The sequence below is a fragment of the Denticeps clupeoides genome, chromosome 5, assembly GCF_900700375.1.
Source record: "Denticeps clupeoides chromosome 5, fDenClu1.1, whole genome shotgun sequence".
Taxonomy (NCBI): domain Eukaryota; kingdom Metazoa; phylum Chordata; class Actinopteri; order Clupeiformes; family Denticipitidae; genus Denticeps; species Denticeps clupeoides.
In genome coordinates, this window is record NC_041711.1 from 15,786,255 (window position 1) to 15,927,314 (window position 141,060).

The 141,060-nt window shown below is 42.7% G+C and overlaps 8 protein-coding genes across 25 annotated transcripts in view; 4 read left to right on the plus strand and 4 right to left on the minus strand.

Moving 5' to 3' along the window:
• Positions 1-1,535: 1,535 nt before the first annotated feature.
• nhsb (Nance-Horan syndrome b (congenital cataracts and dental anomalies)) lies at positions 1,536-56,665 on the plus strand. Of its 4 annotated transcripts, none has more exons than XM_028981366.1 (13): positions 1,536-1,641; positions 1,711-2,008; positions 42,303-42,455; positions 43,371-43,507; positions 43,593-43,640; positions 44,033-44,077; positions 44,268-44,312; positions 44,641-44,700; positions 45,547-45,742; positions 47,720-47,851; positions 48,565-51,531; positions 52,193-52,316; positions 52,437-56,665. In XM_028981366.1, the coding sequence occupies exons 2-13, from the start codon at positions 1,729-1,731 to the stop codon at positions 53,041-53,043; spliced, it is 4,794 nt and encodes a 1,597-aa protein (XP_028837199.1). In that variant the 5' UTR covers positions 1,536-1,641; positions 1,711-1,728; the 3' UTR covers positions 53,044-56,665. The 4 variants fall into 4 exon arrangements, with proteins under 4 accessions (XP_028837199.1, XP_028837200.1, XP_028837202.1 ...); XM_028981367.1 differs by having other exon boundaries at positions 43,596-43,640; XM_028981369.1 differs by lacking the exon at positions 44,641-44,700.
• Positions 56,666-57,383: 718 nt separating this feature from the next.
• Positions 57,384-77,692, minus strand: scml2 (Scm polycomb group protein like 2). Of its 6 annotated transcripts, XM_028980963.1 has the most exons (15): positions 77,601-77,668; positions 76,983-77,204; positions 75,379-75,491; positions 74,517-74,546; positions 74,356-74,426; positions 73,962-74,196; positions 73,620-73,708; positions 72,840-73,083; positions 64,963-65,240; positions 64,425-64,539; positions 63,266-63,469; positions 61,977-62,159; positions 61,074-61,316; positions 59,761-59,924; positions 57,384-58,944 (listed from the first exon to the last, which is right to left on the minus strand). In XM_028980963.1, exons 3-15 carry the CDS (start codon positions 75,398-75,400, stop codon positions 58,819-58,821), a joined length of 2,004 nt encoding a protein of 667 aa, XP_028836796.1. In that variant the 5' UTR covers positions 75,401-75,491; positions 76,983-77,204; positions 77,601-77,668; the 3' UTR covers positions 57,384-58,818. The 6 variants fall into 6 exon arrangements, with proteins under 6 accessions (XP_028836796.1, XP_028836799.1, XP_028836797.1 ...); XM_028980966.1 differs by lacking the exon at positions 76,983-77,204 and having other exon boundaries at positions 73,962-74,191; positions 77,601-77,692; XM_028980964.1 differs by lacking the exon at positions 76,983-77,204 and having other exon boundaries at positions 61,074-61,313; positions 77,601-77,692.
• Positions 77,693-78,844: 1,152 nt separating this feature from the next.
• On the plus strand, positions 78,845-109,288 carry cdkl5 (cyclin dependent kinase like 5). 4 transcript variants are annotated; one of them, XM_028979384.1, is made up of 20 exons: positions 78,845-78,979; positions 80,493-80,659; positions 80,762-80,776; positions 83,050-83,084; positions 93,840-93,885; positions 94,273-94,409; positions 94,589-94,709; positions 95,310-95,369; positions 95,986-96,076; positions 96,689-96,878; positions 97,467-97,547; positions 97,649-97,815; positions 98,584-99,721; positions 100,640-100,741; positions 102,346-102,448; positions 103,140-103,260; positions 103,566-103,671; positions 104,888-105,001; positions 105,801-106,022; positions 106,185-109,288. In XM_028979384.1, the coding sequence occupies exons 2-20, from the start codon at positions 80,614-80,616 to the stop codon at positions 106,554-106,556; spliced, it is 3,267 nt and encodes a 1,088-aa protein (XP_028835217.1). In that variant the 5' UTR covers positions 78,845-78,979; positions 80,493-80,613; the 3' UTR covers positions 106,557-109,288. The 4 variants fall into 4 exon arrangements, with proteins under 4 accessions (XP_028835217.1, XP_028835216.1, XP_028835219.1 ...); XM_028979383.1 differs by lacking the exon at positions 78,845-78,979 and having other exon boundaries at positions 80,521-80,776; XM_028979386.1 differs by lacking the exons at positions 78,845-78,979; positions 104,888-105,001 and having other exon boundaries at positions 80,521-80,776.
• Positions 108,991-113,013, minus strand: rs1a (retinoschisin 1a). The gene is made up of 7 exons (XM_028979387.1): positions 112,955-113,013; positions 112,168-112,248; positions 111,953-111,966; positions 111,746-111,869; positions 110,388-110,529; positions 110,100-110,295; positions 108,991-109,940 (listed from the first exon to the last, which is right to left on the minus strand). The coding sequence occupies exons 2-7, from the start codon at positions 112,217-112,219 to the stop codon at positions 109,788-109,790; spliced, it is 681 nt and encodes a 226-aa protein (XP_028835220.1). The 5' UTR covers positions 112,220-112,248; positions 112,955-113,013; the 3' UTR covers positions 108,991-109,787.
• Positions 113,014-114,398: 1,385 nt separating this feature from the next.
• ppef1 (protein phosphatase, EF-hand calcium binding domain 1) lies at positions 114,399-121,384 on the plus strand. 2 transcript variants are annotated; one of them, XM_028979016.1, is made up of 18 exons: positions 114,399-114,510; positions 115,000-115,063; positions 115,241-115,273; positions 115,537-115,664; positions 115,769-115,829; positions 116,805-116,974; positions 117,254-117,368; positions 117,483-117,529; positions 117,618-117,784; positions 117,858-117,894; positions 118,008-118,157; positions 118,849-119,208; positions 119,288-119,473; positions 119,570-119,712; positions 119,800-119,906; positions 120,088-120,251; positions 120,324-120,408; positions 120,488-121,384. In XM_028979016.1, the coding sequence occupies exons 2-18, from the start codon at positions 115,003-115,005 to the stop codon at positions 120,676-120,678; spliced, it is 2,205 nt and encodes a 734-aa protein (XP_028834849.1). In that variant the 5' UTR covers positions 114,399-114,510; positions 115,000-115,002; the 3' UTR covers positions 120,679-121,384. The 2 variants fall into 2 exon arrangements, with proteins under 2 accessions (XP_028834849.1, XP_028834848.1); XM_028979015.1 differs by lacking the exon at positions 114,399-114,510 and adding an exon at positions 114,823-114,921.
• A 1,753-nt stretch (positions 121,385-123,137) lies between these two features.
• Positions 123,138-135,524, minus strand: LOC114789712 (phosphorylase b kinase regulatory subunit alpha, liver isoform-like). 6 transcript variants are annotated; one of them, XM_028979009.1, is made up of 33 exons: positions 135,247-135,524; positions 134,976-135,080; positions 134,498-134,656; positions 134,353-134,400; positions 133,986-134,154; positions 133,800-133,882; positions 133,042-133,122; positions 132,848-132,946; positions 132,618-132,764; positions 132,473-132,526; positions 132,233-132,355; positions 132,052-132,147; positions 131,865-131,972; positions 131,705-131,783; positions 130,970-131,104; positions 130,773-130,882; positions 130,536-130,680; positions 130,383-130,461; positions 129,338-129,477; positions 128,992-129,162; positions 128,638-128,750; positions 128,369-128,502; positions 127,968-128,124; positions 127,700-127,779; positions 127,026-127,104; positions 126,814-126,943; positions 126,473-126,574; positions 126,183-126,301; positions 125,679-125,702; positions 124,922-124,975; positions 124,393-124,620; positions 123,887-124,087; positions 123,138-123,798 (listed from the first exon to the last, which is right to left on the minus strand). In XM_028979009.1, exons 2-33 carry the CDS (start codon positions 135,051-135,053, stop codon positions 123,625-123,627), a joined length of 3,699 nt encoding a protein of 1,232 aa, XP_028834842.1. In that variant the 5' UTR covers positions 135,054-135,080; positions 135,247-135,524; the 3' UTR covers positions 123,138-123,624. The 6 variants fall into 6 exon arrangements, with proteins under 6 accessions (XP_028834842.1, XP_028834843.1, XP_028834844.1 ...); XM_028979013.1 differs by lacking the exon at positions 123,138-123,798 and adding an exon at positions 124,216-124,245 and having other exon boundaries at positions 123,958-124,087; XM_028979010.1 differs by lacking the exon at positions 125,679-125,702.
• Positions 135,525-137,866, plus strand: ap1s2 (adaptor related protein complex 1 subunit sigma 2). Its single transcript, XM_028979018.1, has 5 exons — positions 135,525-135,696; positions 136,108-136,286; positions 136,465-136,573; positions 136,951-137,088; positions 137,169-137,866. The coding sequence occupies exons 2-5, from the start codon at positions 136,108-136,110 to the stop codon at positions 137,214-137,216; spliced, it is 474 nt and encodes a 157-aa protein (XP_028834851.1). The 5' UTR covers positions 135,525-135,696; the 3' UTR covers positions 137,217-137,866.
• A 64-nt stretch (positions 137,867-137,930) lies between these two features.
• The window catches only part of zrsr2 (zinc finger (CCCH type), RNA-binding motif and serine/arginine rich 2), a 3,515-nt gene continuing 385 nt past the window's right edge, over positions 137,931-141,060 (minus strand). Inside the window, exons 2-11 of the mRNA XM_028980877.1 lie at positions 141,012-141,060; positions 140,823-140,901; positions 140,611-140,719; positions 140,424-140,510; positions 139,716-139,754; positions 139,478-139,599; positions 139,175-139,388; positions 139,039-139,094; positions 138,828-138,937; positions 137,931-138,745 (exon numbers count right to left, since the gene is read on the minus strand). The exon at positions 141,012-141,060 is cut by the window's right edge and continues 31 nt beyond it. Coding sequence (XP_028836710.1) covers positions 138,045-138,745; positions 138,828-138,937; positions 139,039-139,094; positions 139,175-139,388; positions 139,478-139,599; positions 139,716-139,754; positions 140,424-140,510; positions 140,611-140,719; positions 140,823-140,901; positions 141,012-141,060 — 1,566 coding nt within the window. The 3' untranslated portion in view covers positions 137,931-138,044. The remainder of the gene's footprint in view (positions 138,746-138,827; positions 138,938-139,038; positions 139,095-139,174; positions 139,389-139,477; positions 139,600-139,715; positions 139,755-140,423; positions 140,511-140,610; positions 140,720-140,822; positions 140,902-141,011) is intronic.

Sequence of the window (141,060 nt, forward strand, 5' to 3'; positions counted from 1 at the left end):
GGTAGGGTTTGAACGTCTGGTTCACAGGAGAGTGTGTTACCAACAAGGCTACTACCACCCACATTGTCTAGAAGGCTTGAAGAGCTCTGTCAACTACCATTTAGCAAATGCTAAACCTTTTTCCAAATGAGTGAATTGACTTTGTTGATCACCCACACATGACCAGTCAGTCTTTTGATAAAATAATGCACACACTGATGAACAAACTTTTAAAAGATTCTCTAGTCTCAACTAGCAGGTCCTGTGCCATGATGTTGCAAGATATTTACATTTACAGCATTTATCAGACGCCCTTATCCAGAGCGACTTACAATCAGTAGTTACAGGGACAGTCCCCCCCCTGGAGCAACATAGGGTTAAGTGTCTTGCTCAGGGACACAATGGTAGTAAGATTTGAACCTGGGTCTTCTGGTTCATAGGCAAGTGTGTTACCACTAGGCTACTACCACCCTCCTATCAAACCATGATTGCAACCTTTGCAGTTCCAAAACTTCCTTCCACCCATTGTATAAAACAGCTTAGTCCAGGACATGGTTTCAGAATGGCCATCGACTGCGCCATAGGAAGAGCTTAGCGCTGTTATCTTTAATGATTTGGGTAACAACAGCTGGGATTTAGAGAAACACGCTTTCAGCGATTATGAATGAGTGAGGTCACCTCATTCAGCAAATCCCTTGAACGACTTGACATTTATCAGGGTGGGAGGTTTGTCTTCACCTACGTATTTAAACTTTAAAATGCTTTAGCTGTTAATTGAACACGTCACTAAATGAATAAATTAGGAAGAACCTGGGCTCTACAGATGTTATAGTTACAGTTCTGGACAGGCCTGTCTGATGCCCCACAGGTAACTAAAACTGATTACAGTGAAGAGTAATTTATAATAGTGGAAACACATGGCTTGCATGTACAACATGTCTGCCTCCTCTTTACTGTTCTCTATAACCATGGGAAATGTGAGAGACTTGCGCTTCTCAGCTAAAAACTGTTTTATTACTGCTGTTTGCAGTAATGACTTGAAGTTAAACTAAACTATTAAACTATTTTTTTCTTTTACATGTTAAGTAATAATAGATGAAAACAAAAAGAACAACATTTTATCAGTGCCAATACATTGCTTTACAGAAGGGAGTCTGATCCAATATGCAGACCTTCTTGTGTATAATAACTAATTGTGGAAAAGATGAACTTCTTGTGTTTGTTTATTATTGTTTAATAAGGTACATGAAATTTTCTTTTCAGTTTCTAGTTTTGTTGTCGTAATGGGAAGAAAGGAAATCCTACATCTGGGTTACCTTATGTCTACTTTATAGGCGTCTCTAATAATGGTCAGCTCAGCTCTCTGGCCTGCGTTCGTCCGCTTCGCTCAGTGACGTCACGCCGTCGACCCCGACGCATGCGCGCGGAGACGGGGCTCCGGATCCGGCAGGAGCTGCTCCGCTCCGCGCTTTCGCGCCGCCCCTTAAAAAAGACCCCGTTCCACCTCAACTTTAAGCGCTGGGGGAAAATCCACGGAAAGACATCTGATGATAAGAGGAGAAGGGAAGATCTCTGTAGGGACGCCCAGCGTGTGTGAATTCTGCCACCGCAGAGAAACCATGGAGGCTTCCAAGGAGAATTCGGGAATTTGGGATTGAAAGGGTACTGAAGAACCCGAACGACTGTTTTTTTTTTATTCCTTTTGGATTTGCTTTTTCTTTTTCTTTTTAGGGGGATTTTTTTTTCAAAATGCCTTTTGCCAAACGGATCGTGGAGCCTCAGCTGCTGTGCAGGCATCCGATTCCAAATGATGAGGATTTCCTTTTTGAGGATCTGTGCTCCATCAACAATGTGGCTCTTTCCCGGACCTTGCGGCAGCTCTCCGACCTGGCCAAGCACGCCTGCTCCTTATTTCAGGAGCTGGAGAACGAGATCATCTCCACGAACCAGCGGGTCTGGATCCTGCAGAATAAAATCGGGAAGATGCAGCAGACCGCCGGCGCGCTGGACCCCAAGCTGGAGGCTGTGCGTAAGTAAAGCCCACCTGCCCGCCTCGGAGGTACCGAATTTAAAGAGCGTGTCATCTGGAGGGGCGTGCTGGCCGCTGCGGGTCCCGCCGACGCTCCCTCCTGGCCGGCGTCGCCGTGGCATTGATGATGGATCGGGGCGGGAATGGCCAATGCAGCGAGACGCACGGCCACGCCACGCAGACGTGTCGAATTTACAATCGACCATTTCACGCGAGGTCGGTGGCAGAGACCGCAGGTTATTCCGGGGCGCCGGTGCTCTAATGCGGGTCTCCGGTAATACTGGGTGGCAGCGCGATCAGACCTGTCAAATGGCCAACGTGTGTATTTACGTGTGTATTTCTTTGAATAAACGTGTGTGCGTGCGCGTCTCGGTGGAATGATCGGAAGTGTCGGTGCGAACGCGGCCGTCGGTCGGCGAAGATGGTGACGATGCCCGGAGACAGGGCGCAGCACGGCGGGCTGCTGCAGCCTCCTGGTCCGTCACGCGAAGAGAAGATCGAGAACGAATCCTGGGAACGGGGTGCAGACGCTGATGGGTGGATTTGGGGACAGGGCGCAGCATTTATTTTTTTCGTTCGTACTGATCTGGCCTGACATGCTCGGAACTCTGCCGTGTTCGACCGGTGACACAAGTGGACAGATTTGGCTAAAAAGATTAGAGTGTGAAGCATCTCTTCCTTGAACTGCCCCACCACCACTAGTTTGGGGCTAACAGGAGTCACAACTGCACCTCCACCAGCGCATCAAACTCACCAGTTGAACAAGGTTCACTCTTTACTTGGTTTATTGAGACATTTCCCATTTACATTCAATGATGTTGTTGACAGTAGGGGTGTGTGTTGGTAAGGATCCCACGACGCGATTATATCATGTTATATATAATGATTCTGTTCATATTGCGATATTCTGCAGTTCACTGGAAATGTAAAAACGGAGCTGAATTAGAAGATGCTGTGATGGGTCTGTCATGTTTAATTGAATGTACCCAGATGTTCAGCGGCATCTACAGAAGTGGAGGTCGTGGTTACACGCCGATTCTCAACTCTGCTGACCTCACTAAACAAAACACTCGACAGGACTACTCTGGGGACGAAATTTATACACAAAAATATTGATAATTGATCCCTGTAACGATACAATATCACCACATAAAATATTGCAATATATTGATATTTTCTGACACCCCTAATTGACAGTGTTCCCTGGCTCAGCCATTATTTGCTTTTTTGAGGGAATGGCGGAATATGTGCCGACGTCTTTGGTGTCCATGGTGTTCAGTTCGCCTGTGTTCTGTCCGTGACAAGATGTTTCATCTTCTATCTCTGGACCTCCATGACCTTCTGTTTCTCCGGACTGTTGAGAGGGCCTTCACAGGCTTTGAATTTGAGGGTGATTGCAGTTCAAAGATGTCATTTCACTGTCACACCCCCAACTCTTGCTCCCTTTTTATCAAGTGGTCTATCTGCTGCTCTTTCTGGTTTGTTTGGTTATTCCTCTGCACCTCCTTCATCCTAATGAGTTCCTTCCCTCTCAGAAACCAGACAAAAGCGCCTGAGGGGGCAAATACACAGACTATGAACAGAAATTTAGCCCACCAGTCCTCCCTCTATGTCTCTTTCACACACACACACACACACACACACACTGTGACTTTGGCCGTAGCTTCCCCAAAGAGTCAAGCCGGTGACGACACACCCAAAGGCGATCAGTGCTGAAGAAAGGCCCGATTGTTTAATGATCATCTGTGATCTTGACAGCAGAGCTTTGACAAGATCCAGCCCAGTCTCCGTCTGGGTAGCCACAGACCCCGCGGGTAGGGGAAGGTGTGGGGTCACCGCCTGTGATGAGACCCTGCCAGAACGCATTGTTGTGACACGTTTCTCTTCACATTATTCATTAAAACAACGAGCAACAAAAAGAAATGGCGAAAGTGAGCCCACTCAATTGGTGACAAGTGACTTTGAGTCTAAACACTTCGGCTTTTGCAGCCAAGAAAGGCAGAGTGAAGACCCACAGTTGTGATCCATTATGTGATCCATTAGAATTTGGCTCTGTTTCAGTAATGATGTGCATCATTGGGGGTGGGGTGCGTGGACATTTAAATAAAGTCGGCTCATTATTTTCCTGTCAATAAGACACAATGCTGAAGACTTTTCAGAATCTGGAATTTGTGAAATATGTTAATACATGCATTAAGGATATTAATCCAGTATTTTAAGTCCATTACCAGACTGCAAGCACCATTTTAATTGCATTAAAAAAAACATTTGCATTATTATTGAACATAAGATTTAAGAACTTGACACCTGTCAAATAAATCACAATCTTCATTCTTCATTTAACTCCTTTTCTTCCAAAGTACTTTTTTGACGTTGTCTTCACTACAAACTTGATAAGTTAACCATACTGGACAAGACAAAGGTGGACAAGACAAAGGGTTGTAAAACCATAAAATGTGGCACTGTACAGTAATGACAGCAGACTGCGCGAAACGGACTGGAAATCTTGCTTTGAGATTGTACTTTGCTTTTATTTCCGCTGCTACAGAGAGTCATCTTTATTTCAACCATATTTTTTATTTTTGTGCCACATCTGAGACATGAGACTTCAGTGGTGAAGCATGGGGTTCAAATTCAGCACTGCATTATCTAGAGCAAAGAATGGACTAAGAAGTAGAGATTCATGGGGTTTTGTTCTTTTTACTCAGGTGCTCACAAATCTGTGAGAGCTTATCTGTATGCGTGTCTTTGATTGTGATTATTCAATCAACCTTGATTATTGGACATTTGCTTTGAGCATTGCTGCACAGGCTACAGTTTCCAGTATGTCCACAAATTCCAATATGTCATTCCCTTGTGCTCGGAAGTGAGTTTATGATTGGAAAACCCTGCATGAAAAAGGCATGAATTTTTCATATTGTGAAAAAATATAAATACTTAATAAGTAACCAGTAATATACTAAACATTGTAATACAACATATTCAGTTTTTGGTGTTTAAAGCGGAGATTGCTGTTAGAGAGACGATGTCTGCATAGCCAGTATGGGGAGTGCTATTCTTGCTACATGGTTCTTTGTAATTACTGCACACGACAACTCTCTCCACTTAAATAACGGGGCGTGCACCACACCTGAATTACCTGCATGAGGAATATGTTTCAATGTCATTCCAACGTCTCCGTGTAAAAACCTATTCATTCAGCATAAATGAATAACTTTTCACGACGCAGCACATCACATGAGATTTCCATGAGTTGCGGCTGAGCTGATTCTCTGCTGAAATACTTTTCTAGGCTAATCTGTTATTCAGGGATTGCGTCCCCCCCCCCATGTATTTGTCATGCAACACTGACGACAGGCCCAGCCTGGAGGCTGCCGCATGGTAACAGCATGAGCTAACCTTTCATCAGACCTCAGAGCTGGAGTGCATTTATCCGCAGTCAGATCCATTGTCATGTGTGGTTAAGACGGCATCTCTGCTGCGCATATATAAACACTCATAGAAAAAAAAAACACACACACCAACATATATGCATGACTGGCATGTACAGGTACTGCACATGCATTCATCTTCTTCACAGAAGGACTGTAGGAGGCCTTTTCTATAGATCCATTCCAATCCAGCATGTTTGTCATACATACATGAGCCCCAGTGGCCTGGAAGTAAAGTCAAAATGGACAGAACATCATCCTGCTCGCTGTCGGCACAACCAAGGCTGCTCCACATAGGGCCAGCCTCTGATTGGCTGTTCTCCTGGTAAAAGCCTATAGAATTATTATTATTTTTATTATTATTATTGTGTTATATTTAGCACATGAATGTCACGAGTGAAATTCTGTCCAGAGGACTGAATTATTTCACGAATGACTGGAGGAGTGGGTTACACTGGTTTCATTTAGTCTTATTCAGTGCTGATGACAGTTTGCCTGTATTCTGATGCTGCAGGCCGTCTCATATTTTTCACATTTATCTTCAAAGAAATGTGGAATTTTTGGAAGTGTGTACTTTGAACAATCTTGTGTTCTCTAGTACTAGTACTAGCTGTTTACTAATCCACATATGAATCACAATATAGTGCACGATATTCAGAAGCAAATAAGCCCTGGAACGTTTGTCCATGTCGCACCCTGTGTACACATCAATCCAAGCCTGCCGCATTTCACACCCATGTTCACACACATATTTATTACTCTACATAAAGTTTTAAAAAATTATAAATTGATAAATAAATTGATGAATAAATGAAAATTATGTATTTGAATGTTGTTTTTCATGCCGCAGAGGCGAAAAATACATGCATGTTGTGCAATTACATAATTGTAAAATGCAGAGAAAGAGAAGTGAAGACACAGCATTGTTATCGTTGACTTACTTCAACCGTATTGTTTGACAGGGGCAATTAAAATATTCCTTTTACATTTGAACAACAACTCCGCGTATAATTTGAAATGATCAGCTTTACTAAATTTGTTCTGCTTCTCACTTTGATAGCGTCAACTTTGATGGACGTCTTGCAAATGGGTGCGTCCACATATTTTAGTTTCCTTGTTCTTCTATTTCATATCCAAAATACTTCCAGACAGCACTCTTGATTTCTACATTTTCTAGCAAGCTTGGTGCAGCAGAACCATGTTTAAGGTGCATCTCTCATGTAAACATTGGGTCCTCCTGGTAGCCGGGGCTGCCCACTGCAATGCCTGTTGAAAATTGAAAGTGAAGTGATTGTCATTGTGAAACACTGCAGCACAGCACACGGTGGCACACCGAAACGTGTCCTCTGCTTTTAACCATCACCCTTGGTGAGCAGTGGGCAGCCATGACAGGCACCCGGGGAGCAGTGTGTGGGGACGGTGTTTTGTTCAGTGGCACCTCTGTGGCACCTTGGCCCCCAAATTCTTGTTGTCTGCCAGTGATTTTCGAGAACTGGTTGATTCAAAACTGGAATTTAATTATCGATACCAGTTCCAATTGATTTCGAAATTGCTACAGAATTAGTATCTTAGAATCAATTTTCTTGACAACATTAGTCTGCACAACTCCATTCTCAGCAGAACTCTGTTGTAACTGAGCCAGAACTTGTGCTGCTGATTTCAACCGAAACGTGAAAATGTTGCAGTATGTACACAAATGCGTCTCCAAGAAGATCAGAAAAGCCGAAACACATCACATTCCATTTGAAAAGTCCTGTGTTGATCTTATAGATGTAGGAGTTGCTCCGCTCTGCATTGGGTAAAGATCCTAATGTCTCATGCACATTACTTTCTGTTTGAAATGTCTTAGATATTGTATTTATGTAGCGACTCTTTACCTCAAACTGTGCCTTAAATTCCAAGATCCCCATGATAAACAGTATTGTTTTATGGTCACTTTATTATGAGATTTCATTATGAATTTAGATTTTTTTTATCTAAATACTGCTCTCTGGATCACTGCTGGGCTGTAACAAGAGGAGGGAGCAGCGAGCGGCTCAGCTCGGCAGACAATGATCTGTTTGTGTTTTGGCTGGAACCATGGACTAAGATAAACACCTGGAAGCCGAATGCCACGCCCTGCAGCCAGGCCCCTGCAGGAATCCTGCTGAAGTCGCCCCCAACCTAGACACAGACCACCTTGGTGCCTGAGGAGGCCCAACTGAAGTAATCTGAGCAGAGGGTGATGTGATTGGCCGGCGTCCTCACAGTCTCACAGTGACTGTAGTTCATGTTCAAAGGCACATGAGTGCTTATATATATGCGAATAAATCACTACATCACCATATGTTGTCATTTTCCCGCAAAAAAAAAAAGTGAAGTGATTGTCACATGTGATACACAGCAGCACAGCACACAGTGCACACAGTGAAATTTGTCCTCTGCATTTAGTGTGGGGACGGTGATTTGCTCAGTGACACCTCAGTGGTACCTTGGCGGCTCAGGATTTGAACCTTCTGATTACGGGGCCGCTTCCTTAACCGTTAGGCCACCACTGCCCCTAAGGCTAGTGACTAGTGATATATCCTGATAATAAAGACAATCTTTGTTTTAACAGTGTTGGTCTATCTGCTAAATACTGGAGCCTCATAATTGACATCATATGACATAATAAAATGAGAACTGCAAGAATCAAACTTTCAGGATGTCCAAAATGTCCGTAATACAAAAGTCAGAGTTAAATTTCATCACAACGTCCATCTGATTTTAAAGCAAATAAAAAAATAAAAGTCATCCACATTCATATGCATTAGCTTTTAAACGTGTGTGTGTGTGTGTGTTACAAATTCAATGGTTTGCTGTCTCTTAACCAGCCTCTCTGCCCTACTTTTGCCTCATAGTTGATCTACTTCTGGGCTTTGACAGCACTTTTAATGTTTAATGCACTTTGATTTTCGCTGGAGACGCATCAAGGCTCTCCACAAGGCCTGGATGAAAAATGTGCAGCACGATGGAAGAGTGAGGAGACTGTGTCCTAAAAGGGAGGGTTGAGGGAGGGCACGGATGAACAGAAATCCTGGAGAGGCTGTCAGCCAGAATTGGGGAAACACATAATGTTTTTTTCAGAAAGTCAAAGGAATAATGGTTTAAACCCATTGGGGTAGGGATATTCTGTGTTTTAGGAGTTAGAATAAACATTTTCATGGCACTAAATTAATGCATTTGCCAAACATCTGCTGCTGCTAAGAGCATCTCAGGCTGACCATTATGTGTAATGGACTGGGGAATGTTTCAAATTAAATCCTTACTGAAATGTTCCCTTGTACCTGACTACTATTAAATTGCCTTTATTTGGTTATAGCGGCTGTCAGATGGTGCAAAGCCCTATGTGACACCACGTCCTGGTCTCCTTGGGAGTGCAGTATTTAACAGGACAGTAGAAAACTGTAGGGTTCATGTTGAAGCTACTTACTCTCAATAAGCCTTTGAAAACTGCTAAGCTGAATCTCGGAAGCATGTACATCAGTGGCATCTGGAAAGTATTCACAGCGCACCGCTTTTCCACATTTTGTTATGTTACAGCCTTATTCCAAAGTTAATTAAATGCATTTTCTTCAGAATTCTACACACAACACCCCATAATGACAATGTGAAATTGCTGCACCTTTGGCAGCAATTACAGCCTCAAGTCTTTTTGAATGTGATGCCACCAGATTGGCACACCTATCCTTGGCCAGCTTTATCCATTCCTCTTTGCAGCACCTCTAAAGCTCCATCAGGTTGGATGGGAAGAGTTGGTGCACAGCCATTTTAAGATCATTCCAGAGATCAGATTGAAGTCTAGGCTCTGGCTGGGCCACTCAAGGACATTCACAGAGTTGTCCTAAAGGCACTCCTTTGATATTTTAGCTGTGTGCTTTTAGCTGTTAGCTGAACTGTGAACCATCGAGCACTCTGGAGCCAGTTTTCCCCCAGGATGTCTCTGTACATTGCTGCATTGCAACTTATTTTCCTCCATCCTGACTAGTCTCCCAGTTCTTGCAGCTGAAAAACATCCCGCAGCTTGATGCTTCCACCACCATGCTTCACTGTAGGGATGGTATTGACCTGGTGATGAGCGGTGTCTGCTTTCCTCCAAACGTGACACCTGCCATTTACACCAAATTGTTCAATCTTTGTCTCATCAGACCAGACAATTTTGGTTCTCATGGTCTGAGAGTCCTTCAGGTGCCTTTTGGCAAACTTGCTGCCAAAATTGGGTTCTTGGTCACATCCCTGACTAAGGCCCTACAGACAGTTCCTTTGACTTCTTGCTTGGTTTGTGCTCTGACATAAACTGTCAACTGTGTGGCCTTGTATACACAAGTGTGTGTCTTTTGAAATCACGTCCAATCAAGCTGCAGAAACATCTCAAGGATGATCAGGTGAAACAGGATCTGAGTTCAATTTTGTGCTTCATGTCGAAGGCTGTGAATACTTATGTACATGTGCTATTTATAATATATATATGTGTGTGTGTGTGTGTGTGTGTGTGTGTGTGTGTTTATTTATTTATTTATTTTTAAATCCATTTTGGAATAAGGCTGTAACATAACAAAATGTGTAAAAATGGATGCACTGTGAATACTTTCTAATTGCACTGTACATGTGGACCATGAATCTCTCAAAAGGATCGCATTCAATTCTGCTGACCTTTTCTGCCGAGGCTCCATTCACAGCTGCATTGGTGTGAAAGCCTCATCTGTCTAAACATCCAGCTCGTGGACAAATGATCTTACCAACAGTCCAGGTCATGGTATTGGCCTGTGAACACATCTGTGCAGTCACATGACAATTTAATTCTCTCAAGATTATTAGATAAACACAGGAGGCAAAATGCTGATGATGACACGTAACACTCCTCCATAACTACAAGCTGGGTGCCATGATGTTGAGGAGTTTCCCTCCTCTAGACCTGTCAGTTCCTGTTGGGCTCTGGGGGGGTTGTCTGGGGCGGCTGGTGTTTGCACAGCTCAGGGAATCGTTGGTGGTCTCAGCAGTTTTCTGTGCAGTGTTGAACCAGGTATAACATCAGTAATGTCATCTAAACGGGGAAATATCATCATCACCATATCCTAGTGCATCTGTGAAAAATGGCTCTAATCTAAATATATATATTTAATCTAATATATATATTTTGTGTTAATGCTATGTTACCAGATGGCAATATGAAATATTTATCAAATTATGAGAATCAAGCAATAAAGGATTCACAATACAGAATATCCCATATCTAATCTTTATGTAGTGGGGGTGAAGACTTGACCTTCATGATTTGACAGTTTTTACATTATCATGGGTATCATGGGTATCCAATTTTATCAGGGTCATATTTAAGAGACTCGGCCTAGTGGCTTATTATTATGTTCGCAGAAGAAAACTACAGCTTAGATGGTTTACAGTAAAACTATTATACATAGTCGGAACACTGATTTAGGGTAGCGTTCCCATGTGGGACGCTAAAAATCCGAACAGATATGTATCTTGGTAAGATATTTTTCTATCACTGGGGTGTAGCCCTGTTTAAACTTTTCAGATATGTGAGACTCGTCTTGTCTGTGAGAAAATCTCAGCATTATTCATTCATGTAGTTTAGAGTCTCTTTAACTCTCCTAACAGAACCAGACACCTCCTGCACCTCCAGAGTCCCCTGGCTGGGCTGACTCTCCGTCTCGTGTGAGAACAGGACCCTGAGCCGCCCCCTCCCCCTTCCTTTCCCCAGAATGCACCAGCCACTAATTTACCATTCTGCTTAAAGTGCTTTTAGTTGTTGTGTTGCAGCAGAAATATGGCATTCAATGAAATATTAATAACCAGCACCTCGCCGCTGTACATCATCACCCTAGAGCCTGTGCTTCTCTGACTGGCTGTTCACAAATATAATAACCACACGTCATATTTAACACTTTTGTGGACATTTTTTCCTGCATTTTTTTTATGCAGCTTATGTCATACAGCATTCGTGATGAGAACAGATATTTTTAACATATCTTTCATTGAATGATATTTTATTCGGAAGTATGGTAGAAGGGGACACATTCTTCTGTATTGCCGCTGTTGAGGCGTGAGCTGCATTCTGTTACCTCACACGCCCTTTCTGTATCTTTCAGCTGAGCTGTCATCTTTTAGTGCGTCTGGCCTTCAAAACGTCCGCTGTCTGCAGTGCCACTAACTCACCGGAGCGGTGAGGGGCCTGGTAAATAATAAATGGGACGCTGACATCTGCTCGGCCCTGTGACACTGCGGCGGAGGTACTTTGACTCAGAAAAAAAAAAAACATGACAGAAACGTTTCCAGCGCGACAAGCTTTTGTGTGTGTGTGCGGACATTTTAACCCGTGCTCACACAGCACTAAACCAACATAACCGTCTGCCTCTCAAACAACACCACATTTTCGACAGTAACTTGCAACTGCAGATGGGCTCCTGTTTGGGTCGGAGCGGTAATGGTACAACAGCGGTAATCGTGCACAGGTAAAACTGGACCTCTGCTGCTCGGCAGAGAATGAACATTTCACTGAGCCATTATGCCAACCTCTGACTCTTGGCAATAAAAGGTGTTTGGTGACCAAAAATGTTTTTTTTATAAATTTTATATGGACACATCTCACGAATTTTTTTAACATATGCGTACATTATCTGATAAATCACTGATATTTAATTATATATTCTCGCATTTGGCATATGATTTTAAATTGAATGCTTGTAATTTTGTTCAGGAGTGTTAACTATTTCCCCATATCTGTGTTGTAACACCACTTTGTTCTGAGCTGAAGTAGTTCAAGTAAGAAAAAAAAACTTCTGTTAAGATGTTGGGTCTTTTTATTTTGTTCAGTGCAGTGGCGGCTCTAAGGCTGGACCACAGGGGCAGTGAGACAGTTATCCAGTACAAATTTCATTCATCACTTAGGAAGACATTTTTTTTGGTTAAAAGTCAAATTTTTCTTCCAATCAAAATTGCAGATGTCTTGTCGCCTTCTCAAATTAAACAAGATGATTTTTTATTTAGCTGTCAATAAAACATTTATGCCGAATGTGTGTTAATATAGTATTTGCCAATTATAGAGACTATGAAAAAAGGGCCAGTCCACCATCCCTCTTCATCAGGTCAGAAATTATTTGGGGAGAGCAACAACCGTTAACGCTGTAATGTATGCAAAGTTTAATATTGTTATCTTGGGATATGACACAGAAATTCTTGGAATTCTTCATTTATCATTTATCAAACGCCCCTATCCAGAGCGACTTACAATCAGTAGTTACAGGGACAGTCCCCCAGGAGACACTCAAGGTAGTTCTTGCTCAGGGACACATTGGTAAGTTGGGTTTGAGCCTGGGGATTTGTGGTCTTCTGTTTCAGAGGCGAGTGTCTTACCCACTAGGCTACTACCACCCAGAGGCTTACTTACTACAACCTGTTGTATTCTGGGAACCATTCAAGGAGCTTCATGTTTAGGTTGGGAAAACAAGCCATTGTGAGCGGTGCTGTGTAACCTTTCAGCATTTGAGTTATCTTGAGTTATCTTGGGGTGCTGAGCATTGAGTCTTGATGAGCAAAAGCATTAGACACGAATGGACTTGTAAGTCAGTTCAGTTCCTGTAAAAAAAAAACAACAACAAAGAATAAAGCTGTTTATATAGAGCAAAATGTACAGTCGTGGCCAAAGTTTTGAGAATGACACAAATACTAGTTTTTACAAAGTTTGCTTTTGTCATTTTTTTTTTCTGTGGTGTATTGAAGTATAATTACAAGCATTTTATAAGTTTCAAAGGCTTTTATTGACAATCACATCAAGCTTATGCAAAAAGTCAATTTTTGCAGTGTTGGCCCTTTTTTTTGCAATTCGCCCTGTCATGCTGTCAATCAACTTCTGGACCAAATCCTGACTGATTGCAACCCATTCCTTCATAACCAGTGCTTGGAGTTTGTCAGAACTTGTGGGTTTGTCCACCCGCCTCTTGAGGATTGACGAACAATGATTTCAAGCATTCTAACTCATGACAGAATGATCTCCAGCCTTGTGCTCTTGTTAACTCTCACTTATGTTAACAAGAGGATTGCTGAAATGATCTAACTTGTATAATAAACTTTTAAAACTCTGTGACTACAGTGAAACCTAATTAATGTCACTCCTGTTATTTAGATGTCAAACCTGTTACTCTGGAAGAGTACAAATGTGATAAAATGTGATCCAACAAATTCGAAATTACTATTTTGAAAACCTGCTGAAGAACAACAGGGCAAAATCCCCGCCTTATTAAAATAAATAAAAAATCTTTAATTTAGTCGGTTTTGAGGTAGTATTGACGATACAAGATGTTTTCAAATTATGCATGTATCTGGTTTTATAGTTACATTTACATTTACATTTACAGTATTTATCAGACGCCCTTATCCAGAGCGACTTACAATCAGTATTTTACAGGGACAGTCTCCCTGGAGCAACTTAAGGTTAAGTGTCTTGCTCAGGGACACAATGGTAGTAAGTGGGATTTGAACCCGGGTCTTCTGGTTCACAGGCGAGTGTCTTACCCACTAGGCTACTACCACCTCATATAGTAATTTTATTCGTTCTCTTGGACACTAAATGTACATGGAATCACCCATCTGTCTGGTTTATGTGTTCATTCAAGGTGCTTCCATTGTATCCGTTTTGTTTATCTGTGGGATTTTTGTATTTCTGGTAAGCATGGTGCATGCTGCGTGGTGGCAGCAAAGACATTTGATGGAACAGATGGAAATCCGTGAGCGTGCTGGAGGATTGGAAATGCTTAAAGAACTGCCGTATCTAGACAGATTTTCATCATAATCACCTTACAGGGCACCAAAGACCTGCACAAACCTAATTGAACTGTCAATCCTGCACAGAGCTGACCCCGGTGCGTGCACTAGAATTAGGGCTTATTGTTGTTTGACTTTCAACCTCTGACCGCAAGAGATAAATGCTGTGCTGTTCCGCGCCATTTTCTGAATGGGGAGAAGTGTACTTTTTTGAAAAATTCAATATTGCATTTACATGAGTTAAAAAGCAGTGTAATGATATGCTCTCGTGTCTGACACACAGACACATTGTGTGTCCATGAATACTGCATGAAACATGTAAAGTACTCTTTTTTTGGTGGGGGGGTGGGATTAAACAGAAGCTGACAGCAGTGCTGTTATTAACTGTTATTATTCCGTGGCAGGGATGCAGGCGCCTCCCAAATTAAAGCAATTTCCTGTGGCCGTGGTGAGCAGAGCGGCATGGACTGAGATGGTGTATAATTAGCCTGCTCTGTCAGTACTGATCCCTTCATGCGCACATAGTCTCGCACACATCCCTGTTTCCTTTCTATCTCCTTCATCCTGCTCTCTGGATGTGAGGTGAAGGCAGGGCTGATGCTGAGGGAGGCAGGCATGGGCCGCGTTGTGTGACGAGAGGACTGACATGCTGAGTGCTGACAGCGTGGAGATCCGCTCGCGGGCACCGGCCAAGTGCAGCTGCTCCACTGGACATTGTGGCACACACACACACACACACACACGCACACACACAGACTCACGCACTCATGGATTAACTAGTCACACACACAAATTCTAAGTAATGACACATATGCACACACCTACCGCGCTTCCACACACACATACATAACCACGCATAACACACCAAGAGATCAGAGGCCATGTGATCAGAGGTCATCCTTCGTCTCTCTGCTTAGACAGAGGTGGGGTGGGTGTGTAGATGGGGGTGATGTGTTTCTGTCAGTGACATATCTTCATCCACACCCATCAAGTTGGAAACTATTTTTGCTGAATTGAATAATTACAGTTGTGTACAACTGCAATTAACTGACGTGTAATTTCCAAGGGACTCTCTCTCTCCCTCTCTCTCTCCACTTACATCTGATCCCCCACAGATTGCTGTATTTGGGACAAGTCCCACAAGATGTCAAGCCACACCGATTCCCTCTGTATGTTGAGTGCACACCAACTAGCCATCAAAATCCCAGAACTGCGTTATTACACAGCATAAAATCTGTTGTCTTGCTGATGTAATATTGCACCATCTCATGCAGACCATTTCTCACGTTGCACAATTTATTGTGCAGGCAGTTTTTGAGGCTAATAAGGTGTGGATGAATCTTATTTGACGGCCAATTAAATTATGTGTGACAAAAATAACATGACTCCATGTCATGACCTGGGATCGAGTGAGGGTGGACGGACACTTCCAGGACTTTCTCCCGGGGGCGATCTGTCTGAGTCTGAAAAGTGAACAATGTCCCATGTCCCATGACATGCAGTTATCCCAATCTCTGGAGATGGGGGGCGTGTCGTAGGGGGCGGAGCCGGCACCGACGTGACACTTCATTAGTGAATTATTACTACAATGGGAAGACTGATATTTGTAACCTATAATCTTTATAAAGAAAAATAAACAAAAAAAACAGTAAAAAAAATTAGACTGCAGCCTACTGACAAAAACATGATATTACATACTGTATATGCAGTATAGTTGCATGTTTTTGCAAGTTACAGTAACCAAATTGGTCAACACAGGGAATTGTCATAAAGGAGTTCATTGATAAAAGCATTAGCATTTGTTTAGAAAATAATTTCACGAATCCTGGTGTTTTATTGGTAATTTTGCTAATGATATGTTGCTATTGTCGGTATGCATATTAATGTCTCAAAGCAAGCTCAATAAGATTTTTACTTTAGTTTCTTATTTTTCCATTGACTTTACTTGTGTAAAAAATGCTGTGCAAAACACTACAAATTTTTAGCTCCTGGCTATGAGGACAACCTGTATCAATTACGCAAGGAAAGGAAATGAAGGAGGAAATCTAAAGGTGGCAAATTCATTTCATATGACTGTGATGTTTACCAGGAGTGATAAAATCATCATCTCCAGATGTTTTTTATTCTTATGATAGAGGTGGGCAGCACTCTGTTGATACACTGATCATACTGATCTGTTATTTGTAGGGCAGTGGTGGCCTAGTGGGTAAGGGAGAAGACCCGTAATCTGAAGGTTGATGGGTTTAAATCAGAGGACACATTTCGTAATGTTGCTGTGTGTCACAGTGACTTTCACTTCATCTCTAACCGTGAAATGATGCTATCTTTGATTTTTGCCAGTGCTGTTGCTTTTATGTGACTCCAGAGAGTACTTAAACTTTTTAAATATTTGTAGCCCTGCATATAGGACTCTTCCTGGATTTTAATGAGTACAGCAGTTCTCTATAAACAGGCCATAACCGCTGGTTGAAAGTCCCAATGAAACCCCTCACTTCAAAAAGAAAGAAAATAATTATTGTCTTTCTTGCATTATCCTGTCCCAATTTCCTTTCTTTTCCTGAGCACCCCAGCCATTAATGATTTTTCTTTCAGTTCCTTATTTCAAACCTGGGGTTGATAAAAATCAGTTGGTTGTACAGTACATAATGTGGCATGGACAAGGGAACAGAAGTCAGTAGCTCTTTCTGAGCAATTGATTTTTTTAAGTGATGCCAGGTTAACCCTTTTTTCCTCATTAGGTCCATGTGAGGCTCAGTGGCATCACAGAGTTAAGACAGTTAATCTCAAGATTAGGAGTAGGTGGTTGAGTGTTACGATCAGATTATGGATTTAGTGCATAGTAGGGATCGGTCCATGCCACAAGACAATCATCCATGGTCTGCCATTTGCCTGCATTTCTTCATATGCGGGGGTTGTTGTGAACAAGCCATTGTTCTCAGATGTACAGAATCTACAGCCCTCTTAATTCCTATATCAATCTTTAGATGTTGTAGGGGGCTCAAGGGGACGTTGTACTGGGTGGAAATTAAAGCGACAGGAGAGGAAAACCAGAGCTAAGTGCATGTGCCATATGTCAGCACAGGAACCACACATGTGTGTTTGTGTGGGTACGTGTACCCCTGACAGCGTGGCATGGTGCCTGTGTTGAACAGCTTGGAGGTCACAGTGCGGCAGGGTCACATAATTACCACGGCAGGGCCTGTTTTAGCTCTGTTTAAATGGGTGTATGTGTGTTCAATATGCATCTCTCTTCTTTCATTTATAACCCCCCCCCTCCACGTTGCTCCATTGTGTGCGTGGCAGATTGTCATTGAGTTGTGGAACATCGGCTGTGTGCGTGTGCTTTTGTTACTGCTGTCTGAGCCAAATACATGGCTTTTGGGGGGGCTGAGGTGGGTGGAACTGGTCCTGGCTTCTGTATGGCTCTTGTCAGTGTGTTGAGTAATGACAAAGGTGGAAAGGGGGGTGGGCGGGGTTTGGGGGTATGTTCGGGGTTAAGGGGCACAGGCCAAGCATCTCTGTCGGCTTTGAGGGGACCCAGATCTGCGGATTTTCCGCCAAGCTAAATCCCAATCCCACCGTGCCACAGCAGGAGCAAGCGTGCCTAATGAGTGCAGCCCGAGCAATCGGAGGGCAACGTCCAGCGAGATGCCCCCCTCAAAGTCACTGGGGCCAATCAGCGGCGTGGCTCTGCTAGCAATGTGCACACAGGCCCCAGAGGGGGGTGATGAGTGGGGCTTAGTCATAACCGCAAATATCCAGACACAAGTGGCCATGACCACTAAACCAACAAACGTGCACTGCTGCATTGCGCTGTCATGCTGGTTGGCAGAAAAGAAACAGCTCCACGTGACTGTGGTTAATTTCTGGACATGATCCTGCTCATTTTGGCTGACCATTATTTTCAGAAAAGTCTTCAATAAGTGTTGTATGGCCGTGTGTTAAATTTGCATAAATGTTTTCGGAGGGTTAATTACCGCAGTATCAAGCTTTGTGAATTATGTTCAGTTAATCTATGTATGCTTATGGTAATTTGTCCTAAAATGGTCACATTTGCTTTAAGTATTTGCTACATTAACGCAATTCATTTTTTTCTCATTCATTTAATGTCAGATTTTAATTGTGAACATCAGGTTATTTTCAGATTTTTACAGTCTTTAGCAACATGTGATAGGAACTGGCTGTCTTCTTGACCAGGCCATGGCCCTGATAATCTGTGAATTGCTTCTTACGCACACACACACACACACACACACACACACACAAACACACACACACACACACACATAAACATAGGTTTTAGAGGTTTGGAATTATAAATGCAATCACAAATATTTATCATCATAACATCAGTAAAGGTAACATTTAATCTTATTTATTCAGTCTTCATCTATGTTAAATTAGCTTTTTTTCAGACAAAGGGCCAGCAAATACAGTGGGCACAGAAAGTATTCAGCCCCCCCCTTAAATTTTTCAATTTTTGTTATATTGCAGTCATTTGCTAAAATAATTTAAATGATTTTTTTCTAATGAATGTACACACAGCAACCCTATAGACAGAATTGTTGACATTTTTTGCAGGTTCATTAACAAAGAAAAACTGAAAGATCACATGATGTCTTTGTGAGGTCCTCATTAAGATGTGGACACAAATCACCCACAAGTACTCAAGCAGCTTTTTATACCCTACTGCAGGTTGTGGAATGTGTTCTAATCTGTGTGTGCATGAAGAAATATGAACGATCAGGATGGTCAGAATGAATGACAAGTGGTAAAGGCAAGTCAGGCCCTTGAAACTGAAAAAACACAGCACAGCTTGGAATGGAGTGTCCAAGTTCCAAGCACATCCTGTAGCCCGAATAAATCAGTCACTTAGTGGAGCAGTGAAAGGCTCTCCCAGGGTAGAAAGCAGATCCCAGGTCCTGCTATGATTAGGAGTCACTTGGCAAAACACCCATGTGCGTGTATTCCTGAGGCTTTGCGCAAAGGTGCCTCTGGCATCTGCTTGACTGTGGAGGTGTTAAAATAAACTGCATCTTGGGAAACTGGGTCCGAGGTCACCACCATTCGTGAGTCTCACTTCTCGAAGAGCATTTCAAATTTTCTGCCAATTGGGTGCAACTCACTGCAGCGAATGACCTAGAGATTCCCATAGTGGGATGCTTGCAGGCAGAGGTGGAGTGTATGGGGAAGACTGTTGGCTGGAAATAGGTCTGGAAAGGAAGAAGGATGGCAGGGTAAGATTTAGCTGTAATTATAAGAGATTGAATCAGGTGATTGCAATGAATGAAAAGACATGGCAAAGATGGCAGTCACTATCCCCTTTGGACTCTTTGCTCCAGCTACTTTTCAAAGGCTAATGGGCATGGTGCTTTTTTTTTTTAAGTGATTGTCACATGTGATACACAGCAGCACAGCACAGTGCACACAGTGAAATGTGTCCTCTGCATTTAACCCATCACCCTGAGTGAGCAGTGAGCAGCCATGACAGGAGCAGTGTGTGGGGACGGTGCTTTGCTCAGTGGCACCTCAGTGGCAGCTTGGCGGATCGGGATTCGAACCGGCAACCTTCTGATTCGGGGCTGCTTCCATAAACCACTAGGCCACCACTGCCCCTGGGGGTGCTGGGGGAGTTATTATCTTTGTTGGCACTGCTCATATACCTTGATAGCATTCATAGTTTCTCTAAAGACTTTGACAGCCATTGTGAGAGCTGGTCTTAATGTAGTTGAGGCAGCACGGTCTCAAGATGAAACCAAGCAAGTGTTGCTTAATGAAGCCTGAGGTGAAGTTTGTAGGTCACATAATATCTGCTCATGGGCATTCAAGTGGACTGAGAGAAGTTCAGGGTCCTCAAAACGTGGCAAGTGCCCAAATCAGTATAGGAGGCGAGTCAGGTTCTACAAACAGGGGTTGATAGTGGTGTTGAGGTGGAACAGTGCATATGTGTGCCTGAATGCTTTTGACAAGCTGAGGTATAACCTAATGCACCCACCCAGACTGCCGATTGACATCTTAGGGGGAAAAAAGGATCCTGGGAGGGTGAAGAGGTTTGACAACTGGATGAGTGGGGCAAGAACCATCATGAGAGACCAAGTGCTTCTGCAAATGAATTAAATTCTTTGAAATTTCAATGAAGAATTAATTTTCTTTTGGCCAGGTACTGTTTAATTTGTGTTGGTGCCTACTCACCCACCATATTTTGTTTTTTAGGGCCAAACCGTGGAACCACTTTTTTTTTTGCTGGCGTACGCTGCCAGTCAGCTACATCTCAGACAGGATTCCTGCTACATATGGGTAACTGAGATTTGCAACAAAACACTTGCATACACAGCCCGAGATGAGCAAAATCAAATGGCTGCATTTGCTGTACACATACACACGCTTGCACATCTTTGTAAGAGGTCACTGTAGCAGTGCCCACATTTCCACATTTCCTGGAAGTACTTTGAATGACTTTATTCAATTTAAACTGGTTCCTCTACTTGTTTTCTTTATTTTCATGTTCTGCAAAAGAGTATGTATTTCAATGTATTATGGTTATGAAAATGTACATTGCTGGAGAGGTGATTTGAGTTTAACTCTTTAACTTTCAGCAAAGTAGAATGTCTTATACTCATGTGTTTTTGTTGGTGCGTTTTCTGCAATATTTGAATATGTTTTATGTGGTGAATTTTCCATTTAAATCTAATTTGAAACCCAGCCATTAATTTCCTTGTTCTTGGTTTCGAGGGGTTTACTCAAGGCTATCCTGTGGTTTTGGGGAAGTGGGGGTGGTCCTTTAGGGGGCCGGTGGGGACACAGTGACAGGTCCTGTAGCCCTATTCGTCATAGCTGGCTGGACACACAAACTACAGAATCGGAAACCACCTGCTTTTTCACCTTAAAGCATGGGGCCATTAGCACTGGGTGAGGGGGACCTAGATCCTGTCCTACTCAGTTCTTCTTAGCTGGACCATAGGTATAACCCCTACGGAGGTGTCTACCCTTCTGTCATATGTATCTAGAACCCTTTTCATACAGTTCTGACTCATTCAGTGAAACCAGCGAGAGATTATCTTCTCACTGTGTGCCAACTTTTAAAAGTCACTAAATATAAAACTTAAACTTGCTACTGCAACCTTATCAAATAAACCTTCGCTAAAGCAGGATCTGTTCATTGCTGAAGGCTATTGGAATCTCTCATACTCCCTTCTGGAGTTTTAAATCTCGAGAACTTTTTAATGTGGCCGGGGTGCTTATGACTAACGGTAAATCCTTCCAGCTACTTGGTGTGATTAGAAAGCTCTCCATTCAGCTTCTAAGACTGGAGATGTCTAGCGCGGCGCCATCTGATTTGCGTTTTCTTGCGTTTTTAAGGAGCTGGTGGTGTGTAGATGTGATGTCAGCAGATGTGTCTTATTCACAATCACTTGCTTTTTAGTTCATCCTCTTTTGCGGTGGGTTCAGACGGCAGACCTCTGCCAGTATCCAGTAGTGGTTCTTGTATCAGGTTGCTTCTGGATTGGGTGTTTGCTTTGTGAAATCAAGCCATTACGTAAAAAGCAAACTGCCGTTCTCCATGTGTAAGCTCACAGCTCAGAACTTGTGCCCAGTTTGTGGGAACCATCTCCTTGGCCACAGTGTCATTGCAGTGATGGGAATGGTGTGTGGCTGTGTGTCCTGGCATTTGTAAGGTATATATAGCTTATAAACTGGACAGGACAGTACAAGTTTGTTTGTTATAAAGTGGCCATTGAGTGTATACTTGCGCACATGTTATTTGATGCATCTTCTATTCACTGCTGTTGCAGTAAATTTGTATTGACTGGTTTTAGACAAGCAGTAGCTAACAAATGTACAAAATATCTTTTGTGCCAATGTATGCTATAAGTAAAACAAAAATCAAATAGGTTACTTTTACATTTATGCCATTTATCAGACACCCTTATCCAGAGAGACTTCAGTAGTTACAGGGACAGTCCCCCCTGGAGTAATTTAGGGTTAAGTTTCTTGCTCAGGGACACAATTGTTGGGTCTTCAGGTTCATAGGTGAGTGTCTTACCCACTAGGCTACTACCACCCCATATTATAGTAATGTGAAAGTGAAGTGATTGTCATTGTATAACACTGCAGCACAGCACACAGTGACACAACGTCACACAGTGACACAACTGCCCACTGCTGGTGAGCAGTGGGCAGCCATGACAGCTGCCCGGGGAGCAGGCTACCTTCTGATTATGGGTCTGCTTCCGTACTGCCTAGGTCATCACTGCTCCAGTGGTGACAAATGTTTTGAAGGGATGTATTGTAATATTTAAAACCACAAAGCCTGGCATTTATGCATCATTAATGTATGCATGAAGTTAGGCAAAAGAAACTTTTCTCTCCAAAGCCTGGGATCTACAGAAGCTTATTAAACATTTAAGTGCAGCCTGAACAATAGATACCTTGTTTAAAACAGCCTTTAACAGGAGGTTGGCTTTGATTGCAGCCAGATTTTGGATCTGTATCCCAAGACCACCTGCTACAGAGTAATCTGCAGGAATTCCCTCCTCGCTAAGTTTTACTAAGGCGGAGGGTTACGCACAAGCTGGGCTCATATGATTGGTTTGTCTGAGTTGAGCCGTGTAGTAAACAGTGTGGGCAAGTGTTGCCTAATGGAGATCACCTTGGCTTCATGGCTTCAGTGCAGCACAGTCTCAGAGCCACCAACATATACATGATGAACCATTTTGTTCATCATGTTAAAATAACACCAGATGCCCATCGTGGTTTACTGTCCTCAATATTAAAAGTACATAATAAAGTTGGAATTTACAGTGGGGGAAATAAATATTTGATCAACAGAAACTCAACAGTGAGAGAAAGATTCTCAAGAAAATCAGAGTGTAGGATTTGCATGAATTAAGTATTTGATCACGTACCAGGGACAATACTGTAGACTGACACAAGAAGATAACAACTGTGTTGCTGCGTCACAGGTGACAACTAATCAATTTAATTACTTCTGTAATGCAAATATTTCATGCAATAAAATGCTGAACAACATTTAAAAACCACACAATGTGATTTCGATGGATATTTATTCTGGATATTATTGAGGGTGCCCCCAACTCGTACGGCGCATAAAGGCCATTTACAGTAAGCCCTGTCTGCTCGCCAAAAGAGGCCAGTATAACAAACCCAGACACGTGAAGGTGCTCCAGATGCAGATTTTTTACCCATGATGAAGCAGTGTATCAAATGCTTTTCCCCACTGTATATATAAATATCATGCAAGTCTCAAGTATGTATAACTGACCACAATTTAAAAACATTTCGATGTTTGTTCATGAGAGTGACATACTACTAAATACCGCTGGTTTATGAATGAACCTGTGTCTGATAAAGACCAGGTTGCAGTGCCGAGTTTGAAGGTAGTTCTAGGTTCCCGCCCTGCCAGGGTAGTGCTGTGAGCTCAGTAATGTATGGGCTATTGTATCACCTGTAGAGAAATCCCCGTCTCAATTTACCTGCAACACAAGCCCTGTCTTAATGGAAACAGCACCGCTGGGGCTGCACTCTTACCTCCTCACATAGCTAGTAATCATGGGAAATTTTTTGGGCGACCATGGGAATCAGGGCAGCACAATAATGGCAAGAGATAGATAAGGTAATTACAATAAAAAAAAAAATGCAACAGTGCATGATTCTTGCAGTCACACTTAGTTTTTACCTCTCCTTTTGGAATGCAGTAAAAGTTATTTCTAACCAAATGGAATGTAAAGAATATTCACTGCAATGTCTTCAGCCTTTTGTGAATTGGATTAAAGGTCCCCTGGCATAATTTTTTTTTTGCTTTTATATAGGTCTTAATGGTCTCCTAATACTGTATCAGAAGTCTCTTTCTGAAATTCAGCCGTGGTGCCACTTTGATCCAGTCCCAGAATGAGATTTCACCAGGACACACTGTTTCGGTGTCTGTAGCTTTAAATGCTAATGAGGAGGAGAGAGGCGGGACAAGGAGGAGAGCGGCATTCGCAGAAATGACGTCATCAACACCATTCACCAACAACAATGTTTGCCGTAGACAGGAAGTTGTGTCAGCATTTTTCTAGAAAAAGTTTAATGAACTCGCTGGTTCTTCAGAATCTTGCGTGATGGAACTAAAAAAAACATTTGTGCTCATTTTTACATCAAATCACCGAGTAACTGCAATGCTTCACACGTTTAGAAGCCATGACAGTCGGTGGAGATAATGTTTTAGGGGAGGTTGTGGGAAATTCTCTGGATGTCACAACCATGGTGGCATGACGAGGCCGGTGAACGGAGACGATGAGAAGAGATGACGTGGAAGAAGGACGCATTCGCATGATGTCACGGTACCAGGGTTTATTTGTGCGGAACAGGACAGGGGAGACATCTGGTAACGGGTGAACGTGTAACACAACAAGGACCCGACGGCGAACAGAAAAGACACAGGTGAACACGATTAGGGAACATTACACACGACAAACAGGAAGTAACCTTTCCCCTTATGACAACATAAGGGGACAAATTCCGCTTCCGACCATCAGAGCTGCCGCTCCCTGAACAGCGAAGCAGAATGGCCGAAGCCTATCGCCATTTCTAGCCACTGCAGGACCGCAGACAGGATAGGGGAACTCGTTTTAATGTTAAAAACTTTTCATACTAGGGCACCATTAATGGTTGATTGGTTGTGAGGCGATAACGTGAACACAGGCTGCTGTAGACCGCGTCGCTGTGGCGCACAGCCACTTTAGCGCAGCGACTGGGTGAAAAGAACAGACCCAGGGATGTGGAAAGAGGGACGGACGGCCAAGGAATCGAGAGCAGGATAAAAGAGAGAGGCGGAGATTCCAGTCAACCCCACTGTCACATCGATACGACAACAGCATCACCCTCTCCTTCCATTAGGCTGTATAGCATGCACTTTCTCTCCACCACCCTCTCATTCTCTCCATCCCTATCTTTCACTCATTTCTCGCTCTCTCTCTCTCTGTCTGGGAATAACTCACGGTGTGCAAGTCAGGCCAGTACGGATGCACAGAGAACGCTTCCCATTTAGGCTCATTTAAAAAAGGATAGAATGTTAATACCCTCAGAGGCGTTTCATTAAAGAAGGAGGACATTTATTCACGATAAAATCCAGTTTGTTTGTCAGCAAACAGACGGACAAATCTGACCACCTGAGTGTGAGGCTGATCACATTAAGCATGCTGGATTTCAGAGCAGAAGAACAGAAGCACACACTTATTTTGGTGTGGATTATAAGGACTGTGTTAATGACGTTTTGCGATTTATATTTGTGTTTTGTGCATTTTTTTGTGTGCAGCAATTCCACACAATTTCATAAAATGACTGGAAAACAAAGCCAGTGTTAAATAAAATGTGACAATTTTAGAACATCACCTGTACAGCACTGTAAAATAAAAAGACTGCACTAGCACTGAACACACTGTACACAATCATCTGACGTTAGCTGGCATGAAAGAGGCGTGGCACAATAAAGGTTACAAGAATGGACAGATTCTAATTTATTAACACCAGTAGATTATTATTGCTGTTACATGTAAATATTGTATGTAAAAAGGTACCAATGTTACAGAAAACCCCAAATAAAAGAAAGGACAAATGGATAGAGGAAGTCGAGTTGAAAAGTCAGGTGCCAAGCTGCAGAGCAGTAGCTTGACCCTTGAGAAACAGGGAGAGAAAGCAAGACTCAGAAACTGGGGGGGGGACCCCAACTCCCCATGGCGGAGGAAGTGAAGTCCACAAGAGAAAACTCTTTTATACATTTGACTCCCAAACAGTTCCCGCCGTCCAATCGGGATTTGTCCTTTGATGTCACTGCCTTGTCTTTCTCGTCATGACACCTCAAGCCATTTGCTGGCTTTTGACACCACTTGTTTGGGGGATGTCACAGCTTGACATAGATACAGGCGGGGGACCCTCACGAAAGACAAAAGCACAAAATGCCATGGACCTGGGATTTCCCATCTTACGGCACTGATTAAAAATCATGACCACGTGTGTTTCTTAGGCAATCCTCACATGTGTATATATTATAAATAATTAGGGCTATGAATGAATTGTTACTAATTAATCACACAGTTTGCAATGAACACAGTAAATATTTAAAATGAATATGATTCATTTTGACAGCGCTATAAAAATATTTTGGATGATTTATGTGGTAAAATTTTCAGTAAAATAATAAGATGTAGTGATCAAGTGTGGCAAGCCTGCTGCAGTGTTACTGTCTGTAGTTTTATGCTGATAATAGACAGGTAAACACCGCCAGCAAGGCCGGACCCAGATGACGAACGTTCAGGTCTCAGTGCCCCAGTTTGGCCTCACGTGTAATTATGAGAGTAAATACTCACGAAATAACACATTCGCTCCTTTTCTATCTCGCTTTAACTGACATTGACCAACCCAGCGGTCTATATAAGCCATGTTTGTAGGCATGAAGGAGCACCAAACACGGACACGCAGCACTGAGGCGAGTGCACGAGCACCCCCAGGGCAGCCGTGGCCTCGGAATCGGCGTGTTACACTCCTCCTCTGCCTTCCTTTCAGTCCCAATAAATTCTTTCATTTTCCCTGTTTGTTTATTAAAATGTGCCAAAGCTTTCAGTTGCTGCTGAATTATTAAGCATTGAGTGTCCTGACCGGAGGTTTCCAGTAAGTAGGTCACTGTGTGAGGCTGATGGAGACCCATGGATGTAGAAATGATTGAGTGGGTCTCGGTGGGGCGTTTTACGTGGACCAGTGTGGCATGCAGATCCTGCGTGTGTTCTGACCTCCATGTGCACCATGGGTAATATCACCGGGAGCTGGGATCAGGACACACACATTGGCTCAGTGTCACGGGTGGGCTGGACATGGCATGAAGGAGGACGCATTCGCACAATCACAGGACAGGGGTTTAATACAAAACACACGAGACAAGGGAACATCAACACGCACAATGACCCGACGGCGAACAGACACGAACAGGATAGTTATATACAATTATATAAATATACACCAGGTGAACACGATCAGGGAACATTTCACAGGACAAACATGAATCTCCGGTCCGGACTCCGGATCCGGAGTCAACCCCTGCCGGTCCGGATTATGACACTCAGTGATCTAACGCACTCGCCCATTCTCAGAGCTTTTAAATTATTTTTTTTTAAAACCGCCATGAATAAACCAGACTGTGTTTTGCTTCAAAAATGAGTATCTCCAGCACCTTGACTGTGTCGCGTGTTTGTAGCAGCTTCACATGTGTCTGGGTTTGTTATACAGGCCTCTTTTGGCGAGCAGACAGGGCTTACTGTAAAATTGGGAACAGGACCGCTTGGCTCGACACGCGAGATTCGCCACAGATTTCCCTCCAGAGAAGAGCTTCATTCTATAGAATCTGTAGTATTAGTCTTCTTACGTGTGACATCTACAGCAGTGCATGTAGCTTTATTTGTAATTAATGTCCCTGGTTGGCATCAATAGACGATTTCTTTTTTTTTTTTAATGGAGAAGGAGGTGGTGGTTCAGACAGCAAAGGCTCTGTGAAGAAGCCAGGAGACGTTGAGCCTGTGGGCAGATCCGAGGGTATCTGGTTTATATGACTTTCCCTTTGAACCACGGCTTTATCAAAAGTGATAAAAGCAAAACCATATGGTCCCACATCAAGATGTTTTCCTTTCCGTTATCCACCCTTTCTTTCTGTTCGAAGAGCGTTTGCTTTATTAAAATCAAATCTGTTGAAAATCTGCTTGAAGCACCATTTTTATTTCTGTAGATTGTCATGCATGCTTTGTACTCTCCTTGCTCTTCTGTGTATGTGTGTGTGTGTGTGTGTGGGTGTGTGTGTGTGTGTGTATATATACTATATATATACACACACACACACACACACACACCTACACAGAAGAGTATGTATGTATATGTATATATGTATGTATGTATTTGTTAACATTTACACACTACACATGCTGCTTGGTGCATTAATTTGTGGTTAATGGCTTTTTCGCTGGAGTGTGCCGAACGAGAGCATCCTCTGCACACTGGGCTCCGGTTGGCGAACATGTCTTCCTTGCGCGTGACCTACATTCGGCAGGGCTCTGGTTGTTAGCACGAAAGCGCCCAGCGCTGAGTTCATCTCGCCGTGCTCCCTGATTGGCTAGCTATATTCCAACAGTCAGCCAGGGTGTACTACAGAGAAGAGGGGGTGGGGGGAGCGAGGCGGCTCCAGTCTATCTTCTATCCTCTAGGCACTTTGAGGCAGAGGCAGTGCCGGTGCAGGGCTGCTGAGTTTGGAGTTTTTTTTTTCTGTTTCTTCTATGGGGCGTGGAGGCTGGGTGAAGCTGGAGTTTAGTTCTGCTCTCACACAGAGAAAAAAGGCGCTTAACAAGATATCAGCGCAACGACATTTAATGATTTTAATCCTTGAGACATTTCCACAGAGATTAGTGCGAGTGTACTGTTCACAGTAAATCATGTTGAAATAATATATTTTACAGCAGGGATTAGTTATGTTTGTTTATTTTGGCTTCTTTTTCGAATGAACTGGCACCTTAGTGACACCACAGATGCCGGTGTGTGCCAGGCACAGCAGGCATGAGTGTATTTTTACGCACATCAGGGTCACCGCAGCACTGAAACACCTGAAATAGAAGATAGAAAGTAGAAAGATCGCTGCATGGGTGTGTGTCTGGGTGAGTCAGGGGGATCTGGACCTGTGCAACATTGTGCTAACATTTCAGAGCATATGGTCCAGCTGTAAGGGCAGCACTGTCACCTCACATCTTGGTTGGGGTTAAAATCCGGTGTCTGGCTTTGTGTGTGCAGAGTTTGCATGCTCTCCCAATGTTGGCATGTGTTGCTACTGGGCTATTCAGACGACCTCGGGAATTTCTGTGGTCCTTGTGACCCGTGACTTGGGTTCGGGTATATGCAACCCAATTGTGGATTAAGCATTTACACAAAATAAGTGTGAGAAACAAAGTGATCCATATGAACTATGGAGACTAGTGGAACTACGACCTAGTTGTGCTTCATTAAGTGATGTGAATTTTTGTTTTATATCAGCATACGATTTATGAACATGTTCCCTCATCACAAAGCTCCAGTGCCTGATCTGAGCATCTTAAATGTGAGGATTCTGGCTTGCCTTGTGTCTTGGGGGCAGTGGTAATCAGAAGGTTGCCGGTTCAAATCTCGACCTGCCAAGGTGCCACTGAGGTGCCACTGAGCAAAGCACCGTCCCCACACACTGCTTCCCGAGCACCTATCATGGCTGCCCACTGCTCACCAAGGGTGGTGGTTAAAAGCAGAGGACACATTTCATTGTATCACCGTGTGCTGTGCTGCAGTGTTTCACAATGACAATCACTTAACTCAATTAGTTTCACCTGAATCAGCCTATTGTGTCCATTCCCTTCACGTGTGGTCATGCATTGCCACAATCACAACCCATATTGTTTGTTGATTTGTTAATGCACCCGGTCGTCCCCAAAACAGGGTGATGCACTGACACAGTGAAGATCATTTGATGGTGCGGGCAGTTCTGTTGGCCCGATTGATGCTCTGTTTCAGGCCCTTTTTTTCAAATTGTAATGCAGTGCTTTGGTGTCAATCTCATTGTATTTAATTCTGGCCTGATGAACTAACCCTCTAAGGTGTTAATTATCATCAATGACATGTTTTATACCTGGCCCTAAGAAACATGCACACATGCCTTTAAACACATAAACACAGACACTCACACAGCCCAAGGCCATGCTGACGTCGAGCAATGTGATTACTACTCAGGGAAGGTCTCTGGTCGCCTCTCGGCTTCCGCAGTGCCGACTGCACTCCACCCTACTGCAGTGGCATCCTCCCTAACACGCGCACACACACACAGAACACACACTCACACACACACTCTTACTGAGGCACACAATCAGCTGACACTCCCCAGCAACATGGCAGTGTGCACTGAGAAGAGCAGCTCAGCTGTGGGGAGGAAAGGCACAACCTGAGCTAATCAGACAGCACAGCCTTCCACATCCGTTACCGTTTTTTATGGGATTTCAGTCAATTGCAGAACCAAGAAGAAAGAAAATCCATCAAACCCACTGGAATTAAGAGCATATTTTTTATTCTGTATGCAATGGCACCCCACTCTCTGCAAGAGCATAACAGAGTGTGTGCTGCCCCTTGAGGAGAGAAGCTTCTGGAAAGCACTCTGTCTGAAATGGTTGGCAGAAGCGTGGGAGAGCTGCTTTTGTCAGTGGTGTTTTCTATTTTGGTGGATTTTGGCTGTGCGCGAGGAGGAGGTGTCAAAAAAATTTATTCATTCAGCAAATGACTAAATACTTGCAAAGCATACAATTAAATTTGCTTTGGTTGTTGCTGAAACTAGAATTTTCTAGAATTTATAAGAAACATGCCTTTGTGTGTTTATTTGTGCGGATCTCTGCAGATGGACGGCCCTGACGTTCAAATCATAGAGTCATGATCATGACGTTTCCCCGGTAATCTTGACCAGATTTTCTTGTGCTCCCAGATTACCTTGATTGTTTAGTATAGTATAAATGTATGCTTGCCATGTCCGGTCCTCGTTCTGTCAGTCATCTTTCTACCCTGTTTCGCGTGAGTTTATTTTAATGCGTCTGTGTTGAGTCTTTTTCCTTCCCACCATGCGTTTACTATACATAGATATACAGGGGCAATAAAAAGTCTACACACCCCTGTTGAATTTTTTTTTCCAATATTTATTTGTGACCTATACAGTTCAAGTGAGTACATTAAGCTGGTTGCATAAGTGTGCACACCCTTAAACTAAGATTTACTATCAGCCCAGTATCTTTTTTTGGATCCAAGTGCCGTTAAGGGAGTCAGGAAGGTTCCTGTTGCGTTCACTGGACGTATCATGATATGTACAGGAAATCTGCCCCAAACCAAAACAGTCTGAAAACAGACCACCAGAGTATGCACTTCATCCACATCTGGCCACCCCCATCTCACATTTATTTACATAGCTGAGGATCCTGATGCCCCTATGCTGGGTTGTGTTGAAAATAATTCTGCAGACATATGATGTTTGTGGAGCTGTCTGTGTATGCGCTCTGCTGGTGTGTGGAACCAAATATTCGTACAAACATGGGGAAGTTACAGCTACAAAGGTTCGTGTAACCTTCCCTTATACTGAGTGGCTTATACTAAATTTCAGAACAAATTAGCTATTATTAGCTAGTCCTGGCTAAAGGCACAAGCAACCCTCCCAGATGCTGACTGTGCATAGGAGATATTGTGGAAGTATGGTAAATAAGTAAGTAAATAAGTGCATGTGGTATCGGTTACAACTCTGTTACATACGTTCTATTACAGTTATAATGCTTTACATGTTTATTACCATGGTGCTAAATGTCCCTAGAAGGGACATTTGACTGTCTTTTTAGTAAATAATTCATAAATACAAGCTTGTCTGCCTTGTCAGCAGTTTTAATGTAAACAGTGAAGATTATTATTAAGTCATTACTGTAATGGCCAGGTGTAGACGGTTAATAAGCAGCTATGTTCTTGGCTGCCCAAGTACTCATATGGGGTTTTGGGCACTGGTGCTTATAAAAAAGCAAACTGTAGTCAAGTTCAATGCAAAGCTTTTGTTTCAGAGTTGGATCGGGCACATGTTCATTCGTTTGTCTGCACACCCCCACGGTTGCAGTGGAACGGAGAACTCTGACTCGTTCGTGACTGTGCTCTTTTCTTATTGGTATTTTTTGACATTGTACCGCTGGGATGCCTTATATTACATTACACTATTTGTATGTTTGTTGCTCATTTTAGTTGAAATGATTGACAATGAGTAACGTGTAAAAGTGAAAGTGAAGTGATACACAGCACAGTATACGGTGACACAATGAAATGTGTCCTCTGCTTTTAACCATCACCCTTGGTGAGCAGTGGGCAGCCATGACAGGCGCCCAGCGAGCAGTGTGTGGGGACGGTGCTTTTCAAACCGGCAACCTTCTGATTACAGGGCCGCTTCTGTAACCACTGGGCCACCACTGCCCTGTGAAAATTGTGCAGTATTGGGTTCTGTGTGTTGCTGGGTGATCATGAGAATTTCAGATGTATTTTAGACAGAAGATTAAGTTATTTCCTCTTTACAACACAAGGGGCTACTGTTTGAAACCAATTGGAATGTAAAACTGAATTTTGTTTTTATATTTATACATTTTCAGCCTTTTGTCAGCATGACAATGTTCTTCTGACTGATATTAAAGTAAATGCACATATGTTGCTTATAGGTGTCAATTCTTAATTATGTGTCTGTGGTCCAATTCTTCTCTTTTGCTGTATTGGTCTATAATAACATTTCAATCCTTTGAGAAATGTGTGGCCAGTGCATTCTTGTGTGGTCCAGATGTTCAGGCTGAACTCCAGGATTTGATTAAATTATTTTATGATCTTTAGTTTCTGTGTGGTTCAGCTCATCAGGCTGCTCTACGGGTTGGTTTCACTCTCAAAAGAGGCATGCATGAAAGGCTGCCAAGGCTGTGGTCTGTGCGAATTTCAACTCCCTGTCTGAGAAAGGCATGGCTGACAACTGAGGGATTTATTCTTCTGCAGTAGGTCTGCAACTATTTTGATAGTAGGCTAGTCTTTTATTATTCAATGGCTAGTCTGATCATAAATTGCATACTTATAAAATGTCTCTTATTTAGCTACTCTGTGTACTCTATTCACCTAGACAACTCGCAGCTCTCTTCTTCTGCAACAGCCCGCAACCTTGGCGTAACACTAGACAACCAACTCTCCTTCTCAACTCACATCAGCAATGTTTCCCGCTCATGTAGATTCCTTCTCTACAATATCAGACGAATCTGCCCTTATCTGTCAACCCAGGCCACCCAACTACTGGTTCAGTCCTTAGTAATCTCACGACTGGATTACTGTAACTCCCTTCTAGCTGGTCTACGTCTATGTACCATCCGACCTCTACAACTAATACAAAAAGCAGCAGCACGACTGATCTTCAACCTTCCCAAATTCTCCCACACCACCCCTCTGCTACGTTCCCTCCACTGGCTCCCAGTATCTGCACGCATCAGGTTCAAAATACTGATGCTGGCCTACAAAGCCAAACATGGAGTAGCACCATCCTACCTCACAGCCCTTATTACACCTCGCACTGCACCTCGTATACTCCAAGCCTCCAGTACTGCTCGCCTGGTCCCTCCATCTCTGAAGGTAAAAGGAAAACATTCATCTAGACTCTTCTCTGTCTTGGCCCCTCGGTGGTGGAATGAGCTTCCCCTCGAGGTCAGAACAGCTCAGTCACTGAGCACCTTCAACGACAGCTCAAGACCTTCCTCTTTAAAGAATATTTAGATTAAATTGTAATTTTCTTGTTGTCGAACTTGTGTACAGAATCTAGAACAGAGTGAATAAAATAGATGTATTCAAAGTTGGGGTCCTAGTGAACCAGAATTGATCTCTTCATCAATGGTAACTTAAGCACGTTGTAAGTCGCTCTGGATAAGGGCGTCTGCCAAATGCCGTAAATGTAAATGTAAATGTAAGAGCAGAGACTGTGAAGAACAGCGTAAATTTCTGGCTCCGGGTGGTGGTAGCCCATAGATGTTGTGTTGAATGGGGCCGTCTATTGGAGCGAATGCGTCAACACAGCCGCCATCTTGGGACAGGGTAGCTCTCCCTTTAAAGGAATGAGCGTCCATTGGCGCCAAGGTGGAATACAGAATTAAAGATCCATAAAACAACAAATTTGAGAAGCAATTTTTATTGTTTTGGTTCGTCAGATGTGTATTTGCGACCGAGACAGGAATAAATTGATCGAGAAGTGTATTTTGAAAGTATAGCATCAATTAATGTTCAAAATGTACTCTGCATATAGGTATTTTTTCCAATTTTATTCTGGCTGTCTTCAGCAGGAACAGGTGGGCTCAGTTTGCAATCACCAGGCATCCTGCAAACACAACACAAACACAGAGCAGAAACACACCACAAAAACCAGGATGTAACACCTGTAGCATTACTACTCATACATTTATAGCTACGTGTTTATGCAAATGAAAGGATTTTTTATATTTAATATGAAAGATGAACACCTATTTACCTGCTTACTTGGAAAGAAACTATAGACAGCAAGGTTAGTATAGTTAACGAAAACGAACGATAAAACTAAAACTAAAATTGAAAAAGCATTTTTGTTAACTGAAATAAAGAGTTAAAAAAAAAAGAAAACTAACTGAAACTGTTTTGTGTGTATACATGGGAAAGGAACGTGATACTACAGCATCCATAATGGACTGCTTCCACCGCCGACCAAGTAGCTGCTGGCTAGTAAATCCGCAGGAACACCACAAATGAGAAGCAGCATTGGTAAATATGTTTATTAAGACTGGAATGTCTACACGACTGTGTGACTCGATTACCTTCAAAAAGTTCACCACTTCACTCGAACCAAAATTAAAAACACCCAGAGCTGCAAGAGTCAATAACCTTATCGGAGCTAAGATGGATAAGGCTATTCTGGTGATTTTGATTCATGCACCTGACAAATATCCTAATTTACAAAAAAAAAAAAAAAAAACTAACACTGTAACTAATAAAAACTAAACAAAAACTAAGCAATTTCAAAATATCAAAACTAATAAAAACTAGTAAATCTGCCTCTAAAAACTAATTAAAACTAACTGAATTTGAAAAAAAAAAATCTAAACGAAATAAAAACTAAAACTAATGAAAAATCCAAAACTATTATAACTGTGATAGACAGGACAGGTCCATACACAGAAGCATTTTGTATAGATTCGTCAAGAACTGCAGTATATATAGGTGTTAGAACAGAAGCTGTCTCTTTCCTATGGGGTGGTAGTGCGAAGACACGAATAACGTTATTTGTCGAACACAACATTTCGTAACATATAAAATGATAAAATAAAATCTAACTTGAAATGTTAAGCCTTGATTGTAAGTCGCTCTGGATAGGGATGTCTGATAAATGCTGTAAATGTAAATTTTGATTTAAGCTTTGCCTTATCTATGGTAAATGGTCCCAGACTTTATTATGTGACGATGCCTGATTTGTGGCTGCCATTCCTGTCACTGAATGATTCTCACCAGAGTGTGCTGTATTGCACACATCCCAAGTCACCCAGAAGTTCTGGATATCTCCTGAGTATTGATAGTGGCTCCATAATGTTGAACAATATTTAATAAAAATAAAAATGTAATAAAATGGAAGCTAGAGCAAGGGAATGCATACATCGTGCACTTGAAAGAAGTGAGAACATGATGGAATGAGAGAGAGAGAGAGAGAGAGAGTGTGTGGATAACTGCATGTGTTGCCTCTTCAAGCAGCCCATACAAGACAAAGAGTATCCTGATTGGTTTACTTCAGTGCGGGTGGGATTTCATTTAACTTCTTGAGGACAGAAATTAGGATAACAGTTATCAGCATCATGACAGAGGGAGAGAGAGAGTGCACAGGTAGACCTGTGCGCGTTGTGACGCATTGACAAGACGAGTTCTGAAACCAAGATGGAGTGTTGAGATTTAATTGAACCGCTTTTCCTAGTCTGAAAGCAAAAGTGCAAATTTGGTCTGAAATTGGCTTCACTCATCCCCAATTATCAAAAATCAAATTTGTTGGTGATCATTTTCATCATTTCGCCCCTAGTCTGAGCCTTTTTGCAGGATCTCCTCGGGCTCCGCGTTTACGGCCCAGTCTATTGAAGCACACCTGTACCGTAAAGTGCATGTCAGGACTGGCCGAGGTGTCTCGCTGTGCTCTTTGTACGGCAGTTAATTGTGCTGTAGCAGGAATAATTTGTGGGGTTTAAGAGGAAAGAGGAAGAGGCGTGCAAGATTAATTACAGAAGAGCTCACCTTTTTACGGCAGGCGTGAATGAAGGGCAGTTAGAGCGAGGATGAACAAAAGCTTATACTAAAACTACACGCCCCTCATCTGTGTATGTCAGGCAGGCAGCAGACCTGCCCTTTCCCATCCCACCCTGCCCCCTCCCTTCACATCCTTAAACATGAAAACAGCTAATTTTAGGGCACAGGTCCATGGGGGTTGCAGGTAAGGTCTATAAAGCAGGTGTGCTGAAGGGGGATGGAAGGGTTTGATTCATGCAGGTCAGGGAGAGGTCTCCTGTAGTGGAGTACAGTCAGAGGAAATGCTGTGGGCTATGCTGCAGACACATTGGACAGTTTGAAGGTATGTCTGGCATGTGTTGAGTAAAAGACTGTAGTCCAGCTGTTTGTCATCTTCTAGTCTTCATCAGTGGTCCCTTTGTGACCACGGGGGAAATACTGGCTGGACTGGCAGAATGAAAGACCTTCTACCTATATAACCTTGAATCCCACTAACACACCAGTGTCACAGCAAATTGTACAAATACACTAAGGATTACACTTTACATCTTTGATTGTCTGTACGTCGCGCTTTAGTAAGACCGGACCCAGCAAATTTAAATCAGCATGACCATCCTGGACTGGAAGCAGTAACAGGCCCGTAGCTGCTAATGGGTGACTCACGGAGCTTCAAGCTGCCAGCGGATCAGGCCTTGCCAAGCCAACGCTCTCGCCGTTTGAGGCGGCCGCTTCAGCCAGGCTCCTTCGGCCGTGCTAAAAGCTCACCTGCTGCGCTCTAGTGGCAGAGCCAAGGTCAACTGGCTGAGCGGCCCGCAGATTAACTGTGGATTATCTGAGAGGCCAGTATTATTCCAGCCCTATGGAGACGGCGGGTTACAGTTGCCTGCTGGGTTAGTGATTGTTGATCTTTGAATTGTGTTGGTGGAAGTGGTGTCAGAAGCAAGGTGGGCGCAGTCTGTTGCTGTAGGATTGCTCTATGGACGGGTACAATTAGATGGCTTTTTAGACCAGCGATTCAATCAAGCAAAAGGACCTGAATGTGTTTAAAAGTAGCGTTAATTTGCTTCCTCATCAGTCTTTACCCATGGATCACAAGTGATGACCATGTGACGATGTACAGTATTTATATTTATGTTTCTGGCATTTATGGCATTATTTCCATTATCCAGAGCGACTTACAATCAATAGTTACAGGGACAGTCCCCCTGGAGACACTCAGGGTTAAGTGTCTTGCTCAGGGACATGATGGTAGTAAGTGGGGTTTGACATGTGACTTCTTGATGTGCATTCTTCCTTTTCAATATTCTTACTAACACCCAAACAAAACCAAAGTCCTAAAATGTACAAAATCAGTACTATAAGAACCATGATTTTTGCATGTTTCTTACAGCTATCTTTCCATATCAGAGACTCAAACCCAGCAATTCCCTAACATGCATTATAACTGCGGTATCAGTAGGATTCCATTTCCTGTGCTGACAAATATGTAAAGTCTAACGTGTAGCTATGCAGAAGCTGAGCCAGGCAAAATTATACAGGAAAGTGGTTCACGTTTCAGAGGGAACAACATTCATAGAAAACCATCAGTGCAGAGGGCTTTTTTTCAGCATGGATTATGCCTGGTGCTCTCTGTGGGTGTCCTTATTGGACCATAAGGAGATTAGGGGCGTACCAAGCACTGAGCGCAGGGCCGGACTGAACCATCTTCCCCTGGGTCCGATGCACGGCAATGCTGGTAAGCTGATGGGGGAGAGGGAAAGCAGGCCCTACAGATGATGTGCTGGACACTACTGCAATAGAGCAGGTGCGAGAATCGGGAGGTGGCTGTGTGAGGAGGTCTCAGGTGAAGAGATGCCTTCTGTCATGGTGCTGGCCTGCTGCGTTCCCCTCAGATCACGAGGTATGCCCCCCCCATCCCCTTCCTCTCTCCCAATTTCTACAATCCATCGTATTTTTATCCTCTGTATAGACAAGCATACTGTTAAACTCAGCATGATTTTCAGTGACTTTACTTCAATTTACTTTATTCCTTTTTGACATTACATCCAGAAAGAGCTTTTTAAAGTGCAGTCTTTTCTAAAATCTGATGTCCGTGGGCCAGTTTTGTCTTTATTCGTGGTGTGGCCATTGTAGTACAGCTGCTGTAACCTTGTGGTTGGTTTATTTTGCCGCTTTCTCATTTTTGGTGTGGAACGTTTGTCAGAAAATAACGCCTGAGACATTATATAGTTTGTATAGTGAGGCAGTCAGATTCTCACCGTCTCCAAATTTGTCTCAACCAGCCACAACTAATTACAGGTACTAGGGGCTATCTGGCCGTTGCACCACATTCTCTAAAGCTGTAGCCGCTTTCAGGGTTGTGGCCCTTTTTTTTGTGGTGGAGTCACACTTTGCTCTGATCCGAGTGGATTTGAGGAGTTCAGTAGTGATCAGGGTAGGAAGGGTCTTTGAAGAATTTGTCATCTCATTTCCTGGGGGGCTTGGCACCCTATGAGCGTAGTAGCTCATTTCACGCTACCTCACAGTAAAATTGGCCTCCGATGACACTGCAAGTGTCCATATTTATTTGTAAAAGTCCCAGGACACTGTACCGCTGTCACTGTACCTTTTAGTGATTCCCGTAATAATGACTGGGGTTAACGTCAGTGCTGAAGCGGATTCATTGTAAAATGTTGGGTGGATTGCAGCATTTTTTATGCTGAACCCGCGAGACACACATCTCGGTGTGCGTTGTGAGCAGTGAGGGTATGGGCTGGTTATTAACAGGTATTAGATGCCCGTTCGCTGCTAGCCAGCTGTGAGCGTGAGCCCCAGCCCCCACTGTGCCCTGTGATGGCAGGAGAGTCTCGCTGACAAATGAGTGAAGCTTCTGAACTGGGCTCCATCTGTGCCAGGCAACCACCCGGGGTTACATGGAAGTAGCATGTTTTTTTTTCTTCTTTTCTTTATGCACATAGAAGTGGGGATGTAAAACGATGATGTGGAATTAGTGGAATTTACAACAAACTGAAGATCTGAGATCAGGGCCGGAACATTATCTTTATAAAAGGTATTTCAGCATTTTGCTGTGCTGGGGATGATTGTGGGAATTTGTTTAATGAAGCCCAAACCCAGGTGAAAAGATGCCCAGACACATGATGTGTGCTTTAAAGTCAGCCTTTGTTTTTGTTCTTGCATGGCAAACCAGAATCTGACAGCATTTGTAACTCCATCACCCTTCAGTGTTGTAGATCTTTCCTGACCTCCTCTTCACAAACTAATGAGCCAGAAATATATGCAAAAAAATTTAATTTTTTTGTAATAATGCAGTGTAATGGATTTGGGTATAACGGATTACAGTATTCCCTCTTCTTTCTCGTGCTGATTCTTGTCAAGTGATTGTCACTCAGTGGCGGTTTGGGATTCGAACCGGCAACCTTTTGATTACAGGTCTTACCCGCTAGGTAACCACTGGCCCTTCAGAAAATATAGGAGTAAATATCCAGGAATTAGCCTGGCCCGGAGTTTGAACCTCTAATAATCATGTTGTATGATGTGTGGAGCCCAATACGCCATGTTTCTCATGCACTGATTCTTCTCAGCAGGTTTCTGCTGAAGCCATGACCTAGACTTATATTTTCCAAAGTGTTTGTTGAGACTAATATTCACCTTTACTGTTTAGATCAGATGCTTGAATCTGGTAGCTCCACCAGGGTTAGATGCTGTACTTTGTAATGGGAAGACAGGAAGTGCTCTGTTCCTTCCAGTCAAACCAGTGTGGCCGAGATTTGGAGATGGGAATATGCGTGGTGACCACTTGAGAGGCAGATAAGAATCGGACACCGGTGGTATGTTGCCTCATTAATGGCAGGTTTCGGCGACTCGCTGTGATCCAGCGGGGGAGTTTGTTAAGTAGTTCTGTTTGATTGCATTAGGGGGAGTTTGTCAGCTTGGCTGTTGGCAGCAGCACAAGCCCTGACTCACATTGCTGACACGGCACCTGCGGGAGGTGCTGTGGGGAGAGAGGGAGGGAGGGAGGGAGGGAGGGAGAGGAGCAAAGATAAAAAGAGTGAGTGATAGCAACCGGACCAGATGCAGATCGCTCCTCCACTCTGCCACAGCCCTCGGTGGGCTGACTGGCAGCGATATGGGTAACTCGCAGAAGAAACTTCCTGCCTCTCAGCTTCATAAGCCGAAGAGGAGGAAGAGTAGCGAAAGTGTGGGGCGGAGAGAGGAGGACGCTGCAGGTAGGGCTTCTAAAGTTGAATGGCTTAAGAGCACTGCCATATTCCCACCGCATCCCTGCTTTTGGATAAATGACGCCTCACTGCAGCCTTACCGCACTGCGTTCTCTGAAGATAGGTCAGTGGTCTGTGCCATGTGACGGCGAGACTCGTAAGCAGTTTCCGATAGAGCAGCATGCCGAGCAGCGCCGTCTTCAACACACACGAGCGCTACACAAGTCAGAGCAGCAGACAGCGCGGCTGTTAAGATGCAGGACGGCTGCTGGTCATGAAAGGTGCCGAAATGTTGATACGTTAGAGGTCACGTCTCTGCCCCCTAAGACGCGTTTCCTGGTGAGGCAGAGGAGATGCCATGTTAGCAAATGATGCTGATTCATTGAATCCGTTTAAAATACTGCATCCTCAGATGTACCGCCCTCATTACCACACATCACGGCATTCTGTTTGTGTCTGTGTGTTTGCTTGAGTCTGTGTATGGGACTGAGATGACAGTCACTCATTTCATAATTAACATCCAATTTAAATATACATTTTATTTCTGAACCAACTTGACATGCTGAGGAGCCAAAGTTTCTGTGCTTAACCATAGAGCTAGTCTGACTGGACCATATATCAAGGCGTGAGAACCATTTGGGCAACGTCTTGGCCGAGATATACAAATCAAATGAAATCTCTTAATCAACCGTTTCTACTGGCAAAAGGATATGAACAAATTCTTAATAATTTTACAGTTGTTAAACAAAAAACAAATAACTTAACAGCATGTAGACACCCCTCATGAAGTTAGACAACAGCGAAAATATGTCTGCCATGGGGTTGAGAAGCACTATGGTGTGCTAAGTGATGTACAAAGCTGGGCCTTGCTGTGTTTCACCTAAGTGTGAGTGGAATTCACCATCCTTTCACTATGTGACTATATGGTGGAAGCATAAAATGTGTTTTTTGCATTAGGATGGTAATCATCTTCTGATAGATATTTGGCAATTCACTGTAAATTAAATATGAAGAGTTGCCTGGATACGGAGGACTCTGGGTTATTCGGGGAGAGCTGTGTGCGTCGAATGCTAATGGACAGATGATGCTTCATGAAAAACAGGAGTAGAGCGGGAGGATGAATCTCTCCTTTCTCTGCCACCTCTCTGTTGCAAGTCAATGCACTCCTCTGGTACGAAGGTGGTCTCGGACAACAAGAAGTGTCTGTCTAGTTAATCCACGCTTATGCATTGCTATTTGTTTAATGGAAAAAAGCATTTAAAAAGTGTGTTGTTGTTCCTTTGCTATCTCTATTTGGCTCTGTAATATTCCCACATCAGGGATAATGTTCACATGTATAACAACAATGTGCACCATTAAATGTTTTTACTAACTTTAATTTACATGCCAGTTGTATCAGTGCACATGTTCTAAAATAGTTATGCTGATATCCTAAGTTAATACACTGTTAATTTAATATTTCCCCATTTGTATAGTGCCATATTTATTATACTTTAAATTGTAACTGGAAACACAATAGAAAGGACTGCTTGCTAGACAAACTTTAATGATGTTAATGATTTTCTCAACAATGTTTAAAAGAGCATCTTCACCATTGTTAGTCACCTTCCTCTTTAGAGAATATTTAGATTAACTTGTAAGGTTCTTATTGTCTAACCTATGTACAGAATCTACAACAAGAATGAATAAAAAGGTTGTATTCATAGTTGAGGGTCCTAATGAACTAGAACTGATCACATCATTGATGGTAACTTGAAAGCACGTTGTAAGTCGCTCTGGATAAGGGCGTCTGCCAAATGCCTTACACGTTAAATGTAATGTAAATGTTAGAAACCTTTGGTGTCTGAGGCCTTTGTCATGTCTGACTATATGCTGACATTTCTAATCAAAGGCTGGAGATTATTGACACGTTACTCCTGCTGCTGTCGTCAGTAAGGGGATAACTGGTTAACACTGTCTGGTTCTCTTGACCCTGGGCAGCACTTTCTAACCTGGACCAGGAGAGCAAACTGACCTCCCACTACCAGGCGCCCTGGCACCAGCAGCACAATGTGTTCCACCCCTGCACCCGGCCGCCCTGCGTGGAGGACCTCCACCGGCATGCGAAGCAGAACCTGCGGCCGCTCCACAGAGGTATGGACATGCCCACTGACACACAAAGCAGATTAGATTGGACTGAGTTCCCTGAATGCCAGTGAGACATTAAGTGAAGTGATTGTCATTGGGATACACTTCAGCACACAACAAAATGTGTCCTCTGCTTTTAACCATCACCCTTGGTGAGCAGTGTGTGGGGACAGTGTTTTGCTCAGTGGCACCTCAGTGGCACCTTGACAGTTTGGAATTTGAACCCGCTTCCAATTAACAGTCCGCATCCTTAACCACTAAGCTGCCACTGCCCCCCATAGATAAATCATTAATATTATTTAATCCTAAGTAATAAGCATTCTTTGCTGTGCGGAGTACCCATCTCAGCCCAGATTTATGTTTTGATGTGCACAGAACAGAGGCTAAAAGCATCTTTTAATAGGAAGCCTGTGGTCACATGACTGGCTGTCTTTGTGGGTGTTGTTGCTCACACTGCCCTCTTGTGTGCGGTCTTGATGACTGCATGAAGCATGATGAAATCTATGATGATTTGAGCCAATATGTGAGCAAATATGTATTTCATAGTCATAGAAACCTACAGTGGTTTGTCAAATGAAATTAAATAACATTTTATTTTACTAGGAACTGTCCACGGACTGGAAAATATTGCATAATTCTGCTTGTGCATAAAATGTCCCAGTTGCCTAATAGTTCTTCTTCAGATGAGCAGGTCCCTTGGACTTCTTAGTGTCCAGGTGATAGTCAAGGTAGGGAGGTTGTACTGACAGGTTTGCCTTAGGTGAGTGCTCCCTGGGTCTTGAGACCTCTGTAAAGTCACATCCATCAATCTTCCAAGTGGTGGCTAGCTGCAGATTGGTTCTTTCTCAGTTATGAATACTGTGAAAAGATTCTGTAATAAAGCAAGTCATTACTTTATATGCCTCTTTATGTCTGTGACAGACCAACAGCAGCGGCAGCGGTCCACCAGTCGAGAGCGACGAGTGACCATATCCATCTCAGTGGCTCCACCGATGCCCACCTTCCCCTCACCACGCACTCTCCGGCAGAGGGAGCAGAGGGGCAGGCACGCCCAACCGGTGAGACCTCAACTCCACTACCTCACACAGTGAACCTCACAGCAACTGCTGAGGTTGATTTTATTCTCCTCCATTTCATCTGCAGCAGGAGAGACCCAGCAAAGAGACAGAATATCAACATGTGCCAAGAAAGGTGAACTGTACACTGCATGGCATGCAATGGGTGAGCAGTAGCCTTGGGCTGATAATGGAGCTGTCATTCATTTAGTTTTACTTCTTAAAATAATATTGAGATCTGAGATGAATATTCCCTTGAATAGAAAAAGAGGGGATTGTTGTACAGGTATAACTTTCCATTAGCTACATTCACTGAATTCTAGTTGCTGTTATTAATAAAATGTGAATGATCAGCACTGAAATATATCTTGATATTTGTTATCTGCCCAATGCTCTGTTGCCCTACCGCCATTTTTGTCTAAGCCATACAAGTTATTTAGTTTGTATTTTTTCTCGATGATGTGTAGACTATATGTGGTATGGTGATGGGCCTAATGCTTTTACTGTCTCTGGGTGACCTCTGAACAGGAGAGGACAGTGAGAGAGTCTGAGATTCAGACCATACAGAGGAAGGTAATTTCAGTCTGTGCACCCAACAACAGATTTATTGTGCCATTTCTCCATTTCAATTGTCTCTGTGGTGTTGTCTTTATATGGTGCTGCATGCTTTAAATTGAGCTATAAAGTATGTGTTGAACTTACATTTCACATTAGATTTAAGAATCATATGCACATAATGCCTTTTTCTTTCTTAATGCTTCAGGAGAAACCTGTGATAGAAACTGAGTTTCAGCCAGTTTCACGAAAGGTAAAATGATCGACAATTTATGTGAGGTCTGAAGAGGCTATTGATGGAAACTTGATGAATACTGATCAACACCAAATAAGATTTTATTTTCAGCAAATACCTGGGCATCTTTCTAATCGTATCACATCTAATCTTGGTTTTCATAGCAGGACAACCCATGGACTCTCTGTGTTCTTTAGTTTTCAATCATTCATGTTTGTTTCAGGTCAACAAAACCCGTGACACATTTCACTCCGACTGTTCATGCCAGTCATTCACCTTTTCTTTCTGTTGCATTTAATTCCTTTGTTGCTTAAAGCATTTTTTTTTGCCATTTGTGTTTTTATAGTTTGACAGATCTCACCCCTCCTCCACAGTGTGTTGCTACCTCATCCCCTGGAGAAGAAAGGTATTTGCCTTCCTGTTGGACTGCCTAACTGCTGCCCCCTCCTTCTTTTCATAGTTTTTTTTATTTGTTATTTTCTCTGTTCTGTTTAAATCCAGTGTGTTCTTCATCTCCTCTCATCTCTTCTGGCCATTTAGAACATGGAGTTACTCTAACAAGCCTCTGTTTGACATTAAAAGTCCTGTTTGCCATTATTTGAACTTTACCAAACCTCAGTTTACTTTCAAATGTAGTCACTAGGTGGTGCTACATACTAAATACTCATTTACATGAAAGTGAAGTGATTGTCATTTTGATCAAAAATGTGTCCTCTGATTTGAACCCTTCACCCTTGGTGAGCTGTGGGCAGCCATGACAGGCACCCGGGGAGCAGTGTGTGAATGGGATTCGAACCAGCAACATTCTGATTACAGGGCCGCTTCCTTACACACTAGGCCACCGCTGTCTCACATTGCCCTACACCCTCATCCAGTAGTTACAGCCACAACCCCTCTTGAGAAACTCATGGTTAAATGTCTTGCTTACACTAAATGTTGTGAGCATTATAACTAATAGGTTGCCTCTTGTTGACCAATACAGAGAACATATTGTTTGCAATCTGACTGAACACTTGAGCATATTCAGGCATCTGCACACATTAAATTGCCCAGGAAATAGACTGAACCTCAGATCTGTTTTTTACTCAAATAAACAATCTGCTACTGGAAGAAGATCTAAAATGGTAGTAAAATGTAGAAGCATCCTGAAGATCTAATAAAATGCTGAGTCTGATGCTTCTTTCCATGTGCAAATATAGAATTCTTATTCTTAGTCTTTAAAAATGGCCTTGGTTTTATACCTTTCTTTTAGACTGCCCCACCCACGGATCCTGACTCAGAGACGATGACTTTGGGTCAAAGGCCCAAGTGTCCAGTGCCCAACGTCCCCTCCAAATTGGACAAGCAGACCAACTGGTCCAAAGCACTGCCTCTGCCCACTCCAGAGGAGAGGATGAAGACAGAGTCCCAAGTGATCTCATCCTGCATCATCCCCATAAACGTCACTGGTAACTGTTTCTTCTTAATTGTGTCGACGTATGCTGCTTGTCAGGAAGTGTGTCCAGATGTCCAGATAAGGCCTATGCATTTTTCAATATGCAATATTCAAATAGCACTAATTACAATGAGTTTTGTCACTGATATACACTATGCGACAAAAGTTTGGACACACCTACTCATTTACAGGTATGGGAAGTAACAAAGTACACTGTACTTAAGTAGAATTTGGAGGTAATTCTACTGTACTTAAGTATAACTTTCAGGTATCTATACTTTACTTCCCTATTTATTTTTGTGCCAACTTTCAACTTTTACTTCGTACATTTTTGCATGATTATCCACACTTTCTACGCTCTACATACAAATCATGGTCATTAATCTTGCGCTTAAAGGGTATGAACATCCATGGAAAACAGATTATCTGCTACGCTTTGCGCCATAGAGGTAAATTCCACTTTTACCTCCTGCCCTCACTGTCGTACATCATCATCGTCACGTGACCGAAACACAGCTACTGGTTTGTGCATTTGTATTTACACACACAAGACAGTGAACGTAAAGCGAGTACGAGAAAAAATATAGAAAACCATGCAGCAACCTTTGAGGAAATTACCGCGATGGTGTCAAAAAGCATAGGTCAGCGAAATGACTGATAAAACTGGTGAGTGTGATCATGGAGAATCCTTGGATGATGGAGAGTCGAGTCAACACCAGCAACACATCCCACATACCTGGCCTTACCTCATAGAAATAATTGAAATTGCTGACTGGAAGAAAGACTCATAGGTTATGCATTTAAGTCTGATGGTGATATTTATGTGTACACCACTAATGTATTTGAACACCATGCACATTGAGTTTGCAATCCTTAAGTTTTGTTACAGCAGTTTTAGAAAAGATTGACCAACAAATCTTTTTGTTTTCATTTCACTTGATTTATCCCTGCTTGCACTTTAACATGGGGTCCAGTAAATCTTTCCATATGAAATGGTGGTTTTGTCCTTTGCGTTACTTTACGTTTTTATACTTTAAGTATGTTTTAGGGCCTGTACTTTTAACTTGAGCAAAAGAGTTCAGTCAGTACTTCAACATTTACTAGTCACAGGTCACAGGTATCTACAGTATAGGCCAAAAGTTTGGACACACCTTCTCATTCAATGTGTTTTCTTTTTTTTTCATGACAATTTACATGGTGTTTAGCATTTGTTGGCGCCTTTACCTTCACTCTGCGGTCCAGCTCACCCCAAACCATCTCAATTGGGTTCAGGTCCGGTAACTGTGGAGGCCAGGTCTCAGTGAGAATCTACCAATGTAAATGGTCATGAAAAATTAAGAAAACACATTGAAGGTGTGTCCAGACTTTTGGCCTGTACTGTGTACTTCTGACACCTCTGCTCAGTTATTGGTCTTGCATTTCTTACATTATAGAACAAAACTGAAATAACACACCTGAGGTTGTGTAATAAACAAAAAATGAATGAAGCAAAAGGTTTGAGAATGTTTGAGTATCTCCACACCAGGGAGCTTTTGCTGTGACAACAGCATTTCACTCTTGGCTTCTCTCCACCAATGGGGACGGTTTCCAACAGTCCTGAAGGTTTATGCTGAACACTTTCTTATCATTCACTCATATTAATGAGCATCTCATGAAGCAGCTTTTGATGATGAAAATATTGAACAAAGCAACCATGAAGGCAAAAAGAGGCGACTCTGAAAAAAACAGATTCATCAAGCATACTTCACTTTCTCCTGATACAAAATACTTAATATGTTTTTGAACTGGATTTTTAAAAATGAATCCATCTTAGTCTCCATAACAGTCAAAAAAAGTAGGTGGGTCCAAACTTTTGAGTGGAACTGTACACTTGTTTTGTTATATCTATTAAAATAATAGTGATACCACAGGAATTAACATCTGAACCGTTACACTTATACCATTGTTTATTTGAGTCTCTGAACAATAGTTTAATGTTCTATGACCACAGGAGTCAGTTTTGATCGTGAGGCCAGCGCTCGATGCTCACTTGTCCACTCCCAGTCCGTGCTTCAGAGGCGAAGGAAACTGAGACGGAGGAAAACCATAACAGGCATTCCCAGACGAGTGCAGCAAGACATGGGTATAAGGCATTTGTCAAAGAAAATTACACTGGTGTGGTAAATGTAGTTTATGACAGTGGAAAATTTGAACTGAACTGAACTGATGAAAATCTTATTTTATTTAGTTTTTAGAAGCATCATATTATTGCAATATGGGTGTCAAGTTACCTTGAATATAAAGCTTATTAATAAAGTTGCTTCAGTTAGTAGGATATAATCCATGGCTGACCCTATTTGACCATTATTTGCCCATTGAGATTATATCATTAATCATACGCTGTTTATGTACAATTAATGTTTCTTACCAACAGTTGTTTTGATTTGCTCCAAATCATTATGGACACACTATTGCAAAATTATAGGTGTTATTGTAGAATATTGGGTTATAGGGTTTACATTTATAAATGTTATACATTTTACTATTTGGGTGGGAGTAGTGGGTAACACACTCGCATATGAACCACAAGACCACAAAGTCACAGGTTCAAACCCAACTTACTACCATTGTGTCCCTGAGCAAGACTCTTAACCCTGAGTGTCTGCAGGTTGACTGTCCCTATTACTACTGATTGTAAGTCCCTGGATAAGGGTGTCTGATAAATGTAAATACGTCTTCGTCTGAAGGCTGGGAGTGAAGCTGTAAACACTTACAAATACTTATGTCTGCAATAAGTACAAATGATGGACTGTGAACCGACACACAGTTTTAACTAATTCTTTGCTCTGTCACCAGACTCAGATGAATCACCTGTGGCCAGGGAAAGAACAGTGATCATCCACCCCAACCCTCAACTCTCGTTGTGCCGTGATGAGCTCTCCATTGGGAGCCGCCTAAATACCAAGGACTCAGGCTGCCAGACAGATGATTTTCTTATTGCAGCCCCCTCCCGCAGACGCATACGGGCCCAAAGGGCTCAGGGCATTCCATCTGCTCTGTCCCATTCCACTGGCAACATCTCTTCTCTTCCTGACCACTCTGACACTATGTATGCCTCCACTTCTGGTGGGCGTCTCCGCTCTCGAAGTCTGCCACGTGAAGGCGGCCGTCTCCGGGATGAGGAACAGGATGACATGGATGACGATGATGATGAAGATGATGATGAGGAGCTGTCCCCTTATGAAGCAGAAGACTTTCTCCCTGGGCCTGGACAGCGTATTCAGAAAGATGAAGAGGAAAGTACAGATGATCAGGCTATGCCAGAGCTGCAGCTAGGAAGCCTGAAACGAGGCACACCAAGGACCATGAGCCCTGACCATGGGTGGTTGGAGAGGGGACGTTCCCGGCTGCCCCGCAAGGCTGACATGGGTAGCTGTGAGATCTCTTCCAGCTCAGACACCTTCAGCAGTCCCATCCATTCGGTCTCCACCACAGGAGTGCTAGGGGGCCAGATTGATCACAAGGAGGACCACCAGTCATCCAGCGGAAACTGGAGTGGCAGCAGCTCCACCTGCCCTTCCCAGACATCCGAGACTCTACCACCTGCTGCCTCGCCACCACTTACTGGTTCTTCACACTGTGACTCGGAGCTGTCCCTTAACACAGCTCCGCATGTCATTGACGACACCACCGGTTTCATCATTGACCCCTACCAGTCTGAACATGTGCAGACCCACGGCCACAGGTCCAGTTCTTTCACCTCCTCCGCAACTGACCAGATGGATGACGCAGGGGTCAGTACTGCCAGTGAGGGTGAATGGAACTATGTGCAGGACCAGCAGGACCAAGATCAGTCCTGCACACAAGACTTTAGCCCCAGACGCTCCAGGGAGGATCAGGGTAACTTGCAATGCTCAAACTATGTAGCCACCTATGAGGGTTTCAGTGGGAAAGCCCATGAAGCGAAGGGGGACACAAACTATCCAGACACAGAAGGCTTATACACTTCCATGCACTTTGACATGCACTATAACTATGCAGCTGACTGTGACCCGGGGTCAAACCTGGTTCCCAGGGGTGGTGAGTATCCTCATTCAGAACACAGGGGCACCAGGATGATTGGGAGACATTGTCTCTCCTTAAGGAAACCAAAGGCGAAGCCACCCCCACCAAAACGGAGTTCATCACTGAAAGAATCCAGCCGTGGTGTGGACATGCCAGATGAGAACGAACCAAAGATGCTTAGCAGTGCCCTGTCCCTTCCATTGTCTTCCAGGGAAATGAAGCTTGAGCTGGATCTGGGTGCTTCTGAAGGTCAGACAGAAATCCTCGGTCTAATGGATGAGCCACATGGTGCATGGGGCGTGGAGAGTTGCAGAGAAGTAGCCGATGCCTCCCCTTTCTGTTCCAGTGACACACACTCCTTCAAGGATGATGGTGCTGTGCAGTCCGACTATGCAGACCTATGGCTCCTTAATGACTTGAGATCCAGTGATCCTTATCGGTCCTTGTCCAATTCCAGCACTGCTACGGGTACCACCGTCATCGAATGCATTAAGTCACCTGAGAGCTCCGAGTCCCACACATCCCATTCAGGATCCAGGCCAACCTCACCATCACTCCACCCAGCCGATAACGACTACAAGTTGTCCTCCCCTGAAAAGCTAGCTAGCCTGGCTTCACCCTCCAGTGGCTACTCTAGCCAGTCAGAAACGCCAACATCTTCTTTCCCTTCTGCCTTCTTTCCAAATCCTCTCTCACCAACTAGTGGCAAGAGGAAGCCTAAAGTTCCTGAACGGAAGTCATCCCTCTCCTCCCACCATCAGCAACACCTAGGCCTCCGAGATGCCGGTTGTTCAACCAGACGTGATGCTGAGCTGCTGGCAATACCCCCTCCCCAACCTGACCTAAGTGCTCTTCGCAGTGTCCCTGCCAAGCCCCCTGCCTACAGGAGTCACATACTGTACCATAACAAGCAGAAAGCAGCAGCGGCTGCGGCAGCGGCTATCGCTGCTGCCGCAGCTGCTGATCCCAGCACATCTGCTGCTGCTCATCCTGATGCATCTTTTGTTGACCCTGTTTTCAGATCAGTCCAACTTCGCTCAACATGCAAGATGTCAGAGAAATCTACTTGGGATCTAGATCAGGATGGTGGTGGTGGTACATTGGTCAAGTGTTCCACAGTAACCTCTTACTCTGACAATAGAGGTCCGCACTCCGTGAAACCAGTCACCTACAGGTCTCATGATGCACCAGCTCAGGAGTTTAGTGAACCAGGCCTCTCATCAGGTGAGACCACAGCCACACAGCCAGAGAGTATCAGGCACAGGCAACAGAGGCATGTGCCAGGCACCTACTGGGCCATGACAGCTTTCAGGACACCCGTTGAGTTTACTGGTGATGACGATGACCAAATACCTCAGTCAGTGCAAGCCCAAGAGCTCCAGGGAGACCCAGACTGCATGGCACTAGGTGACAACACAAGGCACGGAGAGGATAAGGAAGAACACGGATGCTTGGGATTTAAGACCAGTGGGAATGTCCCAATGGAGCCCCCTCTGCCACTCAATCAGCCTGAACCTGATCATGACATTGCCAGGTCTCCCCCAGTTCGAGGTGAAACAACACGCTGTGATTTTGTTTTGTGCAGCAGTCCTGACAAAGTGCCTGCTAGACCATTAGAAGCATCACACACTTATTCAATCAGCGACGTGAGGAGGAAAGAGGAAGCGTATGAAACATTAGGCATTCAAGCCAGAAGTGCCTCACAGGACAATCAAGATGAGAGTTCAACACCAGACACAGAGGACTACTTCAGCAAAGGTGACAAACTCTCACTCAGACCATGTTGTCTAATCGTTTTCACAACGATTTTCTAACGTCACCACAGACGTAGTGCTTAGAGAGTGTTTGCTAATGTCACGTTTCTGGGGATGACTGACAGCTGTCACGCACCCTACCTCCTCATTCAGGACTATTTAAACCAGCGCCTATGTTTTACACACAAGTTTAGTATAAGGTCTCATGTCCTCTGTTTTCTAATGTGTTATAGTGACCAAAACGAACATACACATACATTATCTGATGCTTAAATAGAGGTGGCAAATTAGTGAATATAAAATTTGTGAATACATAGCAAGTCAAAAATATCACATTTTGTGTTGTATCTTTCAAAAGGTCTTATAGTTCACTCTTTATAAATGTATAAAAATTACTTTTACATGGGTGTGGGTGATATATCGAATATACTATATCGAATGTATCTTGGCTTGTTCCATGTGCAATGTAGTAAATGACCCTCAAGTATAAATTGTAAAGTGCCCTGCGACCAAATAACGATGGACAATATTGGTGTAATTTTATGCAATAAAGGGCCATTTATACAGAGAGGAAAGATCAAGGTATGCAGATATATAAAGTGTATCTTTATATTGCCCAACCCTACTTCTGCATATTACATTTTGTAATCTTTCTTTTTCTACAGAATCTACACCAAGTGACAGTTCCATCTCTCCTTTGTTGGATGATACTAAACCTGATGATGATGGTATTTTCCCTGGTCCGAACAGATTGCGCACAACTGAGGATTTGTTTGCCATGATTCACAGGTTCATTTATGTTCATTTGTTTTCAGTAAATTGGTCAGTTTTCATATACGTCTTTTGATTCTATATACTGTATTTGCAATTGCACCGAGAGAACTGATTGTAACAACAACATCTTTGCAGATCAAAAAGGAAGGTTCTTGGCCGGAAAGACTCTGGAGAACTGTGCGTGAAGAGCCGAGTGGCCACGTCTGGAGTCAGCATCACAGCTACCAACCCAGTGATGTCCCCTGCCAGCCCTGGCACACCGACAACTCCCACTGGCTCACAGCGAGCACCCGGTCCCATATATCGGAGCGCCAAGAAGTCGAGCACCTCCAACGAGGAGTTCAAGCTGCTTCTACTGAAAAAGGGCAGTCGCACTGATTCGAGCTACCGCATGTCAGCCACAGAAATTCTCAAAAGTCCCATCACACCCAAGACCCCTGGGGAGCTGTTACTGGAAGGGGACAAACCCCCCGAGGAGCCACCATCTCCCCAGCAGGAATCCCCAACAGGGCCTGAAACACAGCCCAGCCCCCAGTACCCCAAGGCCAACACTGAGGGGTTCTCCCCCAAAACCCTTTCCATGACTGCTTCATCCAGGCAAGGTCGTTCAAGGATCCCGCCAGCGGCAAACAGTAGCCGCTACAGCACCCGGAGCCGCCTTTACACGGCTCCCATGCAGGCTATTTCCGAAGGGGAGACAGAGAACTCAGATGGGAGCCCACATGATGACCGTTCCTCTTAGAGGAGGGGGTCTTTAAGTGAGGACCATGGACAGGAGATCCGTAATATTTAACTTTCTTTACAGCATTGGGGTCCCGGGGGGCAAGAAGTTTGGGAATCCCCGGATTCTCTTTTTACCCTCAAATAGATTTAGACAGAAAATGTTTTCAGAATAATATAAATTATCATAAAAAGAACACATGTAGAGGCAAGTAAAGGTAGAGCAAACCATGGAGACCTGTTCTCACCTTGAACATTTTTATCGTCAAGGATATCTGTGATCTAAAGGCCAGAAAAGAATCATGAGTGAAAGACATGTCTTGTTTTAAGGAAACTTCCAGTATTTTGTTCAATGGGTGGATGTTGACATTGTTATATGTGTTGGAGAAAAATAGTTTCATTGTCATTAGAGCCTTGGGAAGACATTCACATCAGAGTGCAACACATACGTCTAGGGTATAACGATTATTTTCATCGAATCAACCAATGACCTTCCACAGCATTTTTCAAAGAGTAATTTATACAAATGCATCTTATATATCATATCTCTCTCTCTCTCTCTCTCTCTCTCTCTCTCTCTCTCTATATATATATATATATATATATATATATATATGTATATAAAAATGTGCTGCACTATCCAGCCCAGTTCCCAGGGCTCCAGTGTCCTAAATACAAAGGGAATTACGTAGTCTTAGATATGCATATCTGTTGAAAGCAGGCTACTTTGGGACAATCTTTCTGTGGCCTTTCTCTTAAAGGGGTAGGATGTGAGTGATTTTATCCAGACTTAGAGACACAATTGAACTTGACTGATTAATCAAGTTTAGAGCTTAGAATGAAATGGATTCCAAACTTGTTAAACACTCTTGCACTTGATTCTCAATGAGTATTTAAATGAAGAACCACAGTGTGTATGTAAATGAATTCAGAAAGTTATACCCAAATATATTTGAAAAGATTAAGAGCTTGGTTTGGAATAATTAACATTGCCAGCGATGTGTGGCAGTGAGTCCGATTTTTACTCATGACAGGACTGTTCTGTAGACAGAATTTTGAGTAACCTGGGTTGTCATAGCACCCGGCAAACCGAGCGCTACCTTAAAAGAAAATTAATGGTCTGTTGATAGTTTGGATCTCATTTTCAGGTATATCAAATAACCGCATATGAACCTTATCACGCAGAAGCAAACTGTGGAAAATTAATGTTATTATGACGTAACATTTTGTGTGTGGACAAGCTATGGGGTTGAATTGTTTGTGTGTATTCTATGAATACTGTTTTGAGTGTATTCACTGTTAACTTTTAGCTGTGGGGGATACTGAAGGGGAAAAAACGATTAATGACAGTTTCATCAGTTCAGAACAGAGAAACGAGCCTGGTTTGCAGAAATTACACTGTGCACATAGGTTGAGGGGGGAAATGCTGTGAAATGAAGTAGATTTTGCATCATCACAAAAGTCATCGGCCATCACAGTGTTGTTTGTGAGAAATGTCCACTCATGACATGCAATAACACCCAAATATTACAGGGACTCGTCCAGTATAAAGAAATGCTATTACACAGTTTCCAGATCACTTGAAATTCTTTAAGCAAGTATGTTTAACTAATGTATAAAATGTTGTTTTAACTGCTGCATATGTGGATCAGCCAGACAATCTTTGAGACACTATTGAAGCCTAGAGAAGATAATGGTGTACATGAAAGAAGAGTTTATTATTAGAACTTGTTGCTTTGAGTGTTAATACATTTTTTTTTTTTATGTTTTTCAACTAGAAATCTTTTAAATGGCAAATCGCAGACTAAATGTTTCGATGTATTTGTTGTTCTCTTGGTTTTGTAAGTACTGATGTTTCAACCTTTGACCCCCAATATTTGTTCACAATTGTTTTGCCTACATGGACAGCGTTCCATGCAGCCGGGTTCAGTGGACTGTTGTTTTATTGCTACTGACTGTTGTCTTGGCTGCTCTTTGTGTTTCATTTTATGATGTTCAGCTGTGCTAGAGCTAATGAATTGGATTCTGAGATGCGTCCCCGCTGGAAGCCTGTTCTCTTGTGTATGATGACGTGGTCAGTGTAGGGCCTGGACCCAGACTTGTTGCCCTCCAGCTCTGTCCCCTCTTGTAGTTAGTGGACATCCTGTTTTAATCTTTAATTTTATTTTTATTACTTACAAGGAAACAAAAAAAAAAAAACACTTGGGAAATGGGGAACATGGTGTTCTTACTTTTGAATTAAGGACGCACTATAGTCTATGTTCATGCCTGTAGGACTCATAACCTATGGGATTCTGACTCTATAAAAACTGTTAAATGACATTACATTAAATACAAAATATTTTTAATTACAGGATATTTTATCCAGAGACGTATTTTGTTAACAAATAAAGAAAGATTTTAAATCTTTATTTAAATGGACACTGGTTGAAAACTATTTCATATAAAGAGGGTATACCAACCAGCTGTGTTACAGTAAATGAAATAACTAATATCAGTCTTTTTAAAAGTAGCTGTAATTCACAAAGACATTACATGTCAACCACTATATATGCTGTTTGATTTTAGATAAATGTTTCTTGGTGCTCTGACTTCCTTTTGGACCACTGGCCATATCATTCTTCACCGTTGCCATTGAGAAAACAAGCGAGACTTTTCATCACAGTTGCATCGTTGCTGCTGCACACACTGTGCTTGCTACATACAAGCACATGTAAAACTCTTCTGCAACACTAGTGATGTTCAGATAAAAGTGATATTGTAGCAAATGAGCCATATCTGTCCCACGACTGTCAAACGTGCCATACAATTACTCTGCAACTGTTATATCTTTTCTGATTATTTTCTCTGTATTTGTCTCCATTGCTCATCTCAGCATACTGTAACAGTTTCTGCCACTCTTTTAGTACACTGAACAAGAAGCACCTCAGCTTAGGACTGTTGCTGTCATCCTTAGTTTTAATGACTAAACCTAAAACACACTCATTCTGGACAAACGGACATTTATGTATTTCAGTAGGAATGTTGATATTGTGCTGATTTTTATTTTCTCTTTGTATTTTGAAGTGAATCATGTGACATCATCTAAAACTATTCCTGTCGTCATATTTACAAGATTCATTACATTGTAATGGTTTGAATGGAAAAAGCACATTATGCTTTTGCCAAAGGGTCTCAGAGGTGTACAGATGTATGAAAGAAATGTATAATAATAAAATATAGAAGAAAGAAGGTTACAGTGTAACTGGCTGGCTAAGATGCATCTCATTCAGGCTGAAAGCTCAAGTTTAATAGATTTGCATCCATTTTGTACTTTTGTATAAACCTGTAAATATGATCTTTATAAAATGTTCTAAAAAATATTTCTTTTGTTACAAAAATGGAATGAAAACACATAAAAAGAAATATCAAAAAATAAAAAAGTTAAAGAAGTGCAAAAGATAAAAGACATGGATTTCAAAGTTTACATAATACTAAGCGTTTGTATATTTTTGAGCTGTGCTACACTTTTGTCTTGTATTTATTTTTTAGTAAACATTGTGGGAATTTCATTGTAAATCTGATCCATTTTACCAGCTCAGCTGGCTGCTTAGTAACTGTGCATATTTAAAAAGAGGCAAATAAATGTGACTGCGCTAAAAAGATTCTGCTTCTGACTTGGTAAACTTTGTGCCGCTGCTTGTTATCCCAGCCAGCAGGTGGCAGTATAGAGACGTTTTCCACAAGACTCAATGCTGTTATTATCTTAAATGACCTCATGAAAGGATGAAAGTAGTCTGGCAGTTCTCAAGACTGAGGCTCTCCTTGTCTTGTCTCAGATTTTAAATGGCATCAAAGCCGATTCAAACAAGGGCACACACTCAAAAAACCTGGGTGGTGATTCCAAGAGAAGTTTAATTGGGGGAGTTAAAAGAATGCAGTGCAAGGGCTTTGCAGGACAAAGTGGGCAAGTGCGTTTGTGCAACAGTCCCATAATTTTATGTAATTTTGCACATTTATGGTGCACAGTAAGTATATGTGTGTGTGTGTATATATATATATAAATATAAAATATGATCAATTATTAGAGGACACTCCTGCTCCTTCACCAGGAGCGTTGGTGGAATGTTGCTGTAGCTGCCCCATATATCACCATTAGATCACAGTCAGTCAATGAGTAACACCAAATTAATCCAGAGATGCAAGGATTATTTCAACAATAAATGTATATTTGGATGATTTCAAGTTGAAACATTCCAAAAGCTTTGGAGAAATCTAAGTGAAAACATATTTAGATGTATAAAATTATCAAATTATAAAAAGAAAAATACAAAACCTGAGTATCAAAATAAAGCAAGTCTCAATCAGAAGAAAAATCCTTTAACTAAGTAGGCCTCAAAAGATGCAGCAACAAAAACATTTATTTTCACTCAGTAGATGTTCAACTTAGACACATATGCATAAAAGTACAAACTTCATTTTAAAACAAATATCCAAAAGATGACACTTACCAAAAACATTTGATGGCACACACCACTTACAGCACTGAAGTTCAACCCAAACGTGAATAAAGTATAACCATCAACAAAACCACGGTCACTGCACAGACTGTGTGTCACTGTTTGGAAGGTTTGCATACCGCACATTTTGGGGGTCTTCCTCCAGCTTCAGCATGGCCGTACCATTAAGCTGAAGGTCTGAGGAGAAGGTAGAGATTAGCTTTTTATCTTGGTCAGGGCTATGTCTAGTGATTTAAATAACTGAGAAATAAAAAGAAAGTAAAGGCACATTCCACAATAGTCTGGGTATGTGGAACGTGAAGGCCAGACATTGTACTATAAGACCACGAGTCAAGTCGCTCAGTCATTAATAGCTATTGTGAAATGGGCCTTTAGTGCAGCATAACAGCATACATAAAATTAAAAATAATAAAAATGAATTGTGACCTGTCAAGTGCCTCGTTAATGAACATCCTGAGCATTTAACATTTGCAAAATAAATAACAGCATTGTCCATAAAGCAGTAGTAAGACCCAACATCAGCATGTCCACTTGAATCAGGATGGCAGTGATAACAAGTTATCTTCTTTTCCCTTTCCAGTTGTGTTTATTGAGCCAGTACTATCATACATTTACATCAAATTCTGGCATTGGCCTGAAATTCAGACCCACAAAAGATTATCAAAAACCTTCCAGTCTACACACAAATTCAAAGAAACCAAAAAGTACATTTCAAAAAGTTAAATTCAACGTAATTTAAAACAATACCCCATCCAGCCTAGGACATTGTTTAATTAATTTATTTTTTATGGTTAAGTAAGTGTATGAAGTACAAAAAAAAAAAATCACCTTGCAAATAAGTACAGTGAATCTCTGAAATAACAAAGGTGAAAACAGTCAGAGTCGATAACATAAGACTTTCTTTTAAAACATTTTTTCATTAAATCACATTAAAATAGGAACAGGTTTGTAAATTAAAACATGGCAGGACTGGTTTAGATTTCAGTGTTTTAATAAAATGATGGGCAGGCTTGAGATCCACTGTACAGCACATGGCCACATGTAGAAACACCAGCAATATCATCAATGTCCTTTGGGCTTCAGCTTAATTCACATGGTTGAACAGTTCAATGCTTTTGATTGCTCGAGTGAAGATGAGGTAATGTGGTCTTCTGCAGCCTTAAACCCGTCTCCAAGTCTCCATTCCGCTGCTGGTTGAATGTCAGCAAGCGTTAGCGCGACCCCGTGGGCTAGCCTGCTGCTGGACAGCCCTTTGTAATGGTTCCTCTCCCTGAGCACTGGGTCTCAGTCAGGTCCTGCTAGGGTTTCACCTGTTTGAGTTTCTCGATGTGGTGACAGAGTTTCAGTGCTGGGCCCAGCTTGAGCCCCATGTATTTCATGATCATATCGCTCCTCAGCAACATCAGGGCCTTTCCATCAATTTCCTAAAGGGCAAGACCAAAGGTGCAATAAGACTTTGTTTGGGGGGAATTTTTGAATCAGGTCAACATAGGACAGTGACAGCTCAAATGCCAACTGTAATTTAGCACACCAGATGCCCTGTTTTTCATTAATTAAAATACACTAATTACAATCAGACATGCTATATGAAGCTTATACTAAGTAGTAGAACTGCTATTCACAAGTATTATTTTCACATCCTCTTCTTGCAATTAATTCTTCCTGAAAGTAGACCTTCAGGTCAGGGTGGGTCTGCAAACTGGGGTTGGAAAAAACAGACTCTACAGATACATGCTGCACTTGGGAAGACCGTAACTATGGTATAAGACCGTAACCATGGTATAAGAGAACATTAGAACAGAGAACATTCAAAAGCATGGAACTTATAACAGATTAAACAGAAAGAAGCGGTCAGAACTTCAAATAAGATATCACAAATTAATTAATAATTAAGTAAATATGTTAATTTCTCCAAATGAAGGCATTTAGAAATGGCAATAATTCAGATCAATTTAGTCAAGTTTGGTCCGTCTGCAATGTTGGTGGAATGTCACTTATGTCAGATTGGTTCTTACTCCTTGTACACTTGAAATTTTATTACATTTCTGTAATCTTTGTATTTTTCTGTATGTAAGATTTTGACTATATTGTATTTTGTTGTAGTTTTATACTGTTGTGCTTGAGAGACACTATCAACTGGAATCAAACTGGCCAATAAATGTGATTCTGATTCATATAATTCCTCGACCTGTTGTTTAGGTGGGCAAGCAGGAATTACAGAACCATGAGAAGTCACTCACATGCTTTCTGAAGAGCTCTGCATGGGGGCCCAGTGCTTGTGGGTCTGCGTCACGCACAAACTGCATCACTTCCTCAATGGTCCAGGTAGAGGGGTTCTTAGTGGGGAGCCTGCTGGCATCACGGTCAGCAGCCTGGTGGTCTGGGCCAGTGGTGGAGCTGGCAACTGCAGGGGACACAGGGCACAGAGAGAAGATTACAGCCTGAACACTGCTCAGTAGAACTCAAAACAAAATGCTTGTCCATCTAAAAAATTATATTAAATGCATAGAGAAGGTCTGTTATGAAAACAGTTCATTCTCACACATATTAACATTTGATCTATAAAAAAAATGTACGTGAAGTCCCAAAAGAAATTTACAAGCAGAGAATTATACTGAAAGAGCAAATAAAATGTGTCTGGGTAAAGTCCAGACTTTTTTGAGTCCAGTTAGTTCCTGTGCATGGAAGACATGTCGCGGCACATTATCTGGCATCTGTACTTCTGTCTGACACCATCAGTTGCATTATGAAAAGTGTTTAATTGAATGGAGCGGAAATAGTTCTGAATTGTTCATAAAATTATATGAAAGCATAAAAGAATTACCTTTATAGCGCAGGACACCACCAATTCCCACTGCAGATATTATTCCCACTATGTAAATGACCCACTGCATAAACTCTGATTCGCGGTCAAAAGTTCTAAATAGGGCTGCAAAAATGAATCAATTAAATTGATTTTTAAAAATCGATTTTGTTGTGTCGCGCGACGCGGGGTTATTTGATTATTAATAAAAAAAAAAAATAAAAAAAAAACAAGGCCATAATTGCCATAATTCAGCTGCATTTTAAAGTGGTTTTACGGTAAACACACATTTTTATTAAATAAATAAATAAATGGCTGCTTTGAACTGGAAGCAGGCAGCAAGCAGTGGTCTGTGCACGTGCGTCACGTGTGCTTTTTTGGACGTGCCAACGAAGACCAAGCATTTCGCCTGAGCCAAAGCAGTGAGCTCATCAGTCCACATGACAACAGAATCCAAAACTGCCAAGGTGCCACTGAGCAAATCACCGTCCTCACACACTTCTCCCCTTTCACGCTGGGTTTCACCAGGGGTGATGGTTTCACCAGGGACGATTCCAAATTCCAGGACATCAAAACAGTTGAATAATGTACAACAGTTACATCAGGGGCCATGCAATCATTAATTTATTACTAAACAAAACATCCATCTGGCAAGTGCCCCCACACACTCAAAGCAAACCATTAAACAGCAGACTCATGATTACATCTCCACGGTGAGGTATGGCGTTATGGTCCAGCAAAATCTCTTACACGGCCTACCTTCCACTTGTCTGTGCAGGCGGGTGGCAGGGGGCTCGAGAGGGTTGGAGGTGTGGCGGCGAAGGGGCGGGGATTGGCTGGGGTAGAAGGGAGTGCTGCTGGAAGTGGAGTGAAACTCTGACGCGCTCCTCAGCATCTGCGGCCTGGTCACCGCTGGGCTCGCGGACGTGTCCATGGACTCTTTTGTAAACTGTTGGTCTTCTTTAATGCCGTTCTCGACATGTGACGTCTCTGCTGAGCACGGCAAAAAGAGTTAAATATGCTATTTACATAATAATTCCATCTAGATGCACGTCTAGGTTTGAGGGTTTCTACGGTGGCTTAACCACCGCAAGGCAGCACAAGATTTAATTACGATAGCTGCATTAGTACTCAACCTCTTCAGACGCTTAGAGAGGCTGGTCAATGTAAGCCCTGCCGTCACTCTGTGATGCACAAACAGCAGGAAACACGCGAGGCTGCCAATTAGCTGAAGTGCTCGGCCTCGTCAATCACCTCACATGGACCCAACAGGGCACATGGGAGGCGGTGACTGGGAGAGCTGCGCTTTTAAAACACTGGGTTCACAGAGGTGCAAATCTGAGACTAGCTATCAGGTGAAACAATGAAAACCCGCAGTGACCACCATGGCCACATAAATAGAATACATAAATTAGAGTCATTCGAGTCATGATAGTAAACGAATTAATTAACAGGTAAGAGGTTAGATCTTCCCATGCAAATGGAAGGCAGAGAAAGAGGGGGAAAAAAAACTTTTTGAACCAGGAAAAATTGTCAAGAATAACGTCATGTGACATTTTATATTGTAAATAAACATCAAATTTGCCTAGCACGGTTTCCAACATGCATGCATTAGTTCCTTCAGTGCATTAACCACATGGCACGGGCATTTACCTGTCTTGCTCCTGTCATAGGCACTGTGTATGTGTGAGGCGGAGCTGAACGGGCTGAAGGGTTGGCTGCTGAAGAGGTTGTCACACTGCAGGTGGTGGCACAGCATCTCTAGGAAACGCAGCACAAATGAGGCGCTGGAGGCGGATGGCAGCTTCACGTAGCTGGTGCCCCCTTCAGAACGAACTGGAGAAGAGTTGAAAAGAGTTAGAAATAACATCCAGTGACTTCAAAATGATTCTCTAGCATAGAGTTATGATTATATCTATCAGTATACAGCTCTGGAAAAAAATAACTTTTCTATGGCAGCCACTTCATTATTTATGGAACATAGCTTGAAGACCTGCTGATTTGATGATGCCACAAAAGAAAGAACTACTGCTGTGGACAAACCTTCAATTGCATCCTGTTTTGACTGCTGAACCCTTACAAAATTGTTATTATTTAATGGTGGTTATACAGTTAGTTAGTAGTTTAGAAATATTGTAATTTGTCATTTTTGATGATAAAAGTTTTGGTTCATTGTAATTGAGATTCAACTATGAAGAGTAATTTACAAGAGAGTATAAATAAAATGTTCTATTGTACACAGAACAGAAGCTCCTCAATTAAGAAATAAGAAATTGTTTTATATTTTTCCTATAGTTTTATCCTAAAACATCATATTAGAAAAATGATGCACATGCACAAAATCGTGCGACTTCAATCATTAGCGTTACTTCTTCCCAGGGAGGGTCTCCGTTTCCCTCATTGCCCAACCTGTACCTTCCACCTGTGCCCACCAGATATGCATGAACCCACATGCTTTATATTCCCTCTGGACATGTCCCAGAGCAGGCTGTTATAAGGCCTGGATAGCCGTTGGACTCTGCAGGAAACCCAGGGGGGCAAAGCAATAGCAGATGGCCCAGAGGACTGGGCGGGACCCCTGGGGAGGCCTCCAATCAAACGCTCCAAAACCAGGTTATGCACAGATGTCACTTCCCATTACTCTCCAAACTAATTGCATCAGTTGTGAGCACAGAGGACCTCCCCCCTTCCACATCAATCCCCCCCACACACACACACATGAAAAATAACTACCAGGCTCACCATGTGGCATCTTTTAAAATGCCTGGACTGAGATCTCCTGCCCATTTTATATTTCAGATTTTATCTCAGACCTGTCTCTATAGGTATAGAAGACAGGAATAAGCACCCTCTGCCTAATCTAATTTGTAGGTGCCGGCTGGTCTAGATCAGCCTTCTGTCGGGGTTTTTTCTCGCAGCTGGCAGGGGGATTTGGGCAGTACCTCTGATGATCTCCCCGCCGTCGGACTGCGACTGCAGGAAGGAATAGAGGAGCTTGGGCTGGAAGGCGCAGTCCACGCAGGCCTGCACGGCGTGCTGCAGAACCGTGTTTACCGGGCCAGGTCCGAAGTGGTCGGGCAGCTGCAGCACCAACTTGCGGTCGAGGTGAGGCCCGAAGTTCCCATGCTTGTGCACGTACACACACACTGCATCAGAGTGGAAAGAAGGAAAACACATTATAATTTAAACATCTGCAACACAGATGACACACAAGAAGACCGTTTTACTCAGATATGTGTGTGTGCGTCTGTGGGGGTGGATCATTTTCACTAAGAACTTAGTGTCCCAGGGGCTCAATTCGGATGGGTGACAAGAAGAAAAGAAAATAATATTGGCTGAATTTAAGTTCGGGCCACCAGAACAGCTTCATTACTCCTCATGTTCTGGTTACTTGTCCCATAATTTCTAGAATAACTACCAGGTTCATCAAACCCATAATCATGACAAAAAGGGTGGTAGTAGCCTAGTGGGTATCACACTCACCTATGAAGCAGAAGACCCAGGTTCAAACCCCACTTACTACCATTGTGTCCCTGAGCAAGACACTTAAACAGGGGGGGGACTGTCCCTGTAACTACTGATTGTAAGTCGTTCTGGATAAGGGCGTCTGATAAATTCTGTAAATGTGACTGTATGATGCTCGTGTGGCCGTAGCTGCCACTCTGGAAGACTAGACCTCCCTCACAACTAAGAAGTTTCATCATAAAAGGTGATCACTCATTATAACTGCTGCTTTGCTGTGAACTCTTTCCTTAAAAGGGACCAGTGAACCAAAATCATGCTGTGAAACGCCCCCACAAATGGGGTTCTGTGCTCATATTTTTTCTTTTTACTCCTTATCAGATTTGGGACTTGTCTTGGCAGGAAAACACAGTTGAAATTTTTTTGCATGACATAAAAAATGCAGTAAGTGCGAAAGTAGAACCAATTTAAACACGCTACGCAAACGAATCCCATGCTTCCTCAACCACCTGCGTAATAATGCGTCACGGCCCTCAACATGGACGGCCCTCAAGCACAGTTCAGTCCCATCAAAGCCACTGTATTTAATTAGCTGTATTCCACAGTTAGTTAACCAGAAAGAGATGATTTGAGGCTGACCTGTGGAGACCGGATTGTTGGACCCGTCCTTAGTCGTCTGCATGGCCGAGAGCCGGTTTTCTGTGGTCAGCACAGGCAGAGCAGTGGCAGCAGGGGAATCAATGCGCGGCTTCCTCTGAAAGCCCAAATCCATTTTAGAAATGATACTTGTGTGCAGCACTCACATTCCATGAAGTTGCGCGCAGTAATTTTCCGCTTTGCATTCAACAGCGCGGAGCTCATTTACTGCTTTAACGGAGCCGGAGTGAAACGTGAGGGCTAGCGCGGAGATAAATGCTAATTCGCCCTGATGAGCGCTCGCTGAGGCGAGCTTAAGCTATGATTATTCACGACAGGCCGACTTTACATTTTAATAATTATTCATGACAAGTGAGTCCCCAAAACAGGGTTTCCTAGACAGACAGGTTAGTAGCTGAATAATTCATGAAGTTCGGGCCAGCACTTTCCACAAGAAGGAAAAAAAACCAACAGTCTGTCAACAAAACCGTATAAAGAAGTTGAATTTAAAACTAATGACAAGAAGGAGGGGTTATTTTACCTTACTGCCTGGTTTCGGGCCTCTCTTCTTGTGGGGCCGAGGCAGGAGCTCTGGGGAGGTGAACGGCGCACCATTCTGTCCAGATGCTGCCGCCGCCGCCGCCGCCTCGGCCGCGGCCTTCAGCATGGCGATTGTCTGGCTCTTGGGTCGCCGCCCCCGCACTCCCTTCCTGACGGGCAGGGGGGGCAGCGGGTGGGGCAGTCTGTACGGGGACTGCATGGATCGGCGGGTCGGCTTGGATGAGGTCAAGGCCGGAATGAGGCTTTTCGGAAGGGTGACTGTGGAGAGAGAGCAGGAAGCGAGTGGGACTTGGTAAAACAGGGTAACTTGGTCAATTCAAGGTCAATTCCTGGTCTCCTGGTGCCAGTAGCAATTCTTGCACTCGAAATGTATTGGACCATACTACCTCACAAGATAAAGTCTTGTAAGTAAGGAAAGCAAAGTCTTGTCTATATTGCCTAACAGTCAACAACTTTCCATCAACCTGCCAAGCCCACAAAAAAATTAATGTGAAACGGACTACCGCTGATACAATTAACACACTAATAAGTCAACTTACTGATCTGGATGAGAGCATCAGATGTACTTCTGTCACGAAATACACTGCTACTCATAGATTCCATCCCTGTCATTTCTAAGCGCACGTTCACATACTTGATTCTATTCATTAAAGTGATTGTTTTTGTCAGCAAGGTCAGAACACGGCGCACACAGCGTGTGTATTTAACAAATCGCTATTTTCTGTAGCAGTGGGAAGCCATGAAAGGTGCCAGGGCATCAGTGTGTGGGGACAGTCCTTTGCTCAAGGCAACCTCTGTGGCACCTTAGTGGTTCTGGATTCGAACTTCCTTACCAGCTAGGCCACCACTGCCCCCATATATGTACAGTTCTGGATGAAAAATAAAAATGGCAGTGATTTTATGAGCATAAAACATGCTTTCTTCAACCTGGACTGCTGATTAGAGGAAATAATAGCACATTTGTGCTTTCCTTTGTTTTAGATTTCTTGAATAAATGTAAACAGGTTGTACTTGCTTGTGTGCGCACACCAAGACAAATTCCTCATGTGTGTACCATACTTTTTGAATAAATGCAGATAACTGAAGTGACTGTACAGGCATCTCATTTGCACAACAGACCCATAGAAAGCGGCTGATTAGGTTTGAAGCTTGGTCTTTGACTTTAATTCTGAGGTTGTAACATCCTGCTGCTGTCAATCACATGGCAATGGCTGTACACAGAAGAGGGGATTTTGTCGAAGTACAGTGCATACACACACACAACCTGTCAAATGAATCCCTGTTCTAATTCTCATTAAAAATTCCACCAAGGTGAGGCAGTTCAAATATTCGCAACATGCTAAGATCAAAAAGAAAGCCAAACACAGGAGCAGTGTTTGATCTCCACACTTTGAATTTCTGTGCTCAAAGGCCTCAAGTCTGAGCTTTCAGCTGCCAAGGATACTTAGCATATCACAAGTGTTGCATTTCCCCTTCACGTCCCTGCCTATCTGAACGGGAGCCGATTATAGTTATAAACCCCAACCTGCTCAAGTATCCAATCAAGTTTCAGAACAAATTTTCATGCCAATTTCCACCCCACCACCACCCCCCCTCCGCGCACCACCCCTCAGTTCTATTGTCAGTTGCTTAGCCCCACCCCCCACCCACCAAGCTGTGGCCTTGCCAAAGGATTTCCCTCCAGGTAACCGAAGAGGAGAGTCCCTGCTCCAATATCCTCTCTTTTCAACAGTAAAGAATCCAGGTGAATTAATACTAATATTCACTCACACACACACACACACACACACACACACACACACATATTGTTTGCTTTTGCTTTGTCTGCATAATTTTGGAAATTGGAACAAGTTGGCAATTTTACACAAGATGTTGCCTTTGCCACAAAGTTTTGAGCATGGACTGCTCTCAAAACAGAAGTGCTGAGCCAGTGGATTTTAAACATAAACCTTTGGGGTTTTTATTTAATAAATCGCATTTAGGAAAAACAATGCTATGATGATAGTGCAGAGTTTGGCATAAATATGATAAAAGGTTTTGGAAAAAAAAATGTTGATAGGCATTATTCGCTGAGAATTATTATTCCCTCATTATAAATTCAGCAAATTCAAAGGAGGCATAAAGTCTATGCTAATAAAATATTTATCTACATTTGCAGCCTGCTGCTGCACAATTGGAACATCTTAATGCATGTGGCCCTCTCGGTTTGTTACCTCTCTGTCTGCCTGCAGAGCACAATGGGCTCCAGAGTATCAGATATCCGCAATTCAGAGTGTCGGCCCATCCGTCGGCGACAGCGTGAGGCGGCATACTGAAATGCATTGTGAGTGTCGCACAAAAGGGGCTTAGCCTTGCCCCACGGTGGCCAGGCTGCACCAAAACAAACGTAAAAACGCACTGCTGAATATGACTGATAAAACTGCGGGGCAGCTGGGAGCTTTCTGGCTGCAGGATTCTTTGAAGAAAAGACAAGCTTTTCCTAACTAGCGTCATTAGTAGTGGAGCCCGTGATGGAAACAAGTGCAGCACGGTTTTGCACAGCTATGGAAAAAGTTACTTGACACACAATACATTTAACTCTACAGGTTTTTCCATGCACGGTTCCCATAAACCTCCAAACACCACATTGACTCTTTACTATTGTAAATTTAAAAAAATTAAATAAATAAAAAAACACAACTTCCAAAAAAAATTCCACTTCATGGCGAAAGGGACGTCCCTAAGGGGGTAGGTGCTGTGCCTCATTGTTAGGGAATCTGAAAGGTAATGGTAGAGAACACACACACACCAAGAGTAATAACAATGTATCTATCATATCGGAAACCTTTTTTAAATCTTTAGAAAAATACGTTTTTTCCCAAGGATAAGTAAAATATCTATTTGAAACGTGTTTTGGAAATTTGGTCCTAAATACTAACTCATATCCATAAAACTGGACTAAACTATTTGGTACACATGACGTGTGCAGAAGAGGCATATGGAGTCAATCATAGTTTTTTTGCATGACCTGTGACCCTCAGGATGAGAGTGGAGTCCATGGCGGATGCTGACTGCCAGCCAACTGGGGATTTGGGGGGTTCTAGACAGAAGCAATATCGGGGGGGGTGCTATGTGCTAATTACTCCTTTTCACACAATATTTACATTTCACCGGCGAATGGACAGACCCGCTCTGACTCCACGTTGGTTAATTGAGCTCCCTCGCTCAGTGAGAACCAGAAGCACATGCTCTGAAGTCGGAGGCAGGGGTACGGCGCACAGCCTGAGGCAGTTTAATTAAACAATACAGTCTGCTGAGCAATATACGTCAAAAACGAGCTGCACATTCCACCGTAAAAAGCCATGCAGCTGCCGCCCATATAAATCCCGTTGGGATGAATTAGATTTAGGTCTTTTTTTTCACCCGGACCATATGTTCAAAGCCTAGGATGATACATTTTATTTAAAAAAATGCTTAATTTACAAAACTGCGAGCAAGACCGGCAACACATGACAACCTCCATTCTTCAGGTGTTTGCATATTAACTGAAATAGGAGTCAGGTCCTGGTTTGGTTGGTTTTTAACAATTCTGTGACCAAGACTGAAAAGAACAGTCATTTGAGCGAGAGAATAAAACAAGTAAGCCCAAACCAAACTGACAAACAGAACAAAGAAAGTCAACTTAAGCCAGACAGGACTGCTGCCCTGCTGCCCAGCTCAGCACATTTCCCTCCGTTTGGACAGTGTCACTATGAAGACGTCTAATGCTCCAGAAGCATTGTTCAACCGGAAAAAAAAACAGCACCAGAAAGAAAAGCTTTGAAGCAGAGACTCACCACAAGTGTTTTTTTTTTTTTTTTTTTTAAATCCTCTCAATGAGACACGAAGACAAGGAACGGCTCTAAAAATGCCGTGGTGAGCCCGGGCTTCCACCAGAAGCCAGTGTGAGCGGCGCCGGTGCCACCGCACTGCACCGGTTGATTTGTGAGCCGGCGCCAACTCGGAGCCTCCGCCGCACTGTAGCCTCTGCTAAACCCCGGTCAGTGTGTGAAAGAGTCCGTCTGCGCTGAGCCCACAACAAAGCCCACGAGCGGGACGTGAGTGAGGAATGGCTAATTATCATGGAGAACCGGGCAGAGAGAGGAGGGGGGGGGGGGTAGGGGGAGGAGAAAAGAGCCAGAAGAGAAGAGGGGGAGGGGCCGGGTGCCTTTATGTATGTTATCAGAGGGTGGTATTGACGCTGCTCATCAGTCACGTCTACCTCAAGAGCCCCTCCCACGGTTCCGGGGTGGGTGGTGATCGGTTTGCGGGGAGGCTGGGAGGGAAGGTGGGGTAAAAAGTTAAAATGGATCAGAGGACCCCATTGAGGGGTGTTTGGGGGTGTGTGCTGCGTGCTCCCGTTGGCTGCATTAGTGGCTTCTGATGCCCTGTGAGGAGGGGGTCTCCCAGAAACCCAAGCCCATTCAGCAGTCCCCAGAGGAGCAGCTGAAGGATAGCTTTTAAAAAGCAGGGGATTGAAACCCAGAGAGCTTCACACGAAAACAAACAAAAAAAAACATTTTGCTCCCGTATACTCCCATTAACGTCAATCAGCAGCCTTTCTCATTAACATCTGCAGACCCCAACCCAGTTGGAACATCCTCCTCGTTCTGAATCTACACGAGGGAGATGCAAATAAAGGAAGAGAAAAAAGCTCAGGTCTGTATCAGGTGTGAACTGCCTGCAATACGCTTCATATCTAATGCTTATACAGCTATTTAACCAAACAGTAGAACACAGAGGAATTCTGCACCTCAGAACAAAGGGTATTGTTTCTGTACATTAAAAATATAGAAAATGCCTATATATTTTTTTTTATTTATTTTAAATTCACTGACATTATGTATTAGATAAAAAGATTTGGCGTATGTTCAAACCTATTTGTATGCACATGTAATTACCTTTTCTTATTTAAGTAATTGGAGTTGGGATTGGTTTCATCAAAACATTTACATTTCACTCAAATTGCTGCAATGCAAGCAAAATTTTCATGCAGGAAAAAAAATTACATTATTTGCTTAAATTTTTAAAGACAAATTGTCTATGAACCTGTGCTCACCACAGCAGCCGAACGGAATACATCTGTTGGAGTTTTGATGAATATGTTTGTCACGTGTGGGGAATCTTCCAGTATTCCCTGCCCACCTCTGAGTTTTCCCAGCCCTGATTATTTTTATTTCAGTAACTGGAATGCCCCCCCACCTCCAAAAGCCTTGTCACACATCACTACGCCCTCAGTCTGGGGACCGGCAAACAATAGGTGTAAAGAAGGAGAAATGCAGACACACAAAACTGCGATCTCAGCCCTCATTCTGCAGGGCATATCTGCTAATTATCTGCTAATCAGCTCCAGCGCAGCACAAGCAAGAGGAAAGGCCAGGAGCAGAATGGCGTCAACACCCCAGAGAAAACATCCACAGCCCTCCTACAGAAGCTCCCCCATCACACCTCACCTCCAGCAGATATTAAAATGTCACGTTTATTTGTCAAGTATCAGATGAACGCAGGAACGCATCAAAACGTAATCTGGGTCATAACAGAATTGGGGGGGAAGGGGGTGTAGCTGAAGCCGAACACAAACAGCATTAATTCTTTTTCGCTGCCATTAGGTCCTGAGCTTCTCAACCTAATCTTCAGGGGATCCAAACAAGATGCGCCATACCACAAAAGCCAACACCGGCTTAGCATATTTTGTTTGAATATACATGCATAATTGAGGATATGAACTTCTGTTCATGGCAGGATTTAGAACAGACGGCTACAATCCAGAACTAAAATCTAAAAAAATGGGGCCAGAAATAGAAACGTGCCACAAATAACCCAGAAATGGAATATGCAAGGAACCTCGGTGTTTTAGAAATGTGTATCTTAATAAAATATGTAGAAACTCACACTAATCCAGAAAAATAAATACTGCCATAAAATAAACAAGAAGCTGCTCTACTCTGAAATGTCTTTAGGGTCAGCTGATATACAAAAATATTATTATGTATTAATAGTTATTAATATTTATGAATAGAAAAATATAAGAGGTGTAGACATATGTTGAGGAACAGCCTCAAAGTAACTTGAGAAGCAATCACTTTCTTCTGCTAATGTGGTCCTCTAACCTCCAGGCAGCCAGGAAATAGAAGAAATTTACCAGAGGAAGAAAGACCAACAGAGAACATCTGCAGGATGCACAGGGGTTGCAGTCAATCAGGCAAACGAAATTCATTCAATGGCAGTCGGAATTAAAAAAAAAAAAAAAAAAACACAAAGAAAATAACCATGGTAACCACCGATTTTATTAAGAGCCAAAAAATTATGGAAGAGGACAAAATGTTATATCTGGATTGGTAATCACCTTTGGGATTCTTTTTATAAATGTAATGTTTTCCTTTTATTAGCTGTCAAATATTGTTTAACAATGTAGATCATGTGCTACATTATTGTAGGAATAAAATATTATAATCATACATTATGTAATCAAGTCAAGCTTTATTATTATGACAAAATGAAAATGCATGCAATTTTTTGGGATGTTAGAGCAAACAGTAGTAAAGTATAAAAAGGCAAATTTTCTTAATAAAATCAATTTGCCATTGGCTTTCCTTAAATAGCATATTGCGAGAAATAAAAAAATAAATCCCCTGATTTATTAGAACACTGTAACAACTGTTGGTAATGTACTAAGTGCAGATGAGTACACACATTCAATCTACTCTATTGATCTTTGAACACAGTCATTTAAAACGGAATTTAAAGAGATTATTCTGCTTCTCCCCCTCGAAGAAATGTCTGCAGGAGCTCTAAGGTGTTTTTTTATTCAAGTCGGTTCCTATGTACCCAGGTCGAACCCTGGAAATATTTGAAACCCGCTCTGTTCTCAGCAGGTCATGACCCCTGTTGAGCCCGACTGAAGTGAAAGGATCTATGGTTTTCGACTCTCAACTGGCCCCGAGGCAGAACACATATTTCACTAGGGTGAGCAACGGTACATCATTGTTCATGGATGATGATCATTTCAACACAGATTGTTTTTTTTTTTTATTATGAATGAGTTTATTATTATGCTTATTAAATGTACTAAATTATTAAGAGTAAGCAAGTAAGAGCAAGCAAAATAGTGCTTATCAAATGATTTATATATTTGGTAAAATCTATGTTTTTAATGAACTGAGCAATTCAGTTCAACCAGTGTACCATACATCGTTTTTTGTCATGTTTTGCCAAAAGGTGTTGTCTGTTCTGCATGTAAGACATTGTTTAGTGCAAGGACCTCTGCTGTTACATCTGCTTACATCATATTAGTACAAAATTTAAACCTTTAAATCTTAAATGATGAACCTTAAATCTAAAATAATATTTTTGTAGCATAGAACTAAAAATATCAGCATCTTTATTTCTATGGCAGCCATTCCATGCGCATAATTTGCTGAATTCCAACAGTAACATCTTCAACATGTAGATTAGCTCAGATCAAACAGAACTCACCAAACTAAGAAAAGTCTAGTTCCCTTATTCCCTTATGGGGAATGTAATTTTTTGGCACTCGAACCGGCAATCTACCTGCTAGGCCCCATAATAGAATCCCCTACTAACAGAATTCTAGTATGAATATTATTTCAAGGGAATAAACTTATGTAGCATTATTGTAAATTGCCAAAATGAGCATTGTATTACTTGACCAGTGCTCAGTACCAGAAAACATTTACAATTTTTTAAACATCGGTAATAATAGCTGAATAAAGTGCAGGGGTCTCGGCTTTAGCCGTAATACCAGCAGCGTTAGACATGAATTACTGCACATATGATCATGATGTGTACAGACACTGCCCTCTGCTGGGCGCTACTCACAACTGTTGCCAGGCGGCTGCAGGCTGTGTTTGGTAAGGGAGCACCAGCCTACTGGAAACACGTCCCTGGAATCGTATTTGCACCAGTAGTCGAAGGCCCCCCTCCATCCGTCAAACATGACAAAGATCTCATCGCCCTTCACCTCACCAATTGTGGCGGGGCAAATCAGGTATGGGTTCTTCTTATCAACAGCCTCCAGCTTCATGCCAGGTGTGAAGTGGTTTTGGAGGGGCTTTGTCGGCTCCTATTTACAGGTACAAAACATAGGTCTATATAATACCCAGAAATATTTACATTTATACCTTTGTGCTCTGAGTATTACTTTTTGCTACAAATTACTATAATGACCAACAGTGATAATACATAGACCTCTTTCAACGTAATATGTTAAAAATCTGTTAAAGATGATCTGTCCTGTCTGATGGAGTACAGCTAAAATAAGAGACACAGTGACAGTGTGTCAGAATGTTATATGTTATATTTTAATTAAAATACACTAACTTATGAGAATAAACAGTTGCTAATGTATCGTTATGATGTTGTTAATAGGTGACATTTTATCTGAATAGTGGCAGTCTGAGGGGAAGGACATTCATCTGAGGGGGAGGGACACGGAAGTTCTACCCTAGTACTAGGGTCGGTGTCCCAGCTTTCTGGTAAACCAGTGTACCACATCTGAAATGGTACAAAATTAATCCCCAGAGCATAAAATGTAACATTTTCAGTCAATGTTCAAGATCAAATGTTTAATTAGGTGCCCAAATATTCACTGAAGCTCACCTTTTTAAAAGCACTTGCTGGAGCCATTTCTGCTCCACTTAAAGTTCTTAACAGAAACATTGGCCAAGAAGAAGCATTCATCCGAAAGCCTAGAGAAAGAAGAGGAGAGCTGAAGCGAGACACAAACCGAACTACGACAGGCTAAGACACATAGAAAATATATCTATATGACAACCAATCCCTTCTCCATGCAGCAAAGCAGCCCATGACAAGGAACCCATGACAACTGACTGTCCCAACTCCGGTCATTTGCCCCCTCAACCCCTTCCAACAGCTTCTACAAATCAATCTGGCAGGCTGCCTCTCTCCTCCCTACCCATGAGCCTTCAGTCTGGTCCTCACCCAGAGGTGGCTGGAGCATGTCTCCACTTCTCTCACACGTGCCAATGGGCTGGATGTCAGAAGAGTCCACCAGCCGCCAAAAGTCGTTGGTGTTGTCGCTGCCATCCAGACGGAGCCGCAACCGTATCCCTGCCATGCCCATCACCGTGGCGATGCACAGAGAAGTGGAGTTCCGTGGGTCATGAGTCTCAAGCTTCATTCCCACTTTGAAATCATTGCTCGGAGGAATCCTAGACTGAAGATAAGTGTATTAAGTAAGAATCCTGGTTAGGACCCAGGCATTGCACAGATTTAATGCACACCCCACAGCCAATCAGAATCAGAAATCCAGATCCTGGTGCGAAGAGGTATTAATGTAATGTAAGCTGTGGTCAGGAAGTTACATCCTTGGTACCTGTCTAAAGCAGCTGGGAGAAGCAGCCATTGATGAAGTTTCCTTCAGGTACTCCTCCCACGAGAAAGGCTCTGGAAACAAAATGTCCAAAAGGTCACATACAATCCACTAGGCAAATACACAGATGTAAAGAGTGTGTGTGAGAATAAAAGCAATCTTACCCAGTTTCTCTTTATCATTGTCTTTTTGGTCTGAAATAGTACAACATGTATTTTTATGTAAAAATAGTCATAATGTAATGGCCACCATCCCAAAACAACCCTGACCTGGCTTTGAAAGAGGACAAGAATCCAATATTATAAACATGACAATATAGATGACTATAAAAGAGGTCATATTTGTGACGTCCACTGATGGCACTGTGAAGAGTTCTGACCATTGAACAGAGAGCGAAATGTAAAAAGAGAAGAGGAAACAGAGGAGGTGGTCAGTGTTGCCAGACTGGACAGTTCTAATTTTATATTTTTGGAATATTTGCTCGTCAAGAATATGTTTTGAGCTACACAATTCTTATTTCAGTAGCTGCCACAGTTAAATGCTCATGTGATCTTTTTGGTAGTTTTGTGTGTGTCTTGGTGCATTTTGTGCTTTAACAAATCGACATCTGGCAACACTGTTCCTGCTACTTCGCCCATGTGATGTATTGAATCACCCAGAAGGAGGAAGAAGGGTATGTTAGAGAGGTCAATCATGCCTACAGGCTCCTCCCTTTTTAAATGTTGTTTATAAAAGACTCAATGGTATCTTCCGAGTGACAAATAACTACATTCAAACATAAAGAGCAGTGTGGGTAGTCAGTTCCAACTCTCCAATGGAGCAGTCCATGCACAATGTACATTTAAATAATACAATCACAATATGTAATTTCTTTCTTAAAATACTTTCCAAGCCCACTGTAATTTGCAATGTGAAGCTGAAGTATGTCACGGGGCTGACAAATACACTGGCAGCATCAGTGTTGGTTTTTTCCAATTAATAAAATTCTATTTTTAAAAAGCAAGAGCAGAGACACAAGGCTGTTACCTTTCTGCGTCATTCTCCCCATGCTGAGCACCAGTGCCTTTAGTAGGAAGGGGTGGAGCCACACGTCAATCACGGGGCTTTCTGGTCACAACGTCTTGACTGTATCAGGGGTCCTTTTTTAAATTAAGATGAAAAAAAAAGATTGGTTAGGTGGAAATGGACAGGGTAAAAAAATGTATTTTGTTTTATTAAAAAAAAAACTGTTCTCTGTCTCTAATGCACATACACACTAAAATTATACAAATCCTAAACGACTGCTTTTGATGTAAATATTGTGATATGAACAATATTTTAGCTAACAACAGGGCAGGGAGAAACAGACATGAATAACATACACACAATTCAAGTGATTTCTGGTGGTTTTTACCCCCTCCCTGGGAATCAAAGGCATGCTTTTAAGAGCATTTCATCACACCACAACTGCAATAACTTAGCCTGCACTCAGACCATGCCTGGGACCCTGGGATCAAAGTCTTCCTCCATCACCAATGAGTGGCATCCCGGCAAGCTTGGGAAATAAACTGTAGCTGACACTCCGTTTTGATTATTTCTTTCTGCTCCATCTCTTCAAAAACAAGGCTACCAGTGCCATTAACCCACCGCTATTCCGAGCGGAATTTTCTTGTGTTCTACATTTTACACATTAATTGGCAGTACACTCGAGTCAGGATGACACAGGATTTTGAAATAAATCTAGATTCATTTTGCTCTAGAGCTACTAATTTCAATGCAAAAAACATAAGGCATGTCTGCCCAATTAACCTTTGCTGACATTAACCTAAAAAGAAAATGTTCAGACATGCAAACCAATCCCTGAAACGTACAGCGAGTAACAGTAATATCTGTAGAAAAGCCTTGTTGGTTTTTATACTAAATAATATCAAACTAGTCAAATCTGAAACTGCACAAAAACAGACGATTTACTTTTAGTGTACACGGGGGGGAAGACGACTCCATCAAACAAACAGAATCCCCCCCAAAAAATCCAAACATAATTGCCTCGAAACAGAACAGTCCGGTTGTCTGTACTCTGATCGCTGGCTTGACTTCAGGTTCAGTCAAGCTTGGGTTTGGTGGCTTCACCCCCGACCCCTTCACCGCCGCCTCTCCCCTCCGTCTTTGGCTGTGAATCCCATTGAGCAAGCCGCCATAAAGATTCCGGGCGGCCGTAAAAGGCCGTTAAGCCACGTACATCTGGGAGAGGCTGCCGGGCACATGAAAAGGATTCCGGCTCTCCTCATTAACAGACGATGTCTACATTTGGGAGGGCCGCTCCATTCAGTCTGAGGAATCCCCCTGCGCCCCTTACCAAAATCTCAACCCCCCTCCCCGACAGGAAGCATGTAAGGATCAGAGTCTTTAAGGCTCACGAGGAAACACTGGTCCTGTTAAAGCATCAAATAAAACACAGAAAACACACAGAGGGAAATGAACACTGTTCAAATGTTCAGCCTGATAATGCAGCATAAAGGAAATGGAACACGTCGGTGACCGTGACAGATATTCAGTACCAGCACTTAAATCAATAAATAAACTATGCTACAGCACTGTTACATCAGAGTTGGTTAAAATGCTGGCCATAAGCGAGAATAAAACCAACTCACCAATGAACATCAGGCGATACAGGAGACAGAAAAGAGGAAAAGGCATGCAAGCAGGATCATGTGATGACCCTGACCCCGAAAATAGCCCCTTTTACTCCATGCTGCGTCGGATGGGTAAGTGGGACGGAGTAACTTCCTACAGTATCCGACTCTGGAGGAGGAGGAGGAGGAGGAAGAAGAGGAGGAGGAGGAGGCGTGTCCGCCCATCCGCAACACGGTTACCTACAGGCGACGTGAGCATCACCACATCGGTGAGACGTTACTGTAACATTCAGTAAACATTCAGTAAACATTCGGAATCCGCCTAACACGACCACAGAGCCAAAAGCTTCATTTATAACGAAATAAAAATAATGCGCGCCCGGGTACGAACGGATAATGTGTGTTAAAATGTACCGATTCCAAACCCAAACAGATTAAACCTGAGAATAGTTTGGGTGGGTGGGGGGGGCGCTCAGCCACGCAAGCGAGTCCTTCAGTAGCCCGCTTCGGAATTCGTGGCCAGTCCACGCAGTGGAGCCGAGCTGTGCGGCCGCAGCAGAACTACTGCTGGGGGATTTTAATGGTGCGGAGAAGCCCGCGACGAGACAAAACACCGCGCAAGACAAGTTCACGTACCGTTCACTGGGGGGAATTAGGAGGCTTCCTGCGGGCAGCTTCCATTGGGACTACGCCGCCATGTTGGTTGGAGCTCCGCGCATGTCCAGCAGCAGCAGCAGCCGCAGCGGTGATCCTGTACTCCAGGATGACGGAGTTTATAACGCTTACAAGCTGCCGATATTGTCGCTAGTAGCTATTATTATTGCTCACTTAGATGATGCCTCAGTCACATATATTAATATAAATACATACAGCTTGTTAGACCAATCATTTCAAATGAACAAATAATAATAACAAAAATAAACAACAATTATACTATGAATGCTACTACTACTACTACTACTATTATTATTATTATTATTATTGTAGTTGTAGAAGTAGAAATATTGTTTTAGTTGATCGTTCACATGTTATATAGGTTATATTGTTTCTAAAAGCACTAAGGCAATCATTTACAAAACATATATGATCAATCTTCATCGATTTTTTTCGCGTTTTTTCGCTCTAAGCAACTATTATTAATATATTTGAATGTCATCCATTTGAAACACATGTAATAGTGCAATTTCCTTTACTTTTATAAAAAGGGAAATTAGTTTAAATATAATATCTTGCAAAAGGTGTAAAATCCTTTTCTATGCATTATCGCAGGCAGCAATTGAATGCTTTTGAATTTGAGACCGGCGTATTGCTAGTCTACTATAATATTATAATTCAGAAAAACAACATCCTTAATCATTTCTTGAATTAACAACTTGATTAAACGAATTGGGAAAAACAACGAAAAATAGGCCAAACAACAGTAATGCTCCGTATTTGATGAGAGCTTACAGTAGTTGCCGGAGACCTGCATCCTACTGTAGGTGGCAGCAAACATTTTATTTGCTGCTGTTCCATTTCAGAACGCTTCAATTCCAGCCAGTTTGAAGGAGTCTTGTTTCTTCTCATTGCTGCTGATTGAGTTTATGACCGAATTCCTACATTTCTAATTTAAAACTGACAGAACTGTATGTTACAGTCACCGGCCGTTGTGTCACATTTAGCATTTTTCGCGCTTAATTGTTCTCTCTCCAGCTATGCTCTTTAAATAGATGCCATATCTCGACCACAGTGGCAGGTCCGACTCTGACAGACCAGAACCCATTAGGCCCCGCCCCTTGCAACATCTCTATTACGATTGGCTGAGACGAACCGGGTCGCGCCGCCCACAGTTGCCATTCTTCGCTCTGATTGGCCACCGCGACGTCAGTCAAAAAGGTGCAAGATGTTGCCAGTTTCTGCGCTAGGTTGTCAATGGAGGCGAGCGACAGCGGTCACTGCTGCTCGATGGCCAGCGGCACTGCAGGTGAAATGAAGGCACAGTCGCCGGGAGCAGCGCGTCGGTCGCCGCGGCTCGCGTGAGTAGACCTCGGCGTCGTGTCCGCGCTCTTGCTTTGACATCTTTTCCTCCTTCGCGAGCCTGGATCGTGGCTTTGCAGATCTCCAGTCGTAGGCTGTGTGGAAGGGAACTGTATCGACTTTGCATCATGCAGTAGCCCACTCACGACCACCAGATCCCGCGGTCTGTTTATCACGTCGCTCGCGTGTAAATTGACATTTGGACGTTCGACACCAGCCCGAGATGAACGAGGCTGAGGGAGTCGGAATCGCACTACTGCTTTATTTATTTCGCATCCAGCAGAGTGTGGGTGAGGTTGGCAAATGCCTTCGTGATGCTGTGCTGGGGTTGGACCAGCTCAACGCAGAAGACGCTTCCGTAGATATTAAACAGCCGGAACCGTCGTGGTCCAGATCGCGGCAGAACTTTGATCCACCTACGGACGCGCGCCGCGGACGTGGACGTGGGTGCGTTACCGCGCAGCGTCCTTTTACCGATGGCGTGGGTGATTAAAGGTCCCCGCTGCTGCCGAACTGGCCTCCGCCAAGTTCCCCGAACGCGCGACGCTTCGTGACGTTAACGTCAAGCGACTTTATCTGGGCTTTCATTAGACGTGGACAGTTGTGCAGCGTAACCAGCTCGGGTCCAAGGCACAGGGTGGGTTTCTCTGAGGACGATACGGTGCGATCTGGGTAAAGTACGTGCAAAATGTGAATAGGGCCTCAACACCAAGACATGACACTGAATTACCTGCTTATAACCGTTCTATGTCTCATCGGTAATGCTGTTTAATTGGGCTTGGTGAATACTACAGTACTACAGCGCCACGATTAGGCCCAGCATGTCCGGAGGGTGCAGATGTTGTGCTTGCTGTGAAATGTCTCCAGTCCTGGCCATCATGGTTTTGCAACACTGGTCAGATGAATCCAAGACAGACATCTCATGTTATGTTATAGTCACATGGGAAACAGGGTAGGGATGAGGGCGACAGGCTCCCTCTGCCAGGTTTTTTTTCTTAATTATTAAATGCCCTGCGATTGGCTCCACGTGTGCATGATTGTCGGTTCTGTGTGAATAATGGCTGTAAGTGCCAGTTCACGTGCACTGATCTGACAGAACGCAAACCGCATGCAGACTGTCCTACGAACAGAAATCCGGGTTTTTGCTGGTTGAAAAGCCAAATCACGGCTTCAGTTTAAAAATTGTATTAAAACTAGAATCTCATGTTCCAAGGGAAGCAGGTTATTGTAAAAGGATTATTATAACACATAGGCACAATATCATAATTCCAGTCTCCATCCTGGAATATCAAATTATGGTGGTTAGATTTATTTCAGATGTACGTCAAACCGAGATTTTAGCAATCTGGGTACCCAGTTTTTCGGGTCAGGTTGTTCTTGCAGAATATTTTTGAGAACTGTTGTCTTTAAGAAATTAATATACATGCTCAATTAAATGCAAGTGAAGGATCATCCTGATCAGTTTTAGGAAAACTGTTCTTACTATGTTGTTTCCGGCCTTTTTTTTTCTAGGTGAACGTGCATCTCTGGGCCTGTGTGTGTGTGTGTGAATCATTGTGTGCATGTGTGTGTGTATGCGTGCATGCACCCTCTATGAAGAGGCACATGCGATATAAATGGTGGCCTGCTGAATATGGACTTCTCCGCGGACGCCGTGCGGGGGAGGCTCGTCTGCCTTGGTAGCCAGGACCTCTGTCTGTAGGCCACTTCACCCCTGCTGCCTTTTGACTTCATGAAGATTCCTGCCACTGGTTATGTGATGAATAAATTTGAGGTCCTTGGAATTGTTGGAGAAGGTATGTTGCTTGTTCCCTCAGCACGACTGTTTAAAAATGCAGAATGCAGGGTTCCATGTTTTTGACGTCTTAAAATATTACTGAGTTTTCTGTTTTTGTCAGTCTGTCAGCGCTATTTTTACAGTTTTCACAGGCAGAAGCTGAACGTGTCTGGGGAGATGAGACAGAAAACTCACTGGCTCTTTTCAAAGCGATTTCTTTTTTTAAATGATTGAAGAACGTGATAGAGACACACATTGTCGTTGTTTCTGGCTGCCCCTTTTTAACTAAATATGGATCAGATCCAGATATTGTAACTAGCCACATTTAGTATGTGTCAGTGTGAGCTCAGTCACGAAGAAGCAGTTTTAGCATCATTTATGTGCTAGAAAAACAACCTAGTTGGTAAGAAAAGTAATGCCAATGGAATCAAAAGCATAGGTTTAAAAAAAGACATACATTATATGTAAAATAAAGTTCATAAATCGTATTATGTGATTATGTGACTCCTTTAAGATTAAGCCGGTGTGGAAAGTGTGTTATTTTGTGTGTGAGTTAATACAGGCCTTGCCATTGGTAACTTACATTTGGAAGTGTGTGTGTGTGTGTGACTGATGTTGGTGAACTGATTCATTTTCAAATCCATTTACAAAAGCTAATTGGTAATTTTTACAAGATGTAATTACAATTATTTGTAATGTATTAATAATTATTTGTAATTAATTACAAGATACATAGATGTAATTTATACAAGATACATTTTCTAACCTATGACAAGTTGTCCTTTCACCAGCCATCATCTTAACCATCTGAATGAATTTGTTTAGGGATGATTTCATATTAAATTCATTGAAACACAGCCTAATTAAGCAAATATAAAGGATGTTGCAGCAGTCAGTGGGAATCATGGGCTGGGAATCACAGACCACAAGCTTTCCCACCATCCTGGCACACCAATGCAAAGTTGCATGAAGGCGGCAGATACTTTGTTATATGGACCATAAGCATGCGCTGTTAAAACATTCATGCGGAGCAATGCTCCACCCTGTTGGTATTTGCAACTTTGTTGGTATTTGAACAAAGCTCAAGTAAATGACAGTGTGATTGACCACAGAACGGTAATGTAAATTTTTCACTTGATGGTTCCTGTAGTCACCAATAAAAACATGATTTGTTTTCTTCAGGCTGCAGTATGTAATAACAGTGAGGTTTCCAAACGCACTGTGACCTGTCCAAGTGTGTATTTGTATAGTAGATCCCAGGGTAGACACTGCCAGTCACTACTGTAGTCAGAGCTGAATTTACTCTTCATTATAGTTAAGCTGCAATATGCCATCGCCGTTTTGAATAAAAATTAACATAAATCGTTGATCACTCATTCTGATTGCAATTCTACTCACAGAAGATTGCTGATCATTGTTGATCAAAGCATCTCTAGTTGCGGCTTAGACTGGGGTGAAGCAATCAGCCTGGCAGTGGTGAACATAATAACTTTTGCCTCTTTGATGCAAGGCTAATGCTTCTCTGACCTAAAAACTTCTCCCAATTCCAGCACCATGTTTTTTTTCAATGCTTTTATGATAAACATTTCAGAATTCAGAAATTGCATGCACATTTCAAAGTGACCCTTCTTCCCATGATCTATTTCTGTAAGGCGTATGACACTTAGCAATAACACTTATGAAATGGTTCTTTTAATTATACATATTTTTTGGAAATGTGTGGAGAAACAAATAAACTAGATACATGTCATAAAGCCAGCGGCCCTCTTCTTAAATGATACTTTCTTCATTCATGTCATGTTGAGGTTCTGCTTTGTGCTGTAGATTTTTTTTTTAATTTGGGGTAATTATATTTTCTATTTTTATAATGCTATTTCCACATCCCTACTAATGTTTCATAATTTGATAATTAGCTGGACTGCGGTGGACCCTGCTGAGCAAGTTTCCGTTGTGTTGTGAATGAACAGATGCATAAATGCAGATATTTAAATGTGTACAGATCAGTATCCTACTGGCCTGTGCAGCAGTTAGGAGGGTGTTACAGTGATCAGATATGTGTGAAGGAACATTGAACAGTGCCTATGACCACATGGTCCGCTCTGTATTGCAACTGCATATTAAATTAGGGTGCGTGACCACCATGCGTTACCCCCCGCAGTACCTGCAGGTTCTCAGCACATGGGGAGGTTTCAGGCCTGTGGACTGCCTGGTGGCATTTAAAGCACCCCCCAGGCAGAGGGTGGGTGGCATGAAAATGGGTGTAAACTCTTCTTTTTGTTTTCCTTCCTGCAGGAGCCTATGGGGTGGTTCTGAAATGCAGACATAAGGTAAGATCATTGGTGTGCGTGCCAGCATGCTATCAGGTGGCATTAATAATTTAAAGGGTTATGTGGTTGCATGGGCAAAGCTGGGCTGTGAAGTGGTATTAAACGCAACATTAACTATATGAGGCTTTCCTGGGCTGCACAGCACATGAGAGGTGGTGACACCCTTTTTCAGTTTGCTTATGAGAACATGAATGTAGAAATGACTTAATCCCTGGCATGTTTGGGAAAATAAATGGGCATTGGCCCACAGGAAGTTGAGGTGTGTTAGTGCACGGATGGTCTGTCCAGGGTTTTTTGGGCTTGGGTCTGACACACAGGCCTAATTCTCTCAACCTTTAAATCTCCAGGGGAGACAGATATGACAAGAAGCGTGACCTGAATTTACATGTCCAATCCTGCCCGCTGTGGACTTGATGTAATGAGGCATTTACTGGTGTTACCCTGATTATTTCCTTGCTCTGATTAAATTAATAAGTGATTAAGGCCACAGTAAATGATAAAGTCTCATGGTCAAATTTACAGGCTTCAGTGTACTAACCCTATCATATATAGTGAGTACGAAAAGTATTCCGATCAACTTAAAATTTTTACTCTTCGGTATATTGCAGCCATTTGCTAAAATCATTACGTTTATTTTTTTTATTTGACATATTTATTAACATATTAATTTATTAATATTTTGCAGATTTATTAACAGAAAAAAGCGAAATATTACAGGGTCCTAAGTAATCAGACCCTTTGCTCAGTTTTAGTAGAAGTGCCCTTTTGATCCAATACAGCCATGAGTCTTTTTGGTGAAAGATGCAACAGGTTTTTCACACCTGGATTTTGGGGATCCTCTGCAATTCCTCCTTGCAGATCCTCTCCAGTTCTGGCAGGTTGGATGGTAAACGTAGGTGGACAGCCATTTTTATGTCTCTCCAGAGATGCTTTAAGTCAGGGCTCTTGCTGGACCATTCAAGAACAGTCACTGAGTTGTTGTAACCTTAGCCAGATCTGCACCTCTGAGCTCTTCAGACAGTTCCTTTAACCTCATGATTCTCATTTGCTCTGACATGAATTGTGAGCTGTAAGGTCTTATATAGACCAGTGTGTCCAGTCAGTATAATCAAACACAGCTGGACTGAAATGAAGGTGTAGAACCATCAAGGATGATCAGAAGAAACAGACACCACTTTAAATATATGAGAGTCTGAACACATTCACATGACTCCCAAAAACAGGGGAATTATTCAATTACACATAGCAAGGACTAGACTAATCACAATCAGGATACATTTATGCACGTGGCAGCAAGTGCACACAATCAGGGCATCAGCAACATGCAGAATGAATTTAAAACTGGAACGTGGTTCCGTAGCACCCCAAAATGGGTAATGTTGCATTCAGTTCATCCCTCTGTATTTCTGCCATTAAGCATTAATCACCAGTCATAATCATATTTTTTAACACAAAATTAAAATGAAAAATAGACTACTGCATTTGTTGAAATGTGAAGCTGTGAATGTAGAAGAACAAAAAAAAAAAGAGTACAAATATAACATTCCTTAATTCATGAATGATTTTATGAAATTGTCCAAATTTCTTACCTGCTGTGAGAACTGTTTTGCTTTTTTTCAGTCAAGCCACATTTGTTTAGTGCTGTTTTGCGAGGACAGGAACCCACTGGGGTTCCCCAGCTCCTGAAGGGAGATAATGAAGTGCACCATGTTACATAACAGCCTCTGCACATTTCATACATGCATTTGAAAGCCTAGCGCAGAGGAATGCCCAGCTTCCTCACCGGCTCCTGTGAGCCTTGTGCGGAAGGAAGGAAACTCCGAAAGACGGAGAGCTGCAGCTGCAGTCACCTCTGGCTCGTACCAGTTTTACACGCCTCTTGCTCAGACCTTGATTTTGTCCCCTGCTTTTTCCTCTTGCCCTCATTTTGTCAGGCTAAGAGCAGCTGTCGCCTAGCCTACACATTTTACATCGCTATATCGAACCGTCGGCACCGAGACGACGCGTTCCCGTTTCGGCCTCCTGCCCTGTTCATCCACTGGCTGCTGAAATTCATTACCTGACCGCTGTCCCGCGGAACAGGGCAAGCCTGATTGACGCCGCGGCGTGGTACTGACAGTCGCCGTGGCCACCGAGCCGCCGTGCGTGAGATCCTGCATTAAAAGAAGCAGAGGTGCGGAATTGATTGGCGTCCGGTCAGGCGCCTCTCCTCGCAGATGCGAAGGTCCACCCTGTTAGCTGAATGGCGGTGTTTGGTGTCGCCTGATTAAAATTTGATTGACCCGTGGCCTGAGCCGCCTCAACCCCTTAGGTCACCTTCCGTCTTGGCTGGCGTCCACGCCGAGACTTGTAGCATATGTTCACCACGAGCTCAGGGCCGCCTCTGTTTACTCCGGCCATGCTTTTGCGCCTCTGCAAAGAAGATGAATTTTATTTCCTCTCCCTCGCTCCAGACCTTGAGTCAGGATTAAGCTATTTGGTGTGACGTGTTATGCTTCATTTATATTCCTCAGCAATGGTATAGTTCCTAAGCAACAGTTTGGGCATCCTGTTGATCAGGACTGATTCGAAATGGCAGGCCTCACCAAATATGGAAAGCGGGCCCTGTGCTGGTTCCTCTCTGTTATTGTTGTGAGGAGCTTCTCGGCATTGGCAATTGAGACCAGCTCACGATGATCATGGCAGCGCTTAAAAGGAAAGGCGGGTCCACCGCTGAGGCTCACTGGTAAATTTGTGTCTCGGCGGCGCACGCGTGTTGTTGCCTTCGCCTTCGCTGATGATCTCTGCCTGCTGGCCACAATCCGTTTGGAGTTGAGTCTGTTCACTGCGGCGTCTCCTCGGAAATAAAGAGAAGAAGAAGCCGCCACGTGCTCAGCTGGCCAGTGGCTCGGTGCTGATCGCTGCTACTGAGGACAGTCGGTTTTCTGGCACTGGCGCTGCCGTCTCCTGAGGAGGGCCGTATGTGTGGCGCTCACGGCTGGCCAGGCAGGGAAGGATTACTGGCTGGAAGTGTGGAAATAGATCATGGAGGCTCTGGGGGCTTGTGTGCTCAGCAAGGGCTCGCCGCTGAGCTGACCTCTGAGCTCCGTAGATGGCGTGGGTCCAGCGCGGATGTAATTACTTACAGAACAAAGTGGGGAAGAACAAGTGGAAGGGCAAGACTGCAGCATCTGTCATTTATCTGGTTGAGAAAAATATTCAGTAGTGTTCAGAGGTTTGGGCTCCCTTAAAATTTTTGTTTCGGTGAAAAGGGAAGTGGGTAGAAACTAAAAAGTTAAAGATAACACATTTCTTCAGTATTATATTACCTACTTCTGCTTTGTGACCAGCAATTTGGTTATTTTTCAGAATACTCATGGAATTCATGACTGATTTATATGACTGTCATTTATACAGTTTTGAAATCTGCATCGTGAACAAGCCAATGCTCAATAAGCTAATTACAGAAGTCAGTCGTGTGCACGGTGCTACTGTATAGTATTTACTGTATAATTGTACAAAGTAACAATCAGATTTTGCATAAAATGATGAAAATCTTTAAATTGCTTTGATCGATATGAGAACTAGGGCCTTACTTTCAAACTGCTGCTATTCACTCGATGTTAATACTGGGGCTTGTTCACTAGTGCAGTCAGATGCAATTAGGATTTATAGAAACGGGTAAAACAAGAAACAACCATTTTGTAGTTATCTGTATCTTGACGAAGAGAAACCACCCTTTTTGTTGTTGTCTAATTATTTCTGCCACCCAGAACACAATCTTTAATGATGTTTTATTAACAGAGGTTATAATTGGAGGAGCCTGATGATTGACATCTCTTGTGCGTGCTACTTCCTTCTGCATTTTTTTATCTATTTATTAATGTAAATACAAAGGGCATCTTTAACCTTAAACTAGCAAACAAGGCCCATGTTTAACATGTAGTACTGCATAGTGCACCTATTCCATACTTAAAATGTCTGGAGGCGGGTCCTTTCCGAATTGTTCCTTCTATTTTACATGTCTTCTTTTTTCTGTTTTCAGAAAGGGTGAAATGCAGGGGAGGTCTGAAAAAAAAAGTCCACTGAAACATGCAGTTCATGACAATGGGAGACAATTTACGATGTGGCATGTTGGGCATGTTCACAAATGTCTTACTAGTTTGCCTTTCTTATATTGGAAGTCATGTGTCTGCACGTTAGGTTTGGCAGCGGATGTGGTCCTCAGACGTCTAGAACAGAGTTTGTGTTTGTAATGAGCCTGACGGTGCCATATACAAGGAATATTATGAACAAAGAAAATAAAGGGGAACAATGGAGGAGACAGAACCATTCATGTTGCTAGAAAAAAAAGGAAAAAAAAAAGGTTTTTTTTTTATGTTAAGAAGTTGATGTATTTTTTCAGCAGTTTCATTGTTGGATGATTACAGGCTGAAACAATAGTCCAGGATAAAAATAACTTGCAAGTGGTGCTTTCGTGTTTGTATCTGTTCAATTCTGTAAATCCCTATGTGACATTAGCAAACATGCCCCACAGATTACACTGTAATGTATCATTGTAGTGATAAAAAATATATACCTTTTCCCCCGATCTTTGGAAAAGAGCCTTCATTGGTGTGTTATCGTCCCAGGCACCAGGAAGATAAAGACTGTGCTGTGTCCCAAATCAATGCCGTATTCAATTTTTTTTTCCTCTTGTGGATTCCTTGTAGCCATTTTTTCCTTCTAGACTTTAAATCCTCCCCCCCCTTGGAATCGTTTTGCATAATTTATCATGAAGTGGGCCAGAGTCTTCTCCATTGTCTGAAAGCTTCACACCGTGTTTAAAATTCATGATAAGCGCTGTCCACTCTTAATTCCGCTCCTTCATTGCAACAGCTCTTCCTGTACGGCAGTGTAACATTGCAACAATGCAGGGACATTAATTGGGGTGATTTGCATCAGTATTTGCTGAGTTAAATGTATCCTAACCCGTGGATAAATAAAAAGACTACAGAGCTCATACAGAGCTGATCTCTCACGTGGCGAACTGTTTGTAATTGGCCGGTCGGCGGCTTTTTCCGGACAATTCTCATTAAAACGTGTTGTGCGTTCGAGGTGATAAAGGCATTGCTTTCCCCTCTGGGTGCTCATTAGTTAGCCTCGAAGTTATTCGTACAGACTCTGTGAGGTGCCTTTGTATGAAGTAAAGGAGATTTGTCACGGAAAGCAGGTATAAGGTTTTGCTTCTGGTAGTTTATTACTACCTAGTGAAATGGAGTTTGTGTACATCCTGACCTTTTGTAGGTGTTCCTTGGACTCATAAGATTGTCCTTGTGTAAGACATTGGCATTGACGTTTGCATTGTTTTCCATGTCAGAACGTGTGGGTCCAACAAAACGATGTTATCTACTGGACATAGAAGAATGATGCCATTTTTGTTCTATTGCACATATTTCTTTCTGTAACGACACTCTGAACAGCCATGTAACGGTAACTGTTGTTGTTAATGTTTAATCCTTGCCCTGACCACGTTGCAGTGTTTATTATAATAAACAATATGTTAGTTCTGCAATTAGACTGGCTAAATAGTAAAGAATAGTAAATTAAAGAATAGTTAAATAGTTATAGTAAAGAACTGTGGGGAGTTTTAAAAGTTTCCAGGGTGCTGGGGAAGGGCGGAGCTAAGAATGTACCAAGGTGGTGTTGAGGCGATGATGTTTGAATTAACGATTCTCCAATTCAAATGTTTTAAAATGTTTATTAGTTTATTATTTGATGAATGCACAATATGATGTATTATGAACTGTTTTTATGTTTGTGTAAAGATATATAATTTATTGTCTGTCTCATAAACGTTTTTGGTCCATGTATTTATTTAGACAGAAGAGTGAAAGTGAAGTGACTGTCATTGTGAAACACTGCAGCACAATGAAATGTGTCCTCTGCGTTTAACCATCACCCTTGGTGAGCAGTGGGCAGCCATGACAGGCACCCGGGCAGCAGTGTGTGGGGACGGTGCTTTGCTCAGTGGCACCTCAGTGGCACCTTGGCAGATCGGGATTTGAACTGGCAACCTTCTGATTACGGGGCTGCTTCCTTAACCGCTAGGCCACCACTGCCCCTACCACTTACCGTACACTCAGCTAGTAAATCATCTGTGACTTAATAAATAATGAATCTGAAAGGATAACCCTAAAACCAAAAACCAATCAAATCAGCATCATAATCCTCACGCTTCCATCAAATCTTCTGTAAATGTGTGCTGGGTTCTAATCACCCACGGGTGATGCCTGTTAGGTGTGGGTGATTAAGACCCCTTGTATATTAGTCTCCCTCCCACACCCCCGTGTCCTGCATGTTGTGCTGTGTGTCTGTAGTTTCTGGCCATCGCGTTGTTTTTAAGTTCATTTATTTTAAACCACTCATTATTCATGATGTCAGGATCCTGTGCCGCGTCCTTTACCCCACTCAACATGACATAAATACTAAACAAGCCTTTAATTTACTGTCATTAAGCGCCTGATTGTCGTAAAGATGTCAGCAGAAATAAAAATAATTGTTGTTGAAATGAGAAATAAAATATTTTTATCTCTGAGATTTGTATCTACCCTTAATATAGCTCAGCCACATCAGTTGTGATCTTGTGCATAATGGGGACTGGGGCAAATTAAGTACATGTTTTTCTTGTTGGAAGCGAGTGGTTATTTTTATTCGGTATGCAATGAATCGAGGCCAGCAGAGGAGAGAACGCTGTTGCAGGCAGCGCCCTGAAATGGGTCACCTTCAGAGAGATTTCTGACAGGAAAAATGGAGAGGATGAGAAGAAGACTTCTGAACAAAGGAGGGAGATTGCCATCATGATTACACTTGATTGACCTTCATAACACAGCAAAACGTTTAAATTTCATAAGAAATAAGATTAATCCCAGTATGTGTAATACAATATAATCTTAATATAGCATAATGTAATACTCTATGTATTGTGTTAATTATACCACTCCTTTATAACCATTATTTACTTTATTTACAGCCTTTGGTACATTTTGGAAAATTGTTAGTTTTGTGAGCAATATCATGATGAAGAGAATATGGATGACATCACCAGTAATTTACTGATATTGATTGGTGTGCTTATTGCCCTGTTACTATGGCTGTGGACTTTTTGGTTTACATCCATCCTGTAATTTCCACCTGCATGGAAAATCACTGGCAGGTAACAGCAGTTAGAGAACCGTGAAAATGCCAAACGCATCTTTTTTGCTGTTTCCCACTGTGAGTGAAATTGAATTTGCTGGGCCAACGTGTAACATGATGCAGTGTCTGACCACCCACAACTCCACGCCACGCAGTAGCTTGCGCTCGGTTTCTCATCAGCAGTGAAACGCTAAACACGCATGTGCTATTAATAGGCTTTGTGTCTCCTTTCCAATTCAAAGTCCATAGGACTTACTATTGATTACAGGGAAGTTAATTAGTCAAAGAAACGCTGTTCTTTTGAATTTACTAGTACATGAATTTACTCTAGTACATGTGTAATTATAGGTAATACATTTTTTTACATTTTTATTTCCTCAGCTCTGGATGTGCTGAATTTAGTCGGCACATTTTACTCTCAGGGAAGGATTGCAAGCAGATGTACTGCAAACAAGCTTGTAAAGTTGTAATCCCCCTGCCTCGTGGGGGTCTGTAACTGGACAATGGGACGTGGGTCCGGCCCCTGTGTGGACCACAGCAGCGTTCCTTCAGTGTCAACAGCTTTTCTTACCCTTCTGCTCTAATGGTAAACCTGTAAATCTAAACCAGTACTGCAAATTTCAGGGCTCACATGAGGTGTTGTCACAGGTGCTAACATTAAGGATGCCATGAAATATTGATATACAGTACAGGCCAAAAGTTTGGACACACCTTCTCATTCAATGTGTTTTCTTTATTTTCATGACCATTTACATTGGTAGATTCTCACTGAAGGCATCAAACTTGTGAATGAACACATTCAGTTATGTACTTAACAAAAAGTGGAGACACAGTCACCAGACAAAGGGGCCAACAAGTGCTAAACACCTCTGGGAACTCCTTCAGGACTGTTGGAAACCATTTCAGGTGACGAGAATGCCAAGAGTGGGCAAAGCGGTAGTCAGACCAAAGGGCGGATATTTTGAAGAAACTAGAATATAAAACATGTTTTCACACATTGTTTTTTTATTTATGTAATTTATATATTTTTTGTTAAGTACATACCTCCACATTCATTCATACCTTCAGTGAGAATTTTCCAATGTAAATGGTCATGAAAATAAAGAAAACACATTGAATTAGAAGGTATCTTCAAACTTTTGGCCTGCACTGTATATATACCATATATAAGCTATTGATATATACATTATTGATTGTTGGCATTAATATATTTAAAATTGAGATTTTTTTTATTAACCATGCAGTTAACCATTCAGTTCCATGTTCATTCCTATTGGCCTTATTGTGCTCTGTAATAATACCTTTTGGAGGATTTTTGGTGGATCCTTCATGGACGTGAAAAGAAGGACACATTTGTAATCTGCATTTGAAGAATGCCTTTGTGGCACGTTCACAACCGTATTTTCAAAGCAATGTATGGCGCTTAGAGCATGTTGCAAATGCTAAGTTAAATTTGAAATAACATCAAGAAACTCTTCAGTATTTACAGAGGTTAAGAGGTATGAAGAAAAGCTAGTTATTTTTATCTTGGAAATTAGCATAAGCAGTGTTGCCGGTTACCGTGTTGTTTCAACCCATAATCATCAAAAATCCATCAAAAAAGCAACCAAACTATACCATAACTTTTTACTCAAATTGAAATCTTCTTAATCTGGCAACACTGAGTATAAGACTCTGTCTCCTCTGTTCCTCGTGTTTTTGGTTACAATATCGCTGATATACACTGCTCAAAAAAATAAAGGGAACACTTAAACAACACGATGTAACTCCAAGTCGATCAAACTTCTGTGAAGTTAAACTGTCCTCTTAGGAAGCAACACTGATTGACAATATTTCCTGCCAGAAAATGCTTTCTGGCTCATGTTTTGGTCACCTTTGATTGCTGGTGGTGCTTTCACTCTAGTGGTAGCATGAATGGCTCATCCAGGATGGAACATCAATGCAAGCTGTGGCAAGAAGGTTAGCTGTGTCTGTCAGCGTAGTGTCCAGAGCATGGGGACGCTACCAGGAGACAGGCCAGTACGTCAGGAGATGTGGAGGATGCCGTAGGAAGGCAACATGCTAAATGACCTCCAGCAGGCCGCAAATGTGCATGCGTCTGCTGAAACGGTCAGAAACAAACTCCATGAGGGTGGTATGAGGGCCCTGTGGGAAACTTATGGTCCATTGGGCTGCCAGAGTGGTGGCGTTTGGTGGGGAACCTTACATCGAAGTTGGATCAGCCTGTAGTGTGTTTTTCCACTTTAATTTTGAGTGTGACTCCAAATCCAGGCGTCCGTGGGTTGATACAGTTCCATGTATAATATTTGTGTGATTTTGTTGTCAGCACATTCAACTATGTAAATAACAAAAGGATTTAATTTGAATATTTCATTCTTTCAGAGCTAGGATGTCTTCTATTTGAGCAGTGTATTATCAGCACTTTGATAAACAACTTCTCATTTAACTTCTAAAATATATTTACGGTTGATGTTTGCATTCTTGTTGCAGTGCTACAAATCAACTTATTTTACAATGTCAGACCATCACATGCACTCAGGTTACCATGTACCGCACTAACTCACACACTGCACAGTGCAGAAAGCTGCCTTCCCCCTTTGTCTGTCACTCCAAACCCTCTGAGAGGTTGCATTGAGGTAAACAGTTGAGCTGCTGCTGATGATGATGATGATGATGTTGAGGACTTCTCTGGACCGATGCATTGCCAAAGAGTACAGAAAGACCAGGTGCTGTGATTTTAAACAGTTTTTTTAATAATAGGAACGACTAATATCATATGGGTAGGCATATCACCGCACGCCACAGAGCATTTAGTACATAAACAGTTTCACAGTAACGTTATTACTAAATTAGTACAACAAAGGTCCAGTTCGAACCACTCTTAATTAATATGCATGACAGTGTCAGTACAATGACTTGCAAAAAATATGCAAACCCTGAAACACTTCTCTTTTTATACATCTCAAAAACGAGGTACAGCAGAGTAGTGGGTGCTGCTGGAGACCTGGGTTCAACTCCCAGTGTGTTTTTCTCCTGCATTTGAAAGACATGTAGGTTAGATGAATTTCCCATTTTTAGTTCACCTGCTGAACTTTTGTTAATTCTCTGTACCAGTAAGAACTCTGAGTCCTGTGAGCACAACTCTCGAGTAGGGCAGTAGTCTGTTAACAAGTCTCACAAGTAGTCCGGGGACAATCCATTTTGAGCTTTGCATGTTAATAGCAGAATTTTACGAGCAGCCAATGCAGTGAAGAAAGACTCAACGCCACCGGTACATTTGGAATTCTTGTGGTGGTATTTTGATCTATTTATTGTTCATCTAATATTGAACATCTATTATTGCTTCTAGACTCTTCTACATTCTGGCACCCAGGTGGTGGAACGAACTTCTCAGAGAGAAGTCATCCCCAAAGAAGGATTAAAGTTCTATCTCTTTCAGAAGAATTTAAATTAGCTAGGTATCTTTTCTAAAAAAAAAAACCCGACTTTCTCCTCAGAGCTAGCTTTCGAACGATGGACTGTTTTGTTCTGTACGTTTGTCACGTGGCGTGGCGGCCATCCACTTTGCCTCATAGCACTACGTATCTGCTTTGTTCACAGGAGACTAAAGAGCTTGTGGCTATAAAGAAGTTCAAGGACAGTGAAGGTAAGAGAGATGCAAGTCAGTTACGCTGCTCTGAGCTCAATAATTGGTTGCTGATAGGTGGCAAAATCATTATGTAGTTTCATTTGTCTTTAGTAACCAGCTGTTCTACCTCATTCCACATCATATGTGTGTCTACGCCTACGCAGCTTCTGTGCTTTATACTGCGACGTTTGTTCTCAATCTGTGGTACATGTGAAATGGTGCTAATTGGGATTCCTCTAGTGGTATGTAGGGTGTCTTATTGATTATTGTTAATATTCAAACCTTTATGTGTTAAAATGTATTTATTAAACTCAACAATATGTCAAGGGGTTTGAACCGTATGAGTGTGAGATTTGGGGCAAAATTGAGACAGACATGAATCAGTGTATTGTTTGTTGACCGCAGAGAATGAAGAAGTTAAGGAGACGACGCTGCGAGAGCTTAAAATGCTCCGCACCCTTAAGCAGGAGAACATCGTGGAGCTGAAGGAGGCTTTCCGTCGGAGAGGGAAACTCTACCTGGTGTTTGAGTATGTGGAGAAGGTGAGTGAATCACACTCTGAGTCCACAACCTGTGGTGTAAACATGCACCAAAACCGTGTATGTGGTTCCTTGCGGAATTTTCCATGACACGTATGTCTGTGGGACGTGGCAGAATGGTTGGGTAATTAATAGAGATGTGAAGCGGCTGCCAGGTTCATGCCATATGCACATTACTGCAGAACATGCTGGAGCTCCTGGAGGAATTGCCTAATGGCGTGCCTCCGGAGAAAGTCCGAAACTACATCTATCAGCTCATCAGAGCGATCCACTGGTGCCATAAGAGTGACATTGTGCACAGAGGTAAGGAATTTTGTTACAAACTACTTTCAGTAGGTGTCAGATGTGCCAGAGTGCGTTTTATGCATATAAGGAAAATAATTAATGACATTCACAAAGTGTGCCACACATACTATAACAGTCTCTTCACCACCGATGTGGCGCATCGCAGATCTCGTGATGGCAGCCCTTTTGTGCCAGTTTCACAGTGAAGAGTGGGGTGTGATGTTTAGCCAGTTTAAAGAAGGGCCTGATTTGTAGGCAGCGGGGCTTTTGATTCCTGAAGTAGGTTTCATCACATCTCTTGTGTACAAGTAGTAATTAGCGATGATGATTTGAGGCAAAAAAAAATGCATTGAAGACAGGAGCGTTTTTAAAAGACCCCACCGTCGTCTCCCTAATTTCATGACTCATAACTGAATATATCCAGATGAAAAGTGAGTCTCGTTAGCCCTTTTATTTGGTTGATATTTGTTGATGATCAATGGAATCGTGTACAAGAACAGCTTGAGATATTTCTAAGGAGTGCCCTTATGCCCTTTAATTTTAATAATGACAGTCAGCTCTGTGCGCCCTGACATGAGCATTGAATCTTTGACTGAATTACTGTCTTAATATTATTAGACATCAAGCCTGAGAATCTTCTCATCAGCTCGAACGACATTCTCAAGCTCTGCGATTTTGGTGAGTTATGTAATGTCCTTTCTGTTGCAGATTATATTATGTTTGTGTGTGTGTGCGTGTGTCCCTTGTATGATTTTACACTGGGCCTGTCTGTGCAATTTGTGCACAGCTCTGTCGTGACTCAGATCAGCAGCCTTCTGTGTGTTCTCAGTCTCACACTCCAGACTGGCAGTGTATCCTCCACCACACACACACAAACGCATACACACTGTTGGCCAATCTCCTGTCATTCTCTTTTACTCCCACTAGCATTCCTCCAGAGGACATTTCATGGCTGATTCTTCTAGGAATTACCCTCATCGCTTGTCTCTGTGGCTAGATGAACTCTTATTGCAATCTCAGGCTTCGCTGTCTTCAGAGCCCATATTCTGTGTCATTGTCTTATTCAGGTTAAATGTGTTCAGGTAAAAAAATTAATGTTTGTCAGGTCTCTGCGTACAGATTTGCTCCACCTGGTGGAAATGTGGTGTTACTGCAGAAAACACTAGTTTATATTTATAGTGTAAAATATAACAAGAGTAGCTGAGTTCATGGCTGATTCATATTCTACAGGAGATTCCCCAGCTAGCCTTTTTCCCATTTCCCATTTAACCTTTGACATTTGCTACTTCCTCAGGCTTTGCACGTAACCTTTCAGAGGGGAACGATGCCAACTACACAGAGTATGTGGCCACCAGATGGTACAGATCTCCTGAGCTTCTGCTGGGGTAAAGCTGCCACATTGTGTTTGTTTGCTTGTCTTCCTTTTGCCCTTCACTCCCAAACTAGCAGCAGGCAAATAAATCATCAAAATGAAATTTCTACGTCACCGCTCACATCAGCCTGCTACTGAATAAACAAAACAAACTGGAACACATTTTCTTTTTTCCCTGAAACCCTCACTATTTGAATTCCTCCCACGCAAATATTCTCTCCCTCCCCCACATTGCCTTTCTGCTCAAATATGAGTCTTCTAGCCACCTCTCACTCTATCTCTCACTCCCTTCATTCCCTCTTGGGTTCTTTTGTATATTTCTCATCTTGCTCGAACCTCTTTATTTGCCTTCATCTGTCAGTGGTTTTTGACTGTAATCTGTAGACCTTCTTTATTTCTTTACGTAACAGAGTGTGAGGCACAGTGTTGTGTGATGTCTAGTAATAGCACATCTAAAGAAGTTCTGAAAAGGTTCTGTCTGGACGGGTTGTTTTCAGCCAGCTGCCTCTGTTCAAGTGTAGTTTAGTCCCGGTTGTCTTGGAAACTGGTCTTAATCACTGCCTGAAGGAAATTGTGGCAAAATATATCCCCAACCGTTCTTAATCCTCACCTTTCTGTGCTCCAGCGCCCCCTACGGGAAAGCAGTGGACATGTGGTCCGTGGGCTGCATTCTCGGAGAGCTGAGCGACGGGCAGCCGCTGTTCCCGGGCGAGAGCGAAATCGACCAGCTCTACACTATCCAGAAAGTGCTGGGTCCACTGCCGCCCGAACAGATGAAGCTCTTCTATAATAACTCTCGCTTCCACGGGCTGCGGGTGGGTCCCATTTTCACTTTTCTTTCTCTCCACGCTCTCTCTTTCACAGACACACACACACATCCCTCTATCCCTTCCTTATCTTCATGGCATTGGTCCCGGTGTGGTGACTCACTGTGCTAGAGAGCAGCACGGCTGGGATCCACCGGTGGTGTTTTTCTTCTGGCATCTCACAGATGTGGTGTATGAAACCTCTTCTCTTGCTAACTCTCCCTCTCTTTCTCCATCTCTCCTTTTACGATGCATCGCTGAGGATGTTGTTTTCTTTGGAGACCTGTATGCAGTTAATTCCACCATCACACTGGCTTTTCCAAGGCTCAGAAACAACACTGTACGTTTTATTGTTTAGTGCAGGGTCAGTGGGTGTCTGTGAGTTTTGTTGGGGCACTGGTCCTCTCCTCTGTCTCATCTCGCTGATTGGAGCCAGCAGTCTGGATTATTCAGCCCCTGGGCTGGAGTACGAAGTTGCAGTTGACCCAGACCAGATCATCTTGCACACCGTAGCAGGGAGTCCATAAGTGCAACTTAGTCACTCTGTGAACAGAGCGATAGTGTTTCACTGTGTGTGTGTGTGTGTGTGTGTTTCAGTTTCCTTCGGTGAATCATCCCCAGACACTGGAGCGGCGCTATCTGGGCATCGTTAATGGCCTGTTGTTGGACGTATTGAAGGTGCGGGCATTATTTCAGTTTTCTGAAATGTTTATTATGCAATGGAGTTCACAGGTTAAATGTGTTTTTAGTAGTATTCCTCTCTCTGTCACTTTCTCTAGAACCTTTTGCAGCTGAACCCTTCCGAGCGCTTCCTGACGGAGCAGTGTCTCAACCACCATGCCTTCCAGGCCCTTAGGCTGCTGGAGCGTCCAGCACCGCCCTCTCCGATACCACCTCGCTCTTCAAAGAGGAAGCCCTACCACGGGGACAACACCATCCCTACCAGGTCACCCCTTACACCCTCTGTGTTACATGTGCACGAATTTCGAGGGTGGAGTTAGGTTAGTCTAGTCTTCTACTGATCTGACATACATTCATAAATTACATCTGCTTTATTAGATGATGATGGCTGCATTTAAATGCTGTAGTTTGTTAGATTATGAGGATGCCTGAAGTTTTAACCACGCAAACAAATGATGGAAACAAGCAGCTGTTTAGATGCCCTAATTCCTCATATTGTTGAAAGTACAGACCTAAATTGATCAGTCAGCCGAGTCACCACTACCATTTGGGGATATACACAGAACAGGTCCAATAGAGGCGAGGACTACATTAATCAGGGATTCACTGAGACGGGACAATTAGGACCTGTTAAAAATAGAGAGAGCAGCCACAGTGGCAGCTGCATTAATGTGTACAGAGACTTACCTTGCATTTCATTTTTCTCTTCTGGCAATTGGCACATGCCTGTGGGTCTATTTAAGTTCTTTTCCCTTTTGTATTACCCTCTTGGCCCTGGCGCCATTTTGTGTAGTGTTAATAATAAAGCTCCCTGTTCCCCAAGATGTCCTGCGCTTTCTTCCCTTTCGCACCCCCAGTCGTGACAATGGGTTTGATAAATCTAACAAGACGCACAGACAGATGCACTAATAAACAAACAGGGGGCGTGATATCTCATACGATTTCTTCAGGATTTTGTTCACCCTTTCCCCTGACATCTCCTTGTCTTGCTGTACTCCTTTGTTTACTCTGTAAATGTCTATCTGACCTGCAGGAGCCACGGCAGTAAGAGTTCAAGGGACAGGCGCTCCAACAGTAAGGAATGCTCCAGCCTGCCCCGTAATGAGGACCTGCACCGCAGCAGAGAGAGCTTCCTAAACGGCAACGCCCCAGCACCAAACAGCCTGAGCCCCACGTTGCACCCGAAGAGCTACCAGGTGCAGACCCTCAACCGCTCTGCCTCTTGCAGCAAAGACCTGACCAACAACAACCTGCCCCATCTGCTCAGTCCCAAAGACGCAAAGGGCAAGACCGAGTTCGACTTCAACGTTCCGCCGCCCCCCACCACCAAGCCTCCGGAAGGGCCTCCGGGTGGAAAATACCTAAAGTCCAACCCTCGTTCACAGCAGAACCGCCACTCATTCATCGAGGGCAAGAACAACACACTGCAGTCGGGCGAGAAGCGGAGCCGACACGGTTATGCCACAGACTCTTCCCATGGCTCAATGCCATCATCCACCAAGAGCGCCACCTCTTTCCTCAATCTGGCCAAAGGTCACAGCCATGGCGTAGGGGGTAGCGTTGGAGGCACACCAGGCCTCAGTGATGCTAAATCTGTGGGCAACCTGAGTGGAGCCGGCCTGCTGTTGGACGACCAGGCTGCCTCACGTTATTTTCCTGCAAGCTGTCTTGACCTCAATGCTGCCCCAGGAAGCCCCTCAGCCCGCCATGTGGATCGATCTGGACACAGTCCCGCCAGTCGCACCAACCCCCGCATGGAGGGTGGCACCCTGGATTCCCGTCGCTCTTCTACCCGCCACAAGACCCCAGAGGAAGCCAAGCTTCCAGACACTCTGGATCCAGGAGGTGGTGGGGGGACTGGAGGATCAGCAGGAGGTGGAACAGGAGGAGGCCACGCCCACTCACTCTCTGCCCCTCATGAGACCTTCCCTTATGGCCCAGGCTACACCAGTCCTTTCTCTTCCCAGCAGCGGCCCCACCGCCACTCCATGTATGTGCAGAGGGATCGTCATCGGCCCCATGGCCAGGAGGTTGGGTTGGCAGTGGGGCAGGCTGGGGTGCCAACACGTGCCAGCAGTCTGCAACTCCTCTCACCGCAGCTGCAGCACCGCACCCTTACTCATCACTCCGTCGGCTCCTCAAGAGAGGATTGCACCGATGACATCACCAGGGTCAGTGACCAATGGCAGTGACCAATTACCATTACCAATTCCATTTTAATTTATTCTTATTCTGTGAAGTTCATACACACCTCACCAGCTGCACCATTTCCAATGCCATGGGTTGACCAGTATAACATAAACAGAATTATCATTACACACAAACTAATATTGTCAGCTATCATCAATGTAATATAGTTTGTAATAGTCTTATCATGTACTTAAGTACTGTCATTGTATCACTCCCTTGCACTTATTTATTGATGTGCAGTATGATATTCAAACTACCTTATAGCATACAAAATATATATGTTGCGTTCATTTATTAATAATAATAATAATCTCATCATTAAGCATAATGATTATTATAACATTTTACACAGTGAAAGTAATGTGTTAATGTTGTGTTTGCCAGTTCCTTCCCCCTGTCATTGAATGTGGTCAATGCCATATAGAAACATGTAGCAAAAACTCTCATCTCTTATCTGCCCTTAATCTCTCCAAAGCTGCTGTCAGGCTTTGCTAATCCCATATTTGTTTGCCACATTACTGGAGTTTGACGTTTCGCTTAATTTCGTCTGTGTCTGCATGGCACAGGAAGAGCCCGAGAGGAAATCATTCTTCTTATCTCCATTTTGTCGCTTTCACTCTGACAAGGGTTTATCCCTCAACCCAAATGTATTCAATTTCACAGTGTCCCACAGAGAAATAGCTTGCTCTCAGGAAATTACAAAAGCCCAAACATCGATTCACCTGATCTCGTTTTCCAAGAGAATGCTCCTGATCTGCTGCTGATGCATGATTGACCTTGTTGTTGTCTCTTCGTGTTCCTGCATTTGTTCTCTGGCCGGTGTTGCAATTATTGTCACTCAGTTCACATGGATCCATTTCTCGCACTGTCTGCTTGATTTGCTTACGTTCTGTCTACAGAGTGACCAGTCTCCTAAAGACGTGACCCAAACTCGACCCCCCGTCAAAGACTCCACGCGGGACAACACAGCTTCCTTTCACTCACAGCGTCCAAAAAATGAGGTCCGAACGTCCACCTCCCGAGAATTCTAGCTCCCTTAATAAGACCCTTTACCCAGCAAAACACAACCTGTCATTTGCAGGCAAATTGTCACTGTAAAAGGGAAAAGTGATGTTTGACATTTAGTCAACAACTACAACTGCCTCCTAACTGCCTACAAAATGAAGTATACTAAATAGAATTGTCTAGGAATTATATTCTCCAGTTCTGAATTGCATCTGATTCATCTGAAGAACTGGGTTGTAATAAGTGGAGAAGTAGTCAATTGTGCTACATGTTTCTTATAAAGACAAAGTACTGCTCATCACCTACAGTGAATCCAGAAAGTAAATTAAAAAGCGCATTCATTTTTCAACATTTTGTTATATGTCAGCCCTATTCCAAATTGGATTAAATAACTTTTTTTTCTTGAAGTTTCAGCAAATAAAAAAAAATAAAAACAAAAAATACTGTTAAGGACATGCTCATTAGAATTCACAGCCTTTGTAATGAAGCTCAAAATTGAGCTCAGGTGCATCCGGTTTCCCCTGATCATCCTTGAGATGTTTCTGCAACTTAATTGGAGTCCATATGTAGACATACTGACTTAATTGGAACTTAATTGGAGTCCATATGTGGACAGTTGATTGGACATAATTTGGAAAGGCACACATCTTCTATATAAGGTCCCACAGTTGACAGTGCATGTCAGAGCACAAACCAAGCATGAAGTCAAAGGAATTGTCTGGGGAAGGTTACAGAAAAATTTCTTCCACTGAAGGTCTTAATGAGCACAGTGAATCAAGTGGAAGATGTTCAAAACCACCAGGACTCTTCCTAGAGCGATCAGGGGAGAAGGGCCTGTAGACAGAGGAGAACCATTTAGAAGGTTTACTTTCCGGAAGCACTGTATGAACACTTGCATGTTGACCATTCATCTGCTTATCTCCCAGACTGTATGTGAAGAGAACTAAAGCACTGGCTTCTTTGGTAAATGCCCTTCCTGTGTAGAGGATAAAATAGGTCAATATGCATTAAAACATTAAAGTTGAAACCGTTAACCATTTGGCCTTCCATAAGAATCTGCTGCCAGGCTTCCTCCATCTGGCTGTGCTGTCTATTTGCAAATGCTACTGAAAATTCAACTATATATGTAGTTTTGTTCCTCTCATAAAAACATTTAAGAACTGTTCTACCATTTTTCATTTATAATAGTAAGGCTTGAGCACTTTTAGCTTTGAAAAAGTCAAACATCACTGGTTACCCCTTAAGTGTAATGGCATTAGGTGGCAAAACTGAAGAGAGCCCCACAACTCCTTATCATTCCAGGCACCGAGTGATTCTATTTGCTTGTTTTGCTGCATTACCTTTTTATTTGCCAACGTATTGTCTATTGCCCATCGCAGTCTAAGAATAAGATCTTAACACCTCAGTTTTAATGTTTATTATGAGTGTTTTATAAATGTCACTCCATATTCAGAAATGTATGAATGACTGACAGGAAGTAGGGTGTCTGCCTTCTCTTTCTCTCTTATTCATCTGTCCCTGCATGAGAGTTCACATCCTCTCTCTTATGTGTGAAAATCTCTGATCTCCTGCACCGTGTCTCCTGCTGTGGCGACTGTAGGTGGGGATGTATCACGACCCTCACCTGGAGGACGCAACCTCCAAAGAGAACCGCATCATCTACAGTGACTCCATGCCCAGAAGAGTCGGCAGCTTCTACAGAGGTACATTTTATGAGTAAAGTAGGGTTAGGCCAAATGTATGGAGTCTGCCACTACTGTTGCTAGATTGGTAGAAATAATACTATTTATCTGCATAAAGGGCCAGTGGTGGCCTAGCAGGTAAGGAAGCGGCCCTGTAATCAGAAGGTTGCCGGTTTGAATCCTGAACTGCCAAGGAGCCACTGAGCATACCCACATACTAGTCCCTGGGGCACCTGTAATAGCTGCCCACTGTTCACTAAGGGTGATGGTTAAAAGCAGAGGACGCATTTCGTGTCACTGTGTGCTGTGCTTCGGTGTTTCACGATGACAATCACTTCACTTTCAAATGTCATTTATCAACATTTTACATATATCAATGTTAAGTACTAAAATATGAATAATTTCTTTTTTTTTTTAATAATTGACTTGACACAGTTTAGTGTATGTCCACTATGATTATATTGGTCCATTTTGGTATCCATCAAACTTCTGCACTTTTGGTGAGGCTGAGATGACACTCTGGTACACGGGTCCATCTCGGCACAGCTCAGTGTCAGAGAGTAACAGATTACACCGTTCACATGGTCCATAAATGTGATGTTTTATCATGTTTTATTCTTTTACGTTTCTGTCAGTTTTAACAAAAGTATGGACTTTGTAGATTATTGCTGCAGTTTTGAATGTATGTCTAATGGTTAATACCCTGTCCCAGTGCCATCACCACGCCCTGACTCATACCACGACACCACTGCCCAAGGCCGAGGCCCAGCTGTGCCCAGTGACAGCAGTGCCATGAGCAACCATGCCAAGCGCCAGACCACCTTCGACCCCTGGTGAGTTACTCATGCAATTTGTTCACCAAAGCCTAATGGTGTTTAATTTATTAAATTGTGTAATTGAATTCACTCCATTCATTAACAGAAATAATCTTATCAGCTCAGGCTGATCAAAATCAATAAGTATTAAACACCAACTTTGTGTGTGTAATTAAATTTACTCCTGATTAAATATAAGTGTCCCTGCTATTTTAAAACAGTCATAGCAAATGCACCTTCTCAGATAAAAAGGGTGCATCAGTCCAGAGTAGAATTCAACAGTGATAATGAACTAATCTCATTAAGTTTTTTGTCTGTCTCAGGAATAACACTGAGACCATGGCCATGAGCCCTCCGGAACCTTCCAAACAGAAAGAGAAACAGGGTTTCTTCAGAGCAATAAAGAAGAAGAAGAAGAAGTCGCAAGCGGTGGGTGTGGGATGGGGTGTGTTGTGGCCCAATCGCGTCAGCTTGACGTGAGACCTGTTGCTTAGTGATGGCGGTGTTTACACTCGACCTGTAGCAAGGCTGCCACTCTGGATGACTGTGGAAATCGCTAGAGCTGTTCGTAACGTGTACAGAGTGTGTTGAGCTTCTGTGTGTGTTCGCTCACTATTGCAATGGAACGGATTTGGGTGCCACCCTGAAGTGACACATCTTGTTGCTGTTTTCATACACTATAAATATATATGATGATTGTGCAGATTAATTTGCTGAGGTCATTTCACATGGAAAATGCCCCACTTATAAACATCCACTGTGCCAGATTTGCCCAAATTCAGCATTTTCTTTCTGTTCTGGAAATTTCATAGTCCGCATGTCACACTGATAGTGTGGCCGTGCAAAACCAACTGAAAGGCTCCACTGAAACTCAATCTGAACCTTTTCATTATGGATATTATGCCAAAAACTATGCTAAATTTCTGCTCTAATTTTTCATAAAGATGTTTTGCCATGTACGGCATTATTGTCCACTTAATGTTGATGCAATGACATCCACTCCCATTTCCAACAATTTTGTCATATCAAATGAATTTAGAAAACTATACCAATCAGAGAAGAACTTCACATCCAACATTCAACGGAAAAAAAATCTACTCAATGAATTAAGTTATTCCACAAATCAAGAGGCCATACCTGTTGTCATGGTAGTTATTGAGCCAAACAGACTTTGCCACGTCTGAATGGCAAACATCAATCCAAATGTTGTACAACAGTTCCACCCCAGAAATGAAACTGAAGTCATTGAAAGCCCAAAATTGCTGTGACGATCTTGAACAATTACGAGGGTAGTGAGGGCTTAACCCTGTTAGCACTTCTAGAACCAGCCACTCCTACCCACTGTGATAATTAATATCTGGGCTCATCTCCCAAAGGGGTTTAGTTGCTGGTTTATTTTTATTTCTTTCTTTCAGCGGGTGCATCTGTTGAAAGAAGCCCCCGCTGAGAGAATTCAAACACAGAGTCACATGCATGTGCTGGTGCCCTGGGATTTCCATGAGAACCAGTACAAACACAACCAACGCGTCTGCCAGAGAATATGCTGATGCTTTGCCTCTCTCCATAAATATTGAGTTTGTGTCCGTATGTTCGCTCGGTGCTTTCCCCCATGTGCCACTGGAGTCTTGTGCATCTTATATTGCAGACCGAGGCCGAGGACGGAAGGAATCCGAGCATCAAGAAAAGCCTTTTCCCTCTATTTAACTCAAAGAATAGCATAAAGCATAGCTCCTCTGTGAAACTAGTCTCCACGCCCATGGTACTGCTTTTGTATTCTGTACTGCTCTCCGTACCGACCTCATCAGCCAAAAGTTCATCGCATGTTTTAATCACTGAAATGTTAATTTTCTCATCACTTCAGTCATTTGAAGTTGATATTTTCCAATAAAACACAAAGCCAAACGCCGAACCACAAGGCACTCAACGGCTCTCAGGGCCATACTGGGCAGATACTAAACCAGTAAACCGATCCAGGTTTTCAGCACATGCCCCGCATCCGCCATGCTGTGGATTAGCAAAAAGGCTCGGGGTCCGCCTGTCTGAGGCTGGCACTGCATCGGCCGGCAAGTCCGTTTCAGTCATTGGCCATGCAGGGTGCCATCTGCTCTCAGTGCAGTGAAAGCCACTTACTTCCTGGCTATTCATTTTTGTGCTGCCGCAATTTAATTTCCATTGACTGAACAGAGCTTCCTGCAGTTTAAAAAGAAAATGGTGTTTTTTGTTTAGTTTTTTTTAACAGTTTCATGGACCAGGGTTTGGCTTTCCTGTTCTTCCATCATTTTGTCAGCATGTTGCAGATGTAAAATGTACAGGTTGGCATGATGTGCATGCTGTTGCTCTCTGTGATCTCCGCATCACACTCCAGTCCATGGTCCACGCTGGTTCAAATGATTTAAGAAAACCTATAACATGCTTTAGTTATAAAATTTTAGCATAGCACACTATTTGCCATTGAATTCCCTTTGAAGTACAGGAGTGGGAGGTGACTGGATGTGACCATGCTAATGTGCGCTAACTCTGCACGCTATGCTAACTTTGCTATGTCCGGCCTGTGGCAGGTGCCTGTAGACGGACAGGAGTTGGTCATGCAGAGGGGGGCAGTGAAGTCCTCCAGCCATCAGAGCAGCCGCCACAGGAACCGCGATAGAGACCGGGACAGGGAGAGGGAACGTAGCAGAGACCGGAACCGAGATAGGGATCGAGAGAGAGAACGGGAAAGAGAGAGGGAGCGAGAAAGAGAGGACTGGCCTCCCGAGAAGTTAGCAGAGCCCCTCACTCAGGTAGACCTGTTAAAGCTTGTACTGATTTCTGACATACATTTGCAGAATTATAGCCTTATAATGCACTTACATGACCTAATGTGTACTGTATTTGGTTATTGTACATGTTTGGTTGAACAGCATTATGGGTAAATTTGTCTCTGTTCCATTCTACGCACCCAGAACCAGCCCCTGAAGTCGCTGCGAAAGCTGCTTCACCTGTCCTCTCCCTCCTCCAGCCAAGTGCCACCCGCCTCGGAGCCACGCTTCCAGCCTCTGCCCAATCCGCCCTCCAAAGGAAACTTTCCCGAAGCCCGTGCCCATTCTGGCAGCAGCGCCAGTGGTGGCGCCCCCCAGCCCAAGAACCGGAAGCCTGCTTACCCCCTGCCAGGTCAAGTCGAGTCAAACTGGCACGTGTCTGCCCTCACAAGAGCCGAAGGGGCACCGTACCCAGACCAAATGGCCAATAAAGGGGGCCAGAATGGGCCAAACTTCACCCGGCCCACCAGGTCACGGATGCCAAACCTGAATGACCTGAAGGAAACTGCCCTGTAGGGTGTGAGCAGCTCTCTCACCCTTCCATCACAATCCAGTGGCAGACAATGCTGTTCTTGGCCATAGGGTGGCATTTGTCATGTTCCATTTTTTCCCCCTCTCTTTTATAATATCTTCAATATTTGATAAAAAAAAAATCTGTATTATTTATTACACTTTGATTGTAAGTTCTATTTGTTTTCAAATATTCTATTGATAAATTATATGTATATGGAAATGTATGGATGAGGAAAAAACAAAGTAACTGCAAGAGCTTTAGTTTGTACACAGATGAAATGTATAAAACAGTATGTGTAATGATTATATTTCATTATGAGTATTTATTTGTTGTGTCTAAAATATAATTGTACAGAAAGTATTTTATTGCAGTAAACAGTTTTACTTTGTTTCCTATGAATCATATATCTACTTCCTTCTGAAATTATTATTCCAGCAAGATCACCCCACCGATGTTAATCTTATTTATGTATATGGTTTTATAATAATAATTGGTAGTGGCCATTGGTATGTATGACTTCTTGTTCTCAGTAAACGAGACAGTGTCAGCATGTGACCGCATCGGAGGCTTGTCGGCACTGTAATTAAGTCCAAGCTCTGAAACAGTCAGCCTACTTTTTAAGAAATTAAATACATACAACAATCTGCAGTCAGAGCCACAGAGGACTGTACCCGTCCTCGTAAAGAGATTTCCGCCTCACAGACAGATTTCTGGGGATCGCTGTAGCCCCAGGGCTCGAATGGCATCCCCCAGAGTTTGGGTCTCAACAGATGGTGAGCTGAGTAACCTTGCCAGAGGCTCCAATACTTGCAGGTTGTCATACAGCCAGTTCCCCCAGCTCACTTGCACATTGCAGGGTCATTTCGGTGAAGTTCATAGGACACTGAACTACCCCTGGTGCAAAAAAAGCACCACTTACAATTATATTCTGTTTTTCTCAACACTGAAAGAATGTGATATTTCTAAGGAATTCAGGAAAGCAAAATCATACTTAATCATCTATATGACACATTCTGTTACTTCAGTGAAATGGGGCAATACTGTATGTATGTTACATTAAATTATTGCATAGAATATCAACTGGTGTTATGAACAGTGCAGTAATTCGTATGATCGTTCAACAAGTTTATTTTCAATGGAGTTTTTTTACTCAATTCGTTTAGCCTTTTTCTACCTATTATTTATCAATTGTGCACTTTAACAAGACTATGAAGAGGTAATATTGTGGTTATTTTCCGTCTTGTGTTAATACAGTATATTGTGACCAATAGCACTGACCTGTAGTAGATTTTCCCGGAGGATTTCGACAAGCCTGTTATTGTAATTTGGTGAGGGGCACGAGAGCAGGCCATGCTCTTAGTGTCCATCTGTTCCCACTCTATCTGTGCGAAGGCTACTGTTGTCTGATTTAACCATTAAAATAGGCCTGAATTCATGATCCGTGATCATTCCCATTAAAGGCAAACAGAAGAATGTATTTGAACAGTGGCATTTAATGGCAAAGTTTTAAGACTGAACAGGCTCATAGAATAGCTCACATCTGATCCAAAATGGGACAATAATTGTTCATTACATTGTGAGTTGAAATATTACAAACGCTAGTGGCTGTGTAGCACATATTTAAACACAGTTTAGCCCATTTTTGTCACTCTGTTTGACGCTCATATTCACTGAATGTACCCAGAATTTTTGGCCTGCTTGTTCTGTTTTGCATTGTCCTGCTGCTGTACGGCACAGATTGGTACAGTGACTGGATCTCTGATTGCCTTAAAAAATTGGGTAGATGTAGTGGGTTCAAGGAGGGTGGATTTCTCCTCACCGCTGGTCTTCTCCGCTCGGTTCACTGCCATCACTTTGTGTCATGTTGCGGCAGAGAGTTTACTGCCATCTGGAACTGCTGGTGTGCTGTACTGTGGGCTAGCATTTGATAAACCTGCACTCGGTTACTTTACATTTTGCTGGGATCACCATTAACATTAGGGTTTAATTTACTGGTGAATTCTCTCATGAAATTCAGTCTGTTGCAGCAGAATGTGTCTTCCTCTAAAGATGGACACCTCAGTACATACAGTTCTGTCTTCCTCATTCTCATGACTTACCCAGTCTCCCATTGTTCTTCTGTGTTCTGTTCTAAGTGAATAACTGGGATCTCTGTCTGAAACCTGCTTTGAACAATTATCTAGTCTATTGGGCTTATTTTACAACCCGTGTTTAATTTTGCGGAAGGCACACACCCACACGCTCCTCATTCAGGATGTTCTGAGAATGTTTGTGACGATGCTATGAAAAACCAAAAGGAGACAGTAACTGTCCGTTACTCAGAGGACGACACTTGGATCCTCCAACGGGATTCACTACCATATGTGTTCTTATGACAAGTAGCCTTCTCAAAGCAAAGCGATCACGTGCCATGTCCAACATCAACTCCAGATCGACTTTTTATTTATTTTATTTTTTTTCCCTCTGATGTCACTTTTGATGCTAGCCACACTGGGACCCAGAAGAAATGTTCACCTGTATCTGAATGTGGACTTCCATGTCCCTTATATCCATTCTGTGTCACCCAGGGAGAATTTGATAAAAATAAACGAATGTTCTTTAACATATTTTATAAGTTATTGCTATGGTTCCTCTGAATTGATGCCTCATCGGCTACCCTCTTGGCATGACTTACACAAACAGCATTTATATTGTCTCTGTATTTATTGATGATTAAAATACAAAAACAACTGAACTGCTACTGGCCTGTTCATTTTTCCATCTACATTGCCTGCCGCCCCCCCCCAAATAAATAAATAAATAAATAATTGGATAAGCTTTCACTGCATTGCATTCTACATTAAGATATACATCTATTCATTTATAGATAAAAACACATAAGTGTTTCCCTTTATTTATACTTTAAAACATGTTACTTAAAATGCTACCTTCCTTGCTGCATAGTCATACAATAATACGCCACAGTCACAAACCACAACAGAACAGTACACGTCAATGAAACCATGCCAATCTATGACCTTCCTCCTTATTAGGTCACCTCTGCTAGCCCAGGCTTTAACCACCAATGCCCCCTCCTTTAAAAGACTCACCAAGGTTGGAATAAATCATAATGTCAGGTCAATTAAAATAAATAAATAAATAAATAAATAAATAAATAAATGGCAGGGCATCCAGTTTGGCATGTGTATCAGAGTGGGAGAGCGGCTGGAGGGGAGGGAGACCTTTAGGGGTGATCAGGTGCACTTGTTCATGCACAGCAGGAGCTCCAGTCGTATGGCAATTCGTGTGTGCCAGCCCAGGGGCAGCAGGCGGATGTACCGTGCCACAATGGGCGGGCGTAGGAGGTTCTGCACCGAGGAGGAACGGTCTGAGTTCCCATAGAATACCTGAGGAGGAACAGGTCAATCGAGAGTATGTGGCAGCTTTCCAGGTCAAAGGTGAAGTCATATGCATGTAAGCTGATCGATCTGAAACACTGAGATGCCTCTAAACATTGTGGAATGAATCACTAAAAAGGACTTGTGCAACATTTGTGCAGGACTCACCCTGTTGTTGCCAGTCTGATCTTTGTAGTAGATCCAGTTCAGGCTCTCATTAGAGCGGAACTGGATGCTGTATTTGGTAATCCACTCATCTGCATCGCATCGGCCTTGAGTCAGGATACCAGACACCACTTTCACAGTCTTCAGGTCGATCTGGATCCACTGGGTGGCATCCTGGAACTTTGAGAGCCAGGCGCACCTGAGGAGAACAGCACATTCTACTGGTCAGTGTAAAGTCGTTTGATAGTCTTTGGGGTGTCGGACCCAAACAAACCCCCCCTCAAACCTCACCCAAAGCCTTGGCTGTTGAGTCTGGCTTTGTTGGCAGTCCAGGAGGAGAACCAGCCTGTGTACTGATCCTCATTGGAGCAGCTGATCTGATCCGCAGTCACTGAACCAGCTTCAAACCCTAGTGGCTTATGGTATGGACATTCTGTTGGCAAATATATTTTTAACAGGTTAACTAGGACAGCTAGATAGCGAACAGGACATGTTATTGCAGAAGCTAAAAGCTCAACAGAAGCTCTTAGAAGAGAAGAAATTTAAATTCAAAAGGCTTTTCAAAGACTTAAAGGAAATCTCTGTCTGTGGCTTAATGGAAGTGAAAAGGCCTTAATAACCATGTAAGGAGAAAAAGCACACAGTGCAAGACTGCTAAATGAACACATTAAAGGCTTTGCCTCTGGATTGCGAATTCCTCTTCCCATCTTTTTGCCTGTACACGATTTGGAAATGCACTACTCCATTTCCAAATCAAGAAAGGCTTGGTTTAATTCTCTATAATAAGAGATAAACATCCATTAAGTCTTGAGACAGATGGTCACATTCGGAAGCTTTATAAAACACCTACTTTTTTGTAAAAGCTACATCCACCATTTAGGGTTTCCGTTCCAAACATGAAAACAGCAGCCCATGTCCAACATGACATCATTGGATGAAATAAAATCTGTTCATTCCACACCACTTACGGTTTAAACTATTTCATGTCACAAACACCTCAACTTAACATCTTAACAGTGACTGAGAGTAGCCCGAGTTGTTCGAAGGTTTAAAGGACTAAGCTCTTTAGCCTGCCTAATGGGCCGGGCCTGGTGGAGGTTTTACTGCCATTGTTCTCGCCATCCTTCATGTATTCACTATCTTCCCTTTCCACTCCACTGTCTCCACGCATGTCTCATTCATTATTAGAGCATGCCAGCCTTCGGGCATTTTATCCATGGTGGGGCTGGTGGCACACATCCGGCCTTGGTGAAGAATCCATCCACCGATTAATGACGTTCCCCTCCAGTGCATGTGCCATTTGGGCTGTTTCGAGAAATACTTGCAGGTTCTAAAATGATTCATTAAACATGGTGGGCATAATTAAATCATTTATTCACAAATAGGTAATTAATACCAAAGTAAAAGAGCAAGATAATACTTGAATCTCAGAAGCTCACAGGAGAGAGAAAAAAAAAAAAAAAAGCGGCCATGAAGAATACAGGTAACCTTTATTGTTGGAGGTGCCTCAAAGGCGGTAATAAAAAGCTGTAATCGTTGAAATTAGCGCTAATGAAACCTTTCTGCACTGCACCCCAGAATTATATACGAGTGCTGTGCACTGCGCCCCTATGACATTTCCTCTGCATGTTAATGAGCATTCTGCTCACCTGGCATGCAGTCACGCTCTACCAGGGAGCCCGAGATGGATGAGCCCAGGCTGGGGAACTCGGTCGGAGATTCCCCCTCACAGTCACATTTACAGGTTTTGCTGCTCCATGTCTCCTCAATTTGCTGTTGACAGGAAAACAATGAACTTAAACAAAATGTCATTGAATGGTATTAAAAATTAGCTCCATTGTCTGATATCTCCATACCTGCTGTGGGTGCACTTCAACCAAAACAGTCCAGCAAGACAATGCAGCAGGAAGAAAATAAATATATCAGGCAATATTTTTAATTTTTTATCAAAAATAACGTGGGTAAATACACACACGTCCCTTATGCTCTGTGGTAACACATCCCATTTAGGCATTCGCTCTGAATCGTCTAACCCCTGCCCGTCCCATGGCGTGTGGACAAAAGCACATACCTTCAGACACCAGCAGAATGGCCAGCAGGACTTGCCGCATGCTGATCTCCATCTATCTTCTCGGTGAGGCGCCGGACCACACTGACGCCAGAGACAAGGGGACTGGATTATTATAATCCACGGGACAGTAATGACCTTACTAATACCCTTTATCTCCTGACAAAGCTCCTCCCACATCTGTTGAGGGGCAGTGCATCCCATTCGGAGGCGACCCCGGAATTTACCAGCTAGGCGGAGAGGTTCTTTTGTACAAATGCACTTCTTCATCTCCTTAAATTGGTCGACGCTGATGTATGACGAAAACATAAAATCAGAAAGGCTGCCTGGTTTTTTTTTGCGGAGTTTTATTCAAATTCCAATTTAAGTGGCATTAGCCATTAGCCGCCGACACCTCGTTAATTACGACCAAACGCTCGCAGGTTCATGCAATTGTGATGCACCTAATGAGTATGCAAATTGCCAAACGCGGTCCCAGAAGCCCCGATGTGCTGCTCATTAGGGCAAAATTAGCCAGGCGGACAATAAATACGCAGTTTTTGCCGTTTTCCGGCCGGTTCTTTGACGCCCGGAGCCGAACCGATGAAAGTGTCCGGTTTACGCGTGAGAAGCGCCGACAGGTCCAGCCGGGTGACCAAGCGCCTGAGGGCCCACTCCGCGTTCATCTACCGAGCTCGGCGAGAGGTGTGTGCGCTTCCACCCGAGTTCTGAACTTTCTTTAAACACAAATATATATATATCTATGTTTATGTGTGTGCGTATATAATGTGTGTTTTATAGAACCATGCACCCGCAAACGACGTGTTTCTCCAGCCGAGGGGTCAACATCACGGGTTTCTGCTGAGACGGGTGGGGAACGACGCGGCCCGCCTGGCCCGTTTCAACCGGCGCAGGGTGGTGACGCGACAGGAGCTCCTGGCGGCGTTCGTCCGGTTACGGTCCCGTACAAACCCGGCGCTAGAGGGGGCTTGACACCGGAGAGCATACATTTTATTATTTTAATGTCTCTTTTTTTTTTTTGTTTTTTTTTTTGTTTTAAGCGACCTTTTTTTTTTTTTTTTTTTTTTATAATAAATTTTATTTACACATCTGTCCGTGTTTCTGGTGCTTTAATCTACATTTTTTTTTCTTGTTAAATAACGGGACCCTGTTCGTAATGTACTATGGTGGTTTGTGGAACGAGGGGAGACTACTGACATGACGTCACGTTTCTTCTCTCTTTCCTTCCCCATCTTCCTCCTCCATTGTGAAGCACAGCACAAGGTGACACAACGAAATGTGTCCTCTGCTTCACCCTTGGTGAGCAGTGGGCAGCCATGACAGGTGCCCAGGGAGCAGTGTGTGGGGATGGTGCTCTGATCAGTGGCACCTTTGCGGGTCGGGATTTTCAACCTTCTGATTGCGGGGCTGCTTCCTTAACTGCTTGGCCACACTGCCCCAAAAAATTTACTCATCATTCGCTGATGTGTACAAAAGGCCTAGTGGGCCGACTTCTCCCCAAAATAATATATATGACCCCACTTTTTAAAAGCTGCTGTAGTCAACTTCTCTCCCAATGAATTCAGTGTCAGCTCTTGATCTTACTCTTTCTTATGATTGTTAATGTGTGTAACAAAAGTTTCAATTCGGATACTTGCCGGGGTTGTCGTGACATATGAAGCATTCTCAGTCTTACAGGATGAAACCATTAAAAACTAATATATGTACTGAGTGCTATGTACCAGTCATGACATTGGTTTAAATTTCATGCTGTATAATTATTGTTGCTTTATCTTGTACTAATAGAAATTTGAATCTATAGAATTTAAAAACAAATGTTTTTTGTCATTTATTTTATTTAGATTTATATACAATAACGAAAAACTGTTTTGTTAATAGAAATTACAAATGCCACTAATACAATTTTGTGAGACGTTTATTGTTGTTTAAACTTCTGAACATAGCTTTGGACATTGGTCTGATCTTAATACTGAAAGATTTCAGTTAGTAGTCATGTCCTTTCCAAAGGTTCCCCACCGCACCAGTAGCATAATGGTGAGTAATTGTGTATATAATGTGTAATAAAATAAAAAAACAGGTGCCAGGCATTAAACATGGCGGCCAGGATTCCCTCGGAAAACATGTAACCATTAAATCTGTTATCATAAAAAAAGAATCATTCCATTTGTGGTACAAACGGCCTTCCATAGCGTGCGTGCGTGCGTGCGGTGTGCGTGCGGTGTGCGTGCGCGCGCCTCGCTGACAGGTGGAAGTCGTGCACGCGCAGGTCGCCGGCGAGCGCGTGTCCGTCCTCACCTGACCCGAGCATCTGGGAACGCGCGGATGCGGATGTAGGTGCGCTGTCCGGTAGGTTCGAAGAATCCTGCGAAATTTGTTGCGTTTACATGCTTCAGTGTTTTAGTGTGTGTGGGGCACAGTGGGCTAAGAACAGGGACAATACAGTATTTGTAGCTTATAGAAAATCGTTTAAAATGAGGAAGGGTATGGGTAAATGGTTTCTTTTAAGTATACGGGACATTAAAAGACTGCGAATATTTGGAAATAATTTTCAGGCAAACTCAGTGAAGGGAGAAGCATGCTTCATAGTTCAGTCTCGGGGGAAGATCCAGTACTCGTCACGCGTTTCCATGGCAACTATTCAGCAGTTGCATTGCAGTGGTCCTACAGAAGTAGACGTGTTGACTGAACATTTCATTTTTTTTGTCACTGAAGATGTTACTGAATGAAACCAGGATTGCCTCGTATTTCCAGATCCAGGTTTATTCTTAAATTGTTTAAGTAAAAGGTTTAGATGGACTGGTCCAAACTGAGAAATTTGACTTTTTGTACCACCAGGCAATGATCATGGGGTGTGGAACATCCATCGAAACTGAAAACCAAGGGAAGCCATCAGCAGCAGGTGACTAATCTACAGTTCTTCCTCAGATTTACTGGTATTCTGGTATTCGGGGGCTTTTTTATTGGATTTATTTTTTTTATTTACTTGCTATTTCCCATATAAATAATTGGGTTGATGATGATCTTTATGTGCAATATTGATCAGTGACTCTCTTTTATTTATTTAATTCACCATTAGATGGGCCTAGTAAGAACCCCAGTCCAGCATTAAGTAAGAAGTCTTTTCTCATTCCATTGTCGTGTTTTTGTAGATGCCGAACACACTATATACTCTGTAATATATATTTAAATATATGATAAAACATTTTCTCCTTCATCAGTCCTGAGACGTTTTTGATATGGTTGGTGTGTAGAGTCCCACAGACTTTTAAATAAAGGGACACATAGCTGGACATGCAGAGAAATGGAGAATGATGGAGGGGTCGGGTCGCTCTGGATAACGATGCTCTGATGCAGACCTTTTGAAATGTGCAGCTATGAAGGCAGCCATTTTGATTCAGCGCTGGTACAGACGCTACATTGCTCAGCTGGAGATGAGGCGAAGGTGCACGTGGAATATCTTCCAGTCCATAGAGTATGCAGGAGAGCAGGACCAGTTGCAGGTACACGCTCTCATGCTGCTTGTAGAAAGTTGTCACCAGGAAATGTTAAAGAATATTTATTTGCAAAGTTGTAAAATTTCATTTTTAAATGCCTCCCTTTCCAGCTATCCAGCTTTTTCACCTTTATGTTGGATAACTTCACACATCTCAATGGGAATGGCCCAGGTAAATACTTATATTGATATCTTCTGTATAATCATAATATTATTATTCTTGGAAACCAGTACTCGGCTACATTTAGAACATTTCATAATCAAGCTGTCCAAGCCGGTTTTTGGACTATTGTGCATCTGTCCTTTTTTAATGAATTTTAAAAATATACATATGGAGGGACATAGTTGCTTAGCAACCTGTTGAGAACCCATCTTCTGCCCCGGTGATGTGGAGTACCACATCCTGGCTAGTATTCCACTGAACCACAGCATCACAGCCGACAATTAGCTGCCCCTTGTGTAGAGGGGAAAAACAAGTCGAACGGCGGGGCTTCAATTACGCCACACCAACCAGGTCATGTGATGTTTTTTTTTTGTTTGTTTATAAAACTGTGCGTTTCAGATCCACTTGCACTATTATCTGTTATTCATAGTCTAAATTATTAGTCATAGTATTTTGTTAGAGTTATTATGTTATTCTTTCAGGAATATTACTATTGTTCTTTTTTTCTTAATTGTTATTTCTCTTGATGCAATGAGCAAAAGACAAGAGAACGGCAAAATAAAGAAATAAATAAATAAAGTTCTTATATTAGCTTTCATTATTGCACTGAAGAGTGGGGTTGATGTAGATGACATGTGTAGCTTGTTTTAAAAAATATTTCTTCAATACAGTTCTTTACACCCTGGGTATTGGTGAGGCTCTGGTCCTCTTATTTACCAACCAGGTGCTGGCTATTTAATAAAAAGAAACATCTGTTACTGACAGCCCATAAATTATGGGCCACACAGAAAAAAATTAACATGCACAAGTAGCACACAATGGGCACCTCTTCACAAATGTAGCATTAGCTGTTGTTGGCTATTCACTGTCTCATTGTGTCTTGGCTCAGCGGGATTGTCTGCCTGTGTCTCTTTGTGCATGATTTGGCATTAAATGTGGTACCTACACACAAAACAAAAAGAAAAACAATTTCTATTTGAACAGATTTGATCTCACACCTCTTGGATTCTGTGGTTGAGCCCTGGACAGAGGAAGGCAGGCAGGCGAAGTATGAGCAGATCTCTGTCCCGGAGTCGTACACTGGACCTCGCTTGACTTTTCCACTGAGCACCACTGATGCCAACAACTTGCTCACTGCCGTAAAGGAGCAGAAGGTACCTGGGAGAGTTGTCGCCCCCATTATGCATTTCAGTGTGTCTATTATATTAGAACTTGTTTGCTTGCTCACCTAGTACCTTTACTATTGATCAGTTTGTCCTTAACATGTGACTCACCAAACCTCCAAAAACAATGTTAGATCAAGAGTACTTAACCCTCAATGATCATGATTTAACTAGCTCCACTTTAATGAGTGAGGTCTTTGGCTCTCAGACTAGGTTTCAACATGGGATGGTTACTGAGGAGTCTTGCTGTGTCCCTGTCCTCTGCCGCAGACCCTACATGCCAGATACGTGCTGCAGCTGCTGCATGAGACGAAGAAGTTCTTGAAGCAGATGCCCAATGTCATTTACTTGTCTACTGCTTATGCCAAGGAGATTACAATCTGTGGTAACACAATGCCGTGTGACATTACAATTTGTGTGTGTGTGTGTGTGTGTGTGTGTGCCAGAACAAAGGTTGAAATTCCCCCATCATGCCCTATAAACACAGTTTTTTTTACAGGTGATCTACATGGCAGGCTTGATGATTTACTACTTATTTTCTATAAGGTACAGGTGTTATTCGGTTCGGTAGATCCACAGCCTTTCGAGAGTATTTCATCATGGCTCACATTTCCTTTTTGTATCTCTGTTTAAGAACGGCCTTCCTTCTGCTGAAAATCCCTACATTTTCAACGGCGACTTTGTTGACAGAGGGAAGAAATCTATGGAAATCGTAATCATCCTGTTCGCTTTTCTCCTGTTGTATCCAGACCACATGCATCTGAACAGAGGAAACCATGAGGACCATATTATGAATCTGAGGTACGTTGTAGTGTATCACATCTTCTCATATGCAGAAACGTTCACGCTGATTTTGGCCCTTTTGTTGATTCAGGTATGGCTTTACCAAGGAGGTCATGCAAAAGTACAAGGTACATACATATATGCTGCTACATTTTTGATGTAGTTGTTTGTAGACATTGGCCTTTAGCACCACCTTGTGATCACACATTGCAAATGCAAAGTGGAACTGTTGTCCCTGCAGACACATGGGAGGGACATCTTGAAGCTTCTGCAGGACGTTTTCAGTCTGCTTCCTATCGCGACGGTGATTGACAACAAAGTCCTCGTTGTGCATGGTGGCATCTCTGACAGAACAGATCTGGACTTCCTGAGCACTATTGAGAGATACAAGGTGTGTATGCCAGGGTGCACTTAGCTGCAATACTTGAGACTCAGCCTGGAGAAAACTTGGCTAGTCTCAGCTGAATTTGCAAGCCTGCATTTGACTCAATGATAAGAATTTGTTTCCTGATCAGAACTGAAACTAGTTTAATGCTTATAGAGAATCTATGCATTGGAAATGTATAATACATTCAGTACAGGCCAAAAGTTTCTCATTCAATTCTCATTCAATGTGTTTTATTTATTTTCATGACTATTTACATTGATAGATTCTCACTGAAGGCATCACAAATATGAATGAACACATGTGGAGTTATGTAGTTAACAAAAAAAGGTGAAATAAATTAAAACATGTTTTATATTCTAGTTTCTTCAAAATAGCCACCCTTTACTCTGATTACTGCTTTGCACACTCTGGGCATTCTCTCGATGAACGTCACCTGAAATGGTTTTCCAACGGTCTTGAAGGAGTTCCGTGAGGTGTTTAGCACTTGTTGGCCCACATTGACACATTGAATGAGAAGGTGTGTCCAAACGGTTGGCCTGTACTGTACATTAGAAATATATGTTATAATATATATTTATATATACACGTGCACATGTGCAAACTGATTATTGTACTGTAGTTATAGCAGGGAAGGAACCCACTGAACCTACTGATATTGAACCTACTGGTGACTAGTCTCTGTGTTGTGCTGCAGGTAAAGTCTGCCCTTAGACTTCCAAGATGCAGTCTGGAGCAGCTGGAGCTTGGTGCCGGCACCAGACAGGGCAGAGCCCAACTGGGCAGCCCATACTCGCAGGGTAGGGCCAGCAGGTCCACCAGGAAACGGAAGGGCTACTTAGCCAGGCAGAGCAGCTGCTCCTCAACTTCATCATCATCTTCTTCCTCCTCTTCTCTATGTTCCCCTTGCATTTCATCCCTAAACACTCCTCGGCGAAATACACCATCACCTTGCAACCTACCCAGCCCTTCTGGGGTGTTGCAGGTGCCCTTCTTGGATTCGTTTGTGTCCATTGCTCCCCCAGAGCCAACACGAGAGGAACTGGAGTGGAGACAGGTGAGTGAAGGCCATCAAACTCTCAATTTCCTCTCCAAATTCCAATTTCCTTCTGTGAGACATTTTACTTTTCCTGAAGGTTGTTGACATCCTTTGGAGTGACCCCAAGATACAGAATGGCTGCACTCCCAACACCTTTCGTGGAGGTGGCTGCTACTTTGGCCCAGATGTAACCCAAAACCTCCTTGAGAAACATGGGCTGAAGCTCCTAATTCGATCCCATGAATGTAAGCAGGAAGGCTATGAGATTTGTCACGATGGACAGGTAAAATGCACAATTTACTCTGCCATTCATTGGTTTTAAATTGATGCATTGAAACTATCTAATTTAACATACTCATCACATTCTTTTTTCTGAAAGGTCATCACAATTTTCTCTGCCTCTAACTACTACGAGGAGGGCAGTAACCGTGGGGCGTACGTGAAGTTGGGTCCAGGGCTGGTCCCTCGCTTTTTTCAGTACCAGGTCAGCCGCAGCACCAGGAAACTCACATTGCAACAGAGGTGAGACTTTTTTAGATTTCTGTCTGGTGTAGACTAGATCTGTTCTGTAGCTCAGTACGGCAGGAGCTCAGCCTGAGTGTGTTGCAGGGTGAATGTCGCTGAGGGATCTGCCCTGAAGGCTCTGCAGGAGAAACTGTATGCCCATCGTTCTGAGCTCATGACTGCTTTTCAGCAGTATGATGAAAACAACACTGGTCAGATTACACATACACACACAGGCAGAATCCATCCAGTCTGCATAAAATTGCTGATTATATTTTTTAATTTGTAACTAAATACTTAAATAAATATCTTATTTCCAACATGATATCAATTCTTAACAGGTGAAATGGTTTAATGGTGAGTTCTCATCTGTTTGCTGAATGATCTGCTTAGGTAGCATCTCCATTGGTGATTGGGCACAGGTAGTGGAGTCTGTGCTGAGGCTGGACCTGCCCTGGAGAACTTTGCGACCTCGGCTGGCCAGGCTAGCACCTGACGGGAGTGTAGACTATGAGTCCTGCTTTGAGGATGTCAGCCCTGGACAGCCAGTCCCTCAGGTCTGTTTAGGTTGAAGCCAGAGACAATTGTTAACCTTAGCTATGAGTTAGATCGTTTTCTTTCTGATGCAGGTTACTCCAAACTTTGCGGAAACATTGTACAGATATCGAACAGACCTTGAGATCATATTCAACATAATGGACAAAGATAATTCAGGTGACTGCTTTCATGTTCTGCCTCAAGCAGAATGATGTGACCATAGGCAAGTTATTTACAGGAAACCTTTGTTTGTCAGGTCTCATTTCCATTGAAGAGTTCCGTCAGACCTGGAGGCTCTTCAATTCACACCTGGGTGTGGATGTGGACGACCATGCTATTGACGAAATGGCACGTATTATTGACTTTAACAAGGATGGCAGCATCGACTTCAACGAATTTCTGGAGGCCTTTAGGGTGGTGCACAAGTTAGATGTTAAAGAGCAGTAGCAGGACTGAGATAGATTATTCTCAGTTGTGAACCTCATGACAGTGTCACAGTAGAATAACCTGCTTTCCGTTTATGAATTCTCCTTGATTCTTTGCCTGAATATCCCCCCCTCTCTCATCTGAATGATACATATGCAGGCAATTTTTTTTATTTATAATGCTATTTAATGTCATTTAATATTTTGAATGCAATTTAAACTCCTGTACATTTCAATAGGACTTTTAAAAATGCATTTTGTGTGCCAAGCATCAGTGAAAATAGGCATTTTACATCATATCATAGCTAGATCTCATATATAGATCACATTTATTTTATTGTATTTTTTTAACTGTTTAGAGCAAAAACAAGTCTTCCTGTTGTCTTCCTCAAAATGTGTATACAGATTATGATTTATGATTTGTGTAATGACATTAGTTGCCAGCAATCCAGTTTTTCTCCTTTTTTGAGAGGTGAATAATTCCTGCTACCTGATACTGGAAATTATTGTTTAGTGCTGCATTTCAGTGTTTTGTTATTTTTATGACAGTAAGCATTACTTGTGACCTTCAGCTGCATACTTGCACTCTATGATGTTTTAGAGGCCCAGCTAAGTGCAGATTGGTCAGACTGGCTTTTAATGCAGGATTTCTGAAACCTGAAGGTGATACCTGTGCGTATTTTCATACCCAAGGACATTAAGATAAGCATAAATATTGCCTAATTATGTATTTGTGTGTGTGGTTTTACTTCCAGTCATTTGACAACATCTGAACTAGATAAGACTGTGATCATTTTTAGTCCTGATATTCTCAATGGAATTCAGTTGCTCCTGGCTTCTAATTCTTTGTGTCCACTGAACCAAAATGAATCATCTTTATGGACACAGCAAATGATTATCAGCCAGGTTTACAGACATCTCACCTTAGTGAAAGTGAAGTGATTGCCATTGTGAAACACACAATGAAAGTGTGTCCTCTGCTTTTAACCATCACCCTTGGTGAGCAGTGGGCAGCCATGGCAGGCGCACAGGGGGGAAAATGTGTGGGGAAAGTGCTTTGCCCAGCACCTTGGTGGCTCGGGATTCGAACCTCTCTAGATGATTGATCAAATGTGTGTGTATATGACACATCCTTGTGTTCACCCATCCAGAAACAGAAGCGTTACACCAGTACCAAGTATACGTTAGTCATTACATATGATCTTGAAAATGCAGTATTTACCACAAGCCCTGATGTCATCAAAGCACACAGCACCTAAACCGTTGGACATGAAAGGCAGCGCAGCGGTGGCGGTATCCATGGTGACAAGGTCTCATCATGGAGGCTTTTGTCAGTGAGCAGGTGCATGAAGAGGAGGAGCAGCAAGCTGGAGCTCTTTGCCGCACAACACCTTTAATCTCAGCCTCTGTGTCTGCCACTGCTATTGACAGTTGGTGACACTGTGATCTCTCCTGAGTGTGTGTGTGTCTAGGTTTTGACTACAAATATTTCAACACCTTTGGCTACCATTCCAGGTTAAAGCTATTACTGAGGTTGTGTATAGGTTTGTGTAGTAGTGCTGAAGCTACTGAATTCAGTACATGTGAAACTATTGGTCACATCAACTTACCTCAACTTGCACTGCATTGCATTGGTAACTGTGTAAACATTAGGTATAACCCCATTATGAAGAGGACTATAGAAGTGTCAATACCCATGTCATGTACGTCACCTCAGTTTCAGGACAACCTAGGATTAGGGGTTAGTGTTTGGCCTTTTTTCAAGGTACAATAATAATCAAAGTTTGTCCTGAAATGTGCCTTTGGTGACGTATGGTACTGCAGTTTATACAAAAATTAAAAAAACTATTATACTTTAAGTTCTTTATTATTTCATCACTGGGTTACAAATAATAAAACTGAGCTTTGTTAAATGAAGTTACACATTGTTTAAAATGTATTTGAATGAGCAATAAATTAGGGGCTATCCCATAATTAGTGTTGCACTGAGAAATATTTGTTCTGCAAAAACATGATTTGATTATGACATTTTAAAATTTTTATATTTAAATGCATTGTTACAATGAGTATATTCTAAAAGACTACACAAACAATTTTAAGATCTTTACTCTAAACTGTTTCAATTTGACATAGGATCTCAAAATTAAAATTCTGTATTTCTATTGATTAAAGACAGAAAATCAAGATGGCCTGTAATTTATACAAATTTATATTTGTTACTTAAACTTTGTGATTATATATCACCTTTACTCAAATTTAAAAAATGTTTTGTCTTGATTGTCTAAAGATCAGTAGAATCAGAAATTTCAGTCTGGTAGCATAGATTTAAGAGATCCACTCACAAATGCTTGCCATTTGCTTGCATTTGTACCCATAAATTCGCCCTGATTTTCTCAGCAGCACCATGAAATTCCACGTATCTCCTGGACAGAGGTGTCTGGTTCACAGTGTAGATATTTCCTTCAAGTCTCAGATTCAGTAGTTAATGAAATAGTTCACAAGGGAGTTGTTCAGTGTAGTTACCTCAAATGGTATAAGCACATATTAACAGCATAAATGAACAGTATGGAATATTGTCCCCTTTGGGTTCAGGCACAATGGAACATGCTGGTTATCACTGGTTACATACATGCATACTAATTGATCAAAAGTTTATATATAGCCATTTACCACTTAATCGAATAATGTAAAAGGGATTATGTTTTATTATTTATCACTTAATTGATCAATTTCATGGTCATCCTATTTGTATTGCTGCTTTCATTACAAATAGGCACAAAATTTCACTTGGTGGAGACTAATGTATGCATAAACCTGAAATACTAAGATAATATATTACTTTATCACAGTGATTTATATACATCTACATAGAGCAAACACTGCAGTCTCTAAACGAATATTAGTCTAATACAGTAAAATTGTGCCTAAAAGTCCCTACATTTTTTCCAATCTGGATCACTGGCCTGTGTCACTGCACCATACAAGTAGTGTTGGGCAGGAAGTCCTGAACATAGCCAATCACAGCCTTGGACAGGTATGTCATGGTGCCATAGCTGCCACTGGGTGCACTGTCATAGAAGAAGTTGCAGATCCCTGTCGCAGGGTCCTTCTCCAGAAAATACTCATTGGCTGCATTTGCGCGCTGTAAAACAGGCAAGGGTAGGGCTGAGATTCAGATTCACCACTGACCATCATTATTGTTATCATCATATTTAGAAATGCTGCTATACCTGGTCCTGCTGGAACAGATCATTGGCTATGTGGACGATGCGGTCGATATGTATTATCCCGCCAATGCTCTGGACCTCCATGTCAGCCACTAGTGTGAGCACCATGATAGCCTCTACCAGCAGCTGCCGGTATTCCGGCTGAGGAACGTGGTTCAGTACTGACTCCACTTGTACAGCAAACTTAATTTCTCCTTCTGTCATCTGTTGGAACCATATACTCCAGTTAGGCACTAAATACACACATGATTACCTGAGCCAATGCTGGCATAAAAATGATCTGTCAGGACCACTGCTCTTTGATACAGAACAGAGAAGAGAGAAATACAAACCCTTTATTGAGTCTGGCCACAGTTGCTGATCTGGAAATCAATCAATCAGTTCAAACTCTTCAGCAGGATTAAAGACTTAACTGACTTAGATATCCATTCAAACCTGAACTTTATCCCAATAATCCATTTATACAGACAAAGAAGCATTTCAGCTCCAGTTAAAGATTACTAACACACCTCTTGTGTGGTGGACGAAGGAAGAACATAGCCAGCAATAGACAGACCATGGCACTTCTGCAGAATCTTCCAGACTTTTTGGTAGAACCCCATCGGGACCCTGTTAATGGCACCATCCAGGCGCCTCCTGCGCAGCCACTGGCCCTGTCTCTCCTCCCAAATCAGCTGCGAATCCCCTGTGCCAGTGGGCGACAGGATGCCGCTGGGAGTGGAAGGACTGCTGCATCTCTAGAGAATATATGGAAAAACAAACATAGGGATGGATGTCTTACTGATGTCATGCTGATGTCACTATTTCAAAGCAGACACTTAACACTTAAGTGCAGTTGCAATGACACCACATGCATACAAAACTATGGTGACTCATGAGTAGCGCTGCAAGGCATTATATGGCTATTAGGCAGTTGAAATTAATATATTTATTAATAGTGTTAACATTTGCATTGTGAGTAAGAGTTCACTTTAAGTGTGTTATAGGTTTGTGTTCAAGAAGTGATTTTAGATTTAGCCTGATAGAGCCTGGCTTTACCGTTGAACGAGGTGATGTCACATTGCTGCTGATGGAATGAGAACTGCTAAAGATCTATGGAGGGGGAGAGAGGCACACAAGGATGATCAATGAGAAGACAGTATGCTTGCTGAAATAAGGAGAAGCTCAGAACTGCAGTCTTAGCCCTGTGTAATGAATGCCAATCAGTAGGTGCTAAATCATCTTTGTATTTATTTTTACTAGTAATTATACCACAGTTAGTGCTGACCAGGCATTTTGACCAGCTGTGATGTGGCCTGATGGGTCTCACGATAAATTTACATTGACAATTCTATTCTATCAAAAGAATAGTTCATAGATGGGTCAATTTAAATCACAGAATCACTAAATAAATATCCATAACTGAACTAAAAATGTAATAAATATAATAAACATGTGGTATAATTTGTAAGAATACCCTTGAGAACTCCCTCTGATGTATAACTGGTTTCTTAAAATGCAATTTTGTATCATAGGTTAGAGTTCTGATAGTATAATTTATAATGACACACAAGAAGCCAGTAACAACCTCATGCCACATAAATGTCACACAGAGGCAACACACCTAACAGATACTTTAGTGATCGTAATGGCAAAAAAAGCAAATGTGGTTTAGTAGAAATGATGCAACAGTCGTCTGAACATGGATATGATCTAGGCTACAGTGTACGTTATTCACTATGTTTTTGTCTGCATTAGCATTCAATCCAGAGGCAACATGCTGGCAAAAACAGACTAGGTGACAAACTCAACCCACGCTGATCGGCCTTGAGTCATCCAGCTGAAAATAGAGTGGAGTCAGAGTCACTTACAGAATTACATTTATATTCCATTAACCTCCATCAAATATACAACATTTTGAGTACATCGGATAAGTATGCAAATAGTAATTCAAAAACTTAAGAGATACGATTCATTAGCGACTGTGTATATACTGGTAATGGTTACAAATGAACATTCTGAGCCCTGCATGGCACAGCCATGAATAATCAAAATAAGGGTTGGCGGTTATTTAACAATGCTATAACAATGCTACGCAGGTGCAACCATAACACTTTGTCTGAGCCTCATCTGGCAATATAAAGCCGTATTTTCAAATACAGATTAAAAATACAAAATGGGAACTGGAGCAAAATGTGCACAAAACCCAAACCAAACCAACAAATCGCATTTCCATAAATTTACACCTTTGATTAAACCAGAGCATTGCAGCGCAAGTCCTCTGACCTCTTGAAACATACTGCGTAGCGCATGTTCTCACCTGCTTGATCTCGCTCTTCAGTTTCCTTATGCCCGTGCGCTCAGTCTTGGTGGCTCCAGTGTGTCCCAGCTCATGGATGGAGATCGCCGGACTGGTTGCTGTGGACTCAAGGGGGCGCACTAACACAAACATTCGTGTCAGTGTTACTCTTTCACACATTTCACAAGTACACCAACATCTGTCAGTTATAGAGTTCTGGGAATTTCATTTAGATATATATTACATCAACTGTTGCAAAATAGTTATACAAAAATATGTAGTTGTGAGAGCGTTTATGAAGAGAAACTCACTGCTCCTCTCCACACCAAACTCCTTCCCACTGAGGATGTGGTGCAACAGGTTCTTCATGTCTGAGGGACTGAGACTCATCAGACTCTCTGAGGCCTCCTCCCCTGGAGGAAAGAATGAGAAGGAGACCAATGCAGCACATGACTATCTGGCTTCTCTTTAGAAGTGCCTTTCAGATGTATTTGATTGGATTGGATTAATCTGATTAATGTGATCTTGCTGAAGAGCTGAGACACTGCTGCTCGACGGTTTAATCACATTACGGTAAAACAGCAACAAGAGGCAGTCCCTGCTTTCTGTCTGTAGTGCACTGTAATTAAAAGTGGTAAGGAACTGCCCCTACCAGAGCAGTGCAGACTGCGGGCCAGCTCTGTGGCCATCACCTGCATGATGAGGCCGATGCGCAGACGCAGCATGTCTCCAAACAGAGCCGGCTGGGAGCGGATATACATGGCCAGGTACACCATAATTTCCTAGCGGGGTAACAAATGTACCAGACAGCTCAACAGAGTAACACATGTAAAACTGAGCTTGTTCCACTTATTCCATCTTTACCTGTGTAAGCACAGCAATGCTGATATCCTGTCCACTGGCTTCATAGATCAGTGTGATTAATTCTTCAGGAGGTAGAGGACTGTTTAAAATATATATTTTTTTAATTATATGCATTACAATGTTAATACAGGGAAACATAGAGGTCACAGATGAAATCCACTTATGCATTTTTTATACTTTTTTTAGAAAATAGTCATAACTTTATTACATGTTTTTATCAATTGACAGCCCTAGAATCCGTAATAGCATGGTTAAAGTTGTAACTAGATGTGTCATGCCACCAAATCACACCCTGTTGGACTTGTGCTCCGGCCCCCTGAACTTCTCACCTCACTATGTTCACCTGGGGCCTGTCTTATCCTCACTGATAACTCTAACTATATTCACCCGTGTTATCATGTATTCCAGCCTGACTCAAGTTGCTGTTGGTCTACCCTGTGGATAGGTCATGGGAGTGGCCTTGTATTTGCTATCCTTTGGGTTTCCATTTGGCCCTTGTGCCATGAATAAACTGTTTATTTTGAAATTGTAACTACTACCGATCCCTCACGCCACAGCATGACAACACATGTTGATTTGGTTTGTGATTTTCTTGATTTTGGTCAGCTATGGAATTGGATATTTATGAGTCACTGTGAACACAAGCAAAGAAAGAAACAGAAATGTGGACATACGCAGTGATGACTTTTTCCCTTGGTTCTGGAGGCAGACCCACTGTTAGCTGCTTATGATGAGATATTAGATCGGTGCAGGCCTGAAAGACATCACACACACACATACACATAAATCAAAATGTAGACATCATATACTCCCTGTTTCTGTAATGTGAAGATGAAATGTATGCATTTAATTTCCCCTCTGGGAATACATTGAATTTGTCTCTCGCAACTTTATGCTGTACAGAGGATTTCTCTGTACAATAGCGTAACAGGCTCCTCCCACCTCTGCCAGCACCTCCACCCTCTTGCGTAAGATGCCGGAGATGTAACGAATGAGCCCCCATTCTTTTGAGGACCCAGCTTTAATATAGATCTCCTCAAGCAGGGAGTGTACGGTCACCCCACTCTGTCCCGAGAGGTTCACCATCCAGTCCGCACCCCTGCACACACGCAGATTAACTATCACAACTGACTAAGACATAATTATAGTAAGTAAATGGTTCCAGAGACAACACTACACACTAAGGCATTAACAAAAAGGTCAACAATCGCATGCAAAATTTACTGACGGAATAGTTGATCTGAAAAATCGAAAGTTGTTAATCCCCTATTACACACACATTACATACACAAACATTGGTAAATCCAAGAATGACAAAAATTACAGACATATTGTGCACTCACTTCATGGCATACAGGATGTAAAGGATGTCAGCCTGGTCCTGAAGAGTGGGACATTCCTTCAGCTGCCTCACCAGCAAGTCAAAATCTGTGTTTCCCTGAGCATCACATGGTAAATGCAGAGCAGCACTGGAAGCCTGGTAGTGAACACACACACACACACAAAGACACATACATCTGATACTGCATTGTAATGTAATTGTACATTGTAAATGTGTTGTTCTACAGAGTGTGACATTTAAACTGGTAGGGAAAATGTTGTATTTGTTAACCTTTGTCTTGTTTGTTTGAGCAGCATGGTGGTATGCCTGTGGCACCTCCAATAGGTTTAGAGACTTGCGGTGTTTGTTCATCATAGGAATAACAGGGAGATACATTGATGCTTCTGAAAAAAAGCATATATCATATTTACATGGTACTACCACCACATCAGCGATTCACACAAACACTTTCCTGTTTATTTAATTCTTAGTGAGGACCAACTCGTACCATTTTTTGCTGTATTTTGGGTTCCTTAATTTTTTAGTTGACAAGGGGACAGCAGTACACACACACAAATAGTTATTTTCGTACACCTGATCACCCTGTGTCTGTTCCTGCAGAATGGCAGGTACATGCAGACTCACTGGGCATGCTGAGACCCTGGATCTGCGCCATAAAGGACAGGATGTCCCTGGTGGTGTGTTCTGCACTGAAGACGTGTTGCTGTCCCCTCTGAGTGGGAGGGAGGTGGCTCGTTTTTGCTGTGCTCTGAAGCAGCTCAGTGAGGTACTGATCAAACATGTCCTTAGAGCTGCCTGATGAAGTCAGAATACAAACCATGCAACAGATGAGATGCATATCTCTGCGTATCAGTGCCATTATGAAACTACTGACGAAACATCCAATTACCAGTTCTAACATTGTCCAAACTTTTATACAATACAGTATCACAATAGTTGTCCATAGTTGTCAAAAAAAACAATGCTAAACCTGAGGCTGTAAACATTTCCTCTTCTTCATCCTCCTCATCCTCCTCCTCCAGCAGGTTGTCCTCTGAGTCTGCATCCATGAAGGTAAGCTTGGTGTGGAAGGAGGTTGTGAGGAAATTGCACAGCTTGTCCATTTGGACCCTGCATTTCGAAGCACAACATTCACAGTCAGCCCAAAAGATCCCTGAGCACAGACATGTTCTTTTAACCACTTAAAGTGAATGTGAAGTGCTTGTCATCATGAAGCACATCATTGGCTTCTCTGTTTCTCAGATTCAAAATAACCAGACTATCATCTGATTATCACCCTTGGTGATGCATAAAAATATTGTATCATCAGGCTGGTTTCACACATATCAAAGTCATTCCTTCCCTGCATCCCTTCCTTGTGCCATAGTATGGGGCATAACATTAATTATGATGTTCCTAACAGGGGAAAATACATTTAAAATTCCAACCATAACCCTGACCATCCATAAGCATTACTGAAATACCATACCATTTTAAAGCAAAGGAGCTGACTAAAGTGCTGTACATTAAAATTACCAGGGACAGAACAGACATGGACAAAAAGTTCAGTAAATACACAAAAAATAATAAGGAGAAAATATAAGGAGAATAAAAGGAGAAAATATTGCAATTTAAATTAAACAAGATGTCAAATAAACCAGAAACCATTTAAGACAACAAACTAAAAGAGTTGTGAAAAGACTGCACAAGAACCGCATAAAACACTGCATAAGAACACCGTATAAGAACCACCTAACACTGGATTAAAAGCCAGGGAGGAAAAGTGAGTTTTTAAATGAGACTTAAAACACAGTGATTGACGGTGCCGGTCTGACACTGAAATGAAGGAATGCTTGCCAATTAGCTGAAAAATTAAATACTACAGCTGCTGTACTACTGCTTTTCATAAAGGTAGACCCCTAAAAAGATGTTATGAATAAATAACCCTTATTTAAATCTAAAGTATGTAAGTAAAGTAAGTAATGGACAGTATTTATCATTTGCACCCAAATTCATATTTTCATCAGGATTCTTACCTTGCACCTCCAAAGTATCCATCCTGCAGCTTTCTCAAAGTGGCCAGGATACATGGATCAATACTATCACCATCCTCCACTGGTATTGAAAGAAAAGAGTGATCATCAAGACATTATCACAATAACAAATACATCGTCTTAGCACTTAATTACCCAGCATGCTGTGTGTGATTGGAAAGGTGAGTGTGGGTCTTCCTGTCATTCTCCAACAGGAAGAGAGGTAGGCTAGCTCGGTACGCAGCATTTCTACAATCATCTGGTTATCCAGCGCCAAATAGAAGTGATGCTGGTCAATGAACTGCAGACAGGAAAATCAAACAGCAGAGCATTAAAAATATTATATAGACAGACAGAGAGAGAGTGGGACACATTGATAGGAAGTTGCCTAACCTGAGGTGTAAATGTGTAGGTACGATTCCTGATCTCATAAAATTTAGAAGTTCCCAGGACTCCAATGTGCCTGTAAGGACGGCCAGTTAAATTCAGCTTCTTACAGTTTCCTGGGGACACAAGTTCAGTTTTGACATGAATATTTGACATATTTTTTAACAATAAAATAAAGTAGTGAGTAACTGATTCTTGTTTACCGAGTTTCACATAGATGTGACTGAGGATGCGAGCAGGCATAACATGAATGGGTAGGGCCTCAGAAACCATTTCTACCTCAATTCCATGGTCCCTCAGAAGTTCCTTGATTTCAGCAGTTTCTGCCAACACACAAACTACACACAAAATGTCACAGGGTTCACAATAGGCTTTTCTCTACAGCAATGAGCATGTATATTGTAACAGGGCTAAGGTCTAGGGGTGGTAGTAGCCTAGTGGGTAACACACTCGCCTATGAACCAGAAGACCCGGGTTCGAATCCCACTTACTACCATTGTGTCCCTGAGCAAGACACTTAACCCTGAGTTGCTCCTAGGGGGGACTGTCCCTGCAACTACTGATTGTAAGTTGCTCTGGATAAGGGCGTCTGATAAATGCTGTAAATGTCTTAACACTCCAAGCAGTGTTATGATGGTGATTATTTTATTGCCCAAGTCCAGCAGTGAAAAGGGGCTAGGACCTTACCATGGCATTGAGTTGGAGAGAGGAGTATTAGTAAATGTTATTGTTTATTTGTAAAATTAATTATTTTTTCAAATGTAAATTAAATGTGCCGATGTAAACGAGATGAGATAAAATAAAATATATGTTTATAAATGCAGTCTGCCTTCAATTGACACCATCTTCCCCACCACCATTACCGCTCAGCTATCCTGCACAGGGATATGCTCAGGTCCTCCCTTACAGATAAATTCAACATTTTATTAAAAAGTCACCTTGCACAACAACGTCAGGTTTGAAACAGGTGGAGAATCTTCTGTTCAGGGGATCTATCTCTCCTGGGGCCAGAAATCCCTTGGGAATGACAGAACAAAGTGGAAAAAAAAAAACCTTCGCAGTGAATAATTCAAAGAAGTAAATAATACTCTTGCTCACCTCAGCCAGCAGACAGCTCACAATGTAAAGAGATTGTCCCCACAGGTGTGGCAGCTGGCCAGTGGCCACCCTGTCCACAGTATGGGGCATCCTGTATTCCTCTTCGACCTAAAGACACACAGTGTAGGCATGAAGACCACAGGAAACTGTGTGGCAGCAGAGCTGGTTAGAGTTTTGCCATAGATACCTTGTCTATGGGGACCGAATACAGCTCTGGCATCAGATGGATCCCATTTTTCCTACGAATCAGAACTTCATCCAGAGCCTCCCTGTACTCCTGAACCTGCAGTGCCATTCCCATTTACACACATTCATTACCACACAAATATATTTCCAATTTCTAAAATGTGTGATGTGTGGTGATCTACCTGTACATGTTCTCCATTGAAAATACCATCCAGTATGAGGTAGGTCCAGAACACTGGCCATTCACACTCAATGTTCTCAAACAGCTTGAGCTCAGCAGGATCATAGTGGAGCCGAGCGGGATCCTGAACCAACCACACAAACTTCAGTTTAAGGTCTTCAGTCTATAAGTGGCCTTTAACAGAGCTGCGATTATGGCCATGTGACCATGTGCTTATTATAGGATACACAAGAAATCATACCTCCTTTGGGGTTTTATAACCATCTCTGATGAATCGGCAGCAGCCATATCGACCCTGAAGAATACAAATGAACATCTCTTGGTCTTCATTGCGACCAAATGATGCAGAGAGTAATGCAGAGTAGAATTACAAAGTAATTCAGTACTTGGAGCTTAGAGATGATCTCTCCTTTGGTCACATTTACAAGGTCAGCATCCTCCACGGCAAACGCAGGAAACGAAATGACGGACAGCAGGCCAGCATCAATCTCCTTGGAGGTCGAGGCTCTTGGCAGCATGGAACATAAAATCGACTGTGGAGAACAAAAGCTACATTGCACAATTCTCTTGGTACTATGTGTACACTAATCTCCAGCAGAGCGGTCCATCTTCATACCTGGCAGTGCTCCACTTCATCTGGAAGAACATGAATGACTGATTTGGGTCCACCATGAGCCCCAAAAAGGTCCAGCTCATCAATGGCCTCCAATGCGGCCTATTACAGGACATAACACTGTATCTGTATTTGTGAAAACATAGGCATATATGTATAAAGACACACACACATATCTCTCTCTCTCTCTCACATACCTTAGCCATCCCTACAGAGCTGCCATTAAGTTCTGGAATTCCCTTGTTGGTCTTATCCCCTCTCTCCCACATGCCATAATCCTAAAGAAACATGATTGTTGCTATTATGGGTCAGGAAAGATAATATATAATAATAACAACAATAATAACAATAATAATAATAATCAAATGATCTTGCTGTTACCTGAACACTCTGGGACTTTCCACTCTAAACTGACATACACACTCTACCTCATATGTTCAGAACATATCTCTATCACATTTCTATTTCAGCAGTAATAGCACATTTGTTACTGCCTGTGTCACATGTTTTTGGACTTTATGTAGCCCAGTTTGTCGAGGACGCACAGGTGCACTTTATGTCAGTATGTCATGATCCGGACCGGCAGGGGTTGACTCCGGATCCGGGGTCCGGACCGGAGTTTCATGTTCGTCTCGTGTAATGTTCCCTGATCGTGTTCATCTGCTGTCTATTTATATAATTGTATAAAGCTATCCTGTTCGTGTCTGTTCGCCGTCGGGTCATTGTGCGTGTAGATGTTCCCCTGTCTTGTGATCGTGCGAATGCGTCCTCCTTCATGCCATGTCCAGCCCACCCGTGACACAGTACTTAACTTTGTATAAATGTTACATGTAGCACCAGGTTCCGGAGAAACGTTGTGTCATTTCACTATGTACTGTCTAACATGTATGTAGCTGAAATGACAATAAGCTCAACTTGGCTTGACATCATAGAACACATGCCACTTCAAACTCACAGCAACTTTATAAGCAGCCTCAATGTAGAACACCAGGTTCTGGATAAATGCTACTTCATCCAAGTTTGAAATGATCCGCAGACCTAGAAAAGAGCAAAATGATCTTCTAGGACCCAAACACAGGTGTTCATTATACTCTGGTGGGGGAAGAATTTGAATTTGTTACGCGAGGGGGTCTCGCTTCACCTGAGGCCGTCATCTGGGCCAGGAACAGAAGGTACAGAGAGGTTGCATCCACCTGCAAGTGACCCCACTTGTCATCCCCCACCACAGTCCCACACGTGGTTGTTTGGTACTTGGCATGCAGGCAGTCCTTGGTGCTCTGTGTTTTTTTGAACTTCTCAACCTTTGCCACCTGTATCAACACCAGCATTCACAGTGATGCCAAAAAATTGTGTGAGTGTGTGCATGCAACTTACAGAACATTACGTTTATTATACTACAAAGAAGCAATGACACCCATAGTGTGGTACAAAGTAATAAATGATAATAAATAATTAACAATTATTAGGTGGTTGAGAGAATTATGTAATAATTCTCATGCATACAGTACCTGTCTCATCATGCATTGCAGGAGGCCTTGCATGAGTTTTACGACACTCTGGAAGTAAAGAAGTTACAGTGATGAAATAAACACAGAGCCTGATTGGCCGAAACACTGAGGGTACTATTTCACACACGTTTAACCCGTGCCTCACCTGTTCCAGTTCATAGGCTTTGGCTTTGTCCTCATCACGGTCCGCGTTCTTGCGGTAGGCCATGCCAAGCCCCCACACGGCCAGTATGCTGTAAACATTATCTCTAACCCAGGCATCTTTCTGTTGCTCACTGGCTGGGAGAAGACCTGTGACAGGGTTCTGAATAAAAAAAAAATCAATGAATGAATGAATTAGACGAATGTCAGCATGGAAATGAGTTGTTATTACGTAATAGACCATGCTGAACTTTTCAAATATGGCCACATAACTGAGGCTGCCCTATGGAGATGTTGAGGTCATGCAAATATTTTCTCACACCCAGGCTATTCCCAGCAGACCTTTGGCCAAGCTTTGTTTATTTTTAGGCAGCTAAGGAATCCCAGTAGCCACTGTTATTCTGCCGACTGCTGAAATCTATATTTTCTGATGTATACTAGGAACAATACACACGGGAAAGTGGTTTAGGTTTTCAACCTACCTGGTAGCAAAGTATCGTCTCCTGCACAAGTCTGGCATAACCATCCAGCCTCACGCCGGAATTGCTGCGACTGCGCATTTTGTTGGCTCACAATGACATTTCAACCTGGAAATTAGTTCATACAGACGAGAATGCCTCAGTGCAACGGGCCGCTTCTATGTTATATTAGTTTATCTTTAATGCAACCTGCAAAGAACGGGCTGTGACGGAGTACACTCAGTAATGACACGCTTCTCCCGAAAATGAGATATTTGGGTGAGACGCGCCTTACCAATGCACATTACGCCTGCGTGGATGCGGGGACCGAGCTCGCCGTAAACAGCCGCATCCCTGCCTCGCCGTCGGGGTGACAGCGAGAACCGGAAGTTTCATTAATTTCGGCACATTGTTTTCCCCTCCACGCACAGTTGAGTTGAGACGGGAAGCCGCGAAAAGACGCTGCAAACTCAGAGCGAACGCACGTAGGGTTTCCTGTCGACCCCAAACGTGAGGAAAACAGCGATTTATTAAATTACAGCTCACTACTGCTGGCTAGATCCTGCTCTCCGGTCAGCCAATGAGAGCGCTCCGCGGTGAGGCTGACGGCCAATGAGGAGGGACCTTCTTTCACCGCCCGTAGCGGAAAAAGAAAGCCCAGGCTAGCACTACATATGTCTGCCGAGCTCCACCTTGAGAAGCGCCGCCCGACGCCCTCCGGATTGCGCCCGTTTTCAAAGCAGAGGTAGGAGCTTTTTTGATCCCCTCCGTTCATCAGGCCCGGTGGGGGAAAAACATGTCTAATACCTTATACTTTGCAGCAAACAAGCTTTACCTTTGTTTACATCGGATTTTATTTCGTTTGTTTATGTTTTTTTTTTTTTTACCCATAAACTTTAGCTTGAAGCGGTAAAAATATCTCGTGGAGTCGCAGGGAATCCTACGCGCCTCATATTAATCGCAACTGCGCTCTTTAAACACGAGGGTTGTCTGACCCACGGTGTCGTGCAGCCTACGTGTTGGCCGCCTTCTCAGTTTTCGGTTCCCGGCCAGACTTTCGCCCTTCAGTTCAGTCCTCTCTCTCTCTCTCTCTCTTTCTATCTCTCTCTCTCTCTCTTCTTTCATGTATTTCTGACCTCTGCCCGTCTCTCTGCAGATGCAGTTCATGCTGCTCTTCAGTCGCCAGGGCAAGCTGAGGCTGCAGAAATGGTACGTGCCCCTGTCCGACACCCAGAAGAAGAAGATCTCCCGTGAGGTGATCCAGACGGTGCTGGCCCGCAAGCCCAAAATGTGCAGCTTTCTGGAATGGAGGGACCTAAAGATCGTGTACAAGAGGTTAGTTCTGTAAGGTGGTGGTGGGGGCGTTTATGCATGGACCTCAGGGTGCAGAGACCGTCCACTGATGAAGGTGAAGGTCATTTGTGAGCTTTGTCTCGGACCTCGGGTAAGCAGTATCTGCATGTGACCGGCCTGGATTGAGACATTGTGGTTGAAGGGCTTCTTTTGGTTACAGATATGCAAGCTTGTATTTCTGCTGTGCGGTGGAAGACCAGGACAATGAACTCATTACCCTGGAAATTATCCATCGTTACGTGGAACTGCTGGATAAGTACTTTGGCAGCGTGAGTCTTCCCCAATTCTCCCTTTTTTTTGACTGTGCATCTTTTTCATCTTTGCTTAGAGTTACAGAGAGTGAATTTGGAATCACAATGAGCCAGCTGGCACTTCCTTGAAAACCCAGAGTGATGGCTTTATTAATTATGCATTTGCCGAGACTTAATGCATGCATGCAGGGCCACAGATGGGCTGACAACCTTTGTAAAGTTCATCTACCCTCAAGATGTTCTCAAATGCGGAAGAGCTGTTTGGTCTCAACTTGATGATGTTCTGGAGCTTTGGGCAACTGTCTACTAATAACCCATTATTGATTTAATGTTGAATTTTATATATAAAATGAAAAAAGTTATTTTCACTGAAGAAATCAATTGTTCTTCATAAGGTGTGTGAACTGGATATCATCTTTAACTTTGAGAAGGCCTACTACATACTTGACGAATTCATATTAGGAGGGGAGCCCCAGGAGACCTCAAAGAAGAACGTGCTGAAAGCTATAGAGCAGGCTGACATGCTGCAGGAGGTGAGTTCTGGTGCATCTATGTGGCTTCAGAAAGAAGAACATTTTATTTTTGTCCTGATTCCTGGCTCCTTTTGTCATAGGAAGCGGAAACACCGCGAAGCGTTTTGGAGGAGATTGGGTTGACATAAACCCTTACTTCAAGACATCATAACCCCGACTGAACAATCCAAACTGCATCTTGATCTACCAACAGTGTTGATGTGTATTTCTGCATTCATTCAGTTACCAGTGTTTTAACTTTTTAAATCAGTATAGTACTTATCCTATTAGCCCCAAACTACAAACAGTAGTGCTGCTATTTGTGAAGTGTAAGGTGCAATCTCTTCAGCTGCCTTAAGACTCTTAAAGTTCTTTAATAATTTCAGTACTCTTATCTACTTTGACAGACAGACCTCCACTTGTTTGAAATGACTTATGTTGGGACCAAAAGCTTTCATTCATGGTTGGCACTCCAATGGTGGGCTTATTCGACTTGTACGGAAAAAAAAACTACATACAGCAAACCCACTGCATGGCGGTGGGACTATTTCTTGTCTTTTATGTCAGTATTATAACTTGGTACACATGGATGTGTACTAGTAGCATGACCGAAACACTGTTAGAATGACTGTAGAGATGACCTCTTGTTAAGTGTATGTAAATTCCTTTTTTTTTTTTTTTTTGGAATATGTTTGCATTATAGTGTTTGGTTAACCATCACTCCCGAGCACATCGCTCCCATTGTACTTTTCTGACTGTTAGTAACTTCCTAAAAAATAAAAATCAGTGTTAACAGGTTTGCTTGAGTCTGATTTTGGGCTGCTAGTTAATATTTTGTATTAAAAAAAAATCACAGCAGCAAATAGCAGAAAAAAAATTTATTTACATGTATTTACATAGAACACAATTAAATAGCTAAGACCAACTGCATTACTTTCATCCATTGCTGACCTAAAGTCGTCGTAGAGTAGGTCAGGTCATGAGTTATCTTCCTCCTTTTCCGTAGCTGCCTGAAGCTCAGCCTCGCACGTCTCACTCAGGACGACTGACACTTCAGGCGCTTTCATATCACCCTCGTTCCCAGATTCCCTGACAGACTCCGCTGAGGAGCTTTCGCTGGGCGACTTGCTCCTCTTTCTCTTGTGCTTTTTCTTGCCTTTCTTCTTTTTCTTGCTCTTTTTTGAGGATTTGTGATGATGAGGGGTACTTGTAATGTCAGGAAGCTCATCCTTTCTCTTCTTCTTTGGACTGTGGCTTTCACTTCTCTCGCTCCTCTTCTTGGACGAGTCTTTGCCGCGCACTGGGCTCTTTAACCTGCATCTTCTAGGGGACAGTTCTCTGGACTTCCTGTCTCTGCTCCTGGACTGGAGTCTCTCCCGGCTCCTACTTCTCCTCGATCTCTCGCCCTGCACGCTGGCCCTCCTCCTCCACGAGTACTCTCGGCTCCTGCTACGGCTCCGCCACTCTCCACGATGGCGCCGTGACCGCTCAGGACTGAAGGTCCTCTGCGACCACGAGCGATCCCTGCGGTCCGAACGCCATCCAGTAAAATTACACTCTCGGTCTGGGGACAAATGGAGGTCAAGGTCTGCTTTCGAGAACTCTCCTCCAGGGTTCCGGAACACATGAAGGAAGTTACAATGTTTTCCTTTTGGGCATTTCTTCCGATCAAACAGCCCTGAAAAAGAAATTATGCCTGTCGGTAATTATCTTATGCAGAGGACATTCAACCCAAAAAAAAAAGGGTGTACTTCACTCACCACATATTGCAGTCTTCCATCGAGTGACTGGTGAGAACTCGCACTGCAACTGCCTTCCTGCGTACCACCGTCCATTAAACATCATAAAGGCCTCCCTGCTTTCCTCCTCGCTGTGGAAAGACCGAGCGCCGAGGTGCGTAACGTTTCCGGTCTTCTACTGAAATTCTTTACGTTTCATTTTGTCATCAAATAACAGGTACATTATACTTACGTAGAATACTGAACATAAACGTTTCCTCTCAAGTGAGGCTCAAAATTGCAGCTGACCTGTAAAGAAAGGAAGTTTAATTTTCGGCCATTCACATGCCCTTGGACACACACACAGGCTCTGTACAAATCCCCATTACCTTGAATTGTAGCACTTTTCCAACACTCTTAAACTCAGGGAGAACATCATCGTAGAACTCCAGGAACTGCTGGTACACTTCGTCTTCGCTGTACTCCAGACTGGCATCCGTGTCGTAGTCGTCACGTCGGCTCTGTTCCATTCCGAAGTTGACAAACATGCCTCTGATCATCAGAGTACCGCTTGATGCTGGATGGTCATGCTTACGGGAACACCTGATTAGGAATCAGAGGGAAGTGACGGGTGCACAGCTCTGAGACTATGATTGTAATGACTGTATGAGCTGACGGAACAACACGCCCACCTGTCTCCAAAGCGGCAAGCTCCAGTTTTGAGGAAAAACGGGCAGTTTGCCCGGTCCTTTTCAGTACCAAAATCCACCCTGGCTGGGGCCTCTGGGTTTCTCCAAGGGCCTCCATTTTCCAGCTATGCATCAGAAATGAGGAACAAAATAGACCCCCATTGCTGAATCCACAAAATAAGCTCTGGGTGTTGTAAGACATGGAGGAGGACGGGCAGGAGAGAAATTTCCTGCTGCATACCTGACTTTCAACTTGGTCCAGCATTTTCTGTGCTGCCTCCTACAAAATGGTGCAAAGATACAGTGTAGCAGGTGAAAACCTGAAGAGAACTAGCAGATATCTGCAAACAGTTGTTAAGAACATACGGGATCAATGAGGACCACAAAACACAAACCGTAATGTAAGGTTGTATACAAACAAATACATTTACTGGTTGTAGTATGCAAGTGGTGGCCTAGTGGGTTAGCAAGCAGATTCGGGTTCAAATCCCAAATCCCCACTGAGCAAAGTACCGTACCCACACACTGCTCCCCGGGGGCCTGTCATGGCTGCCCACTGCTCACCATGTGTTCCAACAGGGAAGAAGCAGACAGAAGGAACACAAAGAGAACCAAACTTGTTCTCTTCATTCACCATACGTTCTAAAGACCCGCAAATGACTTTGGGAGCTGATGCAAAATAGCCAACTGCCTCAGAATGAAAAGGGCACTAGATCTGCAAATTTCAGGGGCAACGGATCAACAAAAGATATAAAAGATACATCATCGTCCTCTGGAAGCAGGTGCCTGCAGAACTGTCAGTTTTACGTGCATCTTGGTTAAGGAATTTATGCATCCGTACAGAGATATTACAGCATTAACGTATTTGTGTTTACAGTCTAAAGAGAAGTTCTTTTTCGGTTTTGATGAGAGGATATATGGCTCTTTATCCACCAAGTGCATGAGTCACCTCTCTGTCTCTCTTCTCCTGCTGTTTCTGCTCCCTCGCCTCCTGCTCTTTCCTCTGCTGCGCCTCCCATTCTTCTTTGATCCTTTTCTGCGTATCATCAATATTCATACAAAGGAAGCACAAAGATCAAAATGTTCACAAGTCTTCTCCCCAACATCAGTTTTGTTTAGTGTTATTTAAAAATCACCTCTTCCTCCTCTTTCTTTCTTTTAGCAGTTTCTTCCCGCTCCCTTTTCAACTGGAATTCTTCCTGGGCAATCTTCTCTCTTTCAAGCCAAGCCTGGTGCAACCTTTGCCTGCAAAACACATAGGAGTCCAGACAGAAAAAATAAGAGTCAAACACAATCAATTTACAATTTATTTATCTTAAATGTGTAACTGAACGTCGCAATTAAAAACCTTTCCAATTCTGCGGTGCCATCGTTCTCCTCATCTTCACCATCCAGTGCATCTCCAGCGTCCTGCCCATCTTCCTGCTCTACAGAGGAAAACAAGATTCCATATGCCACTAGGCACTACTTCTATTCTATTGTACAATTGCAACAGTACATAGTGTACTAGTTGTTCAATTGTGATAGTTGATAGTACCAGAAGCTCTCAGTTTGGCGAGAGCCTGACGTTTTCTTTTCCTCCTCTC

Coding starts and splice junctions, on each gene's coding strand:
- nhsb (XM_028981366.1), top strand. CDS start 1,729: ATGCCTTTTGCCAAACGGATCGTGGAGCCTCAGCTGCTGTGCAGGCAT. Junction 43,508..43,592: donor GGGGCAGGCACGCCCAACCG/GTGAGACCTCAA, acceptor TTTCATCTGCAG/CAGGAGAGACCCAGCAAAGA. Junction 44,701..45,546: donor TCATCCCCTGGAGAAGAAAG/GTATTTGCCTTC, acceptor CCTTTCTTTTAG/ACTGCCCCACCCACGGATCC.
- scml2 (XM_028980960.1), bottom strand. CDS start 75,400: ATGGGGAGAATGACGCAGAAAG. Junction 64,540..64,962: donor GCCCGAAACCAGGCAGTAAG/GTAAAATAACCC, acceptor TTGGGCTTTCAG/AGGAAGCCGCGCATTGATTC. Junction 62,160..63,265: donor CGGCGGGGAGATCATCAGAG/GTACTGCCCAAA, acceptor ACTCTTCTCCAG/TTCGTTCTGAAGGGGGCACC.
- cdkl5 (XM_028979383.1), top strand. CDS start 80,713: ATGAAGATTCCTGCCACTGGTTATGTGATGAATAAATTTGAGGTCCTT. Junction 100,742..102,345: donor CACAGCGTCCAAAAAATGAG/GTCCGAACGTCC, acceptor TGGCGACTGTAG/GTGGGGATGTATCACGACCC. Junction 106,023..106,184: donor TAGCAGAGCCCCTCACTCAG/GTAGACCTGTTA, acceptor CTACGCACCCAG/AACCAGCCCCTGAAGTCGCT.
- rs1a (XM_028979387.1), bottom strand. CDS start 112,219: ATGGAGATCAGCATGCGGCAAGTCCTGCTGGCCATTCTGCTGGTGTCT. Junction 110,296..110,387: donor CTCAACAGCCAAGGCTTTGG/GTGAGGTTTGAG, acceptor TGTTCTCCTCAG/GTGCGCCTGGCTCTCAAAGT. Junction 109,941..110,099: donor ATCAGACTGGCAACAACAGG/GTGAGTCCTGCA, acceptor GTTCCTCCTCAG/GTATTCTATGGGAACTCAGA.
- ppef1 (XM_028979015.1), top strand. CDS start 114,877: ATGTTACTGAATGAAACCAGGATTGCCTCGTATTTCCAGATCCAG. Junction 115,064..115,240: donor AGGGAAGCCATCAGCAGCAG/GTGACTAATCTA, acceptor ATTCACCATTAG/ATGGGCCTAGTAAGAACCCC. Junction 117,369..117,482: donor CAAGGAGATTACAATCTGTG/GTAACACAATGC, acceptor TTTTTTTTACAG/GTGATCTACATGGCAGGCTT.
- LOC114789712 (XM_028979009.1), bottom strand. CDS start 135,053: ATGCGCAGTCGCAGCAATTCCGGCGTGAGGCTGGATGGTTATGCCAGA. Junction 132,148..132,232: donor TCAATGGAGAACATGTACAG/GTAGATCACCAC, acceptor ATGGCACTGCAG/GTTCAGGAGTACAGGGAGGC. Junction 131,105..131,704: donor ACCTGACGTTGTTGTGCAAG/GTGACTTTTTAA, acceptor TTTTGTGTGTAG/TTTGTGTGTTGGCAGAAACT.
- ap1s2 (XM_028979018.1), top strand. CDS start 136,108: ATGCAGTTCATGCTGCTCTTCAGTCGCCAGGGCAAGCTGAGGCTGCAG. Junction 136,287..136,464: donor CTAAAGATCGTGTACAAGAG/GTTAGTTCTGTA, acceptor TTTTGGTTACAG/ATATGCAAGCTTGTATTTCT. Junction 137,089..137,168: donor AGGCTGACATGCTGCAGGAG/GTGAGTTCTGGT, acceptor CTTTTGTCATAG/GAAGCGGAAACACCGCGAAG.